The 144,179-nt window shown below is 43.0% G+C and overlaps 1 protein-coding gene across 2 annotated transcripts; it reads right to left on the bottom strand.

Annotated features, from left to right (window-relative positions):
- Positions 1-59,826: 59,826 nt before the first annotated feature.
- Positions 59,827-108,619, bottom strand: ST8SIA5 (ST8 alpha-N-acetyl-neuraminide alpha-2,8-sialyltransferase 5). Of its 2 annotated transcripts, XM_066569000.1 has the most exons (8): positions 108,109-108,619; positions 92,032-92,139; positions 80,518-80,610; positions 78,014-78,100; positions 74,121-74,265; positions 71,667-71,779; positions 68,169-68,261; positions 59,827-66,641 (listed from the first exon to the last, which is right to left on the bottom strand). In XM_066569000.1, the coding sequence occupies exons 1-8, from the start codon at positions 108,237-108,239 to the stop codon at positions 66,179-66,181; spliced, it is 1,233 nt and encodes a 410-aa protein (XP_066425097.1). In that variant the 5' UTR covers positions 108,240-108,619; the 3' UTR covers positions 59,827-66,178. The 2 variants fall into 2 exon arrangements, with proteins under 2 accessions (XP_066425097.1, XP_066425098.1); XM_066569001.1 differs by lacking the exon at positions 92,032-92,139.
- Between the last annotated feature and the right edge of the window lie 35,560 nt (positions 108,620-144,179).

Raw genomic sequence — 144,179 nt, 5'->3', positions numbered from 1 at the left:
ACTCCTTCCACAAACCTTGTTTATTGAATGCTTCACCACGCAGCAAGGCCTCATCCTGCACACAGAGGGTACTTGCCATTACTCAGAAGCAAACAACTCATATGTATTTCATAAATATATTTATCTGCATTTTCCTGTGCTGATTATACACTTCCAGTTTTCAGAGCAAATAAAGATGCATTTTGATGAGAAGATAACACGTATTAATATTTCATTCCCTCTTCCTCAACTTCTGTGTCCTTAGAAATTATCTTTTTGCATTTTTCCCGTCATGAAATTTTCCAAAAGCATGAAATTGAGTGACTTCATTTTGGAACAAAACCCAGGGGAATCCAAGGGTCACTTAGGTTTGAAAAGGCCTCCAAGACCATCAAGTCCAACCATTCCCCCAGCACTGCCAAGGCCACCACTGACCCATGTCCCCATGAGCCACATCCACACAGCTTTTAAATCCCTCCAGGGATAAAGTCTCATCCATGAGGGACCAATGCTGGTCTTCAAGCCCAACATTTTATAAAATGAGGTTGCAAATCTGACAGGGCATCATCATCTGGTGCCTCACACCCCAAATTCTGCTCCTTACCTGAGCTTCTAATATCATTGGGAAATATTGGCCACAGTTTCAGTTTCAATCCAGCCCAGCCCTTGAGGACATGCACATGGAAGGAAGGATTTAGCCATGGACTCAAAGTGAATCATGTGCAGCAGCACCTGCTGCTCCAGATGTTTCCTCAAGTCATAGCCAGGTCAGTGCTCATGAGCCTTCAAGTCAGCCAAGAGCCAACATTAAACTCTGGACAATGAAGTTTGAAGCCTTAACCCAAGAATCCTCCAAAGAGCAAAGGAGTAAGCTCACATTCACAGCTCAAATGCATGAGTTTTAGGTCATAGTGGATCTGAAAACCTCAGAGAATACCTAGAGCAGGTTAATGGTTTTTGTCATAGATATTTTTCTAATGGCTTTAAAGGCAAGACCCCCCCTCTGCCTGCAGGAGCACTCAGGGAAATCTCACCACTCTAATTTCACCTCTTTACTAGAATCCAACTCCCAGCTGCTCATTGTGACTCCACAGCCATTACCCTTGGGATATATCCATGCAAATTCTCAGATGCACCATGTATCAGCCCCAAATCAGGCCAGAATTGACACAACCAACAACTTTCCCTTTCAAAACTGCTTCTTGTTTCAGCAAAGCAGAAGTGTTGTGTCTGACTGTAAAAGACCCACTCCCAGATAAAAACCAGCTATATTTGCTCTCCACTTGTGATCCTTTTTTTTAATACAATAGCAATAATAATAAAGAATAGCAATAGATGACCAATTTTCAGCACATTTAAATATGGAAAAATTAAACACAATGTAGCTGCGTTGGAATTCTTCCACCTTCAAGGATGTGTGCCACACCAATGTGCTCCTCACTTTCATTATTAATAGGCCAAATAAGATTAAACTTTACCCAGAAATAGTAGAGATAGAAGTAGTTCTTCAGTTTGGTGTGACACATGCAGTTCTGTCCTACTGGGAATATTCAGCCTTGGAAGAGTTTGACATGAACTACTGTCCCAAGCACATTTATAATCTGTCATGTCCAATCCTAAATAATTTCAGGGTGCTGATGGCCAAAAAGCCAGATGAAAACCAGTCCTTGCCTCTCAACCTCATTTGCAACAGGCAGGTTGCAAAGACTTAACCAAAATTTGACAGGTTAACATAAGATAGAATTGCACAGGAGACTGAATTAGTTTTCAGCTCACCCTGCTCTTGAACATGATTTTAAGGACCAAGTGAGGGAACATCCCCATTGCAAATTAATTATTCTGCTTTCTCAGAGTAAAGCATGTACAGAGCATTGTTTGATTAGTGAGAGGTTTCAAGGGAAATCAGGAACAGCCAATATCTATTTCCCTTGTTCTGAGCATAACTGGAGGTTACCCTGCACAGAGCCCAGACCAGCCTCAAGCAGCTGAGTAGCCTTAAATGCCTGTGGTCACCCCCCGAGGAAAGAATTTTATTGTTGGATAAACAACATGTCATCTAACCCGACCGAACTTCAGCATCTTTTATGAATCTGGACAAAACTCAGCCTTGCAGATATACTTTGGTATTATGTCTTGAGAAACCCTGTAACCCACATGAAGACCAGCTCTCAGGGCTCCCTGCTTGCCAGCCAGGTGATGAAAAGCTGTATTCATCACACATAGGGGTGGAGGAAGACACAACCTTGGTGTCCCACCTGCAGGGATGAAGACCATGAGGCAAAGGTTGGCAAGGTCCAGGTAAATGAGAGTCACCATGGGGTGGGGGACATGGGGATCTGTCCACTGAGTGGTACAAATGATTCCTGATCACTCTGCAAGAATCAAACAAGGGGCTGGGGACTTCAGTTACTGCCACAGCTGTCCAGGGAGTCCCCAACCCTGAAGGGGTTCAAAAGCCATGTGGATGTGGCACTTGGGGACATGGTTCAGTGTTGGGCCGGGCAGTGCTGGGGAAACTGTTGGACTCCGTGATCCTGGAATCCAGCATAAAGGATTCTGTGATTCTGTGAGCTGACCTCTGAATTTCATGTCCTTTTACACCTCCATGGGGTCAGTAGATCTCCCAGTGCAGCTGCAAGCTGTTATGAATGCACCCCCACCACTTTGGCAGGACATCAGACACCCTCAGAGTGATCCAAAACCGGCAACACTCAAAGGAAAACCGGCTCCTGGCTCCAGTTTTGAGCCTGTCCCTTGCACAAAGGCTCAGCCACAGCCATACAATCCTAAGGCTTCATAAACTCAAGTGAAGCAGCACAAAGCTGAACAATAACCCTCCCTTGTAATTAATAGCTGTAGTGTAAATTAATCCAGGCTGCCAATAGAAGCTGCTGGGTAAATAAGAATCTGTGACACTATCCCTGTAAAAGGCCTGTGGGCATATGATGCCATGGATGTGAATACAGGGAATAGAGGGTCATTCAAGCAGGAACACTTAAGACGTAACCTGTTCTCCTTGAGAAATGCGTGGCATCCCACTGGGAACCTGACAGGAGGCATTTCATTCGGATAAGTAAATGCAATCACTCAGGTGTCTGCAATTGCCAAGTCAGACATCCATGGTACTTCTATTTGGATGATGAAAAGTACTCTTCTTTTGGGTTTTGAGTGTGTGTGTCCATTTTTTCCACTATATATACATACATACATACATATATATTTATATATGTTTATATATTTACACACACACATACATATATGTATATATACATATATACACACACACACACACATATATATATATATTTGACTGTTTTTTTGCCACACATTCTTTTCTGCATTTTTAAATTATCCCCTTTTTTCCCCCTTTTTTTTTCCCTTAAAATTAACCTCTCCAAAACTCAGAGTCTGCAGGAATTTTCTCTCTGGCCTGTGCTCCTCACCAAGAAAGAGACCGAGTCTGCCCATAGCTTAGTCAGTTTTGGTACAAGCACAAACAGCCCCCCTTCAAATAGGCTTCAGATGCCCTTTCAATGAATCAAAAAAAAGACAAAGAAAAGGAGTTTATTTTTTTCAAGCCCACATCCTTCCCACACAAAGCACAGAGAAGGTCCCAGCAGTTCAAAGGAGGAAGGTAAATCCTCATGACAAAGACGGGAAAGTTCTCTGGGAGAAGATCAAAAGCTGAGGGTGCTGCAGGAGAGGGAACCTGGAGGAAACTTGTTTGATTCCCTCCAAAAACATTCCTGACTGTGACAGCAAATGGAGCATGAAAGCAAAGCATGAAGCTAAGTTTGGCAACAGCAGTGTCTGAGTGGTTTACAAAGAAAAACTGAAGTAATAAATGGATTGAAGATGTGATTGAAGAGACATAACTAGAAAGGAGAAGAATGTGGTACTGAACTGCTAATGGGAACACAGACTTAGGAGGGAATTACTTATCTTTCCTTACATAAACTTACATAATTTTTCATTATCTAGGGGCCTAGAAAATATTAATACTCAAAGAGTAAACATCACTATTTAATCCATTGGAAAGAAAAAACAAAATGCCCTAAAACCCAATCAAATTCAGGGCAAATGACTTGTATGTACAACAAAAATCATATCACAATCTCATTTCAGACCTTTACAGATCCGGAGGGAGGCATATTAATTCAGATACATTTACATTTGCAGCTGACAGTTCACCACAGCAGTCTGGGGATGTTTATCTTTCATTAATTATGGTTCAAGGGGAACTGCAACCTGAGATAGCTGAGCTAACCCTCTCCTCTTACAGATTCAGACCTGCCATCTGGAAGGCATCCAACCCTTCACCCATGCCTCTGGCCTCAGCCCAGCTCCCGCCTTCGCGCACAGCCCAGCCCGCGCTGCTCAGCAGCGGGGCTTTATCTCTGATAAAGGCGGTGAGAGCTGATGCATTTCTGACAAATGCCAGCTTAAATCTCTTCTTTCACGCTTGGGAGATGGTCTTACTCATATTTATCCCGGGCCAAGCACGTGGAGAGCAGTTCATCCATATCCCAGAGCCGCTTCTCCAGAAGAGCGAGCGCTCGGGACTGGCTGTTCCGCTTGTGAAAGGCAAAGCAGCTCCAGCAATTTCATTGGAACTGCACTCTCCTGTACCAGCTGAGGGTTTAGCCCATGAGTCTTTTCCTGCTGTGAGACAGGTGTTGAACAGGATGGAAGAAATCACACACATTCCCTTGAATCATTTCTCCCAGGCAGAGGCACTAATAAATTTGGATAAGGTGTTGTGTCTTTTAAAGATCTATTAAGATTGAATGGTTGACTTCCTCCTCAAGGGAATCTCTCCTTAATCGTACATTGCTTTGACTCACACACTTTGTCTTCCAGAGCCCTCCTGCCCCTCAAGTGTCCTTAGATTCTCCATTTCACAAATCAATTTGATTAAAAAAGTAGCAAGATACTTCAGCATACACAGCCCCAGTAACTGTAACTGGGTGGGTTTTTGGCAGATAACATCTCCAGACGTTATCTCATTCTCTTGTGGCAGCCACCCTAGGGATGTCTGCATTTTTAAAATGCTCCAATATGCATTTCTTGTCAATGGATATTATTTGTGCATACTAGCTCACATGCAGCATCCTTTAATGTTTACATATTCAACATACCAGCACTCTTTTAGAAGGTTGTATCTCAACAGTGCAAAATTACTCAACAACTCCGGGTCAATTTGGTGTATTCTTTCACTGTTAACATGACCTCAATAAAAATAATAATACTTTGCCCTTCTAAAGCATCTATCAATGCTCACAGCACTGCTTAATTCTGTCAATAAATTTGTTTTACCAAATAATTGCTCCTAAGTGGTAATGTCAGCAACACTATTGCAAGAGGCCTACTAATTATTCTCAATAAGATTCAATCCTGGCAAAAGCACAAGTTTCCTCTTTTTAGCACCAAACCACACAGCTCTCTTTCCCTGTAGACCTGTAGCTGATGGCCTTTCCTTCCATGCCCAACATTAGGCTCCCAGAAAGAAGCAGTGCCCTGGTGAGTCTATCAGGAACACACAACTCTGTTTCCTCATTAGCACTTGCAGATGGAGTGCTGACATCCCACCTAAGGCTGGTTTGCTGGCTCCTCTTTCACATCTTGATCACTCACGCTTCATGCACCATACATCCCTGCGTGGCCACCACGCTGGTACCAATCTGGGAGTACATGTCTGGTGTGCAAGGTGTCCTAGCCTCATTTCAACATCATTAGCTTAAAACCACGCTGAAAAAAACAGTCACCAGCTCAGCCTGGGTATCATAGACACATACAGCAAAACCAGTGTGGAGTTACAGCAAAACTGGTGCAGAGTTACAGCGAAAGGGTTGGGTCCTCTGTGGAAATATCCTGCAGGACATCACCAGAGACTGGAAACACTTAACTTTATGGACAGGACTGCCACCACGCTGCCTCTCTGGGGAGCACACAGGGGTACCAGCTACATCTTCCAGGGTAGCATGCCTCTCATCTACATGTAGGTATTCAATCTAATTTAATGCTGTCATCACAGATCCCTCAGTACTCGAGGAATGAGTGGAGCTTCTCCAAACAGTGATTTATCCCACCCTAGAACTTCAGATCTAACACTGGAAGAAGAAATTACCCTCTTGAGTCATCTTGCATCTTCCTATATCTCTCTCCACTGACTATAAAGAAAACTCAAATTAGCTTAGACTACACAATTACTTTTTATGCGATGAGATCATCTCAAAGCAACCCTGTCCTTTCCCACAAGGCAGCAGAAAGCCAAGTTGTTTGTTGTTGTGTTTTTGTTTTTTTTTTTTAAAAACCTTACTTTTGGGGACATCCATGGGATTCAGGCTGCCAATGAGGTCTCTGACATAGAGCCCGTCCCCATCCTCCTTGCTCAGCCAGTTGTTGCAGGGGAAGTAAAAGCGGAGGTGGGGTCTGTTCATGTCGGTCACGATGACGCGGTCCAGGAACCACCCCGCGTTCAGCCCGGTGTTGTCATGCTCGATCCTAGAGGAAGAACAACCCTGTTTCAGTATTCTGGCTAAGACTGGCTACTAGCACCATAATTCTGCGGAAAATTATTTACTAGGCGAGGCCAGAGCAACTGTACAATTCCCGTTTATGGCTGACTATCCAAAGAGTTTCAAGGAACTTATGTGCTTTTACAGGGTATATTAAAAATAACAACCTTCCATATGGGCAGAGATCACAGGTGAGTCTGTGAATCTTTTATCTGCAAGGAGATACTCACAAACATGCCTCCACATTCATTCAACATATGCATTCATTCACCTTGCACTGCATACCTAAAACATAAGGGACTCCCTTCCCACCCAGTACTCCTCCTGCTCTATTCTCCTCTTGCATTGTTTTAACCACCTCTTCCCAGCTTTCTTTGTACTACTTAGTAATTTAAAGTTTTTTATCAGTCAGTCAGACAGCGGTTAAACATAATAATTATCATTTACATTACAGTAAGTTAGCAAAAGTGGATGGCAAACCCCATTTACCTCCATCGGGACATAAAAACAGTCCTAAACATCTTTCCCCATGATTGCATACGACAGAAATACAATTCTTGGTGGGGAGCATGGATACTTATAAGCAATACCGTAGGTGATTTCACACTTCAGTTCAAATCTTCGGCAGTAAACAAGCTTTTACCACCCCTTAACTTCACCTTGATGGGAGCACGTTAAGGAATAATGAATAAAACATGGCAATGCTTAAACCTCTACAGCCTGTCATCCTATTAGCACCTCACAGAGCAGATGTTGTGGTAGCAGCGTTGTGCAGGTATACCTTATTTTCTTTATTTGTCCGACGTTATTGGTTTTCACTCGGAACACATCTGTTTTGCTCCTCTCAAAGGCCGTGCTGCTCCTGCAATGCACATGCATCAAAAGGAATGGTGAAAAACCAGCAGCCTTGACAGCAGGCACGCAAGCGCTAGTGTGTAAGGATAAAGAAGTGTCATTCCTAATGCTGGAAAGACCTAGTTTTCAGTGCCCTCTCCCCAGTGACAGGTTTTGGATGCTCTAGGTACTGACATTCAGCAGACTTTTTTCCTTCTCAGACTCCCAAGAGTTCTTCCAGAAGCTGAGGCAGAAGCTTTGGGGGGAAACACAATGTGCTTTTTGTCTCAGAGTCCCACTCCCAGACACATCCTCTCCTGTCATCCCAGCCTCTGGCATCAAGCAGACCTGCTCCTGGTGGTGGGGCAAAGGGCTCCAGCAAGTTCCCCGTGTGGCCACAGATCTGCCCAGGACTCAGCCAGAGATAAAAGCATCCAACCACATCCAACTTTCCAGGCCCATGGCCCATCACTTTTTTAAACAAGTACTGAAATTTTGGTGCTTCCTCCCACAATTTCCATCTCATTCCAAGTAAAACAACTGTAGGCAGGAAGTAGTTTGACTTTTTTGGGGAGGTGTTACATCTGCAGTTTGTATTTTACAGGTGCAAGAATATAAAGTCTATTGGCCCAGGTCAGGGGATGTAGAACTTAATTCCCAGTTCTGCCTCTAGCCTGCAGCATCATCCTTGGCAAGCAGCTCTGTCCTTTTCTGAGCTCGTGTTTTCCATGAAAACACTATGAATAACATCAAGGCAAAGCTCTGAAGATGCATCCTCTCCCACCTGCCCTCCCTGATGGGCCCCCACTTCCCCTGGGCTGCTAAGCATGGCTACGGATGATTAAACACAGCAAAACCCAGAAGCCGTGTTAAAACGAACAAGAAACCACAGCACTCGAGCAGCCCAAAGCCACGGTGACAAGACGTTTGCACGCAGAAAGTTAATGAATATTAATAATCCCAGCAAGGGGGTTTGGCTTTGCTTGCTGCTCTTCACGCTGCTGAAGGACCTGTGTGTGCCTTGCTTACAGGTCATTTTGTGTTCTGCTAAACCCATGCCCAGCCTTCCTCCTCCTCCTCCTCATCCATTCTGCTGTTTCACACCCCGTGCCAGGCGCAACACCAGTGTACGAAAAGGCTAAAATGGTTAACCTTGCCGTGAAGACAATAGGCAATTAAACCCGGCTCAGCCTCCCCCAGCCTGGCTGCAGGAGTGAAAGCAGCCAGCGAGTGCAAGGCAATTAGTCTGTCAGGCTTGAATGAGCATCGTAATGACAGCAGCTTCTCCCCGCATTGGCTCGGGGATCGATGCAGTGCTGCAGACTGCTACGGAGATGCCATGGAAGTATTAAGTGAGAATAATCAGCCCAAAGCTCCCAGTGCACCAGTCCCACTGGCTGCTGGTTTGTGGCACTGCTGCCTTCGTGCTGGGCTCTCTTGTTCGCTGGGGGGGATGCTGGGGAGCAAACCTCCTTCTGCAGGGCATCCAAAAGTGCCCACTGAGCAGATGCACAGTGCATCCCTAAACAGCTTGGGGAAGCATTGGAAAACGTGACACAGCCCAGGAGTCAAACCCCTAGGAAGACTTGCTGTCGAAGGGTAGGAAGAGTTTTGACAAGTCTCTTCCCTTGAGATGGATCTGCAGCATCAATGGGAAAGAAAAATCCAGTCCTTCCTTCTAGTACTGCGTGGGGAGGGAGTGAGTGAGGGAATATCCCACAGTGAATGGCTACACTGAAATGTAGGCTAAAAAAAGGAAAGACTGAAAGAAAAGGAGAAATTGCAGCTGGGCTATGTCAGTCTGGTCCAGGCTAGGACTAGGATGAGACATTCTCAGCCAGATTACCATAAGGAACTTGTTACACCAAACAATGAGGCACACTGGCTTGCACAGCCCTGGTGACAAATAAAGCAGGAAAAATATGACTTGGAAATTGCAGCACTAAATTTGCAATGTTCAGGCTTGACTGGGTTCAAACCCAGGGACTTTAGACCATAAGGATCTTCTGAATTTCACTAGAGCTCTGTCATTAATCTGAAATAAAGGCCAGAGCAACTCCAGAAATATGTTTTGGTTGGGTTTGTTTATTTTGACATATTTGATTCGCTCTAGAAGCTCTATTTTTTCCATGTTCTGTTGCAGCATTTTTCCCAACTGCTTTGTAAGAAACATCCAAGGAGCTTCATCAAAGACTAGTATACAAAATTCTTATAGATATATATATATTTAATTTCATATTTTTTAATTTGAAGCTGTTTTCAGATTTTTTTCAGCTGAGTAATTGCCTGCAGGCTGCACTGCTTGTGGCTCTGCAAATGTACAATCCTTCAGAACACTATGTTCCCTGGTTGGGTTAGTGGTGCTGCTAAAAGTCTGCAAGAACTGGTACATATTCGAGTGTAGCATTTTTAAATCCCTGTATTCATCTCCTCTGCAGGCCATGGGCCCAGACAACAGAGCCAGTGCTATGAGAGTTTTGCCACTTCTTGATGGGTTGATAACCAGAAAGCCTCTATAATGCAGTTTTGTTTGCAAAAGTACATAAAACAAACATTTGTACAAGTAAATTTTTTTAATGAAGGTGAATTAAAAAGAGTTGACCCACCACCTAAATAAAAGTCACATTTGAAATGGAAATTTTGAGTGTTTGTAGATAACAGTCTTCCCTTTTGATCAGCTAACAGCACCCTTTTCACAGGTCAGTTCTTAAGAACAGACAGAAAACCTGGATACTGATCACAGCAGAGGCATAAAAATAATGACCTTCAGCAGTGATGGAGTAACCTAAGCCAATTTAGCTTTGAATCCCTGCTTAACAATCCTTTAAACTGCCTTTGCATTCGGTGTTTTACCTGAAAATGCCTTGTACACACAGAGCTGCCAGCAGAAGCGCCAGGGATTAAGGGCTGCACAAAGCCCAAAGCGTTATTCTGTATATCAGTTCAAACAAAATTTTAAAAATGCTTCATTAAACCATTAGAGAGAGTCAGTTCTTGGTTGCATCTCCCTGAAATTCTGCCCACAGGTCTGTCTGCTCCTGCCATGGATGTTTAGCAGCAGTTGGAGGAGCTGAGTATTGGGGATGATTTTGGAAGGTAGCACAGCCCAAACCATCCTAAAGGCTGACGCTCTCTAGGAAAAAATAAATGCTACTTGGTTCACCTGCTAGGTCAGGGGAGTTTCTTATGCACTATGGGTGGGCAGTGTAGAATGCCACAGAACCATGGAATCATTTGGGTTGGAAAAGTCCTCCAAGGACATCAAGTCCAACCATTCCCACAGCACTGCTAAGGCCACCACTGACCCATGTCCCAAAGTGCCACATCCACGTGGCTTTTAAAACCCTAAAGGCATGGGGACTGCCACCACCACCCTGGGCAGCCTGTTCTGGCATTGGACAGCTCTTTTGGTGGAGAAAATTTCCCTAATATTCAATCAAAACCTCCCCTGGCCCAGCCTGAGGCCGCTCCCTCTGCTCCTGTCCCTGTTCCCTGGGAGCACAGCCCGATCCCCCCGGCTGTCCCCTCCTGTCAGGAGCTGTGCAGAGCCACAAGGGCCCCCCTGAGCCTCCTTTGCTCCAGGCTCAGCCCCTGCCCAGCTCCCTCAGCCTCTCCTGGGGCTCCAGCCCCTTCCCAGCTCCGTTCCCTGCCCTGGACACGCTCCAGCCCCTCAGGGTCTCTCTTGTCCTGAGGGCCCAGAGCTGTCCCCAGAATTTAATGTGTGTCAGAGCTGAATTGAGAGGGACAGGAAGGAAATTTCTTCCCAAAACCACACAATGAACCCTGCTCCCTTCCCCATATATTTGCAATTGCTAGAGTGTTCTCTCTCCACATCCTGTTTCCATGTAGGGTTTCCCTTCCACCCTTCAGCCAGTACTGTCTGTAAGGGTGCCATGAAAAGGTGTCAGGGATGAGCACTGGTCTGTCCCTGTTGTTTTCCTGGCTTGAAAGCACAGACAGCTTCCCTCATCGTCAGGGCTGTGTGAACCTGTGTTATCAGGCCTCTGGCTAAGATGGCATCTTGCCAGAAGATGCAAAAGGTATTGAAAAAATGCTGACAATGTGTTGGCCTCATCCCTCTGTCCCTCCCTACACATCCACTATCGATCACTCCTGGAGAGAGGACATTGTCATGTACAAACTAACTACAAAAAAAAAAAAAAAAAAAAAAAATCCCCCATATGTTCAAACCAGAGCAGCTCTTAGCACAGAGCTCCAATAGCAGCATCATTAACCTCCTCCTTGGAGCAACAAATACTCCAGGGAGTTTGGTCTGCAAATATTTAGCCAAGGCTGCTGTCATGAAGCTGACAGCATCAGTCAGCAGGTGGCTGGGAGTACCACGTGAGGCAGCATACGTCCAAAACCACTCCAGATGGAAAAGAAACCAGCAGAAAAGCACAGTCACTGCCAGTGTCTGTAGCAAGGACATTATCGACCAGCAGAATGAATCCTGCTTCAGCAGGCACTGAAAAAATTGGTGAAAAAACAGCCCCACTTGAAAGGGTTTAATTGGATGGGATGAATTGCTCAGTGCTGTAGCAGAGTGATGACAGCCAGGAGCCACACACCAGGCCAAAACCGTGGGGGTCTGAATTCACCCCAAAACTTTACAAAGTGCCATAGGGCACGCAGGCTCTGCCTTATCCATAAGCATTCCAGGTACAGATTCAGACAGCTTTAATTAAAGACATTGAGTAAGTGCTCCTTCACTGTGTACTGCATGGAGCAGCATCATCTTAATATCAGATGTTTTCATCTTTGGTGGTGTGATTTGCATAAGCAAAATAAAGTAGTGGTGTTTAATTTAGATAATCTTAGCTATACTTTATCATAAAATCATTGACTCATAGAATGTCCTGGTTTAGAAGAGACCTTAAAGATAATTTCTCTCTAACCCCACTGCTGTGCATGGGGGTGTCTTAGTTATCTGCAGTTTGGCTATTATTTTCTAGAGCAACTGTATGCAAAGCAAACAGTGCCACCAAGAACAGTGCAAAGTTTGCTCAGTATTTCCCAGTATTAAATAACATTTTTAATTACATTCACTTTGCCAGATTGAGGTAAATTTTAGTCTGTTGAAAATTTTCATCCCCTTCCCATGGAGAAGTATTTTTAAATTTCAATGAGAATGAGCTCAGGCATTTTTAAGACTGACATTAATGAGTTGGGATCTCATTTCATCTCATCGTGAGTTGGGGCAGGGCTTTGAGCAAGATGGAATGGTTGAGTTTGTTCCAGGAATACACCTTACTCTCATCCCAAGGGGAAAAGTGGCCAGATTTTACAGTCTGAAAAATGCAGCTGGCACTTGATCAGCAGGGACCTGGTTCTAACAGCTGAATTCTCTTAAAAGTCTGGCTATTTTAAGCAAAATCCTGTTTTTCTCTCTAAGGCTTGACCTTCCTTGTAGTGGTACCACCAGCTGCTGTGTTCATAGCTGCTGGTGGATTATAATTTGTACATATGCCAGTTATACTCACTCTTACACTTAGGTTGTTCAACACCTCAGTCTAAGCACTCTCTCAGGCATTTTATTCCTGAAATACTAGACATAGGCTGTACAATAAGGCTGAGCAAGAGAGAGGAAAAAATCCCCACTTAGCTTCTTTTTCAGAAGTGAATACAGACTCCAAAATATGCTGTTACTTAACGCTGTCCCAGACCATTAAGTCTTTAGAGAGCACTGAAAGTGCTGCAGAATTGTACAGACATAAATCAGGGCACAGGCAGATACATAAACAGCTGTAAAATGGGAAACCTCCTGTGGCATTAAAGGAAAAGGATCACAGCTCCTCACTGAAGCAGCATTTTGGCAACAAGGTAAGAATCCTTCCCCGTCTGCACTTGGGGTTTGTTCCCTTCCTAACCTGAACAGCTCTTTCTGCACCAACTACCTAACCCTTCCTAACTTATTAACTGCTCAGAGTAAATAAGCTCTCTTTCCTGTATTTATTCATTTATTCCAGAGAGGTTAAAAAACAAATTTAGATCTTCTTCCACTGGGCTTTTACCTTAACTGTATTAGGGTTACAAGCATTACCATCTTCTAAAGACTACCCTGTACATACTCTGCAATTCATATGTATTTGGTGGCTTAAGGAACAGAAAAAACTCTGTATAGTCACCCAAAATCAGGTAGAAGTGACTGCCAATTAATTGTCTTCAGCATCAGAAATTTTAAAAAAATTCTCTGTACTGTCATCAAATTCAGTAGAAAGACGGCTGTCACCAATTATTCCATCCTTCTTCTACATTACCATAGCTGCTAAATCTTCTCTTAATTCCTTCTTCTTTTTTTTCCTCAAGTTAAAAACCTCTCTGTGATATTATTTGCAGTTGTTCCCGACTGGACCAAGTAAGCCTAACACTGAAAAGTCACACTAGTAAGGAAAACATGGATTTGGACTAAAAACTGTGAAGCCAGCAGTGGCACTCCCAGCTGAGTGCTGTACTATTTCCCAAGCCTCAGCCTGATGGGAAGCACATGAACATGGAGAAATAAAATACTGCGGAGCATTCTTTGCTCAGAGTTGGACCACAGAGGATTAATTCACACTTGTGGGAAAAGTTTTGACAGCTGCCAAAATGCGACCAAGCAAAGCCTTGGTGTTCACCCACGTGTCCGTGATGGTGCCTATGGAAAGAAATTAATTTGTGGTAGTGCTTTTAGCTTCTGGCTGAGCTGTACCTGGTGCAGGGTGGTGGATGGGGAACTGAAGAGTTGCATGGGTTGGGTTTTGAGGTGGGATTTTGCCAAGAGCTTCTGGGCCCAAGCAGCAGTCTGCCAGCACCAGAGTCCTCCCAAACGGGCAGACAGACTGCAAAGGAGGAGTCATCCCAGCCACACTCAACTACTTGCCTGAACCTCTTTTCGAAAATAAATCACATTATCACAAGATTTTTGTGTTGGAAGGGACCTTAGGGACCTTAAAGTCCATCTCCTTCTACCCCTTGCCATGGGCAGGGACACCTTTCACTATATCAGGTTGCTCCAAACCCCATCCAACCTGGCCTGGAGTATCCGTGCCCCTGCTTCTCTGGGCAGCCTATACCAGGGCCTCACCATCTTCATAGCCCAAGAATTTCCTTCTAATATTCACCTAACCCTGCCCTCTGATATTTTTAAGCAGTTTCCCCCTTGTCTTGTCACTCCATGTCCTTTCTTGTAGCCCCTCCTTTTTGAACTCAGCTCTTGGCTCAGATTTTGAGTGCTGTCACTTCCAGAATGGATGCTCCTCCTGACCAGTCATGGCAGAGATTTGTGTCTTTCACAGTTACCATATTGCTGGCCAGCGTCAAAAACACAGAACATTTCATCAGCTTGCCATGTCTTCCCCTTACAGCCCATGACAAAAAGACCTGAACAGTCATGTCTTTCACTATCAGCACACAGTCAGGAAAGAAACAGGAAAAAGCCCATTTTAACCAGAAGGCGAAGTGGTAGTACCATCTTTAGGCAATGCATGATATTTTAGCTGTCTGTCATACATGGGGAAATGTAAACACCTATAAAATGTCATGCATTTGCAGTCATAAGTGAACTCGTGTAAACATTTAGCTGAAAGATGCATGAGATTCCATCCTTTTGCCATATTCACAAAGCTGCATAACAAGTTTGGGGAGGAGAGGGGCAAACTGACTATTTCACAGTTTTCTTCATAATTAGGAGACAAGAATATCAATTAGGTGGGTCTGAAGGCACTCCTAGGTCCAGACTGGATTTTTTCCTCACCGTTCCTCGATGGAGCACTGTAAAGTGCCAGACTTTGCTTAGAGACACAGAAATTTTGCTGATGTTTGGGAAACCCCCAGTGGAAAGCTGTGGCTGCAGTTCTAGCAGTCACCTCCTGCGGGACCAGTTTCAAGAGCCCTGAACTGCAGAAGGTTGGCTCCTTTCATCCTTGCTTTCCACACCTCAGCCATCTGCTCACTGCAGCAACAGGGACCAAGCCCAAAAGGCTAACTCAGGTCTAAACAAGCTCAGAGTGCTGCTGCTGCAACCTAAAATAATCTCTGTGTGTCCTTTCTTTTTCCCTTCCGCAAAATAAAAGTGGTGAGAGCAGGAGGAAAGAGGAGGCATTAACCCAAGTGCCAGCAAAGACCACCTGCACTGCCAGCAGCATGTTTAATGCCACAGCTGATGGACATATTTTGACTTCTCTAAAGGGCATAGAATTTATTTATCTTTTTTTTTGGGGTAATATTTGGGTGCTTCCCATAGCCTCGAGCAGACAAATGCTTTCCCAATGAAATGGCTATTTATGTAAGTGCTGACCACAGGACAACTCCCTGGAAAGCAGATGTTGCTTTGATGGCTTTGCCAAATACTACAGGGAAGGTTTGGAGGATAGAAGCTCTTCCCCCAGTGGAGCTGCTGCTGCTGCTCCCAGCTCTGTCACTGACCTGCAATGGAACCATGTTTCCTTTTAGGTCCTTGCCTCATTTCCTTCTCTGTTACATCAAAGAAAAGGACATTCCACTTTGAAAGTTTGATGGGATGTCTGGTTGAAAATCACACAACAAAAACCAAAGCTTTTCACACAGACATAAAATATACAATCAGGAAGCTCTCCCTGGTGTTTCTGGTATAATAGAACTCCTTCTCCTAGCTCTGGTTTCTGAATTTGAAATATGGCAAACAGGGCTGAAATTTCATGTATTTTCTTTACCATTCCCATATCATTTTCTTTACAGACTCTCATGTTTGAGGTGTTTCACTGGGAAGAGAAGCTCTTTTGAGGGTAAAATTTAAAATAGCTTCAGGTACCTCTTGTCGGTGCTGTAGAAATGGAGAAAATGTGAAGTTACCGTGTGACATTAGCACAGGATTAATAATTCTGAAACACATTTTCAAGAAAACCAAAACAATAAGAACAGAGACACACAGCCTCTCCCAGACCCTCTGGAGAAGGGATTTCTGATTTATCTTAGTGCAATTGCCTGGCTAAGAGGAGATTAGTACATGCAGAGCTGGTACTTTGTTAAAAGTCATCTTAATTTCATGGGAAATGAGCACCTGCTGACCCTGATGCTCATTTTGTAAATAGAAAAAAAAAAATTTAAAAATTTTAAAAAAGGGGAAAAAAAGCTATTTAGTCAAAAGCATCTTAATAGGTTCTTATAAAATATAGCTCCTACTAAGTTCAACATGCTGATAAGGAATGAGAAGATGCATCCATAGGATGGTGTTGACATCAGCTGGAGGAAAATAGAGCAGGGCCACCTTTAGATGTGCAACTACAGTGGTGTGCAGCAAGGCACACAGCAGATAGGATGGGAGCAGTCTAAATTAGGAGTCAGCTTAAATTCTTCCATTTCTGCTTGCCTCAGATTTCCTATGGCTGGTTGTAGGTGGTTATCTATCAACATTACTTCAAACCCACTGAGTTACTCCTCAGAATCATTCAGGGACACTTCTGTCTGTACCTGACTAGCATGGAGACCTCTGTGGGATCTAGGCATGGGAATACAGCCCATCATGCCCACTTCAACAAGCAATGAATATGCTCAGCTCCTAATTTGGGAGCTCCAAAATTAAGCTCTAAGAAAAGCAAATATCCCCACACCTTGCAAATATGAGCCTTATGTAACATGGATTTCCACCTACAGGAGGGAATGCAGGTTTGCAACGGATTGGGTACGAAATACGCAATGGCAAAAATTCAGATTTCCCTGGTGATCTTAAAATACTGTATAGATTTATTCCCTCCACACCCATCAGCATGATATTATGTTTCATCAAGATGCTTTAACAGCCCCTGAAGAGCAGGCCTCAAAGATACAGACTTCCTTTCAGACACTTACTTGCTGGTGAGATGAGTCTTGGGAGTGATGCCGTGCTCTCCAAAGAGAGTGACGAAGACGTTGGCGTCGGTTCCTGCTCCCCGGACATCTCCTGTCACTGTCACCACCTCGTACACTGTGGAAAGAGAAAAGAAACATCAGGACAACAGGAGAGAGCCTTCACCCTTTGTAGATCCAAGTCATCACCAAACCTGAGCTGATAAACACACCCTAGAGATGGATCTATGCACCCACTGCCCAAACAAACCCATCTCTTGGACAGGGCGTAGTGAACCCAGCTGTTGAAATTCATCACATCAAACAGAACTGCTGGAGACACTTTACATGGGCAGAGAGGGACTGGGTTTAGGGTGGACTTTGCTGCAAATAAAACACTTCTCTGTGAACATGCTGCCTGCCCTACCATAATGCATGAGCATGTGTTACATAGAGCAGATGAATTTGTGTGAAGTGTTAAAGCTGTTGAGCCACTTTTCATTTATGCACACGTCAATGCAATGCACGCTTTCCTGTTTGCTCTGATAAGATATTTGTATGGAAGCTGGGACATCGCTACAGCCAGGAATTTTGCATTTTGGTTGTTATGGAGATTTTACCAAAGACAAAATGGTAAATCGTGAGGAGAATCACAGAGTGTCCTGAATTGGAAGAGACCTGGAAGGCCCCAAAAAAGCTCACTCAACAGGACATCAATCTTTCCAGTCTCCCACAGGACCCACAAGGATGATCAAGTCCAACTCCTGCACAGAGACCCCAGCAATCCCACCCTGTGCATCCCTGGCAGTGCTGTCCAAAGGCTCCTGGAGCTCTGGCAGCCTCGGGGCTGTGCCCATTCCCTGGGGAGCCTGGGCAGTGCCAGCACCCTCTGGGGGAGAGCCTTTCCCTGATATCCAACCTAAGCCCCCTGACAATAGGTAAGAAAACACTTAAATTAGAGTCTCAAAGCACTATCTATTTATCTTCCCAAGGAATAGACTGAGTGATAGCTTTATTTACACACACATATATCTTCTTGGGAGACACACAAGTTAAAAAAGTGCCTTTCACTCAAGTGGCATCACAAGATCCAATGGCCAAAAGGCAGAGTTAGACAGATTCAAATAACAATAATTCTGTAGTTAGACATACATGTCTTAGGCTGATGACTGATGTTGGAACAAGACTTGAGGCTTGAAAACAGGTTACTTTACTGAAGGACATGTCCTGGTTGGCTCGACAGAGAAGGAACTGGAAGAAATTACAAAACCTTGCCTGTGGCCAAGCGATGCACCCTGATGGCCCTTTTTTGCTTCATACAACGTGATGTTCATGATCTAGCGATGGCATCTCAACCTCAGACCTATCAGCTAGAGGAGAGGCTGTACTTTCAGCATTTTATCCTGCACAAACTGATTGCTAACTATGGGATTTCTCACAACTAATGCTGCAAAAATTCCCTCTTGATGGGTGCATCAGAACAGTTACATATTTTTATTAGTGTCTATCTCTCCCTCACTACATCACTAATCTATTCTATTCACATATGTATTGTATTGTATTGTATCATATTGTGTTGTATTGTATTCTATTTTATTCTAGTCTATTCTAATCTATTCTAGTCTATTCTATTCTAGAATTCTATTCTATTCTATTCTCGACTCTATTCTATTCTACTCTGCATTTATTCAAAAGACACAAAAAATATATTGTAACTCTGGTCTGAGCATCAAATGTTTTTCCACAATAACACTCTTCCCTCAAAACATCATCAGAAAGAAATTTAATCACCATTTCAACCAAAAGAGCAAAATGCAGGGCACTCATGTAAAACTGATTAAAAACTATTCTTTATTTCCATCAGCTCTATTGCATTGAGAAAAAAAAATAGCGCAATATTTTCCTAATCTCACCTTCCCATGACTATAAATAGAACATAAAAGGGTACATTATTGTAATAAACACAAAAAGTTGTGATCTGTGCTCGGCAACATTTTAAGCATCCCTTGGACTGGTGTATTTCATTTACAGGCTCGAAGGAAGAGGAGATTTATTTGCAAAAAAAACCAGCCAAACAGAAAAAAAAACGACAAAAAGACCCCCAGGAAGAATATGGGAACTGTTACAAGTAAAACAGCTGCCCATTTTTTTTAAAAAGTTGCAGAGTTAACAGGTTGGGCCAGTTGCTGCCCGGGTGGAGTTCTAACTGTTTGTTATTGTAATCACCTGTCGTTTTCATTAACTACCTGTCACTGATGATTAAGAATTCCCCCCTTTGTCGAGTGACACCCTGCTGCTTCCTGGAGGATGGCACCCAGACGGTGAAGAGACATTGAGTTGACATGCAAATGACATCGGATCCAGCATGCAACGGGAGAGACCCCTCACCAACCCTAGCCAAAAACCCTTAAAACAACGAGCCAACACAAAATTGATGCATCAAAGTGATGGCTAGACGTGAGGAACACAACCCAGTATCTATCAAGACCTTTTTACCCCTCACTCTAACCTTAAGATGCTGTCTACACTGAGGAGCTCGAATGTTGAAGCAAAGAGTAAGGGGTTTTCCGATGCTGTCATGAGGACAGAGACCCCAGCTTTGCCCACAGTCCAGTGGACACAGCTGCACTCTTCCTCCTCCTCCGTGTCACTCCTGGGAGCAGGGGCGGTGTGAGTGCGGACCTGTTGCTTCTCGCCACCCGAGCTGATCACTTTTAATAAAGGCATTAAAAAGGAGAAAGGTCTCATGCCGGTGTTTATTTCAGGGTCCACAGCCTGCACATGAGTAATATGTACTGCAGCTTTGGAAACAGCCGGCTGGAGTTGGGATATTGCTGTGCTCATCCTGAGCAGCCCTTTATGCCTGATTGTCTCAAGGAGCATTAGGACTTATCTGTGCCATGGAAGTGTTTGTCACTGTCAGAGCTTGCTATGGGCACTGCCAAAGTGGCAGCTACAGCTCAGCATCCCTCTGAGAGCTTCGTGCCTGGTCTAGCTCACAGCTAGTGTTTGGTCAAAGGCTGGTGATCCTTGATGATCTTGGAGAGCTTTCCCACCTTCAGTGATTCCATGATTCCAAGCTTTTTTAGGGAAAAGGATCTTTAGGCATTGTCTCCTCTTTCACCACAGAGCCTAAGCAAAACTTGCCCCTGTTGTGGTTTTCAGGGGTGAGGTCATGTCATGTTCAACTTTGTCTAGCATGAAGGCATCTTTGATAAGAGAAGAGAAAAAAAGAGCTATCACAACAATCTGTAAGTTCCCAGAGACCTTTCAAAAGCTCAGACAGTTCTTCTAGTGAGTTTCTTTTACTGCTAGAGAAGTGTTAGGACTTACAGGTTATATGTCCATATAACAGAGTCTGCCATGTTAAACCTGCCCACCAACTCATTTTCTTGAACTGGTCTGCTGCACCTGTGCAGGTATTGACATCACCTCATCTATAGAACCAATCTTAATTTCCTTGCTGAAGTTATAGAAAATTATCTACTCCCGCTTTTCAGTCCCTGATGGGATACAGGGACATTGTCTAAGGCAAAAGCCACCACCAAGCAACAATTTCCCCCCCACCATGAAAATCAAATCCCTCATCTGATTTCTGCAATGGGAGTCTCACAGTTGGAAAACAATGACAGCCCAAGGAGATGGGCTGCCCTTTAGGTTCACAGCCCCAAAATCAGCCTCCATGCACTGCAGTGGGCAGGCAGCACGTGGATGTGTAATTTTTGACAGGACAGATGTGCTGAGGCCTGCTTGATTAGCTAATGCCATTACCAGGCATACACTGGGGTTAAGACCATTTTAATTAACACTGCACTGAGGGAGGGACAAAAGGAGGGTCTGGCTCAATGACATCACCACATCACTGCATTTGGCACATGTCACAGTGAGTGCAGTGCTGGAAGGGGGAAGGAGCCCTGGCACCTCTTTTCCAGCATTACAGCTGGATGGCCAGCTGTGCAAATATATGATGTTCCAGATTTCCAGTGATATCATGGATGCAGGGCCCATAATTTCCTTAGCAGGAAGAAAATGAAAGTTTAATGCTAATATTGATGCCAGCTCCTTCTGCAAAAGGCAGGAGACAAATGCAGATTATTTAGCCACTTCCTTCAGAGGCATGGAAGCTCAGCAGTATAGATTCAGGATTGTTTCTTTTCTTTGCATTTTTCTTTCAATAATTTTTTCTCAGCCCCTGACAGCTGTCATATTTGCTCTCCAGTTTGAGGGCTCAGAAGACAGAAAAGGCAGAGCTGGGGTGGGGATAAATGTTTTGTATCCCAGCCCCTTTGCTGGGAACAGCAATGATATAGTTCAACAAGAACTGTAGGTTAGTGACATTTCATAACCACTCTCAAGTTTGTTCCTGAATAACTGGATATTCTGGCTTTGAGAGAACATGTCCAGTGCTAGCAAATCCCAAGCATAAACATCTTGTATTTAGTGATTTAGGATGATAAAACTGAATTAACTTAAAAGCTTGAAACAGGATATCTGTGGAAGTTATCTAACTAAAGCTGGCATCTAGGTTAGAAGGATCAAATTTACTACTTCAGTGCTCCAGTTTTGAAAGAGAACATTAGGAAAATACAGAAATTGAATTCTTAGGTATCGTGTAAATTTTATACATCTTCCAATCAATTTCCCTACTTCCTTTTTGGATGGCCTCATGGTATTCCTAATCTTCCCATTTTGAGTCCTTGTTTTTCACACTCTCCATCACTCAAAAGATCCAAGTTCTCATGGAGGGTCCACCCCCATTATTATTTTCTGGATCATGGGCACTAATGCTCACCAAAGTCTTTCCTACATGGTGCCTCTTCAGAGCTTGCAATAGCTTTTGGCTTCTGGGATGTAAAAAATCCACTCCTTTTACACATTCCTGCTGTTTTAACCTACTGAGATGTGCTTTGGCAAAGGCTTCTTGGCCTCTCTGTGTATGACTTTGCACCCATGATGCCTCTACTTCCTTCTTGGTCAAACATAAGGTGTAAACCATGACATTCCCATGTCTCCAAATGCTTTCACTGGTCATTCAGGCACGGGCAGGATTCCCAAAGGTCTTCACCCAAGTGATCAGGTCATGAAGCCAGCATTCAGATGCTGCTGTGGGGCTTGGAGCAACCTGCTCAAGTGGAGAGTTTCCCTGCCCATGGCAGAGGCTTGGAATTAAATATTCTTAAAGGTCCCTTCCAACCCAAATCACTCTGTGGTGTGTGGCACTCCTTAATGCTTTTCCTAGCAATGCTGGCTGAGTTTATGAAGTTTATGAAGTTTATGGCAGCCCCTGGGCAGAGGAGCCCCAGAGGGAGAGCACCAAGGCAAGGCCTGGACCCCGGTCTGATCGTCATGCTGCATGGGCCTCTGCTCACAGGAAGACTCCTACATCAAAGTGCTTGATTTAGGTGGCAAACAACCCTGCCTCAAGGTCAAAGTGAGTCTATTCTGAGTGCTCAGATCATGGCCAAGTTACAGAAACCCAAAGTGTGAATATGGGAATGACTGACTTTCAGCCCAGACTCCAAATCTTGCTTTTCTCCCAATAGGCCGGGCTGAGTCAATACAAAGCTTTAATACACTTACTGATACAGGCTCTTTTGTTCCAAATATTATCTCAATCAAGTAGAATTTAGTTCACTTATCTCCTCTGGTAGATATTGAATCCCCAGATGACTCCACTGCTCAACTGTCCTGCACGAAGCCTTCAGAAGCTGGTGAAAGTTCCAGCAAGCTAAACAGGGCTGATTTGCTACGAACTGCAAACCCATTACTGCTTTTCTCAGCCAAATACAAGCTCAATAAAGGAAATTACAGGCAGTACTTTCTTTGTTGAAAATAAGCATTCAGAAATGGCCATTTCAAGCGCAGGATACAGACAGCATAAAATCAGTTTCAAGTTACATTGCATCGCTGCTGGAAACACTCACACCCGTTTCCTTGCCTTGCAGGAGGAGATGATAAATATGAAGTGGGCTAATATAAATCCATCCATTCAATGATGAGAGTAGAGAAACACTTGCTTCAAAATTACTCCTAAAATTACTGTAAAACTATAAACACTGACAAGTGCAGACTGGGACACTTTAGCCAAGAGCATGGAAACTTCCCTTAGCTGCCCAAGGAAGGAATGTTTCCAGGACAGAAGAGTGCTTTGGCTGATAAATTCAGGTTTTTCTGACTCCAACCACATGGGGCTGCTCAGCATCAGTTGTCGCAGTGACTGCAGGCCCTGTCAGGTCACGTTCTCATGAGGTGAATATGAAGAACTGAGTTGGTGCCTAATTTCTGTCCAGCAAGACTGTCCCTTGGAGGGAAAAAAATTAGGGTGGTGCCACTAGAAAGATTAAGCAGGTGAAATAAGACAGAAAAGATAGTGAGGAGTTTGAGGAAGGGAGAGGGAAAGCAAAACCCACAGGCTTCTGAAGGGATGTGTCAGAGGATGGACCAGGCCCTTCTCAGTGAAGCAGAGCAGTGGAATGAGAGGAACAGGGAGAAAATGATGCTCAGGAAGCTCCATTTGAACATGAAGAAGAACTGTGCAGTGATCAAGGGCTGAAACAGAGACCAGAGAGGGTGTGGAGTTTCCCTCACTGGGAATATTCCATGGACAAAATCCTGTACCCTGTGCTCTGGGATGACCCTGCTGGAGCAAGGAGATGGAACCAGGGGAACCACTGTGGTACCTCCCAGCCTGAGCCACTCTGGGATTCTGTGACTCATCTTGAGTGTAAGCCCAAATCAACACCAACTGCTTGGAAGCTGTGGCTCTCAGACCTACCTTCAGATGCTTCTGTTTGGCAGGATGCATTTACCTCAGCAGCACTAATGGCTGTTTGCTCTTGGCTGCACCTCCAGCTGGGAATTCACTGATTATCCTCAATATTCACTTCATGTTGATTCATGCAAAGCACCAATCACTCTGGCTTCTCCTGAAACACTTTGGAGTGTGTTTGTCTTGGAGCACCTGAAGAGTACCTTGACATTTATGCAAAATACTTGGAAGTTTTTAAGGGTCTGTGCTGACTGTTATAGGTTATGTTTGACAAAACAATGCTCTCTGCATGTGAACACATCAGTTAAATACTTATGATGGTTACAGTTTAATCAGGACCAACCTTTACCCACCACAAAGGAGAGCCTTTAAAATTGCAGCCTGTTTGTTTTTAGTGAGCCACAATTTGTGCAATAATCTCTTGCCATACACAAAATGAGTCAAATTCTCCTCTCATTCACTCTGAAACAAATCCTGACTAACTCCATTGACTTGAGCACAATGGCTTTGGATTTGTACCTCAGAACTGTGAGCAGATTTGGGCCCCACACTCTATGAGAGATTGCCTGCTCTTTATATGCTTCGTGGAAAGAAGCTTTTGAGTCTGGCATGGATGCCAAATTAATTATTCAAAGCAAAAGAGAGGGATTTTTTTTTCACAAATATTTGGACTGGTTGCACACTGTTACACATTTTGCTATTCATAGTTTATACAAGGAATTGCAGAATTAATAGCATCTCGCGTTTTGAGACTTTGTCACGGACATGAATTAGGGAGGTTTTCTTCTAAGCAAACTTAGTGCCGGTACGCATGAGTACCATTATCTTGAGCTCTGAAATATAATTTATCTCTTAAAATATAAATCCAAAGGTGAAAACTGTCCTGCCTGTTACCACAGGCAGAGTAGTCATGGTTTGGAGTGTGTTTTACTTAATCAGCTATTGTAAAAATTAACATTTCATTCTCATGCACTGTAGGAAGCCAAACTCGATTCATCTGGTGCTCCAGCTACCACTTAAAAGCGTATTTTTGTCTGAGCGCTACCAGGAAAAACCACCTTAGCTCTTTGCTGGAACAGTAAAGTAGAATTAGTTTAGCAATCAACATCTTTTTTATTCAAGCTTAAATTGTGTTGGAGGAAAACGCTGTGCCTCAGGGGAGAGAGACACTCACAACAGAAACCTGTTCCATTTCTTTCATTGTCTCTTGGAAGCAAGAAAGACCTGCCAGGACATGGGGTGCCTCTGAGTCACCACTATTGACAAGAACATTAGAAATTTCTGTCCAATGGGAGGTGTGCAGCACAGCCTGGGTAAAATATGAAATCGATTTTATCTGCAGCGCTGAACAAAGTCTGCGGTAGAGCAATGTGCCTGCAGAATGCAGCTGGAAGTAATTCTCTGCTGTCTGTCATGTCTCTGATTAGGGGGATGGAGCACCTCTCCTATGAGGAAAGGCTGAAGGCACTGGGAGAGCTCAGCCTGGAGTAGAGAAGGGTCTGGGGTGATTTTCCTGAAGGCAGCTTATAAAAAATCTGGGGAGAGACATTGGACGTGAGCCTGGATTGACAGCACCCAGGGAATGGCTTCCACTGCCAGAGGGCTGGGATGGATGGGATATTGGGAAGGAATTGCTGGCTGGGAGAGTGGGCAGGCCCTGGCCCAGGGTGCCCAGAGCAGCTGTGGCTGCCCCTGGATCCCTGGGAGTGTTCAAGGCCAGGCTGGATGGGGCTTGGAGCAACCTGGGATAGTGGAAGGTGTCCCTGCCCATGGCAGGGGGTGGCACTGGATGAACTTAAAGATCCCTTCCAACCCAAACCATTCTGTGGCTTTATGCTCTATGTCATCAGACTCTAACAAGATCCCACCCTCTTCTAGTCACCTAGGCAGGGAAAAAACAAAAGCAGGGCTGCTGCCAGCCCTGACCCCAATACCCAAGTGGGAGGAAGAGCAATTTCACCAAAGATTCTTTTATTGCCCACTCCTGCCCAGCATCCCTGGCTTGGAGACATTGCAGGTGTTGGATGTTCCCTTACATGAGCAAGGCAAGACATTTCTCACAGCCTTTATTCCGGGGAACGGCTGAGCTGTTTTCACAGAGCAAAACACAGAGAAAAACACACCCACATCAACAGCCTTTCAAAACTGCTTGGCCTGAGGCACTGAATCCAACAGGAATGTGTTCAGGAGGGAACAGCTGGCAAAGCCACCGAGTCAACAGCTGGCAAAGCCACTGAGTGAGTCAACAGCTGGCAAAGCCACCAGCAGGTGAGGCCTGGATGCCACCGTGAGCAGGGACAGCCGTGCCACAGCAGGAACACTGGCTGTAAGCCCGAGGGGACACTGCACCCTTGGCAGCTCTGGGGTGAGGAGCCAGCACATTTGGAACTGATTTCTAGCTGTGTTTCATGTTGATGCTTGGCCTAAACAGGGAACAATGCCTGATAGAAGGTTGTAATAAATACAAGTTATGCGTGTCACTGATATTTACATGAGCATAGTTGATGTTGTTATGAGTTAGGTTGGGTGAGGTTGGGAGCAAACTGGTCTAGTGGTACTGGAATTATGTAACCTCCACGGTCCCTTCCAACCCAAACCATTGCAGGATTCTATGATTCTAGGAATAAATAACAACTCCCCAACTTAAGTAGTCATGGCATGGAGTTTCTACTATTCAAATAGCACCGTAAAAAGAAATATTAAAAAAAAATTTACTATGGCCTTTTCTCCTCCTACCTCTGCCTTCTGTACAAATGTGTCTTAATTAACTCTTGCAGTTCACAGATAAATTCTGATTGAGACACTACTGCAATACAGATGTCTATAAAATGCAGACCTCCAAACTGATGCTGAAAAATACAACATTTCTGAACATCAGGTGACAAAGTGCCAAAAAGACCTGGTTTCCAACAACCACATTCAATTACAGCAACAATGCACAACTCCTCGGTGGTATGTGTCCAGCCTGTCTTGCAGTGCACGTAAATCCATCAACAAAAGCCACAATTATTATTTTCAGTCTTTCTTTAAGTGTTGCCATTCAGGTATTTGTGTCACTCTGTTGCAAGGAAGAAAAACGCCTCTGACAATGCCTGGAGAAATAGCTGCACCCACAAGGCACTGGCAATAAATAAATATTTCTTGGAGCAGCAGTAGTCAGCCAAGAGGAGGCCTTAACCAGACAAAAACATGTTGTGAATCTGGAAGCCACATCCTGATTGCAAGTTTGACAGCTAAAATAAACCCTCAGTAAAACACTGCATCCCAGCAGTGATCAGAGGCTCTTGACATCAAACCCACCATGACTCTTGGCTTTCCTGGGTCTCAGCTGGATAAACCACCACACCTGAGGCTGTAGGATTGTCCCAGGCTGGAATAAAATACTGGTTAGCCATAGCCCCCTCTCTGTGCTTAGCCACTTGTAGCTCAGTATTATTTTTTGCCCAGACTTTCCATCCTGATGGATGTAATTCTGCTGTTTTAATGGAACAGTATTCAGATATTAGTCCAAATTCCCGGGGACAGGATGATAAACAGCTTCACAGAGGACCTAGGAGATGTATATTTAACAAAGTATAAATGGGAACAAAACTAATGATCCTTAAAATATCAATGCAGTCCTGAAACTTGGAATTTGATGTACCGCTAGAGGAACTGATGTACCTGTGAGCAAAAGCATCTCCTCAGTTCTCTTTCTGCAGCCAGAGAATGAAAAACTACCCAGGCAAAGCTTGGATGTTTTAAAGACATAGGAATCTCAGCTGTTAAGGGAGGAAAGAGAAAAGGGAAGAGGGATACAACAGAAGAGGGAAAGGTAAAAACCACAAATATTCTTGAATTATTCTAATGTGATCAGGTATAGATAACTGAATAGAAAACTGAATCCAGACTGGTGGGATACCTGGGCTGGGGGTAGATGATCCAGGACTGAAAATATTGATCTGCATTTGACATCCATTCTCAGTGCCAACTCGTTCAGCTCCTCTCTAGGAGCTCTCAGGTATTTTCTATTCAAGTCCGAACTCAAACACTCAATCTAAAAGGTACCCACAGGCAATCAAGGGTATAAAACTGAGCTCTATAAAAGTGAACTCACCACTCCATTCAGAGCTGATTGTTTTGGGTGTGAGCAGAGCAGCAGTGCTGGGGAGCCACCGCTCCTGCTCGCGGGTGTGGGTTTCACATCAGCTGTGCTGTGCCTTTGGCAGCCTGGCACCCACAGCTGTTCCTGGATGCTGTTTTTGGGGCTGCCAGCTGGACTGAGCCATCCCAAATGGATCATGTGTGCCTAACAAGAATGAAGTCTGCATATGTTTGGGGTCCTGCCCTGGCAGAGGGAGAGGTGGGGAAGCACAAGTGCTTGCTCCCCCCAGCTCTGTGCGTGCACTTGGCCAAACCCACACCTGCAAAAGAAAGGTGACATCTGCAAACCTCCAGATACCAGCAAGAGCTTGCTCCAAAAAGGTTTATTTGCATTCATCTGCTTTATGACACTGATTTTCCACACCAGTGACTAGTGACATCCCTGCTGCAAGTCAAAGGCTCATTATGGACTACGAAGAGCTGCTGTGATTCCTGTCAAGCCCCTCTCCCAGCATTTTAGTCACTCATTTCCGATTTGTAAGGCCCAGTTCCAACATGACACCTCCAGGCAACTGGTGGTCTCCAGTGGGAATACACAGGTGTGTAGCAGGGGTGTCTAATAGACAAGCACAAAGACTTTTTAGCACCGACATAAAAGTTATTTTCAAGTGCTCCTGAAACTAATCAACACTTCAGTATCACAACTAATTTAGTATTGGCTTGTTCTGTCACACAATAGTGAATTTCTATGTGTGATAGTTCACAGAATCATAGAATGGCCTGGGTTGGAAAGGACCTAAAAGACAGCTGAGTCCCAGGCCCCCTGACATGGGTAGGGAGACCTTCCACTGGATCAGGTTGCTCCAAGCCCCATCCAAGCTGCCCTTGTACACTTTCAGGGATGGGGGATCTTGTGTTTCACCCCTTCCACAGAGAAGAATTTCTTCCCAACATCTAACTCTAAACTGTTATTATAGGACACGAAATAACATGACATGGATACACTGCCCTTTCAAGGTAAAAGAGACTTTTTAATTTCTGACTCCAACATTTACAGATTTCCAAAAGTGACAGCGGATTGGAGGGTGAAAGTGCCACCTCTCCAGTGACACTGGACAAACCAACAGTCAATCGAATTTTTCCTCCTCCATAAAGGAACGCAAAACAATAAGTTATTTACATAAAATGTGTGAGAAAGTTTGTTACAAGAATGTAAACATCAGAAGGTTTAGAAAATTTTAAAAAATCAGGGCGACACTAAACCTACCCTCTCTCAGTATGAAGTCATTCCCCATTGTTCCTGTCACTCCAGGCTCTTGCAAATAGTCCCTTTTCAGCTCTCTTGCAGGCTCCCTTCAGGTACTGGAAGACCCAGTTAAATAGTTCCAAAGTCCTCTCTATTCCAGGCATGTACTCACAAACATCTAACAAACATTTAAAATAATCTAAACTTTTCAAAATACATATTTTCTGCCATCATTCACAGCTATGGGAGATGCTGGGGTGCAAGCAGATGAGATCCATAACTCCAAGGAGTGTTCAGAACCACCTTCTCTCAGCAGCACAGTTTGCATCTCCCAATGGATCGCGAGACATAAAATTGCCACTGGCACAGAACTCTCCTCAGAATGTTTTATGCCTGAAGCCCAAGCTCATTTTAGTGCCAAGGAGTAAAAATAATACCTGTCTTCCAAAGAGGAGTCCTTGTTCATCCTGACTCAGAATATTAATCAAAGCCTCAGCTGGGGAAGATCCGTGGGTGCAGGGTGCACACAAGGTGATGCTGCAACTGATGATCGTCTGTAAAGGCATCACTGCAGTTCTGTGCAGGGACAGAGCTGGCCACAACACTGCACTTGCTCTCCTCCAGTGCTGCTAAACTGCATTAAACAGAGCTTAGCAATAAACTCAGCACCTGCTGAATGCTTTTTCTGTGTAGCCCTTTTCAGGTTCATGACTATGTTGTGATAAATGCAACACAATAAATCCAATGGTACACATCAAGGGAAGTGATGAGCAGCTTGCATATCTATTTACAAATCAACAGTGGCTATCTCCCCCTTCCATCACCATTTGAGGCAACATGTTAACAAAAACATGCATTTTCTGAGTAGATTTCTTCATGTTATGATTTTCACACTGCTAAGATCACTGAAGTCCAGCTTGACCCATTGTGCAAGAAGGAGAAAGCAGCAGAGAATCCCAGATCTCCTCAGGTTAGAAAAGCCCTCTAAGATCGTTGAATCCAACCATTCCTTGTCACTGCCAAGCCCACCAGCAGCCAATGTCCCTAAGTGCCATATCCACATGGTTTTTTGAACACTTCAAGGGATGGTGATTCCACCACTTACTGATAATATGCGTAATAATATCCATAATATCCATATCTGAAACTTGGTAGGAAAAAAAAAGGAGGAGTGAAAAGAAAAATGGAATAATTTACCATCATGAGGATTGTCGTCCTCATGGAATTGGATTGTCGTCCTCATGGAATGAGTTATGCCTCTTGGTGAGCCATACTAGAAAGGGAAGCTTGATGTTCTCCTGAGACATCAGCATTTTGCCGTGACACAGGACAGGAAGGAGCTTTGCACCATCTGTCACACCCTGTGCATGTCTGGGGCCTGGGCTCACCAAGGTGGCAGCTACTGATTCAGCCAGAGGGAAAACACATTTAATGGCATGAAACCATGTTTGGAAAGAGAAACATTTTCTTTCTTCCTAGCAGCACTGAGATATCCATGACTTTGGCAGGAGTCACCCAGAAAACAGATAGAGATATTTGGTCCACTTCTTCAAAATTCTATGGCCACAAACCTGAGTGGGAGGACAAATAATCATGCCAGTCTCACAGACAAGACCTGAGATATCAAGAGAAAGGTATGGGGAATAAAAAAGAGGCAAATTCCTCCAAAGAGTTTGTCTCTGAAAGAGACCTGAACCTCAGGCATCTGTAACCTGTAGAAGATTTAATGGTGGTTAAGGCAGCCTGGGAGCTGTGTGAACACTCTCTGGATGCCTACAGCCATTGATTCCTCTGATTAAATGTTTTTACACAAATCATTTGCTTTGTTATTGGCAGTGAAGACTGTAGGATAGTTTGGGTTGGAAGGAACCTTAAAGCTCATCCAGTCCCACCTCTGCCATGGGCAGGGACACCTTCCACTGTCCCAGGCTGCTCCAAGCCCATCCAGCCTGGCCTTGGACACTTCCAGGGATCCAGGGGCAGCCACAGCTGCTCTGGGCACCCTGTGCCAGGGCCTCACCACCCTCACAGGGAGTAATTTCTGCTTTTTGTTCAATCAAACCTACTCTCTAAGTTTAAAGCCATTCCCCCCACCATGTGACTACAGCCCTTGGTAAAAAGCCTCTCTACATCTTTCCTTTAAGTCCCTTGCAAACACTGAAAAGCCACAATAAAGTCTCCCTGCAGCTTTCCTTACTCTACTGTAGAAATAACTCCGCAAACACTTATTAATAAATAACCAATCTCATTAACACCATGATCACAGGAATGGACAACAGCTGCAATTTAGTTAAAAATGCCTGCTATCTCTGCTTTAATTTTCTCAGATACACTATCACCCAGTCACTTGATATCTTTTGTTTTCCTGTCCCCAGGAGCTGGATTTGCCTTGTTCTTCAGTCATCGATTGAACTTGATGGGGGGATCCCTTCTCTTGTTTGCTAATACAATAAGATAAAGAGGATGTCAGATGACACAGGCACCATTAACTCCCTGCTTATAAAACATTTATAACATCTCTTTTTTCTTTTTTACAGCAAAAGGAATCACAGCTTGCGGACTGAAATATATCTCTGCTGAATATTCACCAGCACCAAAGGCAGCTGACATCCCCAAAGCTTCTGGGAGGCTTTTCCAGAGGCCACACAATTCTCCAGAGCCTGGCCAGCAACAGCCATTTCACTCAGTGGCCCTTTGGGAGAAAAGAGGCAGCAGCCTCCAAACAAGTCACACCAAAAAATCTGCTTTTTAAATTCAAAATAGTAAGAATAGCAGTATGATGCATGGTAAAGGGAATAGCTGAAACCCTGTCCAGCCTGGCCTTGAACACTTCCAGGGATGGGGCAGCCACAGCTTCTCTGGGCACCCTGTGCCAGGTCTTCCCCACCCTCAGAGCCAAGAATTTCTTCCCAATATCTGATATCAGAAGAGCACAGAGAAATTATTACAAACGTTTGCTGCAGCATCTTTGAAAAGTGCAAATTATATTTATTATAATTATAGCATATAATTATATTATATATAATTTATACATATATATAATTTATATAATATATAATTTATATAATATATAATTTATATAAGTAAATATGAATTATGATTTATAATTTATTATAATTTATATTATAATAATATATAATATATTGATAACAATTATACATAATACATAATACATATTATATATTTATAATATAATTATAATTTATAATTTAAATTATAAATTTATACATAAATGATATAAATGATATAAATTATATAATTATAATGATATTATATAAATTATATTTAAATAGTGCTCAACTATATTAAAAAATACAGTATGAGGTGGGACAGCCTCCCTACCCCTAAGGGGCCATCACAAATGAAGCAGGTTTTGTGCATGGGCTAAATACAGCGTATCTGTGAGGGACCCACTTCTCTGCCCCAGAGGAAAGGAACAACTTTTTTCCTCTTCTCAGAGGAATGGGACAATTTTTCTTGTCCCAGCCATCCGTCACCACGACAGAAACCCCCAGGTGTGGTTGACCCAGAGCCACACCAGGAGTGTGGAGTGCTTTACCACTGCTCAGGCACGCCCAGCTCTCTCTCCCCACATGTCGTGACTCTCTTTGACTGCTGGGGAACCAGCAGTGATGAGAGGTGAAGAGTCCTGCCCCGGGCACACCCGGATCCAGTTGCTGGTTGCTGGTACCACCCCTCAGCATCCAGGACCTCTTTGCTGCCCACCTCCCTGACGCAGAGATAACCTCACTGTGCTTGGGAGCAGCCCCCTATCATCCTCCTATCCATATTCTTTTCATCATGGAGCTACACCATGGTCTTCTCCTGAAACGGAGTGAGTCACCTGAAGCCTTAAGCTGCAGAATCACAGAATCTTTCAGGCTGGAAAAGCCCTCCCAGACCATCGAGTCCAACCATGCCCCAACACAGCCAATGCCACTGCTGACCCATGTCCCCAGGAGACACTTTCACATGGCTTTTAAATAATTCCAGGGATTGGAGACTGCATCACTGCCCTTGGCACCCTGTGCCAGGGCTTCAGAAGCCTTTCCATGAGGGAATTTTTTACTCATGTCCAATCCAAACCTCCTCTGATGCACCTTTGGGCGCAGCTCACCGTGCATTAAACCAAAGTACAGTCTACTTGTGAAACAAGTGGTCTGTTTATTGCAACAACACTGTATTGAGGTTTAGAGGCTAATATTGATGTTTCCCCAGATGATTTTGTTACTTTAAAACAGTCAGAGGTCTGGTGTGCTGGACCTCCTGCTTCTACATCAATCCTAAGTGTTCCACCCCTCTGGTTGCTGAAATCTCCAGCACGCTCCTGCTGCTTCTGCTTGATCAGGACCACGCACCTCTGCCATGGATCCTGCTTACACAGGAGGAGCCTGCTGATTGCAGCTTCTGCACAGCCCCACAATGCAAATATTAATTAGGAGAATGTAATTACAGCAGCGCCACACACACGGCACAGCGGCTTCGTAAACAGAAAAGCTCACACGGACACAACCTGTCAGTGACACCTCAAACAATTAACATACTTATTTAACAAAAACATGACCCACGTAGGAATAACTAGTGCCTGCACCCCAGGAAGGACCCCAGCAAGGGCATTTGCAGGGCCAGTGGTGCCTGCTCAAGAGGGGAGATGGGGAAAGATGGAGCTGACCTTTTTTTTTGTTGTATTCATCTTCCGTGGCATTGGAGGAGTCCGAATGATAGTCCCGAAGCTCCTGTTCATACATCTCCAAAAAATTATCATCTATCTTTCCTTTCTTGGACTTGTCACCCTTCTTCTTCTTCTTGTCTTTGCTTTTTTTGCCTTTTTTCTTCTTTTTCTTTTTGCGCTCGTAGTCATCTTCCTCCTCACTGCTATACTCTCTTCTCTTGGTTTTTTTCTTCTTCTTTTTCTTCACCTCCCCATCAATTTCTGAATCCTCAGACTTTGATTTCTTCTTGCTTTTTTTCTCCTGGCTTTCATCTTCCCCATCTTCCTCAGCTACTTCTTCCACTGCCTCCCCTTCCTCTTCCTCCTCCTCTTCCCCCTCTTCTGTTTTGTTCTTTTCAGTCTTTTCTTTCATGTCATTGTTTTGCCCCCCAACACTTTTATTAGTGCTCTGGTGTTGCCTTAATCTTCTGCCACCTTTCCAGCTGCCAAAGTCCTTCTGTTCTCCTCTCCCTGCCTGGGGCTGGGCTGCCCTTGTTTCCCAATTTCCTTCCTCCCCAATGGCTCAGTGCAGAGGTGTCCCAGAGTCCCTTCCTATCCCCCCTCTCTTTCTGCCTTTTCCTGCCTTCCTTCACCTCCCTGACTGAGGCCCCTTCCCCTCTCCTCTGCCTCTCCTTGTCTTTGGGGTTTCTCTCCTTTTCCTTACTATTATTTATTCATTGGTGTGTGCTGAGAACTTTCTCCTCTTTTTTCAGAGCTGCCTCAGCCTCTCCTCAGGGTCAGTTGACAATCTGGGTCTAGGGTATCAGGACGTGCCAATCAAGGCTGTAACTCCCTGGAAAATTGGTCAGGTGAGGGCACGTGGTCAACTCGCTTCTTGTCCTTCATATGCCAGCCCAGGGCAGGGGAAAACAAAGACATTTCTCCTCCTCATGGCATGAACCAGCTTCAGAAACCTCATGAAAAATTACTTAGTGCTGCCCAGCCATGTGGTTATAAGACAGATGGGCAGGTGAAAAAGGAGACCCACCAAGCAACCATATCTCACTGGACTGTATTTCCTCTCCATTATTCATGGTGTCAGGATCACCTTACTGATAACAGTGGTCTCAACTTTACATGGATTTTTTTTTTTTTCTTCTTTTGACCAGTGACCAGAAAAGACAAACACTCCCAGGACCTCTGCCTGGAGATGTCACGGCAGTAACAATTTACTCCTTCACCCAGCTCCTCCAACCCTTTACTGTGCTGTACCTACCACCAGAACCTCCAAACAGTGATAATAAATAAATAAATGTATTGTGCTGTATGCAAGGTGCCCAGACAGCTGCCTGTGTTGGCCAACCAAATAGAAACAAAACTTAGATTAATAACTCAGCACAAGCACAAGTATGCCCACCTGACTGCTTCCAGGGGCAAATATTGAGGAGAGATAGGAGAGAGACAGGGAAAATAAATGATGTAACAGCACAGCACTGCAGCATAAACGGTGCCCAACACCCCACTTGTGCCCTGGGTTCCAGCAGGCTCTCATGGCAGATAAGGGCAGGACAGACACCATGAGATTGGATCAATCTCAGCTGCAGTCAGGAGATGATGATTTAAAGTCTGACAGAATGAGAACAGAAAAGAAGAAAAATAATATCTTCTTTTTTCTTCAAAGGTGCCGTTATGGGCCTTATCACAGAAAATTAAGTTTAATAAAAAAAACTGTGGTTTAGAAAAAAACATACAGAATTTCTCCAGTGGAGATGAAGTGTACATAAAGCAGGCAGGGCAGTCAGCCTGGCTTTAAATCCCAGTAATGGAAGAGCTGGATTTATGGCAGGGTTGTAGGATGATGATGATGCAGAACCTCCAGCACCACCCACTCTGTCTGTGGGATAACTCAGCCCACAGCTTCCTCAAGTGATAAATTAAATGTGATTTGCTTGATGGTGTGCTGCCCGGGTTAATGATGCACTGCCAGTAAGTCAGAGGTTTCCTCCACGATGGGTCTTTCATGTACGCGATTTAAAACTTTTTAACTTTCATGTACATGATAAAACTGGGGGCTTCCATGACCCAGCTGGAGGGAGAGGATGGCAGGAGGGTTGGGTTGTCAGGAGCACAACAGGAACAGATGTTTTGATGTCAGGATGTGCAGCCCACACAGGGTGGCAGTGGCTGGGAACAAGTGGGTGGAGAGCACCAGGCCCAGAGGCTGCAGAGTTGGTGTGGGTCAGTCCCTCCCTCCTTAGCAGCTGTTTGGCACCGGTCTCCAAGAACTTAATGTGGATAATATTTTAGAAAGCAACTGTATTTTTAATGGTCTCTGTTTGCTGAGTGAAACTCTGTCTATTAAGGATCATAAAGTGGATTATTCAGGGAGAGCTTCCAAGTAGGTTAAAGCACAGGTTCGGGATTACACATGAGAATGGTTTTTCCAGGCTCTTAAAACCATAAAGGAAATAAAATAATCACTGTTGTTGTCCCTTATGATACAGCTCCAACTTGCCAAACTCCCAGGATGTCAGCACCACAGGAGCTGCATCATGCCTGAAGTACCCTGATTATTTCCAGGTTCTTATTTTCTGGAAAGCAGCAGAAAGGCAGATCTTGGCATGTCAGTTCTGAGAGCAGGCATGGAACAATTGTCTCAGCAGGCACCAAGGGCACACTGCTCCAAAGGCACCATCCAGCCACGTGGATGGTGCCAGTCCCAAGGATCCCAGGGATCCTGCAGGGATATTTGATGATGCAGCACATTTTCCCAGACAGATGCTCTGCAGCTCAGTGCATCCCTAGCTGTTACCTTTCCCCTCTCTGGGACAGCCATCAGCACGCAGCAGAAATTGCAGGCGTAAATATTGCAGCTGAAATCTGGGAGATGGATTTAGGCTTTGGATGTGGCAAAGCCAGCCCTCTCCAGAAAGAATATTTTAAATTTAAATTTTAAAAAATAACAACACCACAGCATAGAATAGAAACATGCCTTCAGAAAAATAAAAAAACATGGAATCCCTGAGAAAAGCAAGGCTCATATATTTGTTATGTTTTAGGTAAAAACTTCATCACATCGAGTCCCTGAGAGCTGCTGCTCTGAACAGCTCCAGCTCAGTGCAGCGAAATGTTGACAGCAGAGTGTCACAGAATGGTTTGTAAGGGACTTTTAAAGCTCATCCAGTCCCACCCCCTGCCATGGCAGGGACACCTTCCCCTATCCCAGGTTGTTCCAAGCCCTGTCCAACCTGACCTTGGGCACTTCCAGGGATACAGGGGCAGCCACAGCTGCTCTGGGAAACCTGTGCCAGTGTTAAACCAGCCTCACCAAGCAAGAAAAAACATTACTTTGACAGCAGAGCTGTTGGAGTGGGAGAAATGCCTTTTTCTCCTCCTGCACTGGGAGATTTAGATTTAGGATGCTCATGGCACCTCTGGAAGAAGCCTCAGGCTGGTGCAGCCCCAAAGAGGGACAAAACCCAGCTACTTTGCGGAAATGTTGCAATTAATGCCTCCTGTGTCATGAGGAATGATCTGAGGCACCTGTAGCATCAGGACAGCTGTCCCAGGGAGAACCATCCCCCTGAGATAACTCCAGCCTCACACTTCACGTTGTCCAGGTGCAGCAGAACAGGACTTCAGGTGCAAGCCAGACATGAATCCCCTCCACCAAACAGGCTGAAGTGATGGGGGAGAAGAGACATTTACCACGTCTTGATCCAGCTTTGCTCCACACTCCTCCTTCGTCTGTCGTTTCATTTTAATTAAAAAGAAAAGTGCCGAGAACGCTCCACCTCGCCTTTGTACTTTTTGTGAATAACAGCTGGGAGAGGAACAATAGGATTTATTGGTGCATAAAGAACTACCAGAAAAGCAAGCAAGCTATCGGTGAGAACCATTAGTTACAACTGTCAACAGTATTTTTATGGGTTTATACTTAAACTCCACATTCAGCAAGAGATTCTCCCAAATCCTCCCTCCCAAAAAGACTCAGGCCAGAGCCCAGCAGAGCATCATGTTCCAGGGAGACTTTTTGAATTATAACAGATTTGGTAGGGTAAAAGAGGTCACTTCTGTCTTTTTGTGGTCCTGACTCACTTGTAAACTTTTTTCCCTAGGGTGTGGAAACCTGTCCAGTGCTAACCTGGAGCTACCCATTATTAGGCAATTATATGATTAATACCAAAAATTACTATCTAAATATTAGGCAATGCATCAACACACCTTTTCTTTAGCTCATTCTCTTCCCTGCTACTCCTATTTTGCACTGATTATGATAAAACCCAGATGCCTGTGCCCATGTGCCATGCAACACAGCTGACACATCCCAAAGAAACCTCAGAAACATTTGTCCCACCCTCCTTCCCAAGGCAGATGCAGGGAAGCCTCCTGTTTCAGAAGTTGTTTTTCAATACAGGCTGCTCTGCAGTTATGGTTAGGGAAGATTTTTTTCTCATTTTTCTTGCACAGTCCGGGGGGCAAATTTAAATAAAGAAATAACTAACTAATAAATAAAACAAAAACTGAACAAAATTAAATAAACAAACAAACAAATAAAAAAATAAATCAAGTCAGTGTCTGCATGCACGGTCTATGTTTTAAGTGCTCTCTTGGTGACCAACACAGCCTGTGGAGATGAAGGCAAAGAAAGTGGCTGCAAGGGGCAGACAGCAAGACTTAGGTCAACTACAGGCAAAGCACTTTCCCAGATGTTTTATGAGCCAGCTGTTTTAATTTGCTGCCCCTGTGCAAACCCATGGGGGGGTTCAGGTTGAGGAATAATGCGAATAAAAAGGGCAACTTTGACCTCCAGTTGCGAGAGCTTTGGGTAGTTTGGAGCACTCAATGCTCTGCCCAGGGCATCTGAAATACCAGGTACACAGGTTCAGATTATTTTTTCTTTTCTGTGCATATTCTTGGCATTAAAGCAGGCTCTACCCCCATCTCTGGATCGTTTCTTGGAAGTGCTCCCTGCAGCCCAGCACATCACGTACTTATTATATATGTACTCACAGAGTCCACCTCTTTCGGAAAATTAATTTGTTTACTGCCATAAAAATAAATACCAAAGGATTCCTTTAGCTGAGACATTTCATTTCTCTGCCACCCACGTGAGTGGTGCAGGAGGTTACCCCAGGCTAGGCAGAGGAGATGCTGTGGGAGCTGCTGGCTGGTGTTGCAGCACAGTCATGGCAGGTTTAACCAAATCCCAGTGCCTACCCTCAGCTTGGCTTTTTTTTCCACCCCACCTGGCTGCTCGCTACTTTTTCTTAATTTTTTTAAAATTTATTTATTTTTGTTTTTTACTCAAATAACAAAACCCTCAGGGGAATCCCATCTGTGGGATGCAGGGGTACAGAGAGAGGCAGCTCGGGGATGCTGAGGTACAGAGGCATCTCGGGCAGGCTGGAAGGGTTGTAGAATATCCCTGGGGATTTGGTGTGAGCTCGCTGCTTCCAAGCACATGGGCATATCGGCCTCTGCTGGTAGAATGGGGTTTAGCCGAGAGAAATATTTCCTGGCAAAACGCAGCGAGGTGTTAAAGAGTCCCATGGAGAGCAGCAGCATCCATCCGCAGGGAAACGCAGAAATCCAAGGAGTCCTCAAAAGCCTCCAGCCAGCAGCTACCACAGCCACCTCCAGCTCAGGATGAGGGAAACTGCTTCGCTCAAGGTTGTAAGAAAAAGCCTTGAAAACAGCAACAGGGCACGAAGGCTCTTAACAGATTTTGCACGGGGAAAAAACCCCAAAACGTAAATGTGCATGCTGTATCTTTCAAGAACAGGTGATTAAAGTTAGCATCTTAAATCCACTCACCACAGGCGTTTGTTTGACTTCTCCACAGCACAGAAATGTCTCAGGCACCAGAACACAGACCCCACTGGCACCTGGGGCAGCCCCTGGAGCTCACCCGCACCTCTTGGCAGTGTTACCTGTCCAGCCCCAGGTGCCACAGCAGCTGCAGGAGCACTGAGCTCAGTGGGGCCTCCACAAACTGAAAAAAGGGCAGGTTTAGGTTAGATTTAGATTGGGAATTAGAGAGAAATTCCTTACGGTGGCTGCCCTGTCCCTGGAAGTGTCCCAGGCCAGGCTGGACAGGGCTTGGAGCAACCTGGGACAGTGGAAAGTGTCCCTGACTTCCAGCTGAATGGGGCCAGCTTTAAGGTCCCTCCCAGCCCAAACTATTCCATGATTTTATGATTTTGCACAGGTCTTTTCTCTGATGAGACTTCCCATGGAAACAAGGAGTATGATGCCCTCATCTGCTTTTCTCTGGAGATGCTGTGCCTTCAGTTTGAAGGCTTCTTCCAGAAATGCAGCATCTGCTCCTGATGCCCACAGCTAGCAAGTTATGCATGCAGTAATTCACTAATTTTTATTCAAAATCTTAAATTATTTTAGAAGCCACAAGTCTGGGGAAAAGCATTTTAATGCAGTTAGTGTGAAACTGAACCCTTAAAAGAACAAGTCTGGTGAAAGAGATGTTGTTTTGTTTTTTGTTGTTGTTTTTTTTTAATCCATTTAATTCACAAGATTTTAAACACTTCTAAGAATTAATTAACAACAATTAAAACCAGATTGAACTGTGATTGTGTCTATGATTATGTGTCCTTAAGAAGTCAAGTTGAGTGTACATGTATTCAGCAAATACAAGCTCAAAAAATATCTCTATTTGCAGCTTTCTGTCTAAACAGAGGGGCCTTGAAGCTGAGAAGTCAAACTCTGTCACCAAAGGAGTTGTGCAACAAGGCATTGGGAAGAATGTGATCCAAACCCTCTTCAAGGGAGTTTAACAACATGAGAAAATGGTAAAGGGATTTATTATATTTTCAGCTGCTTCTTCAACTGCCTTCTAGCAAGGTGATAAGAAAGTAAGTGATAAGAAGATCAGGAATTTCAGGTGTACACAGGTAAAACTCCAGTGCAGGAGGGACAAAAGTATCAGCTAAACAGCTTAAAGGACATTATTTCTATTTAAACCAGCTGTGCAGGCAGCTCTAGCTAAAGCATTAGCTACAATTACTGGTATTGCACCTGGCTTCCTACTGAAGAGACTTTTTCCTCAAAGACTAACAGCTCAAGTCACGCTGATTCCAAGAGAATAGGAGACTGAGCCCCAAGACTGCAATCCATCTTTTCCTTCTGATAGTAATATAGGTTATCCCAGCCACCAAACATGGGAAGAGTTATTCTGAGCACCTCCTGTACCAAGTCCTTGAGCATCCCACCCATGGCCCTCCATTGTCTTGCTCAGGGTTATTTTAAGTTTCCCCCAGGAAGGCCCAACCTACCTCCTTGCCTGCTGAAACTTTCTGATGTGGCTGTTCCGCCACAAGACTACAGAATCCAGTGTTTCCTGAGAAGACTGTGACTCACCTCAGCTTTAGGTGTTTCAAAGGACCATGTTCTTTCCCAGCAAAGAGGAACACCACAGGTCACAACGAGAGGCAACAGCAGAAGTGCCAGGGATGCCAGGAGCAAAGCAGCTGCCTCCGGGCGCTGCAGCAGGGGTAAAGAACCCTGAGAGCTTTGTTTTGTGAGGTTTCGACCATGCTGAGATTTAAAGCATGAATTGGACCACTGGGACTAATCATTGTTGAAGCACCTCGTGGCTCAGAGCAGGTTAGGCAGTCCCAAGGACTCTGCTTCTCTCCCAGGGACATCTCTGCTCCCTGCACCTGGGGGGCTGCTCCTCCCTGCAGAGCCCTGGCCCCCCTCTGCCTGCTCCTGCACAGCTCCCACCCACCACAGCCCCAGCAGCCACGTGCAGCTCCAGGTCCTTCTCAACCCCTCCCTTGCCAAGGCACTGGGACAGCTCCAAAGGGGGAGTTTGCACCCTTATAAATTCATTCCCTACCACCCTGTCTAAACTAATGTCTGTGGGGGAGGCCAGGCACCATCCCAGCCCAACATCCCCCAGCTTCTCCCTTCTCACCCCAGTGCTATCTTGGGCACTGCATCCATCCCAGCACCCACTGCCCCAGCCCTGATCTTCCTCCTCCTTAGTTCAGCTCATTTTGCTCCATCCAGAAGAATGTTCAAAGCCACCCCTGAACTCCAAGCTCTTTGCTTTTCACACCTCTGCCCAGCTTGGGCTAGCAGCCCCATATCCATCCATATGCAGGGGTGCCACTTCCACTGGGGAGAGGAGATTTGAAAGGGGGAAAAAAGGGAGAGAGGGCGCCAGGTCCGCACTTTCCTGGTAATTCCAACCAATGGACCAGGCTGCATTTCCATCCCTCTTCTCACTGCATCATGATCAGCACATATTTGCTGCACTGATCTACCACCTGCAGAGTTAATCATTCTTTTCATTAACCTGCATGCTCCTGGGATTAGATCTTCCAGCAAAAAACACCCCAAAAAACAACACTATAAACCAAGTTATGAGCCAAAGGGCGTGTTTAGGGAGCACCCATGTGGGCAAGTCTCCTGCAAACTGACCGACCTGCTCCCACCTCAGCACTCTGCTCACAGGCAGGCCAGGAAAGAGATTCTCCCTTGGATTAAGAATAAATACACCTCCTCCTTTGAAAAGCATATTAATTAATGGCATTCATTAGGGAGGTAGCCAGGAAACCAGGTAATTTAATTTCTCGAGTACACAATGTCAGGAAAGATAATGGGCCCAGTGCCAGTGCTGCCAACAAGGTGAAACCTCTTTCATTTATTATCTGAGAGGTGGGGAAGTCAAGCATGAACGTCAGAGTGTCACTGGAGAAACCAGATACACTAAGCAAGTACTAAATTATCCAAATGAGTCCATTATATCTATTGCTGCCATGCACTGCCTGAGGGAGATGGGAAAGCTCTCCCAGCAGAGCAGGGATGCCACGGGCCAGTGCTCTCCTGCACGTGAGAAGCTTTGCTGGGCTGGGGACCACACAGATAGACAAAAATTATGGAGGGGAAAAAGAAAAACCTACCAGGCAGCAGAAGAACCTACCAGGAAATCGTGAGCATGCCCTCACACAAATAGTGCATCCAGCTCTCGGACCCTCAGCATGGGAATGACATGAACTTACTGGGGCATATCCAGAGGATGACACAAAAAAAGCCCCAAGGGCTGGAGCACTTCTCTTCTTTAGACAAAAAGCTGGGGGTGCTCATCCTGGAGAAGAGAAGGCTCCAGAAGAGCTCTGGTTTTCTTCAAACCTCTCACAGAACTTAAACCAACCCAACAGAAAGTAGCTCAGCCCAAAAGCTTTTCCACCCTTTGAAGAGAAAATTTTGGGCTTGAGGTGGGTGGAGACAATGGATTTATGACAGCCGCTTGCCCAAGCTGATTTAGCAAAGCTGGGACAGAAATATGAGCAAATGGGTCCCATCTCCCCCCCTTTCCTTGGCACAGGTGTTGACCTTTTTCACCTTGGGCTGTCACAGCCTTTCCTTTCCAGGGACACAGCAGCAGTCAGGGGAGGCAAGCCTGCCTCAAAGCCAGCAAGTACAGGGCAGCTCCCCTTCCTTTTCCATCCCTAAAGAAATGCAAATGTATTTTTTCCCTCCTCTGAATGATAAGCCATCTCAGTACATTAATTTATCTAATTACCATCATTGCAGTGCACTACTAAGTCCTCCTAATTCATAAAAAGCACTGTACTCCAACACTCTATCTGACCTGGGGAATTTATTCTTTCCTTTAGGACAGGTTTGAAATTACTTTTGGATATACTAATCCCTTTAAGATTGGAATTGAAGCAATTTCACTGAAACCATGTTTGATTTCTCTATCCAGAAAGAGAAACTCCATCCTGCACATATCTCCAAGGGAAAGTGTTCCTGTTATCCGAAACGGCATTAAGATTTAATACAAACAACACAGTAATTTAGCCTTTTAAAATTCAATAATGGCTCCTCTGATTTGACACACAGTGAAGTTGATTGCAGAACTACTATTAACTTCAACAATTTGGCTGCGAGCTTCCTGAAAAATTCAAAATTACATCCAAATCACACAACATCATTTATTATGATGTAAGCTATTATACATTAAATTAAAATCAAAGCTTGCAGATGTTTCTACAGCTCTGTTTACTTAAAAGTTACACAACTAAAGAACACCATTTTAATTTTTTTTAAATTTTAACCTATGCACAGTCTTCTGAATCCAAGTACATTGAATATTTAATGCAAACATGGAATCATAGAGTCATTAAGTTTGGAAAAGCCTCCAAGATCATTGAGTACAGCCATTAAACAGTGTGATCCCAATGAGATTTTAGTGCTGCCAAGCCATGGCCACTGTTGGCATTTGACAGCAGGAATAAGTGCTTTCAGAGTTCAGACCCATAACTGATATAATGGCAGCAAATATGCAGATGATGAGTGTCCTCCAAATTCGATGGAGTTAAACTTTGAAGAGACTTCAGAGAATCCTGGAATGGTTTGGGTTGGGAGGCACCTCAAAGCTCATCCATCTTGTGTGAGGAAGGACACATTTCACTATCCCAGGTTCCTCCAAGCCCTGTCCAGCCTGGCCTTGGACACCGGCAGGGATGGGGCAGCCACAGCTTTTCTGGACAAACCTCTCCAATTCCTCTATCAGATCCATGTGTTGGAGACCAGAGGATCAGCAATGATTAAAGCCTGTGGTCGACAGCGTGCTGTCCAATCCACAGAAATCTGCATAAAATATCCCAATCCTGTAAGTTATCCTTGCCCTGCTCACTTAAAGAGAAAGATCTAATTCAACAACCCCAGAGGGGCTCAAACACTCAGCTCTTCAGATGCTGCCAAATCACCTCTGAAACTGTTGTATTGATTTCCTCTCCCATGTGCCCCCAGTCTCCTCGAAACTTCCCAAAACATTGCTCAGCCTCCCTGGCTGCCCCTGGCCCTCCTCTCCCATGGGATGGAGCAGCTGCATGGACAGAAATTTCCTGGCAGCAGTGCCCAGACTCATCTGTGGTCTACACCTCAAATGCTTTCCTGCTGCAAATGTTGTCTTGGATTTTAAGATGGTCGTTAACAGCATAGCCCCAGCCAGAGAAGCCACTCTCCCAGGATAATAGGGGGAAAATAGCCTTTATTTGTAATTTCATGGTCAGCCTGCAGCGTTCCCAGCTGGGACTGGGTCCCTGCTGTGCTGAGCAGTGCAGAGACCACACTGAGAGGGAAAGGATCCTCATCCCAAAGGATCTGTGCAGGCAAGAGGGACACAGGAAAAGGGCAGGAGCACAGCACTGGGTCAGCACAGCCGAGCTGGGGACACCTCCTGACACCATCCCCGTGTCCTGCTTCAGCAGTCATTGAGTCACCAGCCACAACTGCACTAAAACCCCAAAGTTTTGGGTGTTGAGCAGAATGCACCAGCCATCGATGAGCCACAGCTGCACATCTCACACATGAGGCATCAGAGAGGGTGGAGAGCTGAGAACAGGGGCAGAGCTGCTGGGGCCTTATTTCCTTTCAAAATAAAATAAAAAAATATAAAAAATAAAACCAAGAAAACAATCCCAAAGACTCCAACAACAACAGCAAAAACCACACACACACACACACACAAACCCTAAAAAAACCAAACAAAAATACCCCAACAAAGTTTTGTTTTTGCAGTCCTGTACAGAACTTGTGTCCTCTTAATTTTCCACCCTTTCTAGCACTAATCATTCCCAGAAATCTCACAACAAGGCAGAATTTCCAGGACCTGATGTTAGGAAGGAAAAATAAAACACTTTTGCAGTTCTTTTACAGACTGGAAATGCTATGAATCCTACAAGCACTATCCAAATTCTGACATGGCACTTCAAGTGGTACCTGTGAGTCTGCTTAAACACAGAGAGGCTGAATGGGTTTATTTCTCTTTTAATTCACACCAAATCTCTGAGTCACCCTGGTAGCATTGTCTATCTTTCATCATACCATCCTCACCCACCCAATGCTCCTTATCTTGAAGAGGTATTAGGGCTTTGCAGCACACAAAATACTCTAAAGAGGTACTGAAAGTCAACTTCTGGCCAAACTTCTTTCTTCTTTCAGATATTTGTTCACCTTTTTTCTTGTATCAGCCATAAAATTATCAGCACCAATTTTTCTTTTTTAATTTTTTCTTTTTTGCTGAGAGAATTAGTTTAAGAGATTTCTGCCAAAGAGGATTAGAGACGTTGTTACAAGCTGCCAAGAAACAAGAGTGCAAGTGTACATACGTGTGTCTGGGAAGGGATAAAAGTAAAAAAACTGCAGCTGAACTTGCTCAGATAACAGCAAATAAATACAAAACTTTCTATTAAGCTGACATAAAAAATAGAAAAGCTGTCAGAGTTACAGGGATCCGGACCTAACCCAGGAAACAGCAATACACCTTATCTGTCTGTGCCACGGATTTACTCTCAGGCTGTCAGACTTGATCTAGTTATTTCCAGCAGGACTCACTGCTTCCCACACCTTATCTGAACACGGCTGTAAGTAGCTGTGCACATGCAAATAAAGCTCTCCTAAATGCACAACACCAGCTCCCCCCCCAAGTACCCTTACGAATCCTTAACCCCTTTCCCAGCTCCCTCTGTGTTATTTGTCCACAGGTGACTCCAGCACAGCTGCACAAATGCTCTCCCTGCTGTGACAGAGGGCAAGAAGCAAATCCTCAGGTCCCAAAATCCCAGGATGGTTTGGGTGGGAACATGGGCCATGAACAGAGACACCTTTCACTATCCCAGGTTGCTCCAAAGCCCACCCAACCTGGCTTTGGGCACTGCCAGGGATGGGGCAGCTTCTGTGGGCAGCCTGTGTCAGTGTTTCAGCACTTCAGGACAAAGCCTGCCTGGCCCCCTCCTGCAAAACCACCAATAAATTCTGTTACAGCCCAGGTGAAGGGCAAAACAAGTCTAGCACCTACTCACACTGATACTTCCCATGGTGAAAAGCTCTATTTTAGCCTGGTGATTCCAGGTCCTGCTGATCATCCTGAGATTGCTGAGACTGGATGGCAACACTGATACCTGCAGGGGAGTGTTGGGGGTTTAGAAACAAAGCTTCCAATACTGGAGAATTCAGCATATTTACCATAAAGGTTCATCACGTCCCCAGAAATTATCTCCCGGCTTCAGCTTCCAACAGCACCTTTTGTATTGGCATGTGCCAAATTGAAGCCAGACTGGCTTTGGGTGCCCAGGCTGGCACTGGCACAGAGACCACGCTGAGGTAAACCCAGCTGTTTGACTTTTCTCTTTTCAGGGATATTTCCAAGCTTTTCACCATTATTGTTTGAACTCTATTTCCACAGGTACAGGTCCCTCTGCAGTAGGAATTGGTGGTTAATTTGCTTTCACACTTGTAGACATGCTTTTTATGTCACAGCATGTACTGACAGATCAGCAGAGGGATTTTTTTTTTCCATTTTGTAAAATGTAGATCAAGAGCCAAAAAGCAGCTAAGTCAAACCCCAAGGCACAAAGAAGGTTTTCACTCCTGAGAAGGATTTGCACCAGCCCTGGAATACTTTACCCACTGAAGCACAAGTGCAGAAATCACAGAGTCATTCAGGCTGGAAAAGCTCTCCAGGATCACTGAGTCCAACCATTCCCCCAGCACTGCCAAGGCCACCACTGACCCATGTCCCCAAGTGCCACCTCCACGCAGCTTTTAAACCCCTCCAGGGATGGGGACTCCACCACTGCCCTGGGCCATCACTTCCAATACTTAACAACAATTTCTGTGAAGAAATTTTTCCAAATATCCCATCTAAACCTCTCCTGGTGCAATTTGAGGCCTTTCCCTCTCCTCCTGTCCCTGTTCCCTGGGAGCACAGCCTGGCTGTCCCCTCCTGTCAGGAGCTGTGCAGAGCCACAGAGTCCTCCTGAGCCTCCTTTGCTCCACAGCAAACCCTTCCCCACTGCTCTGTGTTGCAGCACCAGCCACCATGAAGCAAGCAGGTGATGATTTTCTTTCCACGCCGTTAGTTTTGAAATCAGATTTCAGAAAATTACTGCTTCAAGACCAACCCTCAATATCCATCCAAGTGATGATTGTGATGCCACAGAGCTGAACTCCAAAACAAAGAGGAGGATGACAGTGACTTCCATTTGCTAAGGGAAAAGGACACCACGGCAGGAGCAGGGAGAGCTGGGATAATGTGCAAATATACATGCACAGTACACAGACTGCAAACAAGGATCTGAAGCACTAGGACAAATAGAAAGGAGAAAAGTAATCCAGCCCAGCTAACACTGTCTTTGCAGTGGGCCACAGCACACGAAGGATAGACATGAAATATCAAAGCAGACACACAATATAAAGCAGATGAAATAACCTGATACAGAGAAAACCAAAAACCAACCAACCAAAAAGCCAAAAGCAAACAGAAGACCTCAAGCAAAACAAACAAACAAACCCCTATATAGAAAAGGCACCTTTACAAGAGGACATGTAGAGAGAAATGTTAATAATGTGTGTCTATAATCTAGGAGGCATATGTGATTGAGAGCCAATTCCCATTCTGATCTTGGTGGAGAAAGCACTTATGGAATTTATTTTTATTCCCTTCACAAAGAAATTGCACAAGGCCAAATTTCCCAACTCTTATTGTCCTACCTTGAGACATATCTTGTGCTGTTTTAACCAGGGCTAAATAAGTGCACCTAAATAGGTTTTTTTAGAAAATTTCCTCAGACAAAGGCCACCAGTGCCCACCAGTGTCACCAGACGAGCAGCCTGTGCACTCCTCAGGGGCTCTGGGCAGAGCTAAGGACAAACCTCCCCCTCCTTATCCCTTATCACAACAGTCTCCAAGATGTTTAAAACCCACCCAAAAATCCCTGCCTCAGAGATCAGTAATTAGGACCATGCCTCACTGGGCATCCTCCATCCCCTGCTTGGGTTCAGTCCAGCAGCACACCCAAGACAGGCTTAAAATTAAGCCTCAGACCCCAGAGTCCAAAACAGGGATTTTTGTGGTGATGTTAAAGCTGCTCAAAGAACAGGGAACCGCTCCAAGTTTCAGCTGTACATGATCTCCAACACATAAAGGAGAAAACATTCGTCTATTTGAAAGACCCTAATTTCTTTCATGTGATGCTACAAAGAAGAATAATTAAAATATGTCATTAATAAAGAGCCTGTGACAGTCTAACTGCTCTTGGTCTTTTGATAAGATTTACTTTCACACCACTTCATGTGCAAATAAAGAGAAATAAAACAGGAAAATCTCCTGACCATTTACCATTTTGCCATTAAGATTTTCAATACAGCTCAAATCTCATTGCCAGGGTCAGGACATTGAACTGTTTGGGTCAAAAAAACTTTTAAAGATCATCTGGACAACAACCCCTCCCCTCCACCCCAAATCTTCAAGTCTGCATTATTTCATTAATAATATTAATAAGCCTCCTGTCTCGTGCTGCAGCAGCCTAACCCGTGCCCCCCCAGCCATATGGATTTGGAGAAGCTTATTGTAATCATAAGCTACCAAATCATCATTTAAGTTTTTAGTTTCTCATTATTAACTTATGTAAATTCAGCTCCTTTGAGAGTGGAGCTGTGGCAGGGAGTGAACAGGGCACTCCACTGCTCTTAACCCCAATTTATGCATGCTCTTGCAGGCATCTTCCACCTGTGCCAAAGAACAGCAGCACTCATTTTTGATGTCACCTGTCTCCTCCTGCAGGGGATGATATAAAAATTATATAAGGTTTGAGATTTTGGGGGGAAAAAAGGAAAAAAAAAGCAACAAAACAAACAACAAACGGTGCCAGTGTAGCTTTTTTACCTGTCAACAAAATGTTAGGCTCAAAGTAAACAGAAGCTATTATGGCAGTTTGCTGCATCCCTTCAGCCTGAAGGCTTTTTCTCTGCATATTTTCACTTCTTTCTCCTGATAGAGATAAAAGACTCTGCAGGTATTTTTTTCTCTCTGATTACATCAGGAAAACAAAAATCATATTACAGCTTCTGATTCTAACTGAATGCTGTTTCATCTCATTTTCTGGAGGGGAAGGGGGCCTGTGTACTTACAGATTTGGGGGTAATAAAGACAGAAAAGTGAAGACCAGTACCCTACCAGCAGACTGCAGCCTCTTCCCCAACCACATGGTGCCCACTCTTGTTCTGGAAGTGCTGAGCCAGTTCCCTCCTTCAGCTCCTGGGTGCAGCTTCCTAAATGAAGCCACCTGAGAGAGGAGAAAGCTCTTCCCAAGGTCTCAGGTGCCCTCAGCAGAGGAGTTCAGCCAGGAGGGGAGTTGGGGTATTTACATGCCAAAGTCAGCTGGGAGCCCTGACTGAGTTAATGAGGGCTTTAAAAAAATATGAAGCCAGCAAGGACCTATTGACTTCTGAGAGATGTCAAGGAGATGATAAATAATAATAATAATAATAATAATAATAATAATAATAATAATAATAATAATAATAATAATAATAATTGTCATTATTAATGTTATAATAATAATGTATAATAATATGTAATAATAATAAATAACAATAATAATGTTGTGCTGTTTTTATTATCGTTAACAGTAACATTAATATTAACATTTAAATTATTATCATTATTTATTGTTGTTGTTTCTGTTGTTGATAATAATAATGAGAAGAAGAAAGATTGCCCACTAATTCAGCCATTGCAAGTTCACCCAAGAATTCCCATTTAATTCACTTTGACTTTCTCCATACAACAGAGGGTAGATCCATTTTATCCTCTTGTACAAAGGTGGAGAAAACCTGCAGTTTCTGACTTTCAACATCAAAGAAGAGTCAAATCTCCTTCTCAAGGCACAAACTGGGTTTGTTTGATGGAGTCAATCCTATTTAACTGAGGATATGCAGTCATGAAGACAAATGGGCCTTACAATATTTTTGTGCTTTTCAGCATGCAGACCTCAGCACAGATTCCCTCCCTCTTTCCCCAGCATTTTGTGCTTGGGAAAAGGAACAAAGGACGACGGGGGAGAGCTGTGCACGATGGCCAGCTTGTACTCTTGACCAAAGGGCAGGTCACTGCTGCTTTGCAGTAGGAAGAAAATCAGGTCAGAGCAGGAATTCTTAGGAAAATGTGCTGAAAACCCTGCATGGAGGACACCATCTGCTGCTCTTCCTCAGGTCACAACTCACCAGCTGCACTTTCTATTGTAAAACAAATAGTTTTTGCTGTAATTAAAGCACTGCACAATTACAGAGCTGCTCTTGTGAAGATCTGGCCACCAACAAAAGGATGTATCACTGGGTCTCTCTGAAAGAGCAAACTTTGAGGTTTAATGTTGGGCTTTGAAGGCATTAAACCTATCAGCCCTGTCACAGGGGGTGTTGGGGGGGTCTCAAGGTGCTCAAGCCTTAGCTGGGGTTGCACTGCCAGCCCATAACAGCAGCCACGGGTGTTCACCCTGCAGCACAGCATCCCTCAGAGAAATATCTGAATTTAGGCACCATTTCTGTTAACCTGCCCCAGTGCTCTGTGCCTGTGCTTAGGTGAGCACATACTGAAGCGGTCTTTGCTTTGCTGGCTTTGGTAAATTCAAAAGGACAGACCTGAAACAAGCAATGGAGCTGGTTAGTGAACTCAGCTGCTTCAGAGAGCTGAGGGAACAAAGTATTGGAGACTTTTTGTGTCAGAAGTTCAAAGCTCATTATTTCCAATATAAAGAGTATTTTAAGGGGGTGGTGGGAGACATACTGAAAGAGTCAGTCTGAGTCAGACTCTGGAGTTAATAAATAATAAGATATATTGCAACATGGATTTTGTAAATAGAGAGAACTAACATGAATTCTTTTTCTGATTACTGACTACTTTTTCAAGGAATGAAAATGTGCCAGCTCTCATATATTTGCCAGTTAGTCTGTAATGGAGTAAACTGTGAAGTGGAAAATAACTTAATCAGCTAAAGAAGGTCTGGGCTGATTCAAGTGTTGGGCAGGGAAAAAGAGTCAAGGAGGTTTGCTGAAAGGTGAATAAATAAGCCAGAGCTTATCAAATGGAAACCCAGCATATGTGAAAAATGTGGAGAAAAAAACCAAAACGCAGGAATAATCAAGATGAAGGAAAAACTCTTTTCATTCCTTGAGATGCAAATGTGCTCCAAGCATATGGAGCAGCTCCCAAGCGCATGATACCAGTGCCAGCCTGCCCACCTCATCCTTCTCCTGGATTTCCTTTCTGGCAGCTGTCCTTTGAGTTGGGTTGGGTTTTGCTTTTTTAGGTGTTTTTCATATCAGTCTCATTGACTGTGATAGCAAGAGGAAAAACTGCAACTCAGGCACTGCATTAACATCCTCATTAAATAATAAAATTTGTGCTTGCGAAATTTTTATAATTTTTCATGTGGTTTATTTGGCGTCCCTTTGATCTGGCAGCAGTTACATCTTCTGGATATATATTTAACACCAGGGAAAACTCCTCAAAAAGACAGAAAAGCATAAAAATACATGGGCTACCCTTATTCAAAGCAGGCAGAGGTATTGGTGGGGTGAAGAGGATGTTCCATCACAGAAGGAATGAGGCTGTTGTCAGCTGGAGCTGTGGAATTCAGCAAAGAGCAGAGCAACTGTGCCTCTACACAAAACCCAGCTCAGCTGAGTGGCCTGGGGACAATTTCTGAGATATTTTACTGTTAAAGGCAGACTTTCTACATGGCTGTGAGGGAATGGCCACGAGGAGCCATTCCTGCACAGCCAGGAGAGGTGGCCCAGCACCACACTGATGGGCACACAAGTGCTGTGGGAGGGTTCTGGCATCCCAAAATGTCTCACACAGCCAGAACTGGGGGTGTTTGAGCAGCTTCCATCCCACAGGAGCATCAGCAAGCCATAGTCTGACAATCAGATTATGATTCTGAGAGGCAATTGCCCCTGGGTGCCTTAGGGCTTCATGGTTAGCACAGGTGGAGATGAGGAACACTTAAGGATGTGTCCTTGAAAGTAAAGGCAGGGACAAGATGCTCAGAGCAAGGAAAGAAATGAGTAGGTGGTGAGCAGGAACATTCCCCCCTCAAATATGAGCAGGGCAAATTATGAGCTGTGTCTGGGAATGTCTCTGCTTGACATTTTCCTGTGCTGCTCTTTGCATGGCAGAGCTGACTACACTGATATTTTGAGTTAGGTTTTAAGCCAACAAAGCCTTCACACTCCCCTCAGGCCATTTTAATCTGTAATTTCACATTGAAAAAAATCAGACTAATATGAAATATTTTCTGCAGGGTCACGTTTATATATATTTTGAATTCTGGACTGTGGTTTGCAAGCAACTCTAGTTAGAATTTGGAGACTAATGCTGTCCCACTCCTTGTTGATCCAATCATCTTTGATGTGCCTGTCTTGATCTGTTTTCCCTTGACGCCCTTCTCCTGATAAAATACCCAGGAAGCGCTTAAGACATATCTCTGTGTAATAAATAAAGCAGCAACGTTAATAGTTAATAGTTAAGCACTTAATAACTGTCTATAAAGATATGGCAATAAAGTAAATTAATACTTCAGGATCCTGATTTGTGTCTCACTTACATTGGTGTTCCAGCTCTAAAACTATTGGTTTCTGCTGGGTCATTTACAGACAAGCAGTGGAGGTTAGTCTGACCTTGCATTGCTCCAATAAATACATTACAGCAACAACAGACCTGGAGTCAGAAGGAGTTTGCAACAGTAGCATGGTGTAAATAATACATGGATATTAGAAAAGCAATTACGTCCCAATATCAGAGCCCATATCATGAGCACATACTGCTCTGCAACACAAGCTGGGTCTGTGGGGATGGAGGCCCTTCCTAAATTACAGCCTCACAGATCAGCTGGATGTTCACTCTCTCTGGAGTTATGCAAATCAGCTCCAAGCTTAGGGTCAGCCCAATTTTATTTTGTTTTGTTTTTTTTTTTTTTTAAGCAGTCAGAAAGAACAAGGCCCAACTTTGGCCCTGGAAAGGTGTGGGATGACATCTCCGTTTAGCTCTGGTGCCTCCAGGCTGGTGCAGAGGAAGGAGAACAAAGGCAGGATGGTGGTCAGGAAAACTGCCTTTTGTAGGGAAGAAAACCAAATCCTGGCCTAAACTGACAAATCTGGCCTGTATTTCTACTAAACAGAGCCTTGGCAAGGATCTCACATGTTGGCTCTACACGGGACATGCCTGAACTTAGGAGAGACTCATTTCACACCAAGAATTGTTGCTTTGAATTTGCAGGAGGCACAGACTCGACCTCTCCCAGTCTCCGTTTTTTCCACATGTAAATGGAGAATGTGAGCAACACACAGCTGTGCTATCAGTGCTCCCCGGGCTGTTGGAAATTAATGGACAAAGGGAAAGGCTCTCACCCCTGCATTTGCCAGGGTCTTTTCACACTGGGGTTGTGCCTCAATTGTTCAACAAGCAGGATCTTGACAGCAGCTTTAGAAAAAGCCAGGCTGAGCTCTTCACTTGGCAGAAAGTTCATTTTTCACTCAAAAATGATGAAACGTGTCACTGTGAGATGAGCCAGATTTGGTTTTCTTGTGCAAAGGGTATGATTAGACCTAAAAAGAGAGAGTCAAGGTTAACAACTCAACCAGACCCATCCAAGCCTGTGTGATTTATGGATGGATTACAATGAGCTGTCCTTCATAGCAAGCTCCTTTAAATAGCCATGATCATGCTATAAAATTATGTAACAAAACCCAATAGTTTTTAATAAGAATAATCTTGCTTAGGATAAGGAGGTAGGGCCAAACTATTTTAATGTCATATTTGATTGCTAAGTGAGTGCATCTTGTTTGGTTTTTCCTGCTGGTTGTACATATAGAATTAAAAATCAAAAGGCTAATAGATGAAAAAGTTGTTAACATAAAGGTTAATTAATCCCCAGAAATCAAATCTTTTGCTCTTGCAGCTATAACATTTTCTAATCATAAAAATACATTTTTCAAGCAACAGCTTAGCAATACTTAGCAAAACTTTGCACTAGGGGTGGCCAAAAATACTCAGCAGAGGAGATGGAAATGATCTGTGCATAAAGACACACAGCTGGTGCATTAAAGACCCTGCTGAGGACAGTCAGCATCTGGTGAGCTGGTTGAAAACTCACCCAAAACATTTAATGATAAGAGCTTATAAAAATGCAAATACATGCCGCTTTCTTTGGAGAGCCACGGAGCTGCATTTGTACGTGTCTTATCAGCCTCTCCTCCGTGACAAAATTTAGCATCCGCCTGGCAAAATGTCTGCAGACCTATTTGGGTTTAATATTTGGGGTAAATAATCATGCCCACTGGTGTGATTTCTTACAGAGCACATTGTGTAAGTGCCCTGTCAGTGTCTGTCACTCTCACCCTTCCATCTCTGGTGCTGAATTTCAACCAAGGCAGAGAGCAAGACTGAAACTGCCAGAGGGCAGGGTTAGCTGGGATATTGGGAATAAATTCTTCCCTGAGAGGGTGGGGAGGCCCTGGCACAGGGTGCCCAGAGGAGCTGTCCTGGATTGCCAAGAAAATTGTGTTCTATTTCCCATCTGTATGGCAGCTCTCTTCTGTTCAGTGGGCAGTTTTCCTTATCTCTTCCACAACCAATCCTCCCTCCAGGGAGACACCTGCTGATAACAGCCATTGAATGTCAGTGCTCGGCTGATAAGAACTACAGCATCCCACTGGGAAATGCTCTGCCGAGGGGGAGGAGCCAAGCATTCCTACCTGGATATAATCCTGAGATTCTGGAACAACAGCACGGCTTCTCACTGGATTTCCCAAAGGAGCAGCTGCCTCTTGCCCTGGATCTTCAGAGGAAGACTCCACCCTCCTACAGGATCCCTGCTCCAGCAGAAGGGACACTCCAACCTGACACTGCAGGAGGGCTGCAGCCACAATTCCAATGGTTCTGCTGCCAACACCCTGACCCATAGGGTGTCAGACTGTGTTCTGACTCTGTCAGTGTTGTTTTGGTTTACTGCATTGTTCATTTTATCTTTTTATTTTCTTCCCTATTAAAGAACTGTTATTCCTGCTCCCATTTTTTTTTTTTTGCCAGAGAGCCCCTTAATTTAAAATTTATAGCAATTCAGAGGGACGGGGTTTACATTTTCCATTTCAGGGGAGGCTCCCGCCTTCCTTAGCAGACACCTGTCTTTCCAACCTAAGACAGGAGCTGTGGCTATTCCATCCCTGGAAGTGTCCAAGGCCAGGTTGGATGGGGCTTGGAGCAACCTGGGATAGTGGAAGGCGTCCCTGCCCATGTTAAGAGGTGGGACTGGATGAGCTTTAGGCCCCTTCCAACCCAGCCTATCCTGTGATTCCATGATATTTACCACGATATATAGCAGTGGCTCATGTACTGCTGCCACAGCCAGCCCTGAAGCAATGGGAGGGCCTCAGGGCCTCTCTGCTCTCATAAGAATGGAAAATCCAGGGATACCCCTCTGTTCCAAACACCTGCCTTGCTGTGTACAACTCATTGTGAAAGGTTGCAAGGCAAGAAAGACCAAAGAGCCATGAAACTGTGAGTGCTAAGGAGAAAAATAAATACATGAAAAAATGCATCCTCTGAGGGAGGTCAGACAAGCCTGGTTCTGGGGCTAGTCTGAGAGTGGTGCAGAGTGATGTGCAGAGCTTCTGTCCAATCCTCCTGTCTCCCTTCTGCTTCTGGGAAGAAAAGGAAACAGAAAGATTCCCTCAGCCCTTAAATAGCAGCCTTGAGATTGCTGCAACCAAAGTTTTTCTGGAGCAATGCACTCTGGCGGAAACACATCCATATTACCTTGTAGAGAATGCAAACAAGATTTGCCAGAAAAAGGCAAGAGGAGCAGTGAAACTCATCCCACTAAAATAGGAGAAAGGAGCTGGTGAATGTAGCAACCTGCACTAAGATATTTAGATGCTTAGATTGGGTACTTTGAAAAAATGTTTCATGCCAAGGGTTGTAACGCATCAGGACAGAGCACCCAGGGAAGTGGTGGAGTCACCATGCCTGGAAATGCTCTAAAAATGTGTGTGTGTGACACTTGAGGGTGTGGTTTGGGGTGAATGTGGTGGTGGTGCTGAGCTGATGGCAGGAATTGGTGATATAAAGGTGTTTCCCAACAGTAATTCCATGATCCTATATTCCCTTCAAGGGGTTGAGACAGCACACCCAAATCTCATCAGGAGAGAGGGTCATGGACATGTCCAACAATCTGGACATGTAGTTCTGCACAAGCAACTGACTGTCCACAAAGGACAAAGGGAAATATCTGAGTGGTTAATTCCCATCCTCACCACCATCCAAAGAGCCTATTCAATCAGTTTTGAGGTAAGGAGAAATTGAAATTCATCACTATTACAAATCCTTCCCCAGAGTTGCCACACAAAGGAAAAAATTGTGAGAGATTTATTAAAGACGTGACTGGGGAGACAGATCTGAAAGAAAAATCCCCAAAACCCATTCTGAGTACACAGTACTTCATGAAACACCTAGATGGGAAGTCAAAAATTTAATTAATCTTTTCAGAGGGAAGGGACACATATCCCATATTTATCATCCTGCACCACATGCTCATGGAAACCTCCTAAGATCAGGGCATTAGGGACTCAGTATTTCATTTTATCACCTGCTGGTGTCTGTGTTGAACAGTAAAGATGGCAAATTATTTGCAAAATTATCAGGCTCCCTCAGTGCCTCAGCACTTCTCAAGGGAAATAACGTGCTTAGAAATACACCAAGATTAACTTCCAGCACCTGAAAGGCATTTGCCTGCCTGACCTGAGTGCAGACCATGGCCAAGTGCCACTCAGCAAATGAAAATGCTCACATGAAGCTCCAGACAGCAGCTCAGACACCTCGATGGCATTTCACTCACCTTGTCTGGAGGAAGGGTGAACTTCACTCTCCAAAACCTGACTCTCAGCCCAGCATGAGAGAAAGGCTTCTAAAACCGACAGTGGGGCTGTTTTTGTGGCTGACAAAATCTATTCCCTGCAAAAATAAACAAAATATTCCCCATGAAGGGAAAATGGTGGATTTCAGCCCTTATTATTTCTAAAGATGCAATAAAACCTAGAGAAACCTGGTTTTTGTGGATTAATTTCGTCACGCTCTCTCAGGCCTGGCAGAGCACCTTGTGTCATGTATCTGGAAGGCCCTTAATTCACCAGCATGTCTGGGGAGTCACAAAAGACAGAACTGAATCCCAAGAATTCAGTGAAATTCCAAGACCGTCTTGTCATTCCACCATGGGACCAGCTACCCCAGCAGCAAGGACCTCTGCACAACTCAGAGGTTCCATTATTGTCTCTGAGGTCCACAGAAGTCTATATTCACCTTCAGCAAAATGCTCGTGCTCTCAGCTCAGGGCTAAAACCTGAACTTGCTGAAACAAAAGCTTAAAGGTTTAGAAAAAATTGAGTGGGATCTCAAACCCTCCTCATAGGCAGCTTTAGTGCTGACATCCTTGCAAACAGCATCTTCTCCACCTAAAAAAGTGCTGGTGGCAGTACTTATACAGACTTATTATAGTATTTTACGTCTCTGTGATGGACGGTAGTTCCTTTATGGATTAAAATGTTTATTCTTCTATCCAGATATGTTGTGATGATGAAAAGATGACTGAAGATGTAGAGTGAGAAAACAACTAAGTGATAAAATTACCTGACTGCTAGCACTTCACCACCCAGGGGTAGATTTGGGTTAGCAGTGCTGGGAAAAAAAAAAAAAAAAGAAAAAAATAGGAAAGCAGAACATGAATAGAAATTCATAAAACTTTCATTCCAAGAGGTGCTCCCTGTGATGCCTGTGCTGGGAAAAGGGGGTCAGTACTGACCCTGGCTCCATCTGGCTGGGCCCACAACCCAGAAACATCTTGCTGGGCACCCTTGGGAGCTCGTAAGAGCAGAAGGAACCACTTCATCATGAGCACAGAGCTGAAATCTGAGACTCAGTACCACACAGCACTGCCGAGGCCAAAAATACAAGCTGTCAATACCAGTCTGAGGGAATACCAGCAGAAGGGCCATTTATTATTTCCCCTGTTTCTTCTGCTCTTTCCCTAAGTGCCCACTTCTGGGCACTGTCAGACTGTGGTGAAACATCTCTGTAATTCACTATGGCTTTTTATGGAGACTTTCTGGGAGCCAAGGCTGCAAATGCCACTGAGGAAAATGACGGATGCTGCAGGCTTTAGGAAATTAACCATTCTTTGATTGCTTGCTTAGCCGAGCAATTTGCAGTGTGATAGACAGAAATTATATCATCCAGTGTCAATTTGTCTATTCATTTTTCCCTCTCCACATGCTTCCTCTCCTTGATTGAATAATCACTAACAATAATCACAAGCATCTGGGGGAAGGAAGTGCATCCATCAGTTTTAATGTCAGCAAGAATGAGGGCTAATTCCTCCAGCATTCACCACAGCTCTGCATCTTCAAAGTCATTTACATTTTCCTTATACCAGCACTAACACCCAGATTGTATTATTTCTGTTACATACTCCCATTTCAGTTTATAATCTAGGAACAATAGAATGGCAATTGGGAAAATACCCACTTTCAAAAAATAGATGGTTGTTTCATCTGCTATCATGCATTACCACAAATATTTTTACATCTATGTTTTAATTCTCTGAGAATAATGATGGAAGTGTAAGCTTGAAAGACTGAGGCTGAATAAGACAGACCAGATCCAAAGAAGATGATTTTGTACAAAGGATGAAGACAGTAAAGGACAGAGCTGTTAGGAAGGTGTAAGTAGGCAAATCCCAGGGATTGCAGAGACTTTTCAAAGGCTGTCTGTGCACTGTTTGCTACTTGCAGTAATAAATGACCTTACTGTGTCTAGATATTGTGTAGACAACAGTCCAGAACATATACTGAGTATTCAGTGATCAAAATACCAAATTCTCAGTTTGTATGGTTGCATAACTCTAAATATACTTTTATATATCTCTATAAATGATGCTCTGTCATCATATAATTCCACAGTGACATTCTCTAGTTTTGTGAACCAATTTCTACCAGCTGAGCTTCCAACTCCCCCTGTTCAGGGACACAGAACAGCAGAAAATACAAAATCAGTGTGAAAGCGCAATAAGTGGCCCAAAGATTGCCTTTCCCAGAAAACTGTTGAAGTGATTTGTTTATTCAATAGAATTAAATCATCTTCCAAACACAGTGACACAGACCAAAAAAAAACCAAAAGAAAACAAACCCAAAAACCCCTGATTACTGTTCTAGTTATGGCTTACAGCAACTGATAGGCTTTCTATCACAACCATAGTACAGCTACAGAAACAATAATAAGCCAAAATTACAAGGTGTAAGGTCGACAAAATAAAGGTCAGCCAAAGGACACAAGAGATTAACATCATCATAAAACCAACATGTCCCTGCATGGATTTCTCCACCCTCACTGCCACGGCCTTACAGAAACAACAAACAGCTTTATTTTTGTCATAGCCCAAGCTCCCCTACAATGAAGACACAAAGTTTTACTCCAGTATTCCCAAAATAAGCATTTGTTTCCCACCAGGTGAAAACCAGGGATATACTCAACAGGCAGCAGTTGCTCAGTACAATTTACATGGGCTCAATGCAGAGGTTTGATCAGGAACCTCAAAGTTCACAGCAAGGAGAGCCCAGAAATGGAGAAAAGTCTCCAGATTTTTGTCCTGTCCCAGACAGAGAAGGGATTTTTCTCCCTCCCCTCATCTCTAAGGGGACAGGCTCGAATGCACACCTAAGTGTGTGTCACTTGGCCAACACAATGCCAACAAATAAGGATTAATTCTGCCTGTTCCACACTGATAAGAAGGCAATTACCAGAGTCTTCACAAGCTGTAGGGAGCACTGGAGATACTTCAGTGTCTTGGTCCATCAGACAGTTTCAAGTACAACAAACATCTCAAGAACCAGCCAATGCAGTATCTGATTTTTCTGGCTTAATTTGTCACTGTTTTACATGCTAACACATTTTACAGTGATTAGTACAGTCAAAAATGTACATCAGCTTACCCGAAGATCAAACACTGAGAACATCTATGGCTTCTAAAGAGAAAGTCAGACACATTGGTAACATATTTACATCTTTCAATCCTTGAAGCACTGAGGCAGATTTGTCTTACTTCAAGCTTCCCACTGTGGCCCAGTCCCTCATTTCTGATGTTTCTTGGATGCTCAGGGCTTTGGGGAGCACTGGAGGTGCTGACAGCCTGGGACCCAGGCTCCCTCAACCCAATGCCTCTCGTACATTTGGATTTCCCTTAAGTTTATTTTTAAAAGCACTTAAGTACAATTTCAATTTTGAATAGAATCAGTTTTGGTTATTTTTTTGTTGTTTTTTTTGTTTGTTTGTTTGTTTGTTTGTTTGTTTTTTGGGTTTTTTTTTTTTAATTTTTAATACCATGCAGACAACAAAGGATGCCAAGCAGGCTCACCCACATTAGACAGGGTGATAACAAGACACAAAATGATAATAATCTGGGTGGGTTTTTTGGGAGATGCAGGTTATTGGCTTGGCTTATGAGCACTGATGTAAGGCCTGAATTCTCTTTCTGCTGAACCCAAATGTGAATGTTGTGGTGGCTTTAAAGATACTGGGCTGCATCCTGCCTTCAACACATTCATATCACTGACAAGTTCCACACTGGTATTTTAAAGCAAGCAGAAAAAACCCTTTTCCTGAGGCCTGTGGTTCACATACATACTGCCAGGTACAGGGGGCTCATGTGTGAATTACACCACCACGATGAAATGCTTTGCATAGATGAGTTTGAAAAGATGAATTGATGGAATCTGGAAGGGAGAGTGACAGTCACAACACTTCTGCTTCCAGAGAAGCTTGTTCTTTACTTACACCATTAAAAACATGGTATTGCGGTATTGCTGCTGCACTGTATCTAAAGCATATTAAAAAGTGTATGAAATCAAGTGAGGGGGGAAAAAGAGGCTGCTCATCTTACCCATGATCAAGGCCCATTTCTGGAGCACACAAAATTTCCACACGCTTCACTGGGTTTTGTAAAGGCCCTAAGCATAAATACTGACTTCTTTATTCCTGGAACCTCAGCTCACTCCAGAATTTCCCAGGTAGCTTGGCCCTTTAGGGATTGCCAAATTTTTCTGTTTCCTTTTTCCTACACTTGTAAAAAGCTCCAAGCCTCTCTTCACACTCAAATGAGAGTGAGGTGGGGAAAAAGGCCCATTTCAGAGCACGTCACATTCACTACCCAAGCAGACTAGTGGGCAAGTGGCCTCAGAAGATCAGAAAGGACAGACTCCCTGCCTCCCCACCTCAGTTTCCCCCCAGACACAGCAGAGATTGCTCCTCACTGCCAGGGAGGGCTGAGCACCCACGCAGCTGCGTCACCACCAGTGCTCCTGCCTCCAAGCAGGAGCAGCCCTTCCACTGATTCACCAAACACCCACAGAGGGGACTATTCTTGGAGCTGATTTCCTTCCATCCACTACATCTGGCCACCCCGAGTCACCTTTAATTCATCGTCAGCCGAGCCTGCAAGAGGGTGGATTTTTCAAGGGCTGGAGGAGCCACCCCTGATTGCTGCGAGCTGTGAAACTTCACCTCTTGTCTCTGCTGTGTTATTCCAGGGCACTAAAGGCTCTGGAGCAGAGTTGTGCTTGCAGCCTCCTGTATTCCTTTCACATTGTTTCTCAGGGAGACCAGAGACCTGCTCAGCACGGTGCCTCTCCTCCTTGAGACAGCAGCAGAAGGAGCTGCTGCTGTCATGGCATGGTTCTCCCTTTTGCAATTCATGAGCTGGCTTTGACAACTCTGCTGCAATCACAGGAAATATGCTAAAATATTATAATGGCCCTATCGCCATTGAAACCATTCTGTCCAACAGCAAAGTTGGATTTCATGAATCAAAAGCAATCAGCTAAACTATTCCAGCTAAATACTTCCTTCCCTTTGATGACAGCACTGGCAGATTCATAAGCCTCCTCTGTTGACCCGACAATAAAGTCAAAGCAGTCCTAGTTATCATTTCCAACTCAACTTGCATTGCCACTGTATGCAGTATCAGGAACTTCTTAAGGGATTCTCCTAAATAATGTGAGGGATTGGGGATTAAACCATAACATTTTCTCTCTGCCTGTCTCAGGCTTCATATCCTCAGCAGCAGAGCTCAGATTACAGCTCAAGCTCAGGATGTGGTACCAGACAGCTGACAGCCTTCCTTCATGGACAGATCAGAATTATTGGTGGGGGGGATTTTTCTGGGAAAGCATAATGTGCTACACACATCCTTTAGTTGCAGCAAACACACCTGACAGTCACTTCTTATCACTCATATATCCCGTTGTTCAGAGGTTAAGATTGGACATTTGGAGCTTAGACCTCATGGGAGAAGGGAAAACAAAACCAGCCCCAAATTCAGACAAATGAATGATGTCAAAAGAATATTTTCTTATGCTCAGTACACAAAAGAATGATGGCAGAAACCAAGGAGTGTCCTTCTTTCTGCAAAAGCCCTTCTACATATGGCATTTCTGACAAATGCCATAGTTTTGCAATCACTTTTTGAGCAACACCTGAAAAATGAATCAGAAAGTGAACATGTTGCAACATGTATTTCATCTCAAGGACTATTTTATATATATTTCAATAATTATCTTTCTGGCTTGCAAATCACTCCTTAACTGTACAGCTATGTACACCTTCACAGAAATATCTGGGCCTGTTTCTGCAGTCCCTACACAAATAAAATACCCACCCACCTGAATGGGGGCTCTTTTCAGATAAATGTGGCAAGATTAAGCCTTTGGTGCATATGTGCAAGTAACCTGCACACACTTCTTAAAATCATTAAAAAAATATAGTAGCTATAGATTTATAAGCAATCAAAATCTAGACACAGTAACACTGCACTTATTACAGTGAATTTACATTGCTCATTTATATGAAGCAAACAATGGAAAGGAGATGTCTGTGACCCTGTATTTACAGATTAACTGTAAATTCAGTTCTGCTTATCCTTTTGTCTGTCCAAAAGGATTTCTTGCAACTAAAAAGAGGGATTTGCACTATTTCTATCAACATATGGATGCTTCTCAAGTGCTTTCCCATCTTTTTTGAAGTGCTTTTTGCAATGTATCAGATTCCTTTCAGTTGATATTGTTCACTTCCATCACCACGGTAAAGAAAAATCTCTTACTAAAGAAGGTAACCTTAGCAGAGCAGCAGCAGCAAAGCAAACCTGGAGCTACTACTAGTCCCAAACTCAGGCAGAATAAGGAGTAAGGGCTCTAAGTACCAGCTTCAGAGTCATTACTGTTATCATAAAACTTAATGCACAGCGAGACGGCCAACCTGCAGTGTCACATTGCTCTCTAAATAGCACTTTCATCACAGCACTTCATTGTCAAAGCCCTTTGCACACAAATTTACAGAACACAGCAAAGACAAAGATCTCTTTTGCATATTGAGTCAAGGAAACCATTTCACCTGCGGGTTGATGGGGATGCTGCCTATTTCACAGGTAGACGATACGAGGGGGTGCTCAATAACATACAGTGTGACTCTAAGACCTAAAACACATCACCACAAATAATATATTAAGCTTAAGCACTGGTCCTTCACCTGCCCCTGGCTGGTGTTTCCCAGGTGAGTTCTGACACCTTCACCAAGGATATGGGTTGCTTCTAAGGCAATCAAACCTCAAGAGTGTAGTGTAAATAAAATGCACTCTCACATACCACCCAGGTCACTGCTGGGCAGCAGGGACTTTTGGAGTGGTGACCAACGTGCTTTCACTTTTTTTGTGATCATTTTATCTGTAGTGTGAGCAACTTGCACAGCTCTCAGCATAGCACAGAGGCTTTTAAAAGAAGCTTTGTGCATTCATGCATTACAAAGTCAAAATCCAAGTCCATATTTGCATTTAAACCCTCTCCCCACTGGCCTCCCACAAAAAAAAATATCCCTTATACAGAACTATAAACTTCAAATCCTTGATCAAAGATCTTGTAATCTACGTAAGACAAGACAAGGCAACAGCCCTAGTGCTTCAGACTAAGAACCTAGACAGGGAATCTCTGTTCATTTAACTATGCCAGCACAGCTGGAATAGCAAACCTCACCTCCTGTGTATGCAGTCATACCAGTATGAAAGGGCAACTACCAGCAGCCTACTACAACAAAATAAACTCCAGCAACTTCTGGCATCTTTTCTGCTCCAGGATTTTGTCAACTGTAGCAGGTGAAAAATTAGGCTAGGCATACCTGACAGAGCTACACTGATGACATTTAAAGAATACACCACCAGCCCTTTTACTATCCTAATAACATTCTCAATATACAAAAACGCCACATTAAGACATTTGACATTTCAAGATGCATAATTTTAAAATAAGCATCATAATCTAAGCCACAAAATAACTTCTCTGAATTTTAACTTCATTTCCTGACATTAACATATTACAGATACCTGAAAGTGTTAACTCAATCTGTACAACAGTGAATCAACATTCAGATACTTTTACAAAGTCTTTAATAAAAATCAACGAGGAAATTATTTTTTTTCTATCTTATGCTGATCCAAAAAATCAACTTGTAAAATATAACTATGTAATCCCCTTGCTCTTCATCTCAAGAAAACCTTGTGAAGGAACCTGTTTCTTCATCAAGGACTCCAGTGTGATGCTGAGATGGTGGCTGTGGGAGGAAGTGCGCACATTGCCATGTGTTAGCCAGAAGGAAAGCGTCACAGACAAGGAGAAAGGAAGCACAATCAGCAGAGGAGCACAGAAATGCAAGGCGCAAGAAGGAAGAAGAAACTATTTCTAAAACAGTATCACAACATGATTCACACAGTTTCAACAGATTACCTGTTGCTGTGAATGGGAGTTCAACATTCTGTTCTATCCTGGTTGAAAAAATTCATAAAGTGATTTTGTTTATTCCTAACACATCTATCTGCTATTTTTGATCAACACTTTGTGACATTACAGAACAAAGATTTTAAGTTATATATCCCCATTAAGCTATAATGCTAAAGAGTATTTTCAAAAATCTAAAGGCCAGAGAACAGAGTGTTCAATAACATCTGGCAATACCCCAAGGTACTCGATTCAGAAACCTATGTAAAGTCTGATAATCTATGCTAAAATTCTCCACCTCTGTTTTTCCTCAAAAGTTTGGTGCTTTTCTCCATAGTGAAATGATAACTATATTAATGTGCTCTATTTATCCCTAAATGTATTGTAAATGTGCTTCTTTTCTGACTTGCTTTCCAGGAAAGCGTGTACCCTGGGGCACAGGAGTTTTGCTTCTCCTACACTGTTACGGACCCAACTCTGCTAGCAGGAAAGATGCTGGTGTCCTAGATCTTATGGGATGCAACGCCTTGAGGAAATTTATATCAAACAATTATTGCATAATCTCGGGGTGTAACAAAACCTCCTACACCATACACAGGCCATCGAGCTCCCGCCACACTCTGGCAGTGTCCCTGTCAGCTGCAGGTCCCTGTGTGAACCCGCAGGATCCCCTTGCTGTGCATGTGGAGGAAGTTGAATATCTCCGAGGGCATCGCGTGGAAGCCGGGGCGAGGCTTCACGTTGTCGTAGTAGTGGTGAGTTATAAAAATCCCTGAGGGGTTCATGGGGAAGGCCCAGAAGCCGAAGAGGTGCACCTCCTCGCAGAGCTCCAGGGCTGCAGTCACCAGGATCAGCCCGGTGCTGACCCGCTTGGCCCGCACGCCCTGGCCGAGCCAGTAGCGCGAGACGTTGATGAGATACTGGGGGTGGAAGTAATAGACTGCCTGCTGGGACTCGAAGTCGTCCAGCACGTACTTGACGCGGATGGACACGTCCGTGTTGCGCGTGTTGTAGAAGGCCGGCAGCAGCACGGAGGCGTTCTCGTACACCTGGAGCACGTCGTAGAAGGGCTTCCTCCACTTCTCCAGCTTGTGGAATCTGGAGGGGAGAGGGTGTGAGTGATGGTCAGTCCATTCCCAGCAAGAGACACCCAATGGGCTTTTACTGAAATATTTCCGACACAGGGATAATTGAGATGATTCTTCCCGTTGATGGCTTCCTGTTATCAACGGGAATGTACTTGGATTCGTAGCTACAGCATCAGCATGAAAAGTGGGGTAGAAATTATATACTTCTAAAAAACTATTAAAAATATAACTTTTTAAAAAATTTTTTAAATTAAAAATATTTAATTTTTTTAATTTAAAAAAATTTAAAAATTCATAATAACTTCATAATAACCTTGTGGCCATTTCTGATTCTAATAATACCACGCTTCTCATGGTATTATTAGAAGTAAGTAATTTTTCCAAGCTACGTGGTGCACTGTAGAAGGATTTTTAGCAGAACAGGGCCATGTTGTGCTCCTACATGAGTTGGACAACCCTGGCCTGCAGATTACAGAGTTACTTTGAAGACCATGTGCTGTCTTCAGGACAAGATTGACCATGTACTGTCCTCGTAACAAGACATACCATGTTCCGACCTCAAATGGATCCAACAAGGAAGAATGAGCATTGTGCCAAGACTAGATGCCAAGCACGTTGTGGGAAACTGCTAATTTGGCACACCTTAGCTAAAGATGCTTACAGTGTGACAACCAATCAGTAATTAACATGTGTATGTAACTATAGTTGCTTAACCAATAAGCCTGAATCACTAGTGGTGTGAGACAATGTATAGAGAGGAATAAATATGCCAAAGTTGCTAAATAAAAGAGAACAACATGTAGCCACATTGGTGTGGTTGTCGTTACTCAGCCGACTCTCTGATCAAGGACCCTCTTCAGTGCACCATGTAGTGCAGGGCTGTATAAAAAAGTGGCCAACACCAAAGCTAGCAAGTGCTTAAAATGTCTAACTGTAACATTTTTAAAATAAATCCAAAGTCAAACAAATTAATTTGTCTTGTTTGAGAAAAGGAACTCATCGAGAGAGGAAAGCATTAATGAGCCTTATGGTCCCAAAAATGTCACAAGGTAGCATTAGGGCATTAAATTAACAAATTTAAAAAGAAAATCACCTAGTCAATCCTGTCTACAGTAAAGTTTCACTGACATTTCTTTAAAATATGTGACAATGTGTGTTACTTTATTTACTTGATGATCTTATTTTTCCAAAGTTGATGACTCTGATTCTATGACTTCAGCATTTCAGGTGGGATCCAGTTTCTTTCACCCTGAATGTTTCTAAGATGTTTGACTGGGACTTGCAAGCAGAGCAGGGGAAGGATGGCTCTGTAATTTGATTTTAGCTCATTGCCTTCCCATTTTCTATCATCAAAGTGCAGGTTTAAGTGTTTAACACATTTCTACAACTTGTTACTTATTCAAGTCAGAATGAAATGTATGATTCATAGTGATGGTATAAAGTAGGATTTGGTAAAAAATTCTATGTAACAGAATTAAGTTGAAGGTAGATTTGGGAAATCAAGAGAAATGAAAATACAAAAAAAACCAGAAATGACCTCTCAGTGATTATACTGGGATTGACAGTCACGACATCAGTCTTCACCCCAACGTCCATGAAGTATTTCTCAGATATTGGAGGCAAATTGCATCTATAAAAAAGAGAAATTAGTAAGAAAGTTTAAAAATGTATTTTCAGGACTAGTAAATAAAATTTATTTAAGCATTTCTGCCAAGCAACAAATCTAGAAACAGAGTGAGAATTTAAAATTGTATCAAAACATGTTGATGCCCAAACTGTGCAATAATCTAACAAGTTTTTGAGGGCTGTGTGAAGACCTCTCTTATTCCCTCACCTGTAAGAGATTATCCCTCTTTGCAGGTGTAGCCAAGGCTCATTTTGCCTCCCTAACAGCAATTTACCTATTTACTCTGGCAGTTTAGGATGCAAAATGGATTGAAGTTCCAAGGCCAATCAGCCTATAAAATCAAAGGCTTGCTGAGCAGTAGCTGAGATGTATTCAATAATTAATAATTAATAAACTATATGTAAAACACTGCCTTTAAGATGCTTCAGTTTATACCCAGGAGAATTTAGGGGAAATATTCCACAAGAGAGAAATCAATCCAGACCTAATTAATCCCAAACTATCTGCTTCACTTCCTTTTCCATTTATAAGCATCTCCCAACATGGTGTAATAGCAGCAATTCTGACTCTACAAGTTCACCACAGGACATCAAAGTTTTTGGAAGCAAACTTGTGAGATTTGCAAGCCTTGACTTTGCCCAGCCTCCATTCACCTTGGCCTTGTCCTAGATACATCATCTCACAAAATTTAGAGCATCTCTCAAGAGATGATGAAGTTACTGAAATGCACACTCACAAGTTATCATGCTGTCTTTCCTTCCAGAGGAAATCCAGCTGAAAAAAATCTTCAGCACGTGTTTTCAGGGATAAAATGGCCTTGTAACTGGTGTTACACTCAATTTAAGCTTGAGTTAGGCACTGAGTGACACTTTGAAAGCTTTTTGAAGTGACCTGCAAGCCTCAATTAAAACCATCACTGTTAAGGCGCCCACATCTCAAAGATACTGCTGTTCCTAATTTTCAAAGTTGGCCTTATTTCTGAAGAACAGGGCTGAGCAAAAACTGTGATGATATTTAGGGTAAGACATGCTTACTGTTTTCACAATACCACAGTTCAGCTGACAGGAAAATTTCTCAGTCAAAGAGAGAAGACAGCTTGGGGAGCAGAAGAATGCACAAAATTGCTCCAAAGTCCTTTTAACATGCAAAAGGTTCACATCCACCTTACAGATAGTTCATTTTTATCTGGCCAGAGAATTGGTTTTGGCTATTCTTTTAATAGACAATGCCATTTCTAGTACTTTCTTCTGCTGGGTCATGCCACTCAAGTCCTTGGGCACTACCAGTATCACTTAGCACTGGGCAGTGTGCTTAGATGATATTTGAGAAGGGTTTTCAGATAATCAGCTTCAATGTTTCTGAACAAGAAATTCACACCGGGACTAAGAGTGAATGAATTTTTTTGAAGGTGAAAATGCCTTATAAAAATGGTCCCATCTGCACAAGTTGTACTTTTGTCACAAGACTCCAAAAATTCATCCTCACCAAGAGAGCAGTCCCATCTCTAAATTCACAGAGGTCCCCTCTGGCCAGTAGATGGAGACAGACAATAACTACTGGTAAATGCAATCCTGGTGAGTATTTTATATATTCTATTGTACTGTAACTGGTTGCTTTCTGAATTTACTTCACAGAACAATCCTGGCTGCATGTTGCTGGCCACAAGAAAAGATTTCCCTAAGTGTTCTGAAGGTATCAATTAATGTAATCAGGGCTCCATAAACACTTGTGAAATGTTTTATATAATTTCACTGGTGGCCAAGATGATGATTCCTGATACTTTGGTGGACTGGAAAGCAGATGCGTTCACACCTGACCTTGAACACAAGCTTTACTTTAAAACTGACCTTGGCTTTTAAAACACTGGTGCATCTTTTTGCATCATCCATACTTTTGAGATGGTGAACCAGGGTTTTCTTTGGCATGGATATATTTATTCATATTCCAGTTCTATAGACTAGACCTCTGTTTAGTTGTTACAGTTACCAAACACAACCCAGTTTCTAAGTTCTGTAATGATCTCCTCTTTTTTTCGCCAGTTTTGATACTGTCCAAGGAAGAGTAACAGTGGTAAAACAGGACCTCTACTAAAAGTCCTTAAAGACAAATGAGATTTGCCAGACATATTTCAACTTCTTCTTAAAAGGTTGCCATCTCTGTGTGTCACATGGGCTGCTCCTTTCATCCATACTTATGGTTGTGATCCAACACAACAGCAGAGAATCTACAGTAATTATTTAATGCATATGGAATATATTAGGCTTTTAAAAAAGAAGTTATGTGAAGCCTGGACTTTCTCGCAGATTTTTTTTTCATTGAAAACTAAGATAATAATTTTCTGTAAAGTTGGAATAGGAGGCAGACACAGGGGTCTGAAAATAATGAATCCTGAACGTAAAATTTTCTCATATGATGTCAAATTAAATTAAGACTGCACTGAACCAAAATCTGATCTAATTTTTGCTGGTGTGAAGTCAGAGCAATTAATTGTTTTACACATGGTTATTCTAAACTGACAACAACATACCCAAGATCAGAAAATAGGCCAACTGAAATAAAGAGATTTTTCTTTTCTAGAGAGCAAGTCATGAATCTGTGAGCTAGCGGTCACATGCCATGACCCAGGCAAAGAGCTTAACAGGATTTAGAGAGGGATTAGTCATGCATATGAATAACAAAAAAAAAATCTTTCTCATATATATTAAGGATTATAAAACTGCTGCTAGACTCTCTTATCCAGGGACACTCATCGTGGGACATCCCAGTTTATGCAAAACCTGGGTAATTCTACATATAGTGAGGAGCAGTGAAGACACTTAACCTTTAAGGTTATTCTGGTGACTCTGGAGGCCCTGGATTGATTATTGATTACAGTAAATCCTGTTATTGAGCACCTGAGCTCTGCACCAGTCCAGAAACACCTCTGAGGCACATCAGCTGTGAGCTATTAACATCTGACCAAGCTGCTTGTCACTCAATAGAGGCTGTACCTCTGGCTCAGATCTGCCCTAGAAAATTATGCCCAAGCTCATAGGACACTGCTTATAGAGTAATATCCACAGAAGGATAAATCCACAACCTCAGTGGCAGGGGATATCCTGAAAGAGAGCATCAGACTTTGCCAGTAAGTCAGATTAACCCCATGGAGTTTGGGAGAAATAATTCCTCAAAGCTTAATTTAAAAAAATATATTATAAAGTAAGATGTTTTGGGGTTTTTTTGTTTGCTTTTTTTTTATTATTATTTTGGGGTTGTTTTTTTGAAATACAGGTTTTTGTGCAAGAAGCAGGCTTGACACAGCCAATTTAGCAAATGTCATGTTTCCATGCGAGAGAGAATAGCTTCTCAATGTTCCATTTGTCATTGGAAAAGGCAAAAATAATAGGAAAATGGAGCCATGGTGGTTACCGAAACACGAAGTCTGCACTGTCAATCTCCCGGCCACATCTGCTGTTCTTCAGAATTCCTCCATTCCCAACCACTGCACACCTCTTGAACTGGGAGCGGTGGTACGGCATGTCCTGCAACAGCACAGCAAGGAAACAGTTAAAGGCCCCAAAACATGGACACAACAAGCCCCCTTTTCACTTCTTCCTCTTGTTTTTCCCCTGCAGCTGCACCTTGATGCATTAACCACAGGATGTTGGACACTGGTTCTGGGGTGCAATATTCCCTCTACACAAAGTGACGGGATATTTCGCTGTGCAATTAGAGACGGCACAGGCAACAAACTCAAATGTAATAAAAACCCCCAATAACCTGTTCATTTTCCCCAGGTTCAATAACATAAGGAGTAATTTTAGACATTTGCTTTCCCCTTTGATTTCCACGTGAGGGCACAAACCATGAATTAGTGTAGCTCAGGCACTGTTTTCTGAGCTGCCTGCAAACTGCTGGCTCCTCAGGCTCTGGTGTCCTGCTTTTGGGAAGTCTGCACACAGAGCTCCAGGGCAGCCAGTAAAACCCAAGAAGTCTGTCAGACAGCACATTGCAGAAAGCAGGCCAAATTTTACTGCTTACCAGTAACTGTACTGATAGTGTTAATGATTATTAATTAGCATTTGCACTACCAGCACTGCCTTTGGTCAGGCACCTTTATGGACTTGTGGATGATGCATCCTCCTGTAATCTTTGGGAAAAATCCTGCCTTCACACAGAGATGCAGCTGCTGCTGGAGCCAGAGAGTGAAAATCACATCCTGAGAACAAACTGGGCTGTTAGGGTGAGAGGGCTGTGACGAAGAACTGAGCCATGCTACACCTTATGAATATGTAGGGATGTGCTTACATAAGCATGAGAGTGCTCGTTTTTGGTACATACATATTTTATCAATAATCTCACGCTGCAAAATACAGAGGGATACAAGAGTGGCTTGACATTTCTGGGTGATTATTCCCAGGATCTTTCCATGGCATCCATAAGCCATGAGGCAAAAAGGGCATGCAATCACACCTGTCTGAGAAAAGCAGCAGCTGTCTGACAGAGAGGAAATATGGAGCTGTCTGTGCTTTATGCAGTGATTTCTTAACACACAGTCCCTTGGCAGCCCTGGAAGGGAAATCAGAAGCCAGGTGTCCATGCTTAGCACAAGGCTCTCGCTCCTACAGCATTGCTTCTGTGTTTTCAGCCCTTTATTTCCTACATGTGAGAGGCTACAGCCCTGCTCCTGTGCAGAGGGTGGCTTTGGTCACTGCCCAGTGACTCCCAAAGGCATTTTGGCATGCAATGATGCCTTTGCAGCATCCTGATCATCCAGGACAAACCTAGCAGATCTCAGGTGCTCAGACTGATGCACTCATCTGCCTAATCAGGCAGGGTTTTGAGGATAATAGTCCTGGATTTAGATGTACCCGTTCTTTGCACATCTCCAGATGCCAAAGTGCTTTCCTGGATCCCAGCCTTTCCCTGCTTCTGCCCCTGCTCCTCATGTGCACATTCAGATAACAACACTTCCCTTCCTCTCAGCAGTGCTGAGAAAGCCAAAGGATTAGAAGTGCTTGGACCCTTAGATTTGTGCCTTCAATGGCACAAATCTAAGTACTTAACCTGAATATAGGTCTGACTTTTCAAAAGGGATCAATTTCAGCCACCCCCTCCAAGTATGCTGCTCTAAATTGAAGAGGTGTGCCCTGTGATAAATCTGCAGCCATATCAGTCCATTCCTGCTCATCAGCCACTCTGTGCAGAGGGAATTGCCCACTGATTATAACCTTGAGTACCCCTGGAGGTCAAGTGTTATTTGCTGGAAAGGCTTTGAGTAATCATTATGATAAATACATTTAAAAATTATGAAGCCTGTTCACAGATAATCTGTGAAGGGAAATAAGTATAAAAATAGTCATCGTGAATAGGAATTATAAAATAATCATGCCAAAAAGAAAATCAGACCTACCCTCAAATGTTGGATTTACTATATGCGAATATTATACTTTGAAAGAGTTCTGATAAATCAGTATCTCTTTTATTTAGCTTTCTAATTTCATTATCCACTTTGCTCCTAAGTCAGCAATATTCTGCAGGAAATTACATACATATGTGTGTATATATGTATATATGTGTATATATATATATATATATATGTGTGTGTGTGTGTGTGTGTGTGTGTGTGTGTATATATATATGTATATGTATATATATATATATATATATATATATATGGATGAATGTGTATGTATATATTTTGCAGATGACACCAGAAAACAGAATAATCATCTAAAATATCATATAAAAAAAAAGATTTTCATATCAAATATAAGCAGTGAATTCTGTAGAAATGTCAAACAAGTGCTAAATGCTTGGCTGTAGGACAGTGCCTAATGCAGCAAGTACAGTGAAGCTGATCCTGCAAATGGGCAGAGGCACCTTTGGAAACATTTTGAAGATTTCTTGGTTGATATGAAAGATTCCACTCGTGTCCACTTCATATTTCAGTTTAGTTCCCAAGGGAGTATTTTTCTGGGTGGTGAACAGAAAGGATGGGGCATTGCAACACCTTGACAGAGTAGACCTGTGAAATGAAAAAGAAATAAGATTAAGGAGCTGATGGCATAACACAGGATTTGTAATTGCTGTTACTCCTAACAAGGTATTTTTCACCAAAAAGAAATTTTTTAGCTCTGGGATGGGTAAAATGGTGGTTTGCTAGATTTTCATTCAGAAAACTTCAGATTTGGAGAAATTTTCTTAGATTGAGAAAACTGTGGCAAAACAAAAAGAAAAGAGAGTAAATTAGATACCTATACTTGTCTCTTCTAGGCTGTGGGGAATTCATGTGCAAATTATGCCCTGCTCTAGCCCCAGAGATGAATTTCTACCTCCCATATCCTGGCAAAACCACATCAGTGAATTAGTCCCTCTCTGCTTTAGACATCTTCACCATTTCATGAATTATACACTCATCACTGGGCAGGAAATGTAGGAGTTCAAGAGTGCCTCTGGAGACATGGAAATGTGGCAGGGCAGTATTTAAACACAGCAATACCCAAAGACACTGCCCCACTTGACAGACTGCTGTGGAGCACAGCACACTTTGGCTACAACAAAAAAAAACTTCAAAAATCTTAATTTTGCCCTTAGCCTTGCACATGTGTGCATCACGAAGGTGATGTGGCCCTGACAGATTGGTGCCAGGCAAACTGGTCATGCCTAAAAATCAAAAATCTCAGACTAACGACCAAAATTTTTTTTGCATAAAATCCCAAATGTGGGATTCAGAGTAAGAGAGAAAAAACATTCAGCTCTGATCCCTTTGCTGTGTTTCACATTGCAGAAACCTAAAACACAGAAAATATTTCTCTGTCTACTCTAGAGTATCCTAACCCCCAAGGGAGCACTAACTTTAACCCTCATTCATTTAAAAAGTTTCCTGGACTTCAAAATAGACTAAAATCCACAAAAGTGTAAAATAAATTATAGAAATTAGTGTATCACTTAGTAAAAAATTTAAGTTTTAAAATTTTTAGTATGTTGTAGATGGAAGCAAAATAAAAAATACAAAGTGTCGTCCTAAGTTTCTCTTCATGCTTTTCTTCCTTCTTTTTGTAAGTTTAAGTAACATTTTGTAATTAGACAAAAAAAAATCCACGTTACAAACTTTTTAGAATCAGTTATTAAGTTAAAAGAAAAAAAATAATCTAAGTGTAAATTCTTATTAAGTATTTAGTCTTAAAAAACCATATAACAAAAGATTGTGAACCATTTTCTGCCTTCTAATAAAAAGCTGCCAAATTCACAGTAATGAAACTGTTTTACTAATTAAAAATAATAAGCACTTAAATCCAAACATAAACTACCATCTCAAATACCTTCAATCCAAACCCAAAAAAACCAACAACCAATACCCCAAAAACTAAACCCCCCCCCATACATGAAATGTAGATGGGAAAAGCAGCTTTGTGAATAAGGTTCCCTTTTCCACCTCCCATCCTGCCCTGGATGCTTTTCTTCTTTCCCTGGTGGCACTGGAAGCCCTGGTTTTTGCCCACCCTTATTCCAGAGATGGTTTATTTCCCAGTCAATGTGTTTGATACCTTTAGTAAAAAATGCATGTCATGGCAAATGTACGAGCATGAAGGCAAAGCCAGATGGCTCTCAAATAACCCAGATTAAATGCCTTGCCTCTGGGGTGTGTGGCCTCATATTCTCAGTTGGAAGAATAAGCCTGTCTTCTTTATGGGCTTTATTACAAGCACCAGAAAGCAAATAGAGAATTATGCAAACATTTCAGTGATGTCCAATTACTCTCATATACTTGACTCATGCAGGATGGCACAAAATGACCATCAGATCAAGGCAGCAAATGAGACTGAAAAAGTCAATGAATAATGTCTAACAGCAAAAACAATTACAAACAGATTCAAGGAATTGAATTGTTATAGTTGGGATATGAGAAAAACCTCTTCATTGGCTGCTCCTTAAGGAATTGGAAGAGATGTTTTTCCTTAATGTCCAGCTGGTTTTCCAGAGGCACTGTCCTTTTTGTGAATGCCTGATATCTGATGGAAGAAGATTTTCAAGGAAACTGCTTTCCTTAGTCTCTACGTACAAACTTTATTGTGATTTTTGCCCTTCATCCCTCTCTGCTGCTCAAGTATCTGCCATTTAAAGCTGCTGGATTCTCCCCATCTCACATGGTGGGACTGGACTGGCAAAGCTCAAAATCCCACAGCTTGGAGGGTTACACATTTCATCCTCCTCCTAAACAGCCTCCAAACTCAGAGACCCTGGTTTGCTTTTAAGGGACAGCAACTTCCCCACAAACTCGCACACTGATGTCTCTGCCCCACTGAACACAGATGAAATAGGCTTTACACATTTTTTTTCCTTTTCAATTACAAGCACTACTGTTGTCCTGAAACCAGCTGACAGAGATTATGTTTACATCTGGGTGCCACTGAGGGTTCCTGGAGCAGTGATATATCAGTTAGGCAGGTAGAAGCAGTGACAGGAGTCCTTCATCTCTTTTTTTCTCTCAGTGCACAGGGTGGAGAGGGGTTCTTTGTTTAATGTGCTGGTGTTGGTGGCCTGAGATAGACTGATGGTCCTCCTGGTGGTCTTTGGAAACTCCTTTCTCATTGCTCCCACCTCTGCTCTGGCCTCCAAAGCTCAAAGGGCTCCTTTCCATACCTCAAAGTGCTGCTTTCTTTCTGGGCACAATTATTACTCCTCTCACTCCAGCTGTTTTTAAAATAATGAGCTGCAATCCTGAATGACTCTCCTCTTCAAAACAGGCTCTGATAATTGCCTACCAAGTAATTTCCAGGAAAAATGCAGGGGAAAAGAAAAATTAAACAAAAACCAAACACCTAAAAAATTTAGGTGTGGAGATCACATTGGAGAAACTGTTATGAGTCTGAGACTAACAATGTTATTTTTAAAGATGTCAATGACTAACTCAGCACATGCATTCTCACACTCTCTCATTAACTCCTGACAGCTATTTCCTGGAATCATGCAAGAGAATTTGGATAAAGCTGGGGGCCTTATTACAAACAACATCTCTGAATTGTACCAGTGACTTGCAGACTTCAGTCTACAGCACTTACCCTGAAATAGTTTGTTTTCTCAAAACCTACTGAAATATGGCACTGGAATATATCAATATATAACATTCAAAAAACTGGCTTCAATCCACTGTTGCCTTCACAACACCAGTTCCAAAAGCTGTGTCTTGAGAGGAGGACCCTCAGCAGAGAAGTTACAGGAAGAAAGACAGAACACTACAAAAATTAACTGAGAGGTCTCTGAAGACCAGAAAAAATATGTAGATAATCTGTGAGTAATAGCTGAGAAGCCATTATAAAAAAAACCAAACCAGAGAAAGTCATAACCAAGGTCTGACTAAAACCAAGGTACCTAAAACACCCAGAAGAAATCAAGTTTGAGTATTTTGTAGGCCAAATTTGCAGTATCACCAGTGATATTACCATTCCAAGCCAGACAATTAGGCTGACTGATAGGTGCAGCCATTAAATCTCATGTCCATCCTCACTGATGCCCAAATAAAACCTGGAAGTCTTTCCCACATCAAATTCCTTGCCTTTCCTGGAAGACTTTTCCACATGCCAGAAATCTTATTGCTGAGTTGTTTTTTTTTTTTTAAGCAGGGGGAAAAGTCCACATTTATTCAAAAGGATGGTATTCCAAATGTTGTCACGCTTACTTTTGGTATCCATGTGAAATTTTGATCTCTGCAAGAAGCCAAACTCAAACCAAAGTAAATTTTACCCAGTCTCATTAATTTGAGGCATTCTTACTTGAATAAATTGGCTTCTGTGACATTCATCTCCCATTTGCACATCTGTAGGCTCTTCCATCTATCAAACAATTCAGTTTGTTTCACCCTAAAATATAAAAAAAAGGAAAAATTAAGTTTATTACAAGGGCTTAATTTCCTAAAACAGCTGCAGATAGAATACCATACAAATTGATGGGACAAATCAGCCAGTCTCAACAGAACAAAATTTATAATTTTTCTTCCTTTTTCTGCTCAGACATAGCCACTCCAAGCCCAGTGCATGCAAGAATTGATGTTTGGGACTGATTTCTTCTCCCTGATAGGCCTTCTCTGTTTTTTTCAGGATAAAAAAATGCAATATTGAGCAAGAAGCAGCTACTCTACCAAAATCTGCTGGGAAGCAAATGAGTTTCAATCAGCTAAGTTTTGGGAAAAAGGTGCACCCAGCAGAAGGGCCCAGGAGGGGGATATTGGAAAAGGGGATTAATTTGGCCAACTAAAGCTGCATTTTGGTGAGGTTAACTTGATCTGTGAGATCCTACAGCACAACACTGTGGGTAAATTTATTTTATGAACAATTTATAAGCTCACATGTAGGGATAAGAGTCTGTGATGGTAAGGGGAAATGAAAAGCTCATTACATAAGGATCTCTACCTCCTCCTCTGCTAATCAGTACACCTGTAGTCACATAAAAAAAAACAAACAAAAAAAAAACCCAAAAAAACCTCACTCCTATTTCAACTAAGCTGATACAGGATGACTCATTTTTTTGATGATATCACCAATTCCAAGAAATTCCACATTGAAGTTCGCACATATTCTGGTACGTTTGGACAACAGAGATAATGAAGGCTTTGCAAATATCTAGAGGTAGGAAGCAACTGTATAATCTGGCTAAGAAATTTGGAAGTCTGTGATTTCTGCTAGATTGATAGGTCTTAATGAGTTCTTTTCAGACTTGAGGGCTTTGAATGTTTGAATAAAGCATAGACTTTTAAGATAATTATATATTTAATGTGAGTAGAACCGAGCATTTCCCAGGCTGAGGAAGTTGCAGGAAGGAATTAGGTCATATTGTACTTTCTGTAGCCCACCAGAGCACATTAACTTGGAAATCTTCCATTACCATAAGGGCTGACGTGGGAAACATAGCACATTTGAATCAAGAACATCAGAAGAGACCAGCAGAGTAAAAGAGTTTAATGTCAAACGGTGTCTACTGTAGAATTTATGGTAGCTCGTATCTAGCTGAGCAGGACTCCACTACCTTCCTTGGGCCACTGAGTAAGATAAAGAAAAATGAGGAATTCTCTGTGCATGCAAAAAGAAAAAAAAACAAATCAGAGCTCCTGATCTTCAGCAGAACACTGGAGAAGTGTGACATTCTCACCCCTCCTTTTTATTTTTAAGCGCTGCGAGTCAGCAAGCCGCGCAAAGTGTGTTACTCGTGTACCCTTCATCCAGTGCAGGAGGCAAGGACATAACCTACATTTTGCTGTGCACAGAGTCAGTCAGGGAGGCACGTTCAGATTCATGCAGACCTGGAGCAACAAACTGTATTTTCTGTAGCCCTGGCTGCTCAATGTTATGGACGTGTGGAGCTGCACTTTGAACTGACATTCCCAGTGCACTTTTCAGGCCCTGTGCATTGCCTGCAACATTAATAAACCATTTGCTTTAGATGTGGTGAGGGATCAGGCATAAGTTAAGCACCTAAACACAGTGAAATGCTGAAAAATGCAAAAAGGCAACACTAAAATTGCCCAGCTGTGCACTGTCGTACTGGCAAACTCACTTTTTTCACTCAGTTCCTTCGCTGTGGCTTCATACATACATCTCATTCAACTCATTGGTTTCCTGACATACTTATTGGACCACAAAACACAATTTAGAGGTATTTTATTGTTTCCCAGAATCACATTTTCTTACCTTTTCACTGAGGGGTTTTGAGTTGTGAAACTCTGCTGTTTGAAAAGGTCAGAAATACAAATGGGCTCAGAAAATATCCAAACAAATTAATAGAAAGGTCTGTTGTCCATTCTGACTACTCTGTTCTGGACTCCTTCTACCAGTCCACAAGTTCCCATGCCAATATTTATTATAAGGAAGGGCTGAACAATTTCTTTCTTTCTCAGCCTTCACTACTGGCCACTGCCAATGAAAGACCCTTAAGCTAGACACGTGCATGAGTCAGTCTGGCTGTTCTTAACCTTCAGTTACTGAAAATATGATATTACAAACACTGTATTATATTCTCAACAACAATTGTGGGCCTGATCAAAATGCCTCAATGTATGGGAAAAGCTTCCTTGCTCTATAAATGGAACTCAGATCAAATTCAAACATTGCTTGCACAGGTAAGAGAAGGCTAGAGATCCCTTCTGAGATCCCTGTTGATGTCACCTCTTGAGCCTTTTGGCATGTAATTGTAAGATACCATTCCATCGTGCCCCAGAAGTAACACTTTTAGCAATGATTTTATTGCTAAGTACTTCTACTTTTTACATTTAGCTCATACTTACATAGACAAGACCTTCACCTCAATGATGTCCTGCCTTAATTCCAGGCATTTTGTAGAGTTGTACTCCAAAGGCCCTTCATAAAACTCAAAATACCTGAGGAAGGACAAGAAAAGATATCATAAATAAGGTTTAGGCTAGAATAATTATCTTGCACATCAACCGAATTTTGCTGAAAGTTGTCATTTATGATTTTTTCCTAACTTGAGGCTGACTGCCTGGCCCATAGGCAGCTTGTTGCTTCACAGGAAAGCACAGATGTCCCTGCTGGTCCTAGAACAGTCTCCCATGCCCAGTTTGTCCATTCCTACAGGAGATCATCAATCCTGAAGCAATAACAAGGACCAGCTACCTTTTCTAGCAGTCAGCACTTGGCAGCTGGAACTGAAAGTCAGGGCAAAAGCACTGATCATTTAAGGGACACTGTTCCCATCTTTGGGGTGCCTGACTGTGCTGGGTTGGAAAAAACAGTACCAGAAAAGTGCTAGAGGTTGTATTCCATCTGTGGAGGCTATTCCATAGCTCCTGAGCAACTGAGCTTTTCACTGGGATTTACTCTTTTGGTCTGTTTAGAAGTGAACAGAAAGAGGGATTATATTCTGGGGAAAAAAATTAGGAACAAAAGGATTTGAATGCTCAGACACAGCACAAATAAGACTGATATTCCTGGTTAAAATACAGACAGAAATATTTACTTTACTGGCTAATTTATTTACCTTAGTCACTGGGCTGAAGGGGAAGAATACCACAATGGTAGCTACTCATGCTTAGGGAAAAGAAAAAGCCCAGGCTGGCAAATGAACTCAATGAGTCTGCATTGAAATGACAAACAAGATTTTGGGTTTAAACCAAGCTCTGCATTAGTTTCACTCCTAATCATTAGAAGTCACTATTAAAACCTAATTCCTAAGACCTGCACATACCCATGAAACACTTGAGAGGACAATGTAAAACTAAGAGAAGGTGACCTGGAGGAATAGGTATTATGAACAAGACTAGAGAAAGCTCTTTTGATGGATCCCTTAAAATCCTGGAATTCAGGAGGCTGTAACTCCAAGAACTCATTTTTGAATCTTCAATGAGAAATATAAAGATAAGATTTGTGGAAAAGCTCCATTCAAGCCATCACTGGAAATGGAATATTTGAGGTTTGTGTCATTGCAAAATAATATCAAAATTAATGTTTGACCCATGTATAACTGGAAAAAGTCCAAGAGCCTCCCAAAACAATTTGCTTTCAAGAGGGAATATTTCTGTCCTGTGAAGTGCTGCTTTAGAAAGTGTCTCTTTCACCTCTCCCTGAGGTTTTCGCCACCTCAGCTTTGTCAAACCCCAAACCAAACATTTCTGTGATCCAGTGAGAGGCTCAAACCTTGAGACTGAAAGGAGGAAACCCATTCTTAAAAGCAGGCAGGAGAACAAAAAAATTCCTAATGAAGAAGTCAGAAGAACCCAATAGCTCAAAAAACGTGGCTATTTGTAAATATGTTTGTATGGCCTTCAAGGCAAAAAATGTGTATTTTTATAAGTTTTGTAGAAGAAAATATATGATTAAAGTATTCCAAGATCAGTAAGAACTCTATGAAAAGACAGTTGAAGGGACACCTAACATGAATCTTTGTCTGGATTCTCACCAAAAGGCTCACACTCTCCTTCCAGCTGAGTTATTCACCTGGACATCCAGCATTTGCTAAGGAGCAGCTGAAATCCACTGCCCTGGCACATCTCCCATGTGCTTGCCTTGTTGAGCTGGAGCCGAGCAACTTGTGGAAGAGGCTTCAACTGGATTTGGATTAAGAGCCCACCTGCTTGCACCAGGCCAAAGCCCTGCATGGACGTACCCCAGATCAACTTCCCCAAACTGAACCAAAATCTCTCTTTAGACAGCAGCATAGAATTTCTTACATTTCACAGAAAATTCACAGAATTTTCCAGGGCTGAATGAGTACCCTCTGGCTGCCAGTACAGACAACATTTTAATCCTCTGAAATAATCGTTTTTCTGACTGTCTTTTTCAGAATCAATGCTTTTCTTTGGTTCTTTGAGTAAGGCAATGCTGGCACCCTGGACGTGCAGGTTCTACACAGTGACACGGGGCAGGTACACACCCCCACACAGCACTGAGCGCCTCACACACCCCTCCTGCTTCTCAGGGTGTGCAGGAATGAGCAATGCCTATCAGCCTCATCCTCACCTGCCTCCCAACACTTCATTTCAGTGCCTTGAATGTGCCTCAGGACAGATAAGCAGAGCAAAAATCTAGATTAACATTTATTTTTATCTTTCCTGTGCACTTCTAGCTGTGATGCTAGGTTAGAGCGCAGCAGCTCAGATGTTGAACAGCACATGCTGTCACGTGGGAGCACCACAGCACAGGAAAGCTGCCTTCAGCCTGTGGCACTGGAGTCAAAGATGTCATTTTATGGAATGGAGATGAAATTTCCTGTGTCCCAGCCATTCCCTTTGATCGTTGCCTGTTTACTCAATCCACAAACCAAAAATAGAAATGAAAAAGGATGTGTTACCACAGCAGCAGAAGGTTAAGAAGGAAATGATTGGGTCAAAAATAAACCACTTCTGGATCTGAAAGGAAATCAATCCATGAGGCAACACTGCGTTTCTAGCAGAGCTATTCCATGAGCCTATAGATTGAAAAAGCACAGTCCTGCAAGCCTCTACTCTCACAACAGCTTCAGCTTTCCCCACAGAGCCACTGGGAGCATTGAATTCACCATTTAGTACCCCATGGAAGTGCAGAGGGAGGATCCATGGGATGGGCTGGATGACACATGGCTGATGGGACACGTGCAGCAAAGGCAGGGGACACCAATGGCAGAGTCATTCTGCACAGAGAGGGGAGAAAATGCTGCTGGCCATGGGGTCAGTTTGACTGAAGTGAGGTCAGTGATGCCAAGCTATTGAATAAACATCCTTTGGGCTGCCCTTCCTCAGCCTGAACCTCACTGGCGCAGACAGCCACTGAACCCTCCTTAGTTGTAATGCTATGGATGCTTCTGCACATCAGCTGCACATAACAACGGTGCTGCAACAGCATTGGGAATTTTTCAAGACAGTGGCTGGTCAATAGACTCAGGAAAAAAAGTTTCTCTCTTTCTCCCAGGAGTATTCATGCTTTTTATTTGCTTCACAGTGATTCCTCCTGCTGCAGATATTAGAGGATATTAGCAGAGGCTGTTCCCTGGAGCACTGGACAACCTCTTCCCACAGAAGTGCTTCACATTGTGCTTTCCTAGAGTGCAGCTTTTGCACAACACCAGGCCCTAGCACAAGGAGCATGGGTTCCCTCAACCTCCAGAGATGTCCTTTAAACCGACGCCCTCATCTTGCAAGGGTCTGGACCTGCAGGGAGTGTTTGGAGATCAGGCCCCCACACTTCCCCAGAGGAAGCATCAGTCTCACCCACTCCCTGGTCTCTGAGAGCTCTTCCTGCTTATTAACTCCCACTCCAAAACATGTAGTTCCCTGTGAATGAAGATACATTTGCCTGTCAGAAAGCTTAATTAGCATAAATGGAAACTGTCCTCCCCATCATCCTCCTCAGTCTGATCTCCAGCTAAGAAACAAGGATGTAGTTCAGTTTATTTTGATTTATGTTCTGGATTAGTGACAAGTGACAAACCTGACTATACTACTTACTCCTTTTGCTAGAGAAAAGGTCTGTGCTTTGGCTTTACAAGAATGACAGTGAAGCTTTATTATCCATAAAACAGAGTTGATCTGTCACCACCATAATGTCCTCTCCCTGCATTTTTCCACTGCCCCTGACGAAACATAAATAACTTCTATCCCTTTAAAGATCACAAGTCTACAGGAAAACCAATACAAGAATTCATGATTCTTTACCTTAAGAACACAACTGCGAATGAATTACAACAAACAGCTCAGTTGCATGTAGGATTGTGCTTTCCCAGGGCACTGGGTACTACACACTACTCACTGCTCTGTGTCTGCTCACGTCAGTTGTAGCTTTCAAACCCACAACACTTTTCCAGGGTCAAATCCTGTGCCTGAACACCACACAAGCTGCAAGTGCTCAGAGGGCACTGGTTTTTTACAGCCCACTGCACTGAGTAGCGAGGAATTAGATGCTATTCACTCTGTAATTTTCCATTTTTGACTGACTGAACCTTTCTTCTTTTCTTACCTTCACGTCCCCCATTGCAACCTCACCTCCAGCTGAGCTGCCTACTGAGCTTGCCAGTGAGAGACACATTTGGTTTCTCAGTACATCAGCTAACACTTAGGTCTTTGATCATCTGCAGTTGGGCTGCTCCTGCTTTGATCAGAAGTAAGTTTTTCTTGATCACACTACACGAATTAAAAAGCCTGAGACTTCAATCCTGCCTTCAAGTGACGCTTGGGTTGAGACACTGAGTTGTCTGATATACTGAACAAAGGTTTAAAAGTATAATTTACTGCAATGGTTAGGCATCTTTTAAGGAGAATCATTTTCTGAAGCTGCCTTCCCATTCATTCTGCTCACTCCTGGAGTGCCAGTTCTCAACACTGCTTGCAGTGAGGCTGCAGCACTTGCACGGCGAGACCACAGAGCATGGCAGGAAGGATTCCACCTACCCTGCAGGAAAAACAAAGATCTTTCCAAAAATATACATTATCCAGTGACTAAGAAATGAGACTAAATGAACTAAGCCCTGCAGGCTTCTACTAAATGCTTATTAAGAGTGCTGTCCAATTAGCAGTGCCTGTGTTCATCAGTACGGGCAGATCCATGGACAACCTTGGGTCGAGATTCACCTTCCTTACTCAGGAACATCCCAAGTGTGCCAGAGCACACATTCCCCAAAGCACAGGGGACTCACATCATCTGGCAAGGTCCCTATGGAACCTTCAGGTCCCTGGAGCAAAAATACTGCTGGGGTGGAGCGTATCACAGCTCTAGAGGCCCTGGACAATTCATCTGGAATAGAGCACAGTAGGTGTTGACTTCATCAGAGCCCATTGTGAGAGACCAAATCCCTCTGGCCTTTACTCCTCTTAATGCTTCTATGTGACAACAACGCCTACAAGATTTGGTCAAAAGGTTTAAGGGCTTTACATCAATTCAGGTGTTTTTCTCCCTTAATAAAAGCATCCTACCACTTTGCATGGCCTGTTCTCCCAAGATTATTTTGTCCCATTGGGAAGGGATGATCCCTGTTCAGCAGGTAAAGAAGCTGATGTAGATGTGGCAAGAGAAGCAGCAATCTGCGGTACTCTTGGATGAATTCAAACTTCAACAGGACTGTGACACAAAAAAAAAAAAAAAAAAAAAAAAAAAAAAATCGCTGCTTGTGCTGTTTCTGCTATTTGAGTGCCTGAGTCGACTTGTCCACAACAGGATGGTGCTTGAAAGGCTGAACCGAGAGAGGAAGAGCTGTGGGATCAACAGAGGAGACTGGAGAAGCAGCAGGCTTCTTTTACACAGCTTCGTGAAACTATTTGATTGTCTTATCCTTGGGCACAACAAATATTAAAAAAGATGGTTCACATTCCTACTGCCTACCATGTGCTGATGAAAATGTCACTGGCAATACTGGTTTAAGCCCTGTACCATCTTCATCTCTAATGCATTAGATGTCTAACTGATCATGAACTTTTAGTATGTGTCTGTAGGTGGGAGCAAAATATGCCACCATGAGCTGTGTCATGTAGAAATATTAAAATATAAGCAAGATAAAATGGTCATTTATCTCTGCATGCATCGTGTAGTAATAGCTCTTCTGAATTACTGCATCCACCTCTGACATTTCATCTTTGGGGGTTTGAGACACTGGTGAGAGTTGCAAAAGGACCTGCAGAAATTTTCTGGATTCTAAAATATTATGAGAGGCGTGTGAAGCTTAATCTAAACATATGGTGACTGAATAAGGAGATACTGCACCAGGAAGCAATTACCAGTGGCAGGAAGGTTTTCAATACAGTATAGAAGGAAAAATAGTATTCAATGCCTGGAAGCTAAAGATAGAAATGGCATGTTTAGTTCAAGATTGGCTGTCTTTCTAGAAGAATCAGAGTAACTAAAATTCAGGATCTAGAATTCTTGTACAGGGGCTAAGGTTTTCCAAGAAATTCTTGTAGCTGAGGTTAAAAGCTATAGATTCATGAACTCATTGACCATTCACTTAGGATATTTTGAGATGTTTGGTCTTACAGAGTTGTAAGCTTTCCTGGGGTTTCATAATAGATCATTTTAGATAGGTCCATCCATCAAGACAAGGACCAAGATATTGTGCCTGTTTTCCAAATTAAAATTTTTGCTTTCAAAAAACCAAAAGTGCTTCCATGGACCAGCCATATATCCATAAGTTTGATCTTCATCAGAGGAGGAGTGGCTTTTATATTTCTGTCCTTGAAAGGCTGTTCATGTATATCTCACTGAACATCCCCAGAAAAGTAGAAACTACACAGTTTTTTTCTAATCAGAGGTGCTCCTTTTCTGGATTCTTTTTCTGACCATGACTCCACAGGTATCCTACACATCTGAGCAGTCAAGATGATGGTTGTGATGCCCTGAGGATGTATTTTTCATCACAACCATGGAAGCTCCTGGCAAACTGTCACTGGCTGCTCACTGCCATTTTATTATGATCTCCCATCTCATCTCCAAGTCTCCACTTGGAATTGCTTGGCTCTGCTGCTCATTACCTCATTAGCAATGTGAATTGACCAAACACCCACTCCAGCCAAAGGCATGTTGTTCCCTTCCCATCTGTCCACTGATTTGGGACACAAGCCTTTCTCTCCACGGTTTCAGCCTAGCACAGCACCAGAGTAAGTTGCAAAACACAGCTCCACTGCAGCAGTCGTGGGTGTAGCAGCAGGAGCTCCAGCAGAAACAGCCCTAAATGGCACAGCAAAGTCCAGGCTGCCTCCTGCTTCTCCCTGGAGATAAGCCCACCTTGTAGTCCATCAACACCACCACCCCCTGTGCTTCCCAGGTCCTCTCTGAACCAGGCTGACACCCATCCTCATTTAGAGGTGCACCCACTGTGCAGTGTGTGGGCATGATTCACTGGAGATTGCATTGGATTTGAGTTTCAGGGACATGTTGGTGCTTCTTGTCTTTTGCCTGTATCAAACCAATGCTGTCTCCTGACAAGCAGCAGTGGAGTGTGCTGCAGGAAGCTCTATTTTCCCAAATTCTTTTCAAAGCTCTCAGATTTTTAATAAACTGGTGCTTGGCTGTTTTAATCAAGCTCTTTCCCATGATGTTGTTATCCATATGACCACCCACCTAGAAGTTACAGCAACATTCATGACAACCCTTATGCATCAATGACATCTTAAACCCCACATTTTAGCTTATTGCAAGCAACTGCCTTTTTTTTTTCTTGTGGTTTTTAGATTTTAGGATCCTTGTATGAGCAATGTGACTTAAGCAAAATCCTAAGTCCTTACATTCATTCTTGTGAAACATGTATTTGACAAATCAAATTGATTCTACTTTTTATTCCGTAGCCAGTGGGGACAAGACAAAGCTTCAGATTTGTCAGGCTAGAGAATTCAGTGTACAGATTGACAGGCCTTAAAGTATCTCCTCTCACCCACCAAAGGCTTCTGTGGTTTCATCACAAAAGCTCTACATTGAATCTTATCTGCAGCTCCAGTAGACTGAAGGGAAAACCATAAACCAACTCATATGGCAGATAAGTCATCCTGTCATTAAAGCAGCTTCTTGCCAGTGAAAAATTACTTAAGCATGAAGACTCACAATTCCAGTAAGTTGGAAAACAATACCAAAAGGAGAGCAGAAGAATCAGAGCTCTGGGAAGGGGTTATGTCTATCACTTGTCATAACCAGCACTAGATAAAACCCTTTATCTGATTCTCCACAGGGATACTGTAAGGTTTAACGATGCTTAGCACAAAGTAAAATGCAAAAGATAGAAATATGAGTAATGGGTGATGCACAAGAATCAAAAATAAGCCACTGTTCAACAACTGGTTGTTATTACATCTGTGTGGGTAGTCCTCCTTTGGTTCAAATCCCTATGGATTTTGGGGAGCTCCTGAGCTTCACTTTTAGTACAATACAACACACTTTTACTTCTTGTTAATAATCACTATTTCCTTGCCACCTAGAAGGCCTTCAGCAACATAATCTGAATTGAAATGAAGGCTCTGGTGCTCAAAAAGGCCCAGCAAATTGGGATCTGTCAAGTGCCTGCCCAGAGCAGTGTTAGGTGACACAAAGGGGATCCACACTCTTGGTTGCACCACATAAATGACACAAGATTTTATTTCCATGAACTGCTTCTACACAGTCTGAAGAACTGTCTTTAAGCACTGAGATGAAAACCTGGGTTAGCTGAATTACCCCAGCAGAGCTGCCAGAGCAGGGCTCAGCTTGAGAAATATGTTTGATTTCTGACCTCAGCCATCAGAGGGCTGGAGCCCCTCTGCTCTGGAGCCAGCCTGGCACAGCTGGGGCTGTTGAGCTGCACAAGAGAAGCTCCAGGGACACCTCAGAGCCCCTGCCAGGGCCTCCAGGGGCTCCAGCAGAGCTGCCCAGGGACTGGGGACAAGGCCTGCAGGGACAGCACCCAGGCAATGGCTCCCACTGCCAGAGGGCAGGCACAGATTTTGGGCTCTTGGCAATTAGGAATTGCTGGCTGGGAGGGTGGGCAGGCCCTGGCCCAGGGTGCCCAGAGCAGCTGTGGCTGCCCCTGGATCCCTGGCAGTGTCCAAGGTCAGGCTGGATGGGGCTTGGAGCAATCAAGGATAGTGGAAGGTGTCCCTGCCCATGGCAGGGGGTGGCATTGGATGAGCTTTAATGTCCCTTCCAAACTATTGTATGATTCTATCTAAGGAGTGCCTCAATGTTTACTGAAATCACATAACACAATAATATTAATCTCTTTCTTACTTAATCATTTTTATGTAGTGTTTAATCTTCACTGCTCACTGGTTTTTCTAAGGCCACCATTCTCATTAAGTTTGGCTGACTTGCAATTCTAATACACTCATTCTTTCTGCATGCCTTTGCTTTGGAAGTCCTTCATTTTCATCTAAACCTTCGCTCCTACAGGATGAGTTGTCAGCATCTACACCCTGTATTAAGTTATGTAATTAAAAGATAAAGAGTAGTTCTAGAATATGTTCAAATTGATACCACACATGCATGAATAAACATATGTCTCTATGTATATAAATGGTACAAGTTAATGGAAATCATATTCACATCTATTTCAATTAATATCTTTAAACACAAAACCTTCTACAAGAAGGTGGTGGCACAGCAAACTGCAGAGCTGTGCAGTGAAAGGTATTCTGTGTGCTTATGCTGACATACAATTATTATTGCACACTTCAGACATCTCTCCGGAGTCCTGTAAATATATACAAATAAAATCAGTTCTGTGAACTGTAGTCTGCAAGTTTTCCATTCAGGGGAAAGAATTATTCATTAAAGGAAGACTTGTTTTCATTTTATGACAACAGCATAAAGTTGAGTGTCAGATTAAGACTCTCAGGAGATGTCTGGTGACAACACAGTCAGAAAGGTGATCAAATGTAAATAGTAAACAATTTTGACACAGCTCTGCAGTAGTCACCACACAGTCTCATCTCCACACTTACACAGTACTGTTTTTATTTTCCTATATTCCCAGGTTCCATACAAAAAGATAAATTATATCTCTAACACACTTAGGTGTGAAATATGTTGCAGGTAGACTTATCGCTGACTGAAAAGCTTTCAGCTCCACTGTCAGTAACACAGAACCACAGAATGTCTTGAGATGGAAGAGACCCATAAGATCCCCCAGCCCAGCTCCTGCCCTGCACAGACCCCCAGCAATCCCACCCTGAGCATCCCTGGCAGTGCTGTCCAAAGGCTCCTGGAGCTCTGGCAGCCTTGGGGCCGTGCCCATTCCCTGGGGAGCCTGGGCAGTGGAGATACAGTCACTGACATATCACATAACACAGGCTCTGAAACGCACTTTTTTTCTTCATTGATATTATAACTTTTCCCATTTATATCTAGCTTGTGTGGTTTGTTTGTGTAAAAACCACTTGCACCTTGAACCTCTTTGTCTTTGATGAGGCTGAAGAGACTGAGAGCAGCACTGTGGCTCAGCCCCTCACGACTCTGTGTTTTGTATTCAAAGCTTTTGGTTCCCAGTCATGCAATCAATGATAGTTCAATTGCCTCTGTCAAAGGTGTCTAGAGGAGGAAATCTATATTTGTTTATTTTCTCATGACTTCAAGATGATGTGTGTCTTTGTGTCACACTGAGTTCTTTTATACGCCAAGTGCCGAAACTGAAGACTTTGTAAATACAGACTATATATGCAGATACCGAAAAGGCAACAAGAGAGGAAGATAGATACACACACCAACACATATACACATGAATCCTTTTCCCCCCTGCTCTAGGAGAAAAACTGCAGTGGAGGCTGGTTGCTCTTATAAAGATCCTTTACAAAGCCAACCAGCAGAGCAGCAGGAAGCGCTCGTACAGGATCACATTACAGCAAGAGCCTGAACAGGAACTGCAGCATTGCTGTGATTCAGTGACAGGACGATTTCTGGCAGGTTAGACTCTGCAACTTCTGCTTGCCTTTGAAGTGCTATCAGCTCCACAGCTGCAGTGGTGTATGGTTACAAAATGATGATATTTAAAATAAAATGGGCAATTTACCCAGTGTTTTGTTTATACGCAAGTACTAAGTGTAAGGTTCTTTTAATTGTTTTTAGTTTTTTCTTTATTTTACAGCTCTTTCTAAGATTTCCCTGCTGCTTATTGAACTTGATGCTACACATGACTCAGGATTTTTAATTACTCCTGTAATTGGTGTTCCAGGAAGAGAGCCCAAATATCCACCCTATGCCTGTGCCTGGATTTGTGCAGATGGCCTGGGATAGCTGTGGAGTTCTTTAGGCACAACTGCTGCCAGTTTTCTGACTCTGCTCATGACCCTGCAGACACCTGAGCCCATGTCAAACCAGGAAGTACAAAGAGTGCAGCAGCACATCAGTGCTTCTCATGTTGCCAAATACTGTAAACAAAGGCAATACTCCAGCCTTATCTTGACAGAACACTTTTCCCCTAGGCCCTGAAAAGAATTTAAGTTAAACTATGTTTTCATGGAATACATGTTTTATTCTAAAGACCACATTCCCCAGTGTGCTCTGTATGCACCAACACTCTCATGTTGGGACATTCTCTGCCAAAGTCCCATTCTCCCATACTGCCACACCTTCACACACAGCATTGGTAGGGAAACAGGAGAGGCCAGGACATAGAAGCCACCCTCCTGCAGACTTCATGGATGCTTATGGCATATTCCAAAATGTCCCCAGGGCTTGCAAGTGGGAAAACGGCACAGTGCTTGGTGATCCCTGACATCTTCTGCACTGTGGGGAGCAGTGCCAAGCAGCCAAAGCACACTGCAGATCTCATTTTTCATACAGCCTGTGCTCACATTTGTGGTTCACACAAGGAGAGAGAGAGAGAGAGAGATCTCCACAGCCATTCCCTCGGGTGTTGGTACCTGGTGCCTGTGTCACTGCCACTCTTCACTGCTCCGTCATCCGTGAAATTAAAGGTGCCGGTCCAATTTGCCAATTCCTCTCCATTCTGCCAGCTAAACTGCAGCCCTCTAGCAAGAAAATGAGGCAGTTGATATTTGATATCATTCATTAGGTCAAGTCTATCAGCATGAGTTCTCATGTCCTATTTCTTAACATACACATGTGACTATGACACATTCATCAAAAACAATTAAAAGATACCAAGCACAACAAGATATCACCTTACTAGGGTAAACAAATAATTTTTACTTCCCACAGACTCTGCAAGTCCTTGGATGAAAACAATACCAGGCTCCCCATACAAATTTGAAGGCCAGTAGTTATCATAAACAACACACATCTATGAGGAGGTAGAAATTTCTTTCTCCAAAAGACAAGGGCAAAAAGTTGGAGATAGTGGGAAACCACAGGGCCAGAAAAGCTCCAAACTTCAGTTTTGCATCTACAGTAGTTGCTAAATGTGTTGGGCACTGGGTTCTTCCTCTGATTTGCTGGCTCTGCCAGTAAAGGATGTGTCATTTGATGATGTCTCTAAAGTCATAATACAGTGCTTATTTTGCCTGTTTGGTAAGATGGCATTTTTTTAAAGCCAATGCATAAACACAATCATCACAAGTCCCTGTTTTCCAAACTTTCACAGATTTGTTCCAACCCCCATGATGCCTGCAGTCTTCTGGAATCTACACCAATAGTAGGGTAGAAATTTAAAAATGCTGGGGAAAAATTTGACAACACAAGTCAAAAGCCTTCTCTTATCTCAGAAGCCAACAAAAAAGGATCTTGCAGATTGCTATTTTTAAACTTCTCCTTTTTAACCCTATTTCATTATTTCAGAAGCCTGGCAAGCTGAGTTGTGAACATTTGGTGCTGCCAATACTGAAAGTTAACTTCTCAGTTGGGCTGTGTGGGGACAGCCAGGAAGCAATCTGCCAGCAGGCTTTGTCCAAAAGAAAGGGCATCCAGACCACGATAGCTTTGCTGGTCACCAGGCTTATGACAAGGGCTAGTGAATCTCTCTGGCCACATGCATCCTCTAGTCTAATTGGAGCAATTATCAGCACAGGGAATTAAGAAGTCAAAACATGGGGTGTTAAAATATGCCCAGGGGAATCTCATGAGGTTTAACACAGCCAAGTGCTGGAGCTGCACCTGGGCCAGGGCAGCCCCTGGGATCAACCCAGGCTGGGGCTGAGCAGAGGGAGCAGCCCTGGGAGAAGGAGCTGGGGGTGCTGTGGGTGAGAGCTGGACCTGCCCCAGGCTGAACCCCCCTGCCCTGGGCTGAGCCCCAGCGTGGGCAGCAGGGCAGGGGGGATCCTGCCCCTGTGCCCCTGGGCTCAGGTGAGAGCCCACCTGCAGAGCTGCTCCAGCCCTGGCTCCAGCAGCACAAGGAGCTGGAGCTGCTGCAGCCAGTGCAGAGGAGGCCACGGAGCTGCTGCCAGGGCTGGAGCCCCTCTGCTCTGGAGCCAGCCTGGCACAGCTGGGGCTGTTGAGCTGCACAAGAGAAGCTCCAGGGACACCTCAGAGCCCCTGCCAGGGCCTCCAGGGGCTCCAGCAGAGCTGCACAGGGACTGGGGACAAGGCCTGCAGGGACAGCACCCAGGCAATGGCTCCCACTGCCAGAGGGCAGGCACAGATTTTGGGCTCTTGGCAATTAGGAATTGCTGGCTCGGAGGGTGGGCAGGCCCTGGCCCAGGGTGCCCAGAACAGCTGTGGCTGTCCCTGGATCCCTGGGAATGTCCAAGGTCAGGCTGGATGAGGCTTGGAGCAACCTGGGACAGTCTAAGGTGTCCCTGCCATGGCAGGGGATGAGACTGGATGTGGCTAAAGTTTCCTTCCTGCCCAAACCACCCTGTGATTCCATGATTCATACCAAAGTGTGAATACATTATGCTATAATGGCCATTGGGTAGTGCAGTGCTCTGGATTGTCAGGCTGCCCCATAACTCGTGTGTTGCTCTGGCAGCTTTTAGTCAGCCGACCTGCCCAAGGTACAGTTTATGAGTGGACTATTGATGTGAAGAAAACATAAGAAAATTACTTGGACACCTTCACTTTGAGGCTTGTTGAAATAAATGCTTGTGGTTCTCTCCCATATACCACAGTCTAACACATTTTTTACCACACTGTAACTGGTGTAGAAACATGGTTTCTTTAAAAATATATCTTTGTAAAACACAATTATGTATATGGCCTTAAAAATATCTTTTAATTATTTAAGGCATCACTGAAGTATACATTGGGAGAGAGGGTAGAAGTGTGGGAAAACCAAGCTGGAATTGTGCCTTTTAATTGGATTTAAATTCTCTATTTGGGACTTCGATATTTGCTTGCAATCTGAAATAGAGAGCATTAATCCAGATAAATGGCTGGTGTTGGTGTCTCCTCCAGAGGTGAACTCTCCTACAGCACAGCCAATAAAATGATTAAATGAAGAATTGAAACATGCAGTAAAGTCCTTTCCCCATCCTTTCTGTATGTAGCAGCTGAAAGGAAATCTAAGTAAATGTTCCAAGGTGGAGGGGGGTGAATCTGTCCATCAAGCAAAACAAATTGTAAAATCACTTTTTAATGCCCTCCTTTCATCAAGCTGGTATCAGGGAAGGGCGTGCACTGCAGCAGAGGCACCAAGTGTAAAGGACATTCACATTTTGGGTAAGATCCAAGGGGAGATTGGAAGACTAACCCTGAGGAATGGCAGATATGTCTTATGATGACCAGCTTGGTATAGTTAGCTTTGAAGTGGCAGGGTGGGGATCTAATGGAGGTACAAAAATATCCAGTGAGGGATCTAGGGATGACACTTCTCTGTGGTTAAGGACAAAGTACAGAGCTTTGAGCTGAGCTTAGGGTCAGATTAAAGTTAAGTGTCCAGCCCTGAGCCAGCCAGACCACACAGAGCTCTTCTTCCAACAGGTACTCCAGGAATTAACAGAATACAGACTTATAAATACACAAAACACCCCACCAAAGAAATTTTGCACAGCTTATAGGGCTGTGTGTCTCACTGTGAGTCTGCAAGACTAAGACCAAGCTGCTGCTCTGCATTTTTTGCAGAGGTGGTACAATAAATGTCTTTCTCATAGTAAGAACTACTTCCATAAATAATGGTTTGTAGTATTAGGACTGAGTAGGAACCAAGGATGAGACATTTAAAAACACTGCATTAATTCTGTTTCTGACAGGATTACTGAGAGCTTTACCATTGATTTCAATCAGCCTTGTGTTGGGAGAATATAATTTTTGAAATACAAAATTTTCTAATCCTCTCAGGTTTGAGTTGTAAGCATCCGTAAAAAATTGTCTGGCCAAATGTGCAAACAGCCTGAGAAAACAGAAAAGAGACTTGAACCATTTCATCAGTGTATTTCTTTGGCATTCTATTTCAGTAAAATTCTACCATGTTCACTCTCAGCAGTAACTGCATTTAAACAGGTAAACAAATTAAGGTTCTGTGAATCAGAATCGCAATATAAAAGCACACAGAGGACAGAAGCACAGAAAAGGAAGAGAAAAAGCATCAGAGCAAAAGGGAGGGTAAGGAAAGATTAAAAGAAGGTGAGGAAAGCTGATTAAATGACTGAGACATCGAGGTCTACTATGTAATTTACATAGCTCATGTGAGACAGTTGAAACAAAAAAAACAGAAAAAAGGGAGAAAAGGAACAAAGAAAAAAATAAACAAATTTAGAAAGAAAAAAAAATAAAGAAAAGCTAATTTGAAGCCTGGAATCATTGCCAATGATTGTCAAGTGGAACTTTGCCATTTGCTCAATTTGCCCTAATATAACAACTTCTAAAATTGGGATGTGTCCCCAACGTGTGATGCTGATGATGGCAAGGAAAGAATTCATAAAAGGTGTAATAATCAGAAACCCTGTCAGTGCAGAGATGCTTCATTTTGCCCATGAATGTAAGCAAATTGTCCATCAAGGAAGATGTACGTCAGTTATGGATACCATTAATCACAAGACTTATCCCTAACAAATAAAAGTATGAGCAATGCTCTGCCTTGCGTTGCAGAAACTCCGTGAAGTTGGATGCCTTAGCAACAGAGGCCTTGAGTTTCAGGTAAATGTCAGAGCAATATTTTGATCCTAATTGGTAACTGTAAGTGTTGAATCAGTGTGTGGTCAAATAAACATCGGTGTAAAGTAATAATAGGAGGAGGGGGTAAAAAGCCAGCAAATTAACAAAGCAGCAGTGACTCTGAAGGGCTTGTCAAAACCGGCTGTCAAGAAGCAGCAGGAAGCAAAGACTGAAAGCCTGTTGCTGCAATCCAAACAAAAAACAACTCCTACACAAGCAGAGGTTTTAATAGCAGAGGATGTCAGATAATTATGAGGATTTTGAACTACAAGGCAAGAATGAGCAAGTGGATGAATTGCAGAGAGAAGCTTTGCACCCGTGCTGCTGTCACACTGAGATCCCTCCTTAGCGGTGCCTATTGTCCTTCTGAAAAGGAAAGGAAAGGTGAAAATCTACTTCAGACCAGGAGGCAAGGTGTATAAAAGGGAGCTGCTGAAAGAAGGAGATCCAAAAGTCTCCAAGCACAGCATGGGGGTCATGTGTCTGCCCACACCCCAGAGAGTGGGCCGTGACTGTGTGTGCAGCAGAACCTGCTCAGGAGAGATCCATGTACTTCCCAGGCACAAGAGCAGCTTGGGGCTGGTGGCTAAATGACACAGTCATCAGCACCTCTGGGTGACAGGGACTGCCTGGCAGTGGGGCCATCACCTGCCACTCCAACCACAATTATTCCCCAAATACCACCAGTTCATCCCATTTAATCCCAGGCAGCAGGCGACTTCCACTCATCTCTAAAAGGTGACAGCTACAACTATCCTCATTTGGCATCTACCACAGGCAGGCTAAATCCAAGCCCAAGCAAAAACCAGGCAGAAATGAATGTTATTTTATAATGGTGAAGCTAAGCCAAAATCTGACTCAGCTTTGCTGGCCTACACAGATGGGCAAGGAAGGAGAAGCAGAGGAAGGGAAGGAAGATATGGATGTCCCCAAGAACAAGGCAAATTATTTGTCTTTCTGAGCTCCCTCTATTATTTGTCTTCACTTCTCCTGCTCTTGCCTACCAGCAGTTCTCACATGCTTTCTTCATATGCCCTCTCCCTTACAAAGAGGCAATTAGGAGGTGACAGGAAATCCAGGTTTTGTGACTCCGACTCCTGTTGAAGTTATTAGCAAATAGTACATTCATTAATTCCATATATATCATTAATAATTTTATAATCCTGTTTCTGCTAGAAGCCATATACACTTCTCAGATATAGAAGCTATATCCAGTCCCTGTCCTGATTACCAACAGCCTTGGCCATGTAAAGGCTTCCTAAAGTCACTGGAAAATCACTTTCACTGTACCTCAGTTTCCCTGTTTTGTAATTCTTGGGCCCTTGACGGGGAGGAACTGAAGACTTTAGTGTTAAGTGATCACTACTCTCTTTGAAAATGGAAAGTGGTGCTATTAGCAGGGGTGTCACAGAGGTGTTGGAAAGTCAGATGGTTAGTCTTGCCAGAGATCCAGTTCCTTCTTTCCGCAAAATAAGGAAACTATCACTCACTGTATCCACGGGGTGTACGGAAAATAAAACTAAAGCCATGGTATGCATGAGTGACCTGCAGATGAGAGTGATTGGAAGCACTCACTAAAATGGATCAGGGAGTTAGAAGAGCTTGGGTGAGGGGAGTATCAGGAGTCTCCAGCGTGACAGACTGCTGCACAGGTGAAGAGAAGCACAGCAGCCGGCAGAGACAGCAGTAAGAAGAAGTTTGGAGCAAAACCAAGGATCCCTTTTCATTTCTGCACAAGCCAGAAAAAGCAAGATTATTTACACTGCACTTGAAAAGACATCAGAGGGGCCCAAAAGGAGTAAAGGACTAAAGTTACCATAGTGAACAGTGAGACACTGGGATCAAACCCAGCCCAGCAGTGCCCAGTCAGACCAGCCTGTGCTAAAAACACCTTTCCTGACAAAAGGGCCAGACTTAGTCCCCAAAGACAACAAAGCCAGGTGACAAGAACAAGGCAAATGCTTACTTGAATAGTTAAATATAACTTTAAACACCCCAATCAATTTTGAAATAAATACGTAAGGCACAACAAGTTAAAAGATGCAGCACAGAGGAAAGAAAGAGAGAGAGAGAGAGAGAAGGAGAGAGAAAAAGAGAGAGAGAAAGAAAAAGAAAGAAAGAAAGAAAGAAAGAAAGAAAGAAAGAAAGAAAGAAAGAAAGAAAGAAAGAAAGAAAGAAAGAAAGAAAGAAAGAAAGAAAGAAAGAAAGAAAGAAAGAAAGAAAGAAAGAAAGAAAGAAAGAAAGAAAGAGAGAAAGAGAGAAAGAGAGAAAGAGAGAAAGAGAGAGAGAGAGAGAGAGAGAGAGAGAGAGAGAGAGAGAAAGAGAGAAAGAGAGAAAGAGAGAAAGAGAGAAAGAAAGAAAGAAAGAAAGAAAGAAAGAAAGAAAGAAAGAAAGAAAGAAAGAAAGAAAGAAAGAAAGAAAGAAAGAAAGAAAGAAAGAAAGAAAGAAAGAAAGAAAGAAAGAAAGAAAGAAAGAAAGAAAGAAAGAAAGAAAGAAAGAAAGAAAGAAAGAAAGAAAGAAAGAAAGAAAGAAAGAAAGAAAGAAAGAAAGAAAGAAAGAAAGAAAGAAAGAAAGAAAGAAAGAAAGAAAGAAAGAAAGAAAGAAAGAAAGAAAGAAAGAAAGAAAGAAAAGAAAGAAAGAAAGAAAGAAAGAAAGAAAGAAAGAAAGAAAGAAAGAAAGAAAGAAAGAAAGAAAGAAAGAAAGAAAGAAAGAAAGAAAGAAAGAAAGAAAGAAAGAAAGAAAGAAAGAAAGAAAGAAAGAAAGAAAGAAAGAAAGAAAGAAAGAAAGAAAGAGAAGAAAGATCTGCCTGCAGCAGTTCAGGTCCAATTCACCTGTGCTGTGCCAGGTAATACCTGTAATGCCAGGAAAATACTGTGTGTGCTGGCCTCTTTCAGTCCAGAATCCAGGTCCATAACCCTGCCAGGCAAGGCACAAATAAATAAAACATTCCTGGGGCCATCTCAAGGACTGAGCAATATGCTCTCCTTCTTATAAGAGTCCATTAAAAAATTCATATTTTTAAGTGGAAGAAGCGTTGAATCTGACTAGCCAAGTTTAGAGAAATACTTATTTCTCCAGAGAAATTAGCAAAATGTAAGTTTTAGTCCTGATACAAGCACTTACATTCTTCTGCTCACTGCTTTAATAGAGACCAACCTTTGTCTCAGTGACCTACAGCTTTGTAGATAGACTGACAGTGGGTAATTACTGAGCTCATCACTTACCATCTCACAGGGACAAGATTATTAAAAGGTTTTGAAAATTGTATGAAAATAAGTGGAAGACCAGGAATGGTATATTCAGAGCAAAAGGAAGAAATTAAGTAACATGGGCCCCACGAAAAACAAAATATGGATGGACAATGTGGGAAAGAAGCATGTCTGGTTTCACCACACTCTTGGCCTCACAGAATTATAGCAGGGACAAGTTTGGCTCCTTCTGTTAGAGGGAAATAATAGTATTAAAATGGTGGAGGAGGATATTTTGACTAGTGCAAAAAGCAAAATTGGAAACATAGGTGGGAAGCTTCTGGATTATAACCATTATTACAAAGAAAAAAGATTTTGTTTCATGTAGCACATTTCACATTTGGGTTAAATCTTGCATCAGATACTCACAAGCAGTATCTGAAAAAACTTGGTCTAAAATCACTTCCCAGGAAGGATAAAACACATTCAAATAGTTGGCTTAAACTGGATCTAATGTTGACCAGGACATCAAGAACATCAAATGATACCTTCCAAACCTTTACAATCTTACCTTTTCTCATCTGTGGCTGGAAGATAAACATCTAAGGAGTAATAGATAATCTTTATCAATCTTATTGGCAATAATTATTCACAATTATAATTTTTCATAATTTAGATATCATGATTTGTAATACTGAGGGGCAGCACAAAACCAACAACAGAATGAAATTATAGTGAGGGAGGCAGTTTTCAAGAAAATAAAAGAAGAATGAAAACATCCAAGCCCTGGGCACGGACACTCACAGGAAATCCCAAATGTTTTAAGATACCAGCAAATTCTGACATTTGAGATGGTAGATGCCTGATGCAGTGTGGGTTCCAAATCTCACCACACCACACGAGATCTGACTAAAACAATTGCACTGCATCTCAAGCTTCCAGCAGCAATATATTCAGCATCAGGTCAAGTGCCCCCACACTGCCCTGAGGGCTCAAGCTGAAGACAATGAGCAAAATGCATTCACAGTCAGTGAGTGTGTACCCAGTGCCAGGCACAGGAGTAGCAAATATTCTCTCTCTCCATCACAGAAGTGGATGGCACAGTCTTCTCCTGCCACTTAGGCAACACTTCCAAAATATTTACAGCCTAAGATGTTCAGTTAGGACTGTCAAAAGCCCAGCTTTGGCTGTATTTGTTCTGATAGAAAATGCCAAACCAGTGACAGAGGCTGCTTTTAAGGCATTCGCCCTGAGATCTAAAGCATAAACCCATCCAAATAAAAGGATGTGAAAGGACATCAACTATCTGCAGGGCTGATGGAAAAGCAAAATGGATGCAAGCAACAGAGGGCAAGCATGCCTCAAAGAAATGAGAAGTTAAGTCCACAATTTGCCTGAGGGAGACATGGACTGCTGAGCAATGAATACACTTGAATTAAAAATTGAGAAATGAAATGAAAAAGCAATCAAGGGTAAGAATGAAGCACAGTGGAAGTAAGAAAATACAAAGCTTTGCACAGTGATTATGCCTGAACCAAATCCAGCAAGTGTAAGAATGATCAGGAAACTCCAACTGGGTCAAAAATAAAAGACCAAGGTACCAGGTCATCAACACAGGCAACAGAGGTCAGTGGTCGAGGGTGTGATCCATCCCAGGTGGGGCTGTGGGGAACATGGGTGGGCACAACCCAAAATGGGAACACAGCGTTCTGGGTTGGGCTTTTCACAAATGGAGGCAAGACTGAACTTTGTACCTGCCCACACACAAAGAGGCCAAGCAGGTAATTCTTTTCAAAACATCATAAAACAAGTTGATGGCATTTCTTCTCTAAAGGAGATGTCACAGCAGTTAAATCATGTTGAGTGAAAAGCTGTTGAATGCTGGGCATTGGCAAAACTCAACCATTACTTTGTCATACCAAGGCAACAGGTCTGTGTAAAATGAGGATTTAACCCAGATATTCAGCCAAATACACAAGAAGAATTGTTTGCTTGGACAGAAGGAGGCCTAGATCTTCACACAACAAAGTTAGACTGAAGGAAGCTGCTGCTGGGTGCTATGTGAATTAGAATCAGGATCTAATTATCTCTGTATTAATCAGGAGGCACAATGGCCACTTTTTGGCAGGACACCTATAATTCACTGCTCCAGGGCAAAAAGTTTCTGGAGAGCTCCTACAGCCCAGCACAATTCAAACCATCCACAGGGTGGGCTTGCGGACACTGGCCTAGGAGCTGCTGGGTGGCCATAGCCACAATAAAAGGGACAAGTGTCCAAAGGCCACCCTGTGTTGTGGTTTGTTTTGTGTTTGTTCTGTTCCCCCATTGTTCATGTGAAAGGTCCTGCCCCTATTCCCAGTTATTTGTCAATCCCTAAACCCCTCCCCAGTTTCTATGGCTATCAAATGTATCATTTTTGTTCCCCACCCCTGGCTGCCTGCCTGTCACTCAGCACCCCTGCCTCCTTTCCAGAAGCTTCTGGCCAGGGTGTCGGGTGATTGGCTCAGGGGCCGGGGCCCCTCCCTCGGTTGTACGAGATTGGTTTCTTTGTCGTGTCAATCCCCAATGTATCTTTTCCTTCCCTCTTCTGATTTGTCATCCTTCACCCCTCCCATCCCCTTTAAAACCCGGGGTTTTTCCCCACCTCGGGGCTCTCAGCTTTCTTCTCCCTCACTCCCAGTTCCCCCTGATCCAATAAACCCGTTTGCCCCAAAGAAACTGAGAGACGCCTCTTCAATCCTGCGGCTCGGAGTATCATAGCGGCCTATGTCTGTAAGGTAGGTTATTGCCTTAGGCGCATTACTCAACTTCATGTTGGGGAAGCGCCCCCCTTGGCTGGAGACGGGCTGGTCATTCCTAGCCTGGGCGTATCTTTCCACCGGCCACACCGCTCCAACCCTGTAGGACACATCCCTCATGATATGAGTCAGGAAGGACCATGGTGTGACACACCAGGGATAATGGAATTTGCACATGTAAAACACTGAAATAAGGGATGCTCATTACCTTAATTTACTGTCATCTCAAGAGTGGAGAAGAGCTGGCAATTCACAGGTCAGACCAGCAGCTGGTTTTGCCATCTCAACAGCAGAGGTGAAACAAAACATTGCTAGAAATACAGCATAGAGGGAGCAGGGATATAAATCCTGCTGGTTTTCTGCATCAGGGCCATGGGGAGCACTGCCAGGGAGCACAGGAGAGGAAATAACATTTCCTCACACTCTAAAATTTCAGCCACTTGATGCTCTCTTTTAAAAGCAAATTAAAATCATGGTTAAAAATCCCCAAACCTTCAAGTAGAAGAAGGAAAAATTTTTGGATTCAGGAGAATTGCCTAAAGCAACCAACAGCAGCAGTGGGAAAGGGAATGGGAAGTGGGATGGGGTGACTGCACCCAGCCTCTGGATGGAGGAACATCAACGTGTTGGAGCCAGTCCAGAGGAAGCCACCAGGATGATCAGAGGGATGGAGCAGCTCTGCTGAGAGAAAAGGCTGAGAGGATTGGGATTGTTCAGCTTGGAAAAGAGAAGCTTTGGGGTGGCCTCTCAGCACATGAAGGGAGACAAGAAAGATGGAGTGAGACTGTTACAAGGGCCTGGATTGACAGGACAAGGGACAATGGCCTCAAATTGACAAAGGGTAAATTTAGGGGAGATGTTAGGAGAAATTGTTCCCTGTGAGAGTGGTGGCACAGGTTTCCCAGAGATGTGGCTGCCCCATCCCTGGCAACGTCCAAGGCCAGGTTGGACAGGGCTTGGAGCAGCCTGGAATAGTGGAAGTTGGGTGGCACTGGATGGGCTTCAAGGTCCCTTCCAACCCAAACCATTCAGTGATTCTGTGAGCCCATGAATTTGGAGACTGCTGAATTAATCTATCAGCTCCCTTTTGGTTCTGCCCCCTCCACTCCATTACCAACAGGGATGCCTGCACCCCATGAAATGGCCTTGGGAATGCTCTGTAGCAGGAACAGCATGGCTAGAGTCTCAGCTTCTCCTGCTGTGCTCATCTAGATCTGGCCACTTTAAGGTGATGTCCATATCCTGTAAACACATATTTTTTTGGTGTTCTATATTGTTTGAAGTCTTTGCTTTGTTCTGAAGTTTCCAGCAGTCTTCTCTGAAGAAAGCTTCCCAAACCCAAGACCTCCCAGCACCTTGTCAGGGATTCATCCAGATGACTCACAGGATACATGTAATTTCTGTGGAGTAGTAATTCCCTCTGGTTAGAGCTGGAAGCATAGAGCTGTGTGACCAGAGAGAGATGACTCACTAGGTGACCTTCAGATTACGCCTTTAGGGGAAGATATTTCAATGGAAGGAGAGTTTTAACACAGGAATAGATGGTCTTAGGTTATGGCTAACACTTTCACAGGTTGTTATGAGCTGGCCAGAGGAGCATGTGCCAGGGATGGGGCAGGAGCTCTCAGCTGACCTGAGCTGAATGTAGTTAGGACAAAAAAACCAGTTTAGGACTAAATACAACTTGGGCCACATGTAGCTTCCATGTCCCCACTGCAGTTCCTGCTGTAAGAATGACATGAATTTAGGGTTCAGATGAAATGTGCAGTTCAGATTCATTTTCTCTGGGTTTATTCCTTTAGTCCATGCAGTGCAGAAAGTGATCACAAATAATCTTATATGGTAAGGAAAGAAGTAAGGATACCTGGGAATTGATTTGCAAGTGTTGAATAAAAGCTGCCTAAGATATTCAAAAATGGCGGGTTTTCCTCAAGTCATGAGATTCTGATATTAGTAAGAGGGCACATATACATAAGAGTGATGTTTTATTCTCATTTAGAAGATACAAAGCTTCCAAATAATACAGGCTGCCTGCACAGGAAGGTTTGCTGAATCTTGCTGTGTGAGTCTTTGCAATCCTTTAGTACCTTCTGGCAGCCCCTGGGGTAATATTTGTTTAGGGTCTTTAATAGTTTTGGAAACGTGTTCTCCTAACTCAGCTGAATAAAAGGAGTTTTAAAGGTGCAGATTCTCTTCTTCACATGACACTCTTCAGTGTGCAGAAGTCAGTCTGTTAAAACACCCAGAATTTAGTGAATTTCCTGCCAACAGAATATTGGTATATAGCAAAGTATTGCTCTGATATCTTTCGCTTGCCAAAGGGAAGGACTGTCCTATTGATCTCTCCCATGCTACAGGTTGGGAGATGAAGACAGATTTCAACATTTTTTTACTGTAGTGGCAGTTTCCTGATGTAATCCAGGATTATTCCCTGCTGGCCAAACAAGAACTGACAAAAAAAGGCCAGCCCTCAGCTGAGCATCTGATTCAAAAGAAAATTCAGCTGAAAGGCGAGCATTGGAAAGATGAGTCAATACAAAAGCAAGCGGCAGCTCTGGATTTAAGCAGAAGACCACAGCATTTAACCTACTTTAGCAGATCAATGCAGTGGATTTTTAATCATCACATTAATCCTAAAATAAAAATAATTACCCCAGAGATTGGTATTAAAGTCCCTTAATTATATCTCATTTCATCATCCTTTTTACTGGGGATCAGAAGCTGCAGAGATCAGAGCTTCCTGATGCCATTTCTCCAGCTTGTGGTTTGACTCTCCTGTTAGAGAAGTTCAGCTGCAACTGCAGGGATGAGGCACTGGCCTTGGTGAGAGCACCCACACCCATCCCACCTGGGAAAAAACTGAAAAAGGGCAAAAAAGAAGGTGGACAGGACTCTGCTTTCCAATGACATTGCATAAAACTGCAAAGGAAGGAGTGGGGAACATTACACAGTGGGTGAAAAATGTGTGAATGCCTAGAAATTCAATCTCTACACTGTCCCCTTCTACCAGCAATGCCAGGAGCCCATTAAAATCCCCTAAGGGGAAAGAGAGAACTTTGACCTGAGGCTGGGCCCCTTATCAAATTTCCCTGAGCAGAGTTTATTTCCTGGAGCATCCTTTCCTGTCCACAGTCCTGCCACCCCCAGAGATGCTCTGGGAACATGGCCATGGGCAAATGCAGGATCCTGAGCCTCCATGGACAGCCTCAGGTGGGATTTTATGGCCATCAAACCAGCCCATTCCCTGCTTGTAAGGGCAAGTGGCATGGCACACAGCAAACTTTGCTATCTTTCTCCCAGAAAGGGGTACCTTTCTCCACTCTGCTCTTTGGGACCAGTCCTGAGTCTATGCTGTCACCTGCATTGTGCCCAAGCTGTTTGTTTTGGGTCACACTCCCCTGCCTTGATGGCCTTTACCCATTTCCACCATCTTCTTGCAGAGAAAAGAGCTACCCTGGTGTTATATTTAGACTTAAAAGCACTGTACACTTACTGAAATAGTACTTTAGAGCAATTTTCAGGTTTCTCCAAATACATGGGGGAATTTCTTCCTGCTGCCTTGGGAGGAGGCCATGGGTCCTGTTGTTGCTGCAGGTGTTGGGATGCAGGCAAAAGCATCCCAAACAAGCAGCACATGGAATCCCAGAGAGTAAATGGCTGCGTCCCCAGGCTCCAGCTTGGCAAGTGGCACCAGGGATATAAATATCCCGCTTCCCCTCTCCAAGGAGCCTCTCCAAAACCACCAGGTACAAGTCAAAACACGTCCGAGGAGCCTCACAGCCGGAATCAGCTTCTAGCAGGGGGCTTAACACCAGAGGTTTGTGAAGTGAAAGAGTAATTAAAGGTTACAGCTGCCCCTGCACGGAGCTCGCTGGCAATCAGACTGCCCTGGAATGCTCACCAGAAGGTACTGCAGGGTGTTAAGAGAGAGGGAGGAAAAGGAGAGCTGAAAACAAAAAAAAAAGGTACCTTCATAATAATATTGTGGTAACAATGCAGGACGCTGATTAAATCACCTTTGTGTCACCAAAAACTTAGAGCCAAACCCTGCATTTTTATTTCCTTGGAAGAGGGGAACTGCCAATTCCCAGCAGAAAGGAGCCGAGGGCTGAGGTGCTTTTTTTTGCCCTGCACTGAGTTAGGGGAGCCCTCTATGAGATTATTTTCACATGATTAATTAAAAAAAAAAAAGTAAAATAAACAAATCATTGCAAGCTGGAGTTTAAAAAATAAAAAAGAAAAGTAATATTTTCCCGTCCAAGTGACAAAATATATGCTCATCTCCCTACTTGAGACTCTTTGATGGCAGAGGGCTCAGAACCAGACTTTTTCCTTGCAATCCCAGGAATTGGACATCAGCCTTTTTTCATTCCCTGATGATGACAGGAGAGGTTCCCAGGGCATGAGGCAGGACAGAGGCCACAGAGACCACTCAGTGGAAGAGTTTTTGGTTGCATCTTCTCATAATTTTATCTTTACCATTTTTTATTTCAGTGTGTACTTGTGATTTATTTTTCTTCTCTCTAACCCTGTTGCAGTAATTTTGACTTGGAAAAGCAAGGATTGGTAGGACTGCCAGGCCTCCAAGACAAATGGGAAAAACTGAGAAAATAAGGCAAGATGAGACCTCGACCTAGCCATAAAGTCAAATTCTTAACAATGAGGAAGATTAGTACTACCCTTGTCTACCTACCAGGTTCCTGAAGCTCCCCAAATGTGGAGATTTTATACCTCCTCAGGTAACCATTTTCTTTAAAAGTTCCCCATCATGATTAAATCCAAATCTTTCCTGCTACAACATTTTAGCACTTTGTGAGTGTTTAGAGAGAGGTATTTATTGCTTTTTTTTCTTCTAAGATTTAATTTGGGTATTTCAAGTCAGTTATCCTTTCTCCCCTCAGTTTTCTCCAAGCCAAAAAACCCCATGTTTTCAACACTTCTGCTCATTCTTGCTTCTTCCAGCTGAGGAAGTCACATTTTTTCGGAGATGAGGTGCCCAAAAAAATCAGAGTCCCCCAGACAAGGCCTTGTGCTACACAAGGCACACAAATTGCTCTGTGGATAAACAACACCCCTGTCTAAACATATTAATATCATGCTTGCTTTTCCCTCCCAGAGAGAAATGTTGGCTGATTTGCCAGCATTTTGCTTGCTCCTGGCACAGGGCAAACTACATGAGTTGCAAGCAAGGCAAGAACCAAACCATTTATCTCTCCTGGCAGAATGCAGCTCAATTCCAGTAAAAAATTCCACAGCAGCTGCCTACACAACTGAAACACTTACCTCAAAGCATGTAATGGAAACATTCATCTTCATAAAATCATGCAAGCTGTAACTTCTCAAACCAGGTTTAAGTAAAATAAACTCTGCATGGGTCAAGGTTAAACATTTATAGAGCCCCCTCGGTGTTTGCTGTGAAAAGAGCATTTTCAGATCAAAGAGTGATGTGCTCTACAGCAAGGCAGTCTCAGCAGCAATTCATAAGAAGACAGCAGTGCAAAAATAAAGTGCTCTCTTGGTTATCTGGAACACTAATATTGATTTTAGTAACTGCATCTGCATGTTTGTTTCTAAAGACATCGAAGTTTCAGCAATGAACAAGCTACTTCAATTCAACATCTTGACCCATTTCAGCCTGAACTTACATAGAGTGGGAAGCCTTGTAAGGGGCAAATACTCAGGTGGCACGAGTCTGTTTAAGTTGAACACAAACCCATATTTTTGCCGCAGCTGAGGATTTAAACATGGGAACTCACAAAACATTATATTCTGCCTAACCTTCTCCTGCACTCATAACCTAACAAACATTACAGATGCTGGATGCACCTTCCCAGACTGACAAGATATTGTCATCATCAGCAAAACACTGAGAAGTGGTTTGAACTGCTATAATGGTCTGCCTGGGGCTCCATCTCCCCTCAGCCTGATCAGACAACTTTTCCTATTCCCTCTGATCCCCCCTTACCTCTTGAGATAGTTTCTCCCGTAGAGGATCTGCTGCAGCAAGGTGACCACAGCAAAGGCGCAGATGAAGATGAAGAACAAAGTTCTGTTTCCCAGCAAATCCCGGCTTGATGAAGGGTCAGTGTATCCCATCCTTCTGAAAAGCCACTGAAGCTTCACTGGGTAAAATTCAGTTCATTGCCACCTTCATGCCCTTTTTGCTGGGGACTGGAGGGGAATGCCTGCTGGCTTTTCTGTGAGCAATCCAAGGACAAGGTATCCCATTGTTTGGCCCTGCTGCCACTTCCTTGCCCCTTTTGGATGTTAGCTCCAGGACTGTGCGCAATGGCTTGCTTCCACGGTAAAGTTTCCAGGAGATTCAGACGTGGGTAACATCTGAAATCATCTCTCAGAGCTCTCTCAGCGCAGGCAGCCTGTGCTGTGTGAGAGGCATTCTGTTCCCTCTAAGCCTCTCTTGAAAACCCGCTGCTAGCAATTATCTACTTCAATCCCATTTTCATATTCCAGATGGGGGAAGCTGCACACAAACCAGAGAACTGCAGCCAATGGCAAACACGGGGCTCCGGCAACCTGCGTTGGAAGCACATAGTCGTCAGCTCCTCTCTGCTTCTGCTCAGTGATTCCGACCAAATGTGCTCACAAGGAGACGTGACTGGGGCTTGCTATTATTGAACAAGCATGCAACAATCATGAGGATTTCATTCAGAACCCTGCAGGGGGAATAAAAAATAGGAAAAAGGAAGCTCAGCAGCAGCAGTCTGGTCAGGCTAGCAGGAAAGCTGCATTCTGTGCAGCAGCGCGCCGTCCGTGCCGTGGCTCCGGTGCTGTGGCATTTGCATGCAGAATGCAGAGCTTTCAGTCCCACTCTGCTCACTATTTGGGCTCCTCTGGTTCCCCTATTCCTCCAGAGTAAGCATGAGCAAGGTCACTGCATCCCTTCAAGGACAGAGCTCTCAGTGCCTGCATGCTGATTTATTGGAGGCTCTGAGTAGCCTCACAGCCGCAGAGAGGGAGCCTGCCTCTCAGTGCAGGCTCTAAGAACCATTCATTTAAAGAGACAAATATTCTGATTGTTCCTCCACTAGACAGAGTTCTCTTTTGAAAGGGCAGAGCAACAAGACCTTGTCCACAGCCTTCGTAACTCCTCTAAACCCCCTCATTTTCAGGAGAGGCTCAATTCAGCTCACAGGGAGTTTTGTTGCTCATTTCACCAGGAGCAAAATCTGCCTCAACCCGAAAACAAGTTCCAATGAAAGCTTTATCCATGAACGAAACATCCAGACCAGGAGGTTGTTTTGCCCCAATAACAGATGGGAAAACGATTTTGACAACAAAATGAGGGGGGAGAAATCCATTGTCTAAGAGAATAGGAAGATTTTTGTGTGAATAGATTTTCCAACAGTTAAATCAGCATATGCAAATTGCTCTAGTGTGCCAGGAGCCCAGCTGTGTGGAGAAGCAAACAGAGTGCTCATGGACTTTGTTTCAGCTGTAACTCGTGCTCCATGTGAAGAAGGGCCAAAGGTAACTTTTTGCAACCCTTTCAACACAATCCTTAAAGACAGGGCTAGTCCTCAGCATGACCTACAGCAATTTAGGCAAGACAGACAATGGCTAAAGCAGGCTTTGCCTTACCTAATTTTAAGCAACAGAAGTCACACAAGTGTTTAAGGTGTGAAGCTGGTCACCCTGAACTCCTGCAGGCTGGAGAGCAGCACTTCAGACACAACTGATTTTGCAGAGAAGGTTTAGGGACCCAGCCCCTGGTGTGGCCTGCCTCAGTGCCTCTCACAAATCCCACACCTCTATTTCTGAACCCTGCTAAATTATCACCTTGCTTATAAATAGAGTGGGGATCCCGAGTCTGATCAAAGATTATCCAGGGAAAAGCAGGGGTAGAGGGCAAGGACATACTTCTTTGGAAACACTCTTTTACTATTTTGTCATTCAGGGTCTTCCATAAAAAAGGAAAGAAAACCAATATTTAGGTTAGAAAAATAACTCAGTGGGATGCATTGTACTGGGAATAATACATACACCAGGGAACTTCAAGTTAAACACAAAAAGTAGTTTGATTCCCTATTGTCAAAGTCATCAGCTCTGGGGCCAAATATTTATTCTTTAAATGATCAGTTCATATAAGCTTGCATTATATAAGACTGTTTCCATATAGGAACTGAAACATTTTGATGGATCTAGCCAAAAATCCTCTCAGGAAAATGAAAGCTGTAAGGCCATCAAAATTCCCAGGCTGAGACCCCACAAGATACTGCACTGGCAAATTTGTATGCAGCAGCTTAGTCAAGGCCAATAAGTTCAGAAGTGAAGGAAAATTTACTTAATGATTTGAACTGTTTGATTTCTACTGATAGCTTTGAAAACTCAGAGAAATTTGCCTCAGTTGCTCTGGGAGTAATTTTACAATAACGGCAAATTATCAGATAGTAGAATTTGGCTTTCTATGATTTTCTGTAGGTGTGAAACTTATTTTGCAGATTCTTATATCACCTAGCTTTTGGCGAAAACACTTTCAGCTTTTCTACTTTTACTGCCCTCCATTCAAAGGGATTTTTTTTTCCCCTTGAGATCTGTGCAGTAGTGCACCAAATTCCTGAGCCTAGCAGAAGCTCTGTCTCCTGGAGTGATGGTGAGCCTGAGCTGCAGGAAACAGCCTATGTATTCTGTCAGTCTTTGATTTTCTGTGTCCTCTCATCATTCTCTGCTATATCAGGACTGGCCAGAAGATGCAGCACCTGAGAGACCTATGAGCAGGAGAGCTGCAGACCCAAAGTACAAACGTATCTACAAAAAATAAGGGAGGTTTTCTGTGCCAGAGCTTGCACGGGCATCATTCCCGATGTCACATGCAAAAGAAATCTGTTTGCTGCCCTCAGCCCAGTACAACAACACTGCACGACTGGAAGCAGAACAGCTCCGTGCAAGCACAGAGAAATAGAATGTCTATTGACAAATTTTCATAGGATGCTCAAGGTTGCCTGCAATATTTATTGTGAGTGAAACTGTCTGAGACTGCAGAAGAAGTGCTGCATGAGCAGTGTCAGCACTCATTCCCGGGGCCCTTTGAGAGTTTGACTTGTAAACTGCAGGCCTCCTTTAAAGCATCAGGCCTCTGCAGAGAAAAAAATATATTTTTTTATAATAATTTTACACCCTGCACTTGAACAAGCAGCAGACAACAACAGATCCCCTCCAGAGTGTGAGAAGGATTGGAAAAGCCCTCTGAGAGCATTGAGCCCAACCATTCCCCCAACACTGACAGGTCCACATTCACCCATGCCCCCAGTGCTGCATCCACCTGCTTTAATAACGTTTCCAGCACAACAGACACAAGCTCAGAATGGGTATTCCTGCATCCATTCTTGGAGCACAGACTTCAAAATCTAAAGCAAATCTGGCAAAATGGATCTTAATTTGAAGCTGCCAGAAGCAGTCAGTCTTACACGTGTCTGGCCTTTATTTGTTGCATGTGAGCTGCTTGCTAAATATCACCAGAGATAATCTGTCACAAGAAACTCCTCCAGCCTGAGCAGTGAGACTCTGAGTGCTCTAACACAAACACAAACATGCTCCTCACTGTGACACCCTCCAATGGGAGCTCATAATTTGCCCTTGGGGCCCAATGAAGCAGGTTTGAATTTATTTACTTTTTTAAAAAGAAGCTAGCATTAAATTTCAAAGATGAAGAAGCCAAGACCATGCTACTGAAGCTCTATATGAGGAAAGATGAATTAGCAAGAGGACAAAACCTGGTAGGGGTCAGACTCTACTTCTCTTCTGGAGGCAATAAGTTCATATCTCTCCCTCTGTTGAAAGGACAATACCCAGCCCTTCCTACTGAACTGCAGTTTATTTTTTTAATGCAAATGAACTAGAAAAATTCATTTTTGATAGGCAGGCCTGATTGGGAATTTTTTTAAAATATCTTTCACTGAACCTGTCATTTGAATCAGTGTTTGACTGATCATGCATTCTAATTTCAGCTGAAAGCAAGGGTATTTGGTGTCTGGGACAGCAGATCTGTCTCTTGGTTGTTTAATCACAGAACACTTAACTGAACATGTAAACACCCAAAATCATACAGGTTCAGGGTAAAACAAGACATGCTTCACGTTCCCCTTCAGGGTTTTTTGTCTTCCTGCCTGCTCAGCCACCCTTCATGGCTGTTATTCAGACCAAAGAACTCCACAGCCAGCATTGCAGAATACTATGGATGATAAACAGTTTGAGGAGACCATTTTTTACACCTCATTTTCCCCCCAAATTGAAATTAAATCATGCCTATTTACAGTTTCTACAATGCTTGTGTGAACTGCTAGATCCCTGATTTTGCAAAGAGCTGGCACATAGGTATATGGCTGGAAAGTTCTGCTGAACACGAAACTCATAAACATATGCTTATCAATATTAATTCTTTTGCAGATATAAAACATGAATTTATTAGCATAATCGAGTACTTAACACAATGTCTAGTCCCCCATCACTGCCACAAATCCATATGTCTTAAACTGAGAAAGTGAAAGAAGCTGAAAGGATTCAGCTAAAATGTAAACATTTATTTTCTTCTGAGTTGGATTCAGCCACGTGGAGATGGCAGTGGCTAATTTGGCACCAGGCTCCCACCTGTGGAGACAGCTGAATTAGAGGACATGTCCTGAACACAACATATGGTCTGTACACTGGATGCACATTACCTCATCTCTTAAATCATGACCAATTTTCCTCCAATTATGGGTCATATAGTGCCCCATTATGGGGGAAAAATGACCCAGTGCATAAAATACCCTTTTTTTATCCTGATCACATCATCTCTGTTGGGGAAGGAATGATGTCTGCCTCAAAGGAATAAGGTCTTCTGGCAGGAAACTCTGCAGAGGCTGCCTTGGCTGCAGTGCTGTACATTTACTGTTGACAGTTCCTTATAGCAGAGCCTGCTAAAATGTATAACAAAATGCAAAACTCAGAGCTGAGGACATCTCTGCTTTCCCAGTGGTATTTCCATGTTCCTAGAAAACAAAGGATGTTAAGTGTGATTGTTATGGTCCTGTTCAGGCTTATGGCTCTGGAAGTAACTGAGAACAGTGGAAGCCCAGCCTCTCTGCAGAGAAAAAGAAACAGGACCCAAATTCATTTACAGGAATCATCAATAATAAACATTAGTTTGATTTTGGAGCACTGCATTAGAGCCCTGGGTTTAGCAACAATTCAAGAGGACTGAGACGTTGGCAGAGCCACAGAGGGGTCAAAGGTTTTCCATGGCCAGCAGTTGCTCTCAAATAAGAAATGTGATCCTGCCTCTATTCCAAACAAGTCATAACTCCCACCCAGTTCTCCAAAACCACCTTTAAAACTTCCCAAAGGAAAGCACCGGAATTAGTAGCACTCACTTTAATGGGTGTTGAAAGATCGGTATTTCTTTTGGATGGAAATATTCCAGTAGTAACATCACAATGAACAAATATTTCCCATGACCAGAATAAGGATCACACATTATCTAATGCTGAAAACCACAATTACCACAATTAATAATTATTTTGCTATTTCAACAGTACTTTTTTACAGGAAAAGTGAAAAGGTTAATCTCAAATATTTTTAAAAATATGCAATATGGCATATTAATTCACAGAGAGAGCATATCAGATTTTGGAATATGTTTTGCTCTGTCAGTGAGTGGCATTAATCCACATTAAAGAATGGATGTAAATGCGAAAATGAAACTTTTCCTCTGAACTATCAGCTAATTAAAAACTTCAAATTTTTACACTGCTCTTATGATCAAGATGTAAGAGACCTATTATAGAAAATTATTTAGGAAAAGTTACAAGGGTAACTTTTTATCTCAGTTCTGCAGTGATTTTGTATTCAGAGGAATTAAGTATATTCCTCTTGAATTAACCATCAGCCCATCAGCTTCAGTTCCCATGACCTTTCAAGCAGCCCAGACATTCAGGTTTTGAGCCATTCCTCATTATGCCCTCCAACAGCACTAATTACAATGCTGGCTACACACATTACTAACCACTAGTCTAACTGCTACTTTACCTGAGCTACTCCTCTAGCCAAAGCCAGTATGTATTCAGGCACATCATGATTTTTTAAATAATCCATGCTAGTCCATGTTTAGTTCAGTCAATGACAAAAATCACTAATTAAAAAAAAAAATCCATCTGGCTTTTGTGGTCTTCAAAAATCCATATTCTTCATGAGGCATACTTTATTTTGCTCTTCTGGCACTGTGGAAATGCCCACTGGAACCTGGACAAGGAACCTGGAAGACAGACACCTCTACCCTTACAGCACTCTGACCAGACACACCTTTCTGCCCCTCTGGGGGCAGTGTGGATTCAGTTTTTAAGCCCTGCACAGTCTCTGGTCTGACCTGAAAAGTGGCCACAGAGGTGGCTATTAATAAAGCTGGTGGCATTTTCAAATTCCTTCCTTTGGCTCTGTGATCTGCCATAAATCCCTGGGTCGTGCTTTCCTGTGTTAGGGTAAGAAATAAAGAACATTCCTGGAACAGTCAGACACTGCAGCCAGGCATCAGCTGAGTCAGCTCCTGCCACTGGCATTTGTAATTTACCCAGGCAAGAAGGAAAGGTGACAGTGGGATTTATTAGCCCCTTTGGCAGGCAGCAGGAATTGCAATTTGGAAGTCGTGTTTGGTAGCATGGAAACGGCTCAGCTTACAAACAAGTGCAAAACCAAGACAACAATGGTCCATTTTGCTGCCAAACAAGTTTGAGAGTCTCAAGGGCAGCACCAGCCACCCAGAGGAATAAGCTCCAACTACAAGAAGGGCCTGGATCACCCCTCACCTCTGCCAGCAGCTTGGCCTTTTACAGCCCTGTTACGGGCAGTGCTGGCTGGCATGGGCAGAGAGATGGAGGGCTGCAGCAAAAAACGTATTTAAGCATCTCACTCCCCTTAGGATGTTGGGAGTTAAATGAGAATCCTTGTTTGGCTCTTGGCTGCAAGTGAATTTGTCCAGGGCTGTGATTAGAGCAAGACCTTAAACTCAGCCTGGGATAGTGGAAGGTGTCCCTGCTGATGGCAGTGGTTGGAACAAGATGGTCTTTAAGGTTCTTTCCAACCCAAATTGTGATTCTATGATTTATGATGACTCTGTTGACATTAGCTATATTCCAACTACTTCCAGTGCTGTATTCCACATATTTCTTTCTATAACAGGACCACCAGTACATCCATCAGTCAGAAAATTTTCAGTTTTTATCCACGATCTTTGGTGGTGGTGTTGACCTCTCGCTGGAGACCCTGCAACAGATGTTCATTTAAATAGCTGAGTACAGTCAACTGGATCTGTTTATTGTCTCTAAGAACCTAAAACGGGGAAGACAGAATGGTAATTTATCCACAGCCAATATTAACATCCAACACCATACGGCCTACAGGATCCAGTGCTGTGCAGGCAGATATTAAGGAAATGCCTTTGACAGGGAAAGATCCCCAGAAGTGTGGGGATGAGGAGAGGGCAGCACAGCATGGCACTTAGCCAGAATAGGGCTGGGTTTTTTTTTCAGAATGTTCCTATCAGCATCACCTTTATTTAAACATCACTTTCAATCAGCTTTTTTATTTTCTTCCAGGTGTATCCAGCAGCTCCTCTGGAGCTAAGAAATTTGTGCGTGGGTTTTCTTTCACACACTGTGGGTAGGAAGGTATGTGGGAACTATAATTCAGTCACTCTAAGTCACATGTAGCTGAAGCTTGAAAGAAAAATAATAATAAATGGTTCAGATTGTCAGGCTCAGTGCAATTCTCAATCAATTAAAGCTTATTTTAGCACCAGGGCAGTTTATTTTTATAATGTTCTTCTGGCATTTTGATGCTTTCATGTTACTGTGTAGCTAAAAGGTCCTGCTGGGAACAAATTACTCTTGGTAGAGCATTGTCTGAACTACAATTTCAGTTTCAATGATAATAAATATCAAATGATAATAAATAATATCCACAAGAGCAAACAGCAACAAGAAAAAGGGCTACAGGCAGTGAGAAAGAATGGCTTTGGACCTGGGTAAAGGAGGAAGATAAACCAAGGGCTCAAATACAGTAAAACTCTAGTCTGGGCTCAGAGTCTACAAAAATTCTTCAATGCCTATGACTTCCAAATGTAATTCATTTTATTGAGACATTAAATAGTGAAAAGGCACCAGGGAAAATATTCCTCCACTGGCTTGCTGCTGCTTTTCTTGAATGGTTAAATTTAAATACTGTGTCTGCATTTTAGATCTGCATTTTCTGTTGTTATCATGGCTCCCCTTTCACAGATACGGATTGCCCAAATCTAAATTTCTCTTTTGTTGCACTTGAGAATCTGAACCACAGTGTCAGATTCACACTGAAGGTTTCAGAGCTTCAAAAGTTGCTTAATTGATGAGGAGAGCTCTTCCCTGATGTGACAACAAAAACCAGAACTAGTACTGTTTGTGGGTCCTTGCAGTGCATGGAAGCAGCTGGCAAACAAGAATGACACTGTGACTTCAACTTTCCTTGCTGGAATCAGAGACAAAATATTTGTTTAATAAGAGGGGCAATAATCACAATAAGTTGTTCTTTTTTTTTCCACTGTGCCAAAGACAAAGATATTATGGAGAGATATTATGGAGGATATATCCTAAACTGTTGCACACTGTCATAAACTGATTCAACTTTTGCTCTAAGCTTTACTAGGCAAGGGAATTAAAAGCAAAGTGGGAAGGGTGTATGAAGAATGCCCCTTACCCCTTTTTAATTTACAGATTTCTAGCCTCCTAGTTGCTCTTGCTTTTCCTCATTTGGAGCCATCCCTCACAATACACTGTTCCAGGTAGAGATTTTCTATTTTCCTTTCCCAACTGGAAAAAAGGACCATATCAAGCACAAAATAATAGGAAAATTAAGTCCTTCCAGTGCAGGAGGGAGCTATGGCAAGGTCATCAGCTTCCCTCTGGCAGCTCATGCTCAGGTGCTGGCCCCTCACCTTGGATATCACTGAAGGTTTGGCTTGGAAATCCAAGGAAGCTGCAGCTCAGATCTGTACATTCAGCATTCTTCTGCTCTGGACAAAGGAAGGACAAACTTTTTTCCTCAGCACTTCTCCTTCCAGTTGATGAAGCAGAACCAGCTGGCACTGCAAAAATCAGTGTTTTCACAACAAACGCTGTGCTGTGACACATCACCTTAGCTAAGACAGTCACCAGCTCCACAGGAATACACACCTTGCTCTGGGCCACACACCTGGGAAATCCCTGCAAGTTCTGACCAGCCCTACACAGAGCTCCAGACTTGAGTTCACCAGCTGCTGACTGGAACCAGCACATCACCTCCCCTAAAATATGCAGAAAAGCCATTAACTGTGCATTTTGTACCCACTGCCTGTCCTTGCAATCTCCACTCTCCCATCACAACATGTCTGTGCTCCAGAAATTAATGTGTTCCTGTTAGCAGTTTTATCTCCCCAGCAGCTAGTGAAGAGTTACACAGCTACAAAAAGTCACAGTTCAATATCCATCCAACGTGATTTCAAGCTACAGTTCCAAATGTTTCACACCCCATTGGCTTTAATAGGTTATTAATATTATATGTAAAAGCTTCAGTTAAAGAATCGTTAATGATTTTGCTGCTTTTGCAGAACTATCCTGTCTTATTTTAATGTAAAACCCTAAACTTCCTCTCAGCAGGCTAAAAAACCAAGTCCATCCTTATCTTCATTGGAGTGGGACAGCAGCCCTAACTATTATTTCCTAATTGGCTGCAGGTTTAGGCTCAGCTCCATGTTTTCCAGGCCTCCTCCCTGAATTCAGGCAGAGCTGCACCACAGTGTTGGGGATTCCTGGCTTGGGCTTGGCAAGGCAAGGTGGGATTTCTGTGATGGCATGGGTGCTTCCAGCACCTGAACTGTGACTGCTGCAGGCTGAGGGGGAGTCATCTGCCACCTAGTCAGCTCACATGCAGTGCAGGTGGGCGTCTTTGCCCTCCTCAGCACCTCTTCCCTCATTTCCAAACCAGCAATCAGAGCATTTCTTGGCCTGGCAGGTGTACTGCAGAAGGAGCAAGGACAACTTTCCACTTACTGTGTAAGGCAAGAAACAAAAAAAAACCACCACCACCACCACCACCAACAAAAACAACAACAACAAAAAAAAAAACCCACAACAAAAAAAATCCCTGCTGCCTTTTAACATATGATTGTGCCAGTTTAAGATCCTAAGATCTTGATCTTGCAAGTGGAGGATCCACCTGACTGAGCACAGGATCCACTTCCCTACGCAATCCCATCCCCAATTCCTTGACATGCCTGCTGAAGATGTGCAAGTATCACACACAGCTCTTGGAAAACAAGAAATCTTGATGTCACCAGCACTGAGGAGAGATGAGTCTGACTCCCACCACCAATGAATGTGCCTACACTCACCAAAACCCTCCAGGCACTTAGCTGGGATTTAGTCAACATGCTCTGTGGAGAATAAGAGCTCTTTGAATCCCAAAGTATCCCAAAGATACGTCAAATGAGTCACATCCCAAAACCACCTTTTTCTTTCCTGAGTATAACAGGAGCTTTGGATGACCATTTCAGCTGCAGGTGGGATGGCAAGAGGGCCAAGTGTGAAAACAGCATGGAAACAAGCTGATGTCAGGAAAATAACATCAGGAAGTGAGATATGATTGTTTTCCCCTTTATATTTAATCCACTCAAAGTGCCAGTCTTAAATCCAGGGAAAATGTCACAGAAAATCACACTTCCTGCAACCACCTACTATCAAAGGGGGACAAAGCTACAGAATTTTACCCAGATTTCCACTTTTACCCTGGTCCTCTTGTTTCTCTCCCATAGCTACTGTAGATGATCATCACAAAATGAATAAAACATACTTCCATGTGAATGGAACAACATGTGCCAGCTTTGCTGCTGGCATTCTGTCCACATGACTAGCACTCCCCTTTGCTAACCCTTCTTCCCTCTTCTGCTGTTAACCCTCCACTCACAGACAAAAGGAAAACAAAGCGAACCTTGGCTGCTTCTTCCCCCTCAGTGACATCAAAAAATGGTCTGGGATGAGGAAATGGGGGGAGTTATATTTCCACACAACATAAGAGAATGAGATACTTTAAAATAACAGGTCTCACAGAACTGAAATATTTTTAAAAGCAAGAAAAATCAAATAATTTGAAACCATAAAAAGAAAATAATTTGAAACCATGAAAAGGAAATGCCCAGTTATATAGAAGGTAGCTTTTAGACCATGCTGCCACAAACCAAAGTGCTTAGCAAGCTTCAAAATCTATTCTGATGATCCATGCAAAGAGACACATCATTGGCAGCTTCACAGACTACATATGAACACCTCAAAATCACTGTGTGAGCCACTCAGACTTCCCTCAGCTCAGCTATTCTGTATTCATCTGCCATGAAGGTGGGACACAGGGACAGCTTGCATGACCTGAAGCATTTATTATTCAATATTATTCTGTATTTTCATGTTCTTCAATAAGATGCCTGACCTGCAGGTTACCCCACCGGGATGGCAGGGAATGACGACAGGAATATAAAATGGAAAAAAAACCTAATGTTTGCATAATTTGGCCCCTGGATGAAATCTCAAAGTGAAATCAGAGGATCTAAAGATTATTAAGAGAGTCTGCCCTGATTTTTAGGTTATATTTCACCCTTTGGTCATCTCACTTGGCTGCAGAATAAATATCACCTGCTGTGGCAATAACAAATACAGTTTGCTGGGGCTAAAGTTCCTGGTACAGTGCTTTATTTGCCTTGAACACTTCAGGAAAAGAATGCCTGCAAAAGAAATCTTCATTTATTGTGCCATTTCAAGGCTAGCAGAGAAATCCTCAAACAACAAGCAGCTAACAGCTGGGTAAATGCCAGATTTCACTGAGTTTTGCCAGGGATGTATTTGGCCATGTATTTTTTTGTTTGTGCATCCCCCATAAAGTTGAATCATTGGGCAAATTTTGCTTAATCAAGAGCTGAAGCCAGTACATGTTTAAATCAATGGGAAGCAATCTTGATTTCCTAAGGAGGAATGGCAATCTAAATCACTTTATTATAAACTCAGACTCACTTTTTTTGTTCTCACAGCAAAATCTACTGCTCAAGTAGCTTTAACCTACCCATGTAACCATCAGTAATAGAGATCTTTAATCCAGAAAGTGACCAAGCACTACCCACAAGCTTTTAAAGCCCTGGGGAAAGCTTAGAGCAATCCTGGGAAGCATCCAATACCGTACTGAACTGATATGTAGAATAGCTATTTCAAGCTCTTTTCCCTATTTGTTACCATCCCGGATAAAAAGGCATTAACTAATTATTTTAATTGCACTTTTTGTAGTATTTCTCATGGGACCTGGACTGCAGCTGCCTCAGCTTGATCCCATTTGGCTGGGGGATGGGATGCTACTATAAAATGTGTTTTCCCCAGAGTGAATGGGGCTTTCTGCTGCAGCTGTCTGTGTTGAGGTGGGGGAGCTGTTGGCACAGGTGTGTGGCACAGAAATGCTCCCTGGTTTGAAACCCATAGACTCCAGCAGGAAATCTTCAGCCAGCTGCTCAGGAGTAAGGCCAGATTAACTCTCCCCTCCCATCTTTTTGGTAGGGAAGAAAGCTCACACGGGTTACTTTTAAAAGAAGAAACACCTTTGTGTGACCAATGCCCTGACAATTGTACTGGTGGGATTTTTTCCAACCAGAATTTTCTTAGTTTCTGAGAGCAAAATGTTGCAACTGTTTGGAAGAGTCATGATCTCACAGACAATGAGCTATCTGCAACAGGATTCAGATCGCTTATGGAAAAATATGCTGTTAGGAATGGAGCGAAGGAAAACACCCCCACAGAAACCTGCTTAATCAAGTACAATTGGCAGCAAGCACAGAAGAGAGATTATGCTCTTTAGGAGACATTTTTTGGTGCAGATTAGTTTCTGCTCCCCTCCAAGTGACTGTTTTCCCTGCTCCCTTTCCTGTTTCAGGCCTGGTGGAACTGTTGGTGCCTCAAACCCCACAGTCATTTTGCTTGGGCTCCAGTCTTTTACAGGTGCTTGGTGAGAGGTAAGAAAGGAAAGGGATTTCCAGCCAGACTATCACTGCAAAAAATCCATGTTTCCGCCTGAAAATCCTTCTCAAGTTAAAGCTGAGTAACATCAGTATCAGAGACACTGAGGTAGGTGTAAGACGTTTCCAGGAGCTGGTCAGATCCTGGTTTGCAAAGGTCCCACAGTATCATCCTCTTCTAAACTTGCTACTGGGAACTTTGTTCAGGGTGGACTAGGGGCTGATGTTTCCCCCCAACACAATCAGAATCTGAGAGCCAGAAATGGACATCACTCCTTCTCCATGTGTGATGTTAGGGAGTTAACTTTCCTCCCGCTTTGTTATTTCAGTTCATTTACCGAAAAAATAACAGATGTGCCCAGAAGAGGAGCTTTGGGAAATATTCCTGTTTTTTTCACTAAACAAACTCTGACAAGTTGAACATCCAAAGTACAGCAGCTCCCTTCCCCTCTCTGACCTTTGCCTCCCAGCTTGGGGAGGTTGTCAAAGGCCTCTCCTCCTCCCCTCACAATTTCTGCATCTGCAGCCTGGTCTGTGCACTTGCTTGCAAGTTACCCTGAGGTGAAACAGCATTTTCTGACTCTGGAAGAGACTGAATTATATAATTATATTATATTTTAGGTGCAGATAGGGTTTTCTTTGATTCTCCTACATCTGCAGAGTTGTTTAATGAAAGTGCAGCAACTGGTCTAATGGACCGTAATTAAAAATAGAATTTAAAAAACTACCACTTCCTCAAACAGTTCTAACTAGCTGTTCCAGACTACATTATTATATGGAAAAGTTCATGGTGTGCCAGGGCAGAGTGGCTTTTTAATGAAGCAAACATGAAGCTGCATCGCTACAAGCACTACAACCTGGCTTAAACTGGAGCACCAATGGAAAAATCAAAGCTGTCCTGCTCTGAGCCACCGATGTTGCACTGCTCCTCATCTTGCACAGCATTAGTATTTGCATGGGTTTTCCATGATTAACTGAGAGGCAATCCAGTTTAGAATAAGCCCAGCAGGAAAAGAATTTTAAAGGTTAGTTGTCAAATGGCTCAGCTTCCCAACAAACAGACCCAAAATCAGGAGAAGGGATGCTACACTGGAATTTGGAGATGAAGGGGTGAGAAGGCTGGATGCTTTTGGCAACGGTGCTGCTTTCTGTGAGCTGAAATTGCTTGCAAAGTGATGGTCTGAAAACATGACCTGTGGCATTTTCAAGCAAGCCCGGCTGAAATCTTCGGACAGCACCGCATCACATCTCTCTATTTTTGCACACCACAGGCTGGTTCTCCAGCCAAGCCAGTCCAGCTCAACCAGGCAGGAGGATAAAGAAGAGTCACGCAAGTATGCAGGACAGAAAGCCCAAGAGCCATGTAGGGATGGAGGATTTTTAGCACAGGAGAGTTTCTGCCTTGCTGTGTCCCCTCGGGAGAGGCACTGCATTCCCTTGGGAAGGCTGTGGGGAGGGATGTGTGGGGGACTGTGCTGTGCTGGGTTGGATGTTGAGTAACAGAGCTGGATGTTGTGTAGCTGCTCGTGGGCAATTATGTACAAAGTCACAACAGTGATGCTAGAAAGCTCCAGGCATCTTCACCAGACTTTGCTGGCCATTAATCCAACAGAAGGCTGCTAATGGCATCTGATTGCCTTCTCTGTGCTACTGCTATTTAAGGCCACTCTGAAGGGCACAAACTCTTCCCTATTACACAATGTGAGATTCAGGCAAAATTATAACCCTGGGTTTCAGAAGGATGAATTCTCAAAATGACAATAAGCTAACAAGATGTGAACTTTATTTTTTAAGTCTTCAGCCATGAGCTGGAAAGGAATCAACTCTTGAAAAGCAAGGATCTCTGATCATAAATAAAATATCATCTAGATAGAGGGGACGAAAAATTCACCCATGACATTCCATTACTAAAAAACTTTATAACAACACTGTGGTTATGAACCTTTCCCATTGCAAAGGTCTCTTGCACTGCAGCTCCTGCATGTCCACCCAGCATCCCTGTACATGGAAAACTGCACAGCAGCACCTGGGAATTTCAGGATATGCCAGTGTACAGCAGAGGTTTTTAATATGGGTCAGAAACAGATATGCCAGCACAGGAAAATGGGCAGCCAGATATGTTCTTCACTTCATCCATGCAAAGAGAGCTCCTGGAGTAGGTTTGGGGGGTGGGTGACACAGGTGATGGAGGAACTGGAGCATCTCCTGTAGAAAAATGCTGAGGGAGCTGGGGTTGTTCAGCTTGGAGAGGAGCTCCAGCTGAGAGGCACCCTCAGCCCTGGCTGTCCCTGTGTGCAGGGAGGGTCAGAGCAGAGCCCAGGCTCTGCTCCAGGCCCAGCAATGGCATTAGAGCCACAAGCAGGGACTGAGCCCAGCAATTCCCCTGCACAGGAGACACAACTTCTGCCCTGAGCAGTGTCCAAGCCCTGAAACAGAGAGGGGGTAGAGTGTCCCTCCCAGGAGATATTCCAGACCCTTCTGGATACAACCCTGTGCCCTGTGTTGTGGGATGATCCTGCTGGAGTAGGGATGTGGCACCAGATTGACTCCCTCTGGTCCCTTCCAAACTTATCCAGTCTGGGATTCTGAGATCCTGTGAACCAGAGAACCAGACACACCAGGTCCAGCGGGGCAAACTTTCAACATCCAGAACTGGTATCAAGTTTATGAGGCTTTCAGTCCACCTTTGGGGTGAAGGACCTTTAGTGTGGTCATGCAATGGTCAACCCTGGCTATGGCATATTACTTTGTTTGTTCCCTTCCAGCAAAAAGAAGACAGATAATTCATTGTCTGACTGGGAAAGGGCTCACACAACAACACACAGCCACTGACTGTGAGAATTGCCCAAGTGTTGGCCTCACATTAAGAGGCAATAGATCCTTCTCAGAGTCTGGAGAGCCATCTATTATGAGCAAAAGCAGAGCCAAGCTGTTGGGGGAGGCAAGGACTCTGCTTATCTTCATATTTAGGCAGCTCCTTACAGCCTCAGGGAAAGAGTTCACCTGACTCAGGAGGGATGGTGTGCATCATTTTAGTCACCAAGGAGATGTACCTAAAGACAGTGATGTCAAAATTGTCTCATTCAGCAAGTGACACACTGCCTACCTTCCTGCCTTCCCCAGGAGGGACTAACTCAGAATCCCAGCATGGTCTCTCCTGCCCTGCATAAGGAAAACTCAAGAGGGAAAAGCTGGAAGAGGTAGGAGGGTACCTGGAGTCAGAGGCACAAACAGATTTTTCAGCCAGACTGAAAAATCCCCCATCCTATGGAACCACTCCAACACAGGACAAGGCTAGGAATAATGACTCAGCTTTGTCCAGATCCCTTAAAAACACACTGAAAACACATTCTAAAACACCTATAAAATGGTTGGGTTTATACAGGCTAGTGAATATCTAGAGGGGAATCTAACCAGCTTGTACAGCCGGCGAGTCAAATACAGTTTTTCATTTGGCTTGCAGTCAAAAAGAAGATCAAATGATGTACCAAATCCTACCTTCACAAGTACACAGGACAGCAGTGTGGCTGAGAGCAGAATTTGATTGGAAAAAAAAGGAGTGAACTGGCCATTTCAATCCCTGCTGTGAGCATTCCTGATTAACACCAGCTGATACTTTTAGAATAGTAGGTCTGAGGATTAAAGTATTATGTAGGCTGAAAACACTACGTCACATCTCTAAAATTACTTTGTATCATTTAATACTCTGCATTCTATTAGGCTCAATTCTTGGGTCCACAATCAATAATGAGAACCTCCACCTCAAATCCAGATAGTATATTTAGGGTAACTCACTTACCCTCAGAGGCTTCTATAAGAGATTTTGCCTCCAATTCTGATTCATTATATTTTTTCATTTGTTTTCTTCAAATCCTACCTTAATGGTTTCTCTGTGAACCAACAGAATGTCCCATATGTAGATTAAGGAGAACGACTATTTTTGTTTTACTCTGATAGTTCTTAACAGAAAATAGCAATGCAATTTCTATTCACTCAAATATCTAAGCTCCAAATAATACATTATACAAAAAAACTGCATTTCAAAAAAAAAAAACCAAAAAAACCCAAACAAACCAAACCAAACCAAAAAAAAAAACCAAACCAAAACAAAACCAAAAACCACAAAACAAAACAAAACAAATAGAAAACAAAAAAAAAAAACCAACAAACCAAAAAAAACCCTACTCGGATCCTAAAGTTCACAATCCCAATGTCCTCTCTTCACATGTTCACCTTCCAGAGTTCAGGCACCAGATTGCTTTACCTGTCACTGCTCTGTTTACTGCAAATAGGAGGAAAACAGTTTTCTGGATGTCACATTATACAGAAAGACTTTAAAAGAAAAGGCATATTATATTGAAAGTGGCAAATAAAAAAATCTGATTAATGGTCTATCCTTATATCATTATTATTATATACAAAATAATTGTATATTACATATACATCTAATTAAGGATATGTTCTATGCTTTTTCTGAACCAAAATTTATAAAAAATTAAGTCCAGCTTGAAATGTGCCCCGGACCTCTACAGAACATGACTGTGGTGCAAAAAGCCAGAGTTCTTCTGATAGAATATTAGCTCTCTCTTGGTGATAGATCTGTAGAAAAGCTGTTCAGAAAACACATGCTATAAACAGCAGAGGAGAACAGGCATCTCTGGAAAAGTTGCTTTTTAAGGCAGCAAGTTAGGCAAATCAGCCCTTGGGTGTGCTCATCAGCCGCACTCACTCCAGAAACAGCTTAAATTATCAGTTTAGATATGGCAACAGGTTAAGGGAGGGGATCCTGCCCCTGTGCCCCTGGGCTCAGGTGGGAGCCCACCTGCAGAGCTGCCCCAGCCCTGGCTCCAGCAGCACAAGGAGCTGGAGCTGCTGCAGCCAGTGCAGAGGAGGCCACGGAGCTGCTGCCAGGGCTGGAGCCCCTCTGCTCTGGAGCCAGCCTGGCACGGCTGGGGCTGTTGAGCTGCACAAGAGAAGCTCCAGGGACACCTCAGAGCCCCTGCCAGGGCCTAAAGTGGGGGGCTGATACAAGAGTTGGAGAGCAATTTTTAGAAGGACAAATAGTGACAGGACAAGAGGAATGGTTTTAACCTAAAGGATGAATGATTTAGATGAAATGTTAGGAGCATATTCTATCTTAGTCACTTAGTTTTTGTAAAGAAGCTGGAACTCTGAGCTCATCCCAGGATCTCAGAACGGGAAGGGTGGGAAGGGACCTTAAAGCTCATGCAGTGCCACCCTGTGCCATGGGCAGGGACACCTTCCACTAGCCCAGGCTGCTCCAAGCCCTGTCCAGCCTGGCCTTGGACACTCCCAGGGATCCAGATGCAGCCACAGCTTCTCTGGATACCCTGTGCCAGGGCCTCATCACCCTCACAGCCAGGAATTCCTTCCCAATATCCCATCTGAATCCACCCCTGCCACAGGTAGGGACAATTTATGGAAGGCAGGAACTTCTGATGATCCTCTATGCCTACTCAGTCCCATCTGGAGAAGGCCCACCCTGAAACTGTGGCAGTTCGCTCGGAGTCTTTTCCAGTGAAGGTCTGGGTATCTCCAAGGAAATTCCACAGTTCCTCCCAGCAGCCTCTTGAAATGTTGAATGAATGCTTCCACTTAATAAATTTGCCTTGAAATTTCACAAAACTTTAGTAAATTTTCTCAGGATGGATTTTCTTTCCTTTCCTTTCCTATCTATCTATCTATCTATCTATCTATCTATCTATCTATCTATCTATCTATCTATCTATCTATCTATCTATCTTTCATTGAAAAAAAACATATAAAAAGTATGGTGGCCCAGAAAATCTAGTGGCCCAGAAAATCTAGTGTAGTCTAGGACCAGGAGCAACTTTCTTTCAGCCCTAAGTAAACTTTTTTTTTTTTTTGGTCAGATATTGAAAAGTGCAGATATTAATTTACCTTACTTATAATATCTCTCATTCTGTTCCAGGCCTTGAGAGATATCAAAAGCTTAGGTGAAAAACAGTAGGAGTCATGTCACTTGTGCTAAGCTCAATGTTTTTTGCAAATAACAGCAATCCTGGGTTTTTTGGTGATTTTAATTCAGGAACATAAGCCACCAGAAGCTGTGAATTACTCCAATATATAACACAGCAGTAATTTTTGGTTTAATCGTTAAGAATAAAACCTTCTTGCCAAACAGATCTACTGAGGTGTGAAGTGGACAGGCATCTGCCCTGCTTTGAATCTGCTCTTTGATATTTTTCTCATTAGCTGCCTAATGTTGGGAAGGGTATCAGTTTCAGCTGCAGGCCTAGGAAGTTGCCCATGCTAAGAAAATTTCACCAGCTGTTGGTCTTATTTCAAAAACTTAGTTATCCATTGAACTTGAGGTTCTTAGTTTATGAAGAACTTGAGTTTATGAAGAACTTATGAAGAACTGGAGGTTCTTCATTTATGGTTACCTTTGCATCAATAAGTACAAGCATATACATCCACTAAAACATGATACTTTTCAGAACAGAATGTTGCATGTTTGAAATGTTGTAAATTACTTAAGCAAGGATAGACTATTGCTCAACAAAAGTCCCTTACTAGGACACTGAAAAATATATCAGAATTTAAATATTTAAAATAATAGAATTTTAGAATTAACTGCAAAATGAGTATTACTGATAAAATAAGAAAGTTCTTTAAAAGATAGCATTTGATAGTTTGGGAGCTACAAAATATTGACAGCTTGCCAGGATCACATGGAACATACATTCCTTCCAACAAAGATGGTCACACATAATTTTTACTTGCAAAATCACTTACAAGATATTGACAGGAGCAGCAGCAAAACAGAACTGATAACTGAGCACACAGTTCTCACATTGCCAGGAAAAACAGGCCAACAGCTATTTCCTTCTCAGATCTCAAGCTGGGATATATATAACTGAGTTCACAAACCAGAAATTATCATCTGCCCAGTCTTAGAGGTTCCAGAAGTGGCATTTTGCTGAAACTACACAGCTAGCTAAGAACCCCAAAAATATTATTAGCGTTTAAACTTGTCACACCAGAATTTCAGACTTTAAAGGTCAAAGACATTAGTGTGAGATTTCACTTCAGCAGTTGTCCCTCTCTTCCTCTTCTTGGAAAAGGGAGCAGGAAGCTCCTCAATGGCTCCACATCCTTGCTGGTAAGACCCAGAGAGACTCAGTGAGATCATTAGTGAGGTGGGATTTTTGTACTAACTAAAGCTAATTTTCCTAATAGAGACTGCATTGAGTTATAATCAATAAATTTAAATATTTTACAGCATGTTCTAATACCCAAATAGCAAGAATCACATTCTTGAGAGTTCTGTAAACTAATTGCATCCTGTTTCTTTGGGAAAGAATTGGAAAGTTAATAGATGAACACTAACAGTTAGAACTTATAATGATGGGCAAATGCAATAAAAAGTAATTTTCTTGTTCTGTGACTCTGAATCCTATTAGAGCAATTCAACTGCCCTGCATCACCTCCTTTGGCTCATTGTTTCCCAGAAATGAACTATTGATTACACCTCTAGTCTGTCATTTTCAGTGACCTAGCAAGCCTCCCACATACAAATTTAAAAAATAGTTTCCAAGAAAAAGCTGTTCTGAAAATGAGGTAGACGTAATTCATCAAACTCAACAAAAAAAAGGAGGTTATTCTAATTCAATCCTATTACAATATGGTCTTTGGAAACTCTACACAGTTAGACTTGAGCTATCTGGGAACTTTGCAACAACTTAAGCTTGTCCCTCTCTTCATGCATGGCTCCCCAAGTGCCATCCAAAGCCTCCTATCCTACCAAGGGTCAGAGAATGAACAGTTGACTTATTTAACGAGACAGGCTGCTTTCCATTTTTCCAAGGTTTGTTTCCATGTAAATCCTGGAGCTCTGAGGCTCTGGATGCACCTACTTTGAATTCACTGTAGTCAGTGATAGATCTGTAGCTATCACAAAACATTTTCATCCTGAGCAACTTGGAATTTTCAAAGCACTTCCATATCCTATGAGGGAAGATGCTATACAAATGCAAATACTGACTATTCCCATTTTATCATTTTTTTCTGATAAGAAAACACTGCCGATTTTCAATACTTTAAAAAACACTTATGCCTGAAATATGAAGTTAACTCCCGAAAATAAGTTAATATTAAAGTAAACATAATAAGAGCCAAGAATAAAATCACTCTGTAAAAGCAGAGATTTAGATTTGGAGGAAACTAAGACTGGTGGTCAAAAATCCCTGTGTTCTTTAAACAGCTTAATCCAAAATAGTTTCAGTCTTTCAAAACCACGATTCATACACATATTGATATGCTCTAGAAATACCAGAATTACTCTAGAAACAGGTTTAGTTGCTTCTATACATTGATTTTAAAGCAAGCTTATTTGGTCTCTGTCTGAAATTTGGGTAATTTTTGAGCAAAAAATCTACTTGTTCGGTTACTGTTAATTTAAAATAATGCAAATAATTAAGTCCATCAAATCCGTCAAACTGATGTACCTGTGGAAAAGTCTTTTGAGAAGGGAGCTATGTGCATAACCCTCCTGGCAAACAGTGCTGAGCACAGGGCCAGTGGGTGGCTGGGGAGTCATTTTGCTCTTCAAAATAAAGCTGTAATAGGCCGTGGGTGCTGCATCATCCCTCTGGAGTGCAATTAATTGCAATTACTGCAGCCTCAGTTTGTGGCTTCTGACACACTTGCAGGGATAGCTGAGTATTCTCTTTTTGCCCATGAAACAAGCTGCATTTTCTCTGTTGTGTTTTATCTGATCTGCTCCTGGTCCATATTGGTTTTGGGGTTGGGTTTTTGTTTTTTTTTTTTTGATCTTTTCTTTTGTCTCTCTCTCTGTTCCATGATGTCTTTGCACCCTTGAAAACCTTGCATGCAATTAGAGCGTGTAATGGCAGAGAGGTGCAGTGCTGCTATCAGCCTCCCCTGCTCGTGATGGAGAGATTTATTACTGCAATCTCCCAGCAAACTGGTGGAAAGTGGATAATAGATCCTAGATAAGAGATTTACTTGAACCCAGAGAACAACATCTTAAATCTCTTTCTCCAAGGACAGAGCCAGTGTTACATTTGTGGGGCCAGGTGACAAGACACGGGTTCCTTTTCCGCCCATCTCCACCCCACACGGGATCACCTGCCTGCTATTTGGTTTGATGGGGTGCTGCATGACCTGAAGCCTCAGCAAACACCCTGAGCACTCATCCCTGAAAACTCATGCTCAAATGAACATTTCTTTGATTAACTTGGCAGCATCTACACAGTGTTCAAAATCTATTTAGGTAGCACAGGAGAAAACACCCTACAACCCCACAGAAATCATGTAGAGGCAAATCAGCTCTGAGTCAGATTAAATAGGGCTTAATTTGACTTCTGATTTGTTTACACTTCATCACACAGCCAGTCTCCATTATGATCCCTCTTTATTTCCTACTGCTACAATTTCACACCATTCTCCTAACATATGAAACTATTATTAGAATTATTCAAGTACTCCGAGGTTTTTTTGGCAGCCCCGTTACCTGCAGGTGTTAGCAGCTTGCTAGCACATCTAAAGGAAGCAATCTAAAGTCCACGGTGAAGTTCTGCACGAAATTGCAAGAGATCTTTAGCTTTCAATTCCCCCTCCCATAGCACACATGCATCTTACAGATGTGCCATGCCTGCCTCTGAACACCCACTTCCTGACATAACATGGGTATTTTGCTTTAGAGAGAAAAATTACCATTTGAAAAAACTTAATTCCTTTGTGTTTGGAGTTGACTCACAGTTTTTAACCCAGCTCTCAGAATAATGCAGATGGCTGTGGAGCCAAGCTTCCCGTAAAACTCGTAGGAATGGATCAGAAACGTGCCGAGCAGAGAACAGCACACACTCTCTGCAAGAAATCCAGCCAGACCAGGAGAGCAGCAGCAACCTGGCCCTTTCCAATGAAACTGCCCCTTATTTTACTGTGATTGCTTATTTACCGTCCACACATGCTGCGGCTGCCCTCCTATTTTGCCAGGCTGCCCCTTTCTCTGTGTTTCTCCTCCCCTGCCACTCACGGGCTCCTCCTGCTTCTCTGGCTCTTTGGATCACGGGCTGTGCCCCTCTTCCCTCCCGGATGGTCGAGCCAGATCCAGCCTTCAGCTCTGCATCACAGGCAGCTTCCACCAATGCTGGATTTCAGCTTCCTCCTGATGTCAAGTTTCAGCCCAGCCCACGGCTCTTGCATCATGAGCTTGAAAACCCTCCTATGCTCCAGACTTTGCAAGGGATGTTTGCAGAGAAGCAGCAGTTTTATTCACTCTGTACTTGATGCCCCATTTTTTTTTGCAGTTTTTCTCTCTTATGTGACAAGAAACAGCTGTTTGTGTTGAGGGAAGCCTCTTTCTTGAGCTAAATCCCTTTCCTTTTCTAGAAACAGATCTCTCAGTTACTCCAGTGGGACTGAAATCCCCTGGAGTCAATAAAACTTCTCAAAGGAGAATTTCTTCTATCAGACTTTATTTTTATATCCATAAGAAACATTTAGAGCATTTTAAAGGGGATTATTTCTCTCAAAATAACATTATTCTAAATTTAAAATTTTAAATCCATGCAACTTTTTATGTGCATGAGTGCTAAAAAGCAAAAAAAAAAAAAAAAAAGAAAAAAAAGGAAAAAACACAGAAACAAGGGGAAGGGGGTGTGCTGGTGAAATAAATTACTTGCATAATTTTTAGTTAAATGCTGAATCTACAGGGTAGTCCTGCAAACCACCTCATGAGCAACTTGATTCAAACAATGACCTGTTTGGGGTCACTCAGGTGTGTATAGTGGCAACACAAAACAGGTTAAAATTTTCAGAATCTGGGTTATTAGCTTAATATCTGATTGAGGCCAGGACTGACTGCTGCTGTTTGTTTAACACACTGCACAAAGCAGTTTTCTGCTCCTGCAAAAAGCCTCGGGTGCAGATCTGCAATGAGACTGAGCACTCACAGCAGATTGCTGATGACTTCTGGAGAAATGTCCCTGCCTTATCAACTCTACATCACATTTTGCTCCGCAAATCGCGTTTGAAGTTTTAAAGCTGGATGAATGTGTGAGCTTGATTACAGACATTCATGCAGATAAGACTGTGGAAGAGAAGCTACATTGCAGGACTACACCTTTTCCCATACAATTCCGTGCCAGATCTCTGCAATTCTGTACCAGACTTTTGCAGTTCTGTAATAATTTAGCAGTTTACTTGACTTAAAAAGCAGTTGGAGAATGCTTTTTCCAAGCTCTGAACAACTCGCTCTGTTTAAATCCACCACTAAATCTGGACTCTAACTCAGTGAGATTAATGGCTGTACCATATTCCAGCTTTCAGAACTCTCAGATCAGATATATTTGCAGGATTCAATGGGATATACAGGAATAGGAGGAGTAAAATTTTGTTTCCTCACACAGAAAAGGCAGTAAAAATAAAGTGAGAACAAACATTTTCACCCAGTCCCAAGGATCAAGGAGAAGAGGCAAGTTCAAACTGAGTATTTCAGGAGTGAGAACTCAAAGAGAGTTTTATCCCAAGGAAACAAAGCAGATCAAAAGGCTTTGGTTTCAGAAATGCTGTAAATGTGCGTGCACAGGCTACTGAAGAGATCTGCTGCTTCTGAGCAGGGAGAAGATGAGATCCTACTGCTTCCAAGGGATATTGTTATCAACACAGCAGTGTCCACTGTCACCACTGTCAGTAAACCTTGCTGCCTTCTTTTGCTCTGGTTGTGGAGCAGCACCCTGACCACAGAGAAAAAACATTAAAACACAAAGTACAATAAACACTCAGCACATGGAGAGTGCTAATAGAGCACGCACTGGGAAAGCGAGATGATGCTGCCACTTTGCCTCTAATGCCACAAATGACGTTGTCACAGACACTGCCAGCTCTGCTCTGCTCAACATTTAAGAAATAAAAGAAATCTTTCTGTCAAGAACACAGTGGTGATGATGATGATGATGATGATGATGATGATGATGATGATGATGATGATGATGAAACCCAAATTCTTCAACCAGCATACAGAGGGACAACTGCAGCAGGGCAGATAAACAATCTGATGGGTGCTCCATGTGCTCCACTGACAAGGGGTGACACTCACAAGTCACTGCCTGGAAGTACAACTTGGATTGCAATCAATAAGAGAATCTGCAATATTTGCTTTGCATTTCTACTTGTTTTGTGAGTTTGAGTCAGTTTGCATTACTGTGCATTTTTATCCCCTGGGGACAGCAGGCATGAAGGAGATAAGGTAAGAGAAGTAAAGGAAGAAGCGAGATGGAAACACATAGTTTTTAGGAGTATAGTGAACAACTCAGTATTTTAGGCCTGTCACAGCCATTTTACAACCACACTGCAAAGCTGGCAGTTATAGCCTTGCCCAAACAGGCATCCACAATTTCCTTTCAGCCCTGCTGCCAAACATATCTTGAGGCTTCTAAATGTTTGGGTACCACAGGGTGGAAACCTAGTGTAGAAATACCCTCCCATGCAGGGAACTTTGTGAGAAGTTCATTTTGCTCCAAGGGATTTTCTTCAGACAAAAATCACAGAGGGCAATAGTCTAATAGGGTTTTTAAAAAGGACTCCTCAATGGAAATACCCACAGTTACGACAGAAGTAGGAGCTCTAGAGATAATTTTTGGAGATATGTAGCCCCCTCCATCTCCAGAGTAGAAGGCAATCATTAAACTGCTTATGATTCCAGATGAATTTCCCTTAATGAGTTTCTTATTTCAAGACTGCCACGTGCCCAAGATTTATGCCTTTTTCCTCAGAAGCCACAAGCAGCAGCCTTCCTCAGAAACTGTACTGTGTGCTGACCTGATACTGAGGTAGGAGACTGAAACAAATACAACTGCTTCTGCTTTTTGCCATAACCTCTGATTACACACATGTCCAAAGAATTTCACCACATCCCACAGAAATTAAGGCCCTGGGGATGCAGAAGCTCACTGTGCATTTCTTGGCATGCCTGGCCAAGCAGAAGGGAGCAGGATGACAAGCACTTAGGTGGTGCTAAAACTTAGCAACATCATCACAGCCTGAAGAGTGTACTGGGAAACTTGAACAAAAACCAATAAATTCCAAAATGCAATACTTCCTGAGCAATCAACTCCAAGGGTAGGAAGGAAATGCTAAGACCAAGCCAACTGCAGGTCAGTGTTATTGCAAGGGCATAAAAACTGCCTGAGGACCAGCATTGTTTTCTTTCAAGACGGGGAAAGGTTCCTTGTGGAATTTCAGCATCCTAAAGTCTCCATGAAGGCTGGTGAAATCCAAGCCTCTGCAAACCCTTCAACATTGTAAAAGTGGTTCAAACAACCAGTGAGAAAATTTTCATACCTTTTCTCTTTTTCTTCTGGGGTTTTCTCTGAAGTGGAATCTGATCTTACAGGTAGATTTGAAGATAGAAGGAGCACACTATTCCTAGCCACAAACAGAAAAGCTGAACACTCATCAGAACAATTGTATTTGCCAGAGAAGACAAGAGAAGGAAAATTCACAGTCAGAGCTGGAACATTATTGCACCATATGCTTTCCAACAGCCAAGCACAACAGGGGCCCCACACAATCCTTGCCTTACTGCACCCTGTTGTATTTCCACCTGGAAAGACATATGGCAGTGCCTAGGAGAGAAAATGTTCCTTTTTCTTTTTTTATTTTCCTAATGTTAATGTTATTTCCCAGCTTTAAAGGAACATTTGATTATGAAACATGCTCAGCCCAAGGATGAAAAAAATCTTCCTATCTATTCCCACTAATGACAAAAACAGGTCCATTGACTGGTTGGTATTATGATCAAATGAAAGTTTGAAGGCATGGCTTGGATACTACTTTGTCTTATGCAAAATTGCCTGCTCTGCAGAAACCTGGTGCCTCACAGTTATGGCAGGGATGCTAAAAATTGTCCTGGAACTGTGACCTTACAAAAATCATCCTTCTGCTTATGAAATGAAAAACAGTGTTTCGTAAAGAGCTGACCAGGAGCAAACATTCAGCACAGCAAGAGTCACTTTTACCCCTAATTACAGTCAGTCTTAAAACACCATTTTTTACTGAGAGCACATTCAACATTACAGAAACCTAGTCATAACTGCTGCTGGGCAAGGGAAGCAGTAGTTATGTTTAAAGATGTAAGAATAAGAAACCACACAAAAAGCTCTTATAACTACCCTCTCATCACTCGGGTAAGTAGAAATATTTTAACAGTGATTTTATTGTAGCAGTAATGCTTTTCACCTCCTTTCACAGTAGCTCTGAAAGAGGTATGTTGATCACTTCTGCTAGAAGAGGGCTATATTTAAAAAGAAAACCTGCATAAAGTTGATTATTACAAGTCTCACCTCCCCATACCACCACTGGGTATGAGAGGAATATGGTGAAACTCTGTATTTATTTCACCAGCCTTGATTAATATAATTGTGAAGGGTTGTTCCACCTCCCTTTAGTGAGGTTGCCCTTCCTCTGGCCACCCCAAACATAGCCCTGTGACATCCGCTGCTGCCTCAAAGGGGCACATCTACCTTAACAGGCTGTGACCAGAGATTGCCCCAGGCACCTGATCCAGCTGGGCTTCCAAGTGACTACTCCACCACAGATTTTAAAGTGGTCACAGTTATTTTACCACTGAGTCACAGAATCATTCAGGTTGGCAAAGACCTCCAAGACCATGGAGTCCCAGCTGTGCCCGATGCCCAGAGATGTCCAGGCCTTCCTCGGACATCCCCATCCTTCCAGGCACGGGGACTCCAACACCTCCCTGGGCAGCCCCTTCCAATGTTTAACAACACTTTCCATGAAGGAATTGCTCCTGATGTCCACCCTGAGCCTGCCCTGGCCCAGCCTGAGGCTGCTCCCTCTCCTCCTGTCCCTGTTCCCTGGAGCACAGCCCGACCCCCCCGGCTGTCCCCTCCTGTCAGGAGCTGTGCAGAGCCACAAGGGCCCCCCTGAGCCTCCTTTGCTCCAGGCTCAGCCCCTTCCCAGCTCCCTCAGCCTCTCCTGGGGCTCCAGCCCCTTCCCAGCTCCGTTCCCTGCCCTGGACACGCTCCAGCCCCTCCATGCCTTCCGTGAGCTGAGGGAACATGGCTGCTGGGCCCGGCTCAGGCTGGGAGCTTTCACTCTTAATCTCTTCATTTCCTGAAAAAATAAGACTCACAAATTCCTTGGATACTTCCAGCCCTGTGCACGAGGGTTCACCTGTGACTGCTCATTCCTGGTGAAGCATCCTGGATGCCTGCTGAGCCCTGATGGGCCTTGCTCAGGACACGCTCCCTGCCCGGCCATTTTGGCCCACACAGCTCCTTTCAATCCATCACAGAACACATCCTGCTCCCAATAAACAGGTGTGACCTTCCCAGTGTAATTTGGCAGATGTTTCCAATATACCAAAGGCCGAGTGGTGGCCCTTATTTAATACACTGCAGGAAATCTGCCTGCATCCTACCTGAAGCAGAAAAACACTTAATTCCTTGTGCTTTCCCTTCTTTTTCACTGTCTTTTGAAACCAGAATTGAATGAACACTGAAATGTATCCCTTTTGAATCTTCGATAACACAGAGCTACTTCTACATCCATTTCACTATATTGAATATTATAATTAAAAATAATCATACATAATTGTAAAATATATTATAATAATAAATTATTTTAAGATAAGGAAACATTGTTAATTTCATTCACAAGCAGGGACCTTTTGGCAAAGAAATTATGTAAATTTTCAGTAATGTCTTCCATTTATTTCCCAAATGTAGTGAGATGCCTTTTAATGAGGCCAGCCCTAAACTCTAAATAAGCTTGGATGAGTTACCTACTCATTCATTTGGTCCAGGCAGACAAGCAAGTGTGTTTCACTAGCTCAAATGATCACACAGTCCATTTCAAATTTACACATAATTATCTTTGCTTAGCACTCTTTTTCTTACAGCTTTTCAAAAACAGTCATTTGAGGGCAAACTGCTTAAAATGACAAGAGCAATCCCACTGATTTAAAGAGAACTGAATAAATGCAGCCCTTTTGAAGATCATATGTGCTGCTTTTATGTGTTAGAATTAATATCAGATGTTCTCACACAGCATCCAGTGAAGCAGCAGAAATAATATCATGTGGCACATCTTTCTTGTCATTCAGTCACAACACATCACAGGCAAGCAGGAAGTTGAAATGCCTTCCTGAAGTGCCTGTCCTCTCCATCCCTAAGTAAGGTCTCCAAGGAAGATATCCCTGTCAAATGCCTCATATTTTGTGAGGCGGACAGAGGTGATTCTGAAGTGAGGGCAAAATCCAAGGAGATTGCTTGACTGTAGCCAATGCATAATTAAAAAAAAAGGCTCATCAAAAAAACCCAAAAAAGGTTCATCAAAAAAACCCAGCAAAATAATTCACCAGCTTTTATATTAATACCTTTAAAGGACTGGTGAGCTGTTAGGAAAAAGCCTCTGCTAGGGAAAGAAAAGGTAAAGTCACACTTAATCTACAACTATATAACCCTGATTATCAAGATTAATTTAAATTCCGTGCTCAAAGGTTCAAACACATGCAGCTTGATGTAACAGATTTCCAAAAAGGGAAAAAAAAAAAAGGAAGACTATGGCAACATATTAGGGAAACTTTCAGTGCTACCCTGGAAAAGCCCAAATGCTCTGGATTTAAATTATCTGTTTTTCAAAGATTATTAAGCCAAACAACTTCAATTTACAACCAATACAATTTTCTTTTCTTTTCCCACTCCTGAAAATCAAACATTTTAGACATTTTCTGCTCTGTTCTTTTACTGGTATCAGTTATGCGATTTTCTAACACTGGAACATTTTTGTTCCCATGAACTTATCCATCATTTTATTCTCACAGAAGTGTTGTAAAGCAGAAGATTCACAATACTATTTTGGGTATTTTTGAGGTAAATAATTTGAGTATTTTGAGAGACAGCACTTCCTTGATGACAAACCTGCAGGATTGCTCCCTGACAGTATGTGAATTACCAGCTGAAGAGAAGCTGTTGCCCCCATCAGCTATCTTCAAAAAGTAAAATATTTTGTTGTAGATTGACTATAAGTGTAATAAAGTTATGAGGTTTTTAGTTCTTATGCATCATTACTAGAAATACAAACAGGTAATATACTGAAATGTGGATAAACCCTCTGTCTTCAGATGATCCCTCAGAGTTGTTAGTTGTAGGTATAGAGAAATGCAATTGGTAAATAAAATAAATAGGCTGCAGATTGATTTTTGTCAACTGCAGTGCTTAAGTAATGCAAATGAAAAAAATACTGCAAATGAGAAAATATTGTAGTCAATGCATCTGATTTACATAATAAAATATGTTTTAAGCTAAGGGTGTGACATTTTTATCCAGGGAGGGTTCGAATTTGAATTGTTCAGGGCAAAGTCACCTGTGTACAAGCAGGTGAAGGCAGGCTTGAGCTCTTCAGATTTACTTGGAATTCTCAAGATCTGAGGCAGCACTGATGTGGAAACTACAGACTAATGATAATTGAGTTGTCTTCTGCTTGGCTACTCAGGGTGATAGCCAGGGAGGGTCCTGCCTGTCCACACAAGCCCGGGTACCAATAAACTTCAGAAACACCCATCCTCTAAGCCGCTGAATGTTACCAAAATTTATTTGAATAGACAAGGTGTGGAAAACCAAGTACTCCATGCACTACAAAGCAAGGCAAACCTAGCTATCTGAATTAAATAGAAAGTAGAACCTAGACCAAAATGAAATGCACGGGAAAAATCTGAATATATGCATGAGAAAGGGTGGATCCAGGGCAAAACGGGGTAAGTGAAAATGGATTAAAACTCTGAGAAACACTGGACACAGGAAATGGCTCTCCCTGTTCCATCGTGGCATTTCCTGCCACACATGGGGTAGCTAGCAAGCAATTTTTTAACTGCTCCAATATATGTTACTGAATAAGGGCTCTGGGTCTATGTACCCTCTGTACAATGGTGATCAAATACTGGGTGCAGTTTGAACCAAGTTCTCCTCATGAAGCCTCAGCTACCCTGTGACAAACCTCTCTTTTCAACATTTTCCAATCCTCCAGAATTGCTGTCCTGCTCTTATTTACAGTGCTCTAAACACAGAACAATTGATCACTTACACAGAATCATTTTAGACTCTCCTCCTAAGCAAACCCCAGCATATTAAAGAAATCAAGTCTGGCAGAAGGCAAGCACAAAAATAATGTCTCTTCAATTTCCCTTCTGCCTTTAAAATGTGTGCTGAATAGCACACAGCTCTTTCATTCTTCAGGAACAATTTACATGATTATATTGATTGAAGATACAGCCAGGAGGGGGTTCAGTACAGCACGCTCCACATCCAAGGCTGAAGGCGATGCTGAGGAGGAGAGAATAAGGACAGTAATTGCTCCAGAAACACAAAAGACCATGCTTCTAGCAAAAAAAAAAAAAACCAAATGTGGGACGAGGAATGGTTAGCACCTGTAAGAAGGTTTTTGTAGGTAGAGAACAAGCTGAAAGACAATTTGTGGAAGAACTGTCATTTTTAAATGGAATTGAGGTCATACAAAGAATAAAATGCCCATGAAAATGTCATGCCAGTGTACGTACACTGGGTGGTTTTTGCCAGGAACCTGTTAACTTGGAAATTTTTCAACACGTCACTAAGCTTTGTTTTCCTGCACAGATTGGCATAAATTGGAAAGGAATAAAAGGCTGAGGAAAATAAATTTCAGTTATATGTACAGGACTGTGTTTGAGCACCAGCTCAGCAAAATGGTTCAAAAATTGTGTACTTAAATGCACACAGGCCCAAGGAAAAGCTGGTTTTGTTACCAGACATCAAGTCTTCAGAAAAAACTGTTCATGCTGACAACTGTGCACAGAGCTGAAGTTCAGACTGCGCAAGCAGGGCCCTTACAAGTGCTGCTCAGCTCTTCAGAACAAAACAACAGCACTTTCCCTCTGCTGTGACACAACCTGCTTGTTTAAAGGAAGCTATTTCATATCTGCTTCATAACCCCTCGAAGATAAGCTGAAAGAAAAATGCACCTTTGGGCAGGAAAGGCTTGGCAGAGAAGGGTCTTGTGAACATTTCCTCTTGTCCAGGGGAAGGAGATGAACAAAGGACCCCTTCTCTTTCTTGGCCAGATAAAGGACTTTGGTTATTTCGATTATTTTGTCTTGAGTACAGGTGCTGACAAGGCATCAAACATGCTGGGCTGACAGCCTGGCTCAACGTGAAGTTGTTAATTGTCTGGCCAAAGAAAGTTGGGAGCTCTCAGATCCAGCTTTTCCTCTCTTATGGCACTGCTTTGAGGAGCATAGTGCAACTAATACCTGATTTTTAATAAAATGAACAATGCCCTTGAGGCAACATGTAATTTTGAACTCCAGGCTGAGCATTTATGACCACTGAAATTGCTGTTTAATTAAAAAAAAAATTCTGACGCTGTAGGCCAGAATTTCCACATTCCCACATTCTGACGCTCTCTGAATGTGTACTCTTGGTATTTTGTTATCTTAAACTTATGTAATCGTATTAAGCTTCATCCAGTTGAGCCAAGTCCTGCAAGTTCTCCTTTGGCAGCTCTGTGGAAAGCTACAGCAGCATTTTTCAATGCCCAAGGCTGACAGGTCCTATTAAAAAGGACCTTTCATTCTGGAGGGCTGATACAACCATTTATCCCATCCATAGCCCTTCGTATATAATAATGTGCTTGATTTGATATTCATCTTTCCTGATCTTCAGTTCTTAGGAAGTATTCCCATATAAATGTTCCCTTAGCTTGGTCCCTGAAGTTGGAGCTTTTCAGTGAAGCCATTCACACACTCACTCTGTGCTTGACAATTTAATTACCTAATATTTCTAAAAGGCATTTTTGGATGAAAGTCTGTATTAGAAACGTGAAGTGCTGTTATTACTTTAGTGCCTTCCATGACAGCGAGTTATTTTTAATGGGACTTGGTGTCATCCCTGCATTCCAACAGAGAACTGATCAGTCATTTAACTCATTTTTAAAGGTAACTAAATGGGGGATTATGGCACTGACTACCTGCTCCAAGCCAGGAATCAAAACTAAACATCCTCAGAGGGAAAACCCACGGCACGAGGGGGCCCTTGGAGCAGAGTAGTGAACACCACAGCATGGAGTTGTGTGAGGGTAGGGTTAGGGTGGACATCAGGGAAAGGCTCTTGTCCTGGTTTAGGGTGAATTCGGTAGGAAACTTCCAAAGGGATCTCTCTAGAAAGCAGATGCAAGTGGCCCATCCCCCAGCTGATTCAGGAGAAGATTTACTTGGAGAAAAGTGGAAAAAACTGTTTATTTAGCAAGCAAAGTATTTACAAGCATAAAAGATTAGTATTAGACAACAAAGCCTCTTGCTGTTCTGAAGAGATGGCAAATTTAGAAAGTCCTTTTGTGGGGTGTAGCTCAGCTCACTCAGTCTCTTATCAGTCCCTCCTGTGCTGGAAAGTTCTGCGTCCCAGGCTCCAGTGGGCCACAGGTGTGACCTCCTGGTGTTCTGGGTTTTCAGTCCAGAGCAGGTTTGAGAAAGTTCCAAGAAAAAGAAAAAACACAGTCCAGGGAATTTCTCTGCCTCAGCTAGCTAAAAACTAACTAAAAGCAAAGGAAAGCTCTTTCCTGCTGTCAGTCCATGCTGAACAGAGCAGCTGCAGCTGCCCCTGGATCCCTGGGAGTGCCCAAGGCCAGGTTGGACGGGGCTTGGAGCAACCTGGGATAGCGCAAGGTTTCCCTGCCTGGTGCAGTGGCTGTAAGGTAGAAGTGCCCAGGCTAGAAGAGAAGTAGAGAACCAGCCACTTCCAGCTGTCCCGACACTCCTCCGGCGCGAAGCCAGGGGCGTGCGTCGACCGTGGGTCGGTAGGAAAGGGCAAGTAGCCGCAGATAGTAAAGGATCCAATGCCGCAGGAAAAGGAAAGAGGCGACTCTCTGCTGACTTGGGGTAAAACGGGTTTAATAGGGAGAGGCGAAGTAGGAAGGGAGCCAGAAGGAGAGAGGCAGAGAGAGCCCCGAGCCCTCAAGGGACTCAGGTTTTAAAGGCAAGGGGTGGGGTAACAACGAACCAATCGCGAACTGGGAGAAAGGGATACATTCAAGATGGATAGGAAGAAGGAACCTATAGAAACTAATCTAGGGTGGAGCCCCGGCCCCTCAGCCAATCACACGACACTCCTGCCAGAAGATTCTGGAAGAAAAGGCCGGGTGCCGGATGACAGACAGGGGACCAGAGGAGGGGCCCGGGGTATTGCATAATAGGTAACCGGGGAAACAGGGGAGGGGTACCGGGATTGACATAGACCAGGGTTCGGGCTAAACCATTACCTGAAACATGGGAGGGGGAAACCGAACAAACCAAACGCAAACTACAACACCTGCCCATGGCAAGGGGTGGGACTGGATGAGTTTTAAGGTCCCTTTCAACCCAAACCATTCTGGGATTCTCTGATTCTATGATTCTTTTAAATCACTGCTGTTCTCGTAATATGTTTCACTCATTCTGAGCTTTTTTTTATTCTGTCTGAAAAACAGACAGAATAAAATGCACACCTTTGCACTTCTTGAGAATTCTTGAGATCCTTGCACACCTTTGCACTTCTTGAGAATTAACGCTATAAAAATTATTTCTTAAATTTTTTCTCAAATTCTTATAGTCCTTCCTTGTATTAATGTCATTTTTTATTGAAACGGACATTCTAGTTACCCATGTCAGCTTTTGTAGGTGTTCTTGCTTTTCTTTGGCTTTCAGGATATTTATTTCTGAGGTGAAGCATGTAATTGTTCAATACAATAAGAATTTCAACATCTTTAAGAGGAAGAGATGCCTTGCAGAAGAAGTCTAGTCTGGAGGCATCACTGGCAGCACTGCAATGTGAGATACCCCAAAAAAGTCAGATAGAAGTTAAAAGGAAGGAAGGTCATTTTCTGCACATACTGACCAAGAAACTTGGGAGTTTTGGAAAAAAAAGTGAAGTCCTGTTTTGAATAAAGTGGTGATATTTCTCCTTTCTGCAGATACTGCTTTCACCTCAATAATTTCTTCCTTGCTGGTTAAGGATCTTAACCCCTCTGCAGCAAGCTTCTCATGGCAAGATACCTTTGATCTGGTTGCTGACTGACACAGCAGAACAGAAATTCTGTAGCAGCTCTTCAATTAGAATCACTTAAAATTAAAGTCACTGTTAATTTTTAATCTGAATATGTGTTTTCAATTGTATTTAAGACAAAAAAAAAACTGTGCTGTTCCTGCTTTTCTCTCTTGCAGAGCAGCACAATATCCAGGCCTATTCTGGAATTTGTGTAAATGAAGTGGTAAATAAAATGTTTGGAAGTGGACAGCATTTATTGATACATAATCCTGAAGTTCCTGCCACAGGGTAACAACCAGCACTGTTGAAATAATATGCTCATTATGTTTACATTTAGAATTAGTGCAAACGGACATTTATAGAAGGCTTAAAATATGAAATAAAAATAAACAGCTATGGCCACTTCTGTTCCTTATCCCAAAAGAAAACCACAGTGTGACCCGTGCAAATAATATGGTGGAAACTTAAAGGAAATGGAAAAAATGCAATTATCTTTGCTAGCTAAATATTTATCTGGCACAAATTTCTGTTGGACCATCATGAAAGTGTAAAATTAGGAAGAACAAAGAGCAGGTAGAGAGCATTTTGCAACACTTAGGTATTTATTTGCATTATGAAACAAGTGTACATAGCATACTTATGGAACTATACATAATTCTAGCCAAGAGTCTTGATTTTATATTATTTTAGCACGGCACAGTTTAAAAAACAGGGAAAACTATAAAAGTAGAAAAGAAAAGTAGTGGTGCCATCTTTAAATGGAAAAGAAAGAGAAGAAATAAATGGTTCAAAGTTCAGAAGAAGTATGTAAGTGTTGCTGTGAGTGAGACTTTGGGTGCCAGGACACTGTAGAACTTTATGGAAAAGGAATATAATTGTTTCTTTATTAAGCTGAAGAATAACCCA

The sequence above is a fragment of the Molothrus aeneus genome, chromosome Z, assembly GCF_037042795.1.
Source record: "Molothrus aeneus isolate 106 chromosome Z, BPBGC_Maene_1.0, whole genome shotgun sequence".
Classification (NCBI taxonomy): Eukaryota; Metazoa; Chordata; class Aves; order Passeriformes; family Icteridae; genus Molothrus; species Molothrus aeneus.
The sequence above is the reverse complement of the archived record's forward strand: the minus strand, read 5'-3'. Positions and strand labels throughout refer to the sequence as shown.

Coding starts and splice junctions, on each gene's coding strand:
- ST8SIA5 (XM_066569000.1), bottom strand. CDS start 108,239: ATGGGATACACTGACCCTTCATCAAGCCGGGATTTGCTGGGAAACAGA. Junction 92,140..108,108: donor GGGAGAAACTATCTCAAGAG/GTAAGGGGGGAT, acceptor TTTTCTTGCTAG/AGGGCTGCAGTTTAGCTGGC. Junction 68,262..71,666: donor AGTGCAGACTTCGTGTTTCG/GTAACCACCATG, acceptor TCTTTTTTATAG/ATGCAATTTGCCTCCAATAT.